Source organism: Loxodonta africana, chromosome 25 (genome assembly GCF_030014295.1).
Source record: "Loxodonta africana isolate mLoxAfr1 chromosome 25, mLoxAfr1.hap2, whole genome shotgun sequence".
Classification (NCBI taxonomy): Eukaryota; Metazoa; Chordata; class Mammalia; order Proboscidea; family Elephantidae; genus Loxodonta; species Loxodonta africana.
Genome location: NC_087366.1, coordinates 52,206,026 through 52,319,271, shown reverse-complemented (window position 1 = coordinate 52,319,271; position 113,246 = coordinate 52,206,026). Strand labels below are relative to the sequence as shown.

Genomic DNA, 113,246 nt, shown 5'->3' with positions numbered 1-113,246 from the left:
TAAGTGCTTACACATTCTAAAACACATTTACTATACACACCCCTCTACCCTGACCTCCTCCTCCCAGAGCCAAGCTTCCTGAGAAGCCGTCCGTTATGGGCTGAATTGTGTCCCCCAAAAACGTGTCAACTTGGCTAGGCCATGATTCCCAGTGTTGTGTGGTTGTCCACCATTTTCTCATCTGAGGATTTTCCTACGTGTTGTAAATCCTACCTCCATGATGTTGATGAGGCAGGATTAGAGGCAGTTATGTTAATGAGGCAGGACTCAATCTACAAGATTAGGTTGTGTCTTAAATCAGTCTCTTTTGAGATAGGAAACAGAGAAGGGAGCAGACAGACTTGGGACCTCCTACCACCATGAAAGCAAAGCCAGGAGCAGAGTGTGTCCTTTGGACCCAGGGTTCCCGCGCTGAGACGCTCCTAGACCAGGGGAAGATTGATGACAAGGACCTTCCCCCACGAAAGAGAGAGAGAGAGACTTCCTCTGGAGCTGGCACCCTGAATTTGGACTTCTAGCCTCCTAAGCTGTGAGAGAATAGAACTCTCTTTGTTAAAGCCAGCCACCTGTGTTCTGTTACAGCAGCACTAGATGACTAAGACACCCTCCACACTAGATCTCTTCTTTTCCTTAACTGACTCCAGTCTGGCTGATGGATGGCCCTACTGCTCTCCTGAAACTGCTGCTTTTTAAGATCACCAATCACCTCCTAATGCCCAGTCCTGCTGTCTTTAATACCATTCACTGTCCCTGCTCTGTTCTCCCAGGGTTTCCTTCTGCTTCACTGCCAACTCTCAGGGCTCCACGTCACGTGCTCCCCCTCCGCTGCTCCCTTAGTTAAACTTCCTCAGTGGCTCCTCAGCCTTTAGGATCTGAACGCAGCTGAAATCTACCCACTGTCCCCTTTCGCAACTGCTTTCCCCCATATTTTTCATAAACCCCAAAACTCTGCTACCCCGAAGATGTAACTACAGCATCAATGATAATACACAGAACTGGAAAACATTAAGCCATGCATTCAAAATTAAACGACTGGATAAATTACATGATAGAATAGTATGCAGCCATTAAGATTGTGTTCATAAATATTTATCATAAAACATCAAGCATAAAATGGGAATACAGAATTGCTTAAATGCTTATACACTTAAACAGCATGCTTGCAACTATGCAGAGAAGAATTCAACATGACTAAAAGAAATATGCCCAGCTATCAACAGTGGTTGCCTCTAGAGTGGTCCCCTCCATTCTAGAGGTAGCTCTGGTGGCGCACTGGTTAAGCACTCAGCTGCTTACCTAAAGGTCAGTGATTTGAACCCACCATCCGTTCCACGGGAGAAAAGATACGGCAGTCGGCTTCCGTAAAGACTACAGTCTTGGAAACCCTATTAGGCATTTCTACTCTGTCCTACGGGGCCACTAGGAGTTGGAATCAACTTCCTGTCTCGTTTCCAGCACTTCCAGCTTGCTACACGTGGGCTTAGGGGGCTCCAGCGGTCAGAGAAAGCCCTCGGCACAGAGCTGCAGGTATTTGCAGTTGGAAGGCTCCCCGTGGGCTCGCAAGGCGATGGTACGTGGGCAGGGCTCCCCGACAGCATCTGCTGCAGACACACGCTCACGCATCTCCACACACCTGAAAACACACACGTTCCCAGAGAGACACGAGTGTGCGGACAGACACACTCCTCCACGCGCACCAAGCTGACTTCTGCCTCTTCACATGCCCCACGTGCATCACAACAGCCTGCGTACACCGGTAACCGTGAGAACTGACTCGACAGCAACTGGTTTTTTTAACCTAAATGCACAACACACAGGTGTCCTGGTGGCGCAGTGGTTAAGTGCTCAGCTGCTAACCTGAAGGTCAGTGGTTCAAACCCACCAGCAGCTCTGCGGGAGAAAGATGTGGCAGTCTGCTTCCGTAAAGACGGCACGCAGCCTTGGAAACCCTGTGGTATGGGCAGTTCTCGTCCTACAGGGTCACCTGCTATGAGTTGGAATTGGCTCGAAGGCAATGGGTTCGCCCCCTCCCCTCAACTTCATAATCCTTTTTCTGTAGTTTTCAAAATAGCTCTACAAGGAGCAGGATTGCTTTGATAATAAAACAGATAAGAAGTGAAATACCAAAAAGGCAGAAAAAAAACAAATGGTGCTCCAAGTTTAGGGTTACCCATCGGTGGCAAGCTGATTCCGACTCATAGAGGCCCTATAGGGCAGAGTAGAACTGCCCCGTAGGTTTGCAAGGCTGTAATCTTCACACTGCATCTTTGTCCTGCAGAGCTGCTGGGGGATTCAAACCACCGACCTCTCAGAGCAGCCAAGCACTTGCCCACTGCACCAGGGCTCCTTTTAGTTTAGGATTACGGGATATAAAACAGACCATCACTTTTTCCTAATTTTCACGCCTTCTGTTTTCATACATTTGTGTATTTCGTTACTAAGTGTCTTCACGTACAGTACTTGATGTGATTTCCTCAACAACTGTAAAGTAGGGAGTGTCGTATTATACGCCACAGATTAGAAAACAAAGCTCTGAGGAGCCAAGGGTCTTCGGCACAAGATGGATTGGTACATGCAGCAGCCCAGGGCTAGAATCCACGTTGTATTCATTGCCTATTGATGCTCTAACAAATTGCCACAAATCTAGCGATTTTTAACACCATTACCTCATGTTCTATAGGCTAGCTGTCCACGTGGGTCTCACTGGGCTAAAGTTGAGGTGTCTGCAGGCTGCATTCCTTCCTGGAGACTCTGAGGGAGAATCCATTTCCAGGCTCACTCAGGTTGCTGCCAGTGCTATTCCACGGCTCAGGGCCTCGCTTCCTTGTTGGCTGTCAGCCAGGGGCTGTTCTCAGCTTCTGGAGGCAGCCCACGTGGCCAGGGGCTGTTCTCAGCTTCTGGAGGCAGCCCACGTGGCCAGAGGCTGTTCTCAGGTTCTGGAGGCAGCCCACATGGCCTGGGGCTGTTCTCAGGTTCTGGAGGCAGCCCACACGGCCTGGGGCTGTTCTCGGCTTCTAGAGGTGGCCCACGTGGCCAGGGGCTGTTCTCGGCTTCTAGAGGTGGCCCACGTGGCTGGGGCTGTTCTCAGGTTCTGGAGGCAGGCCACATGGCCAGGGGCTGTTCTCGGCTTCTAGAGGCAGCCCACGTGGCCAGAAGTTGTTCTCGGCTTCTGGAGGCAGCCCACATGGCCTGGGGCCATTCTCAGCCTCTAGAGGCGGCCCACGTGCCCTGGTTTGTGACCCTTCATTGTCAAAGCCAGTGATGGCCAGTTGAGTCCAGTTCTTCTCATACTTCAAATTTCTCTGACCTCCTCTTCTGCCTCCCTCTTCTGTTTGTAAGGGCTCACGTGATTCCATTGGGTCCACCCAGATAACCCAGGATAATTTCTCTATTTTAACGTCAGCTGATTAATACTCTTAATTACATCTACAGGAATGTTGGAATGGGGGCATCTTTCGGATTCTGCCCAGTGTGTGTCTTTGGACATTTAGTCCGTGTTGTTACTGTTTCCCCATTACTCGGAAAGATGTGGTACAGTCTGTCTGTCTGTCACTTTCCTTGCTGGAATCTGGCTACTCATAAAAGTGTAAGAGCGACCACTGGATTTTCATTTGCATCTTCTACTCAGTAAAATAGTTTCACGAAACAAAATGGGTTCTAAAACAACTCACACACTTGGTAACATATTAATAAAACAATGTGTGGAGAACTTGCCTACATAAGCTTTCGTCCCCATAAGTCAATGTACATAATTCTATGAAGACCTTGAAATAGAACGAGGGCAATGAAACAGGGAGTACAAGCAAGCTTCTGTAACTATGATCTCTAATTTCTTAATTACATTTTGTAATTTCTTAATTACATTTTGAGGACCACGCTGAAAGTCATGATTTGCAAAACTGAGAGTTTTCTTAAAAAATACTTTCTATGTTTAATGACATGGCTGGTAAGGAAATCTTCTATTTGCATTAAGGAATTCACTATTTTTCACCTGGGTAAGATATCGCAAGGGCTTATGACTCTTAAACAAACGTTGTTCATTACAACAAAAACCAACTGGTTATAACGGCAAATGTTTGTTATACATAATTTTACTACACACATACACACACATACACAAAAACTAAAACCAGTAAAAAGCTTAGAGACAAAAAGTTTAATTTTATTACAATTTTTTTCAAGTCAGCTATGATTTTCAGAAATAGGTAAGTTTATACCAGGTCTAGGGTCCAAGATACAAAAGACAATAAATATAGATTCAAATTCAGCCTAAAAACAAGATTCTAAATCTAATTACCTGTAGTGTAGCTTAGTTTCAATGTTCAAAATATATAATTCTGACAACACTACAAGAACTGATATAATAAAGTTACTGCTCACTGACAACCAACTAACAGCTCCCCACTGGTAACACACAAGTGCAGGGTACCTCCAACCTTCACTTGAGTCCTCCCGCTCCGAGGGTCCCCTGGCGCTTGGGGACAATCAGCGATGGCACCATGATGGACTGGTACCGAGGCAGGTGCTGAAGACGCCAACTAAGCAGGACCTGAAGCTGACTCCCCCACTAGCAAAATAAACGGCCCTCTTTCTTGTAAAAAAACGGGATTGCCACCATGTCTCTGTGTGCTCCCCGGAACACCTTTACCCCGACACAGCACGGTCTTACTTATAAGCTCCATTCCATCAGGCTGAATGGCCTCCATGGAGAGCAGATTCTTTAAATCCTTCATTTTCTTCCAGAGCACATTCTTCATTGCTTTCAAGCTACATTGTCATTAAGTCTTGTGAAATTTTTGCCAAAAAACGATCAGCGTATTACTTCTTCTTAGTGATAACAGATAATTTCTTCACTAGCTAAAATTCTGTAGTTTCAGGCCAAGCTCCTCTGTCTGGGTTTAATTCTTGGGTACAGCTGTAAGAGAGTTTAGAAAACAGTTACGTACAAGACAGGAGTACAGAGGTATAACAAGATTTCAAGAAACACTGGGAGGGTGGTGGATGTCACAGCAAGGTTATCAAACTAAGAAAAAGGGCTCTTTCTGCCACGTGAAGCACCCAGCACAGCCTGAGTACATAAAGATTCACCTTAAAACAGCTGCTATAAGCCGGAATCGACTCGAGGGCACTGGGTTTGGTTTTTGGTTTTTTTCTACTCAGCTACTCTGCAAAAGACATTCAAAGGCCACAGGGATCGGCCAGCTGTGACAGTATGATGGCACACTAATATAAAAATCTGAAGCTAACCATTCCATGAAAGCACTAAGTATTAACTCAATTTCCACAGCTTGTCGAACAATAAATCAAGTCGAACAAGGAACACAAACTTGGAGGTGACCTGCAATACGTTATAAGCTCCAGCTTTCATTATTAGAAAAGAAAGATAAGAGATTCAAGTCTCTCTTAACTTTATTCACCACGGACATGACACTGCGTCACGGGACTTGAGACTGTAAGGAATGAAATGCCTTAGACAAAAAGTCTACATTTTTAAGGAAGGCTAGCTGGGTTTTTTGGTTGGGATTCTTGCTGTTTGATGTTCTCCATAAGGAAGGCTGGAGAAGAGAAGGGCATTTGAGAAGGTTATGAGATCTCCTATCTGGAAGCCAAAAGCAAATCCAACTAGTAATTGACAAACCAAACAAAAAGACCTCCTCCTCCTCTTTTGACAAGCAAACAAAAGATTTATTAAAAGAAATAGAGTCAATGAAAATAAAATTAAACAGACTTCCAGTCAAAACTGAAAAACTAACTGGTAGAACAATGTATCTGAAGGATGCTTTTCTACCTAAGATATTTAGCCAATATTTTTCCAGACTCATATCTGAACCTCTGACTAAAAATTCAACATGTACACACTTTCCTTTTTAAAAAAAGCCTCAAAAGAAACGCAGGAAAAAAAGTACAGAAGCCACTCCTACCGAGAAAAGATTTCCAAAAATTTAACAAAATGGAACTAAGAATATTTAAATGTGGGATTTAGATGAAAGCCTTCGGTCCAGTCAGTCTATTGGCCTCTTGAGGGCCCCACACAAGGCAGAGCTCAGGTTTCCGAATGCTTCCGCACTTGGGAATGAATAATCCACCACAGGGCCTCTTTGTTAGGAAATTAAAAGAAAATACTCAATGAACTATAGAGCAACCAGTTCTGGGAGGAAGAGTTTTGCTTTTTCCAGATAAACTGTAAAAAGGAAAGTAGTGCTTATTTACTGGGAAAGTTTGTTAGTAGTTACATGCAAGGCACCATGCTTCCCAGGTCCTAGGGACTTTGTAGAAGAGGTAAACTGGGTACTTGAAAGGGTATAGTTAGTTCTACTTTCCTCTGCTAGTTTGACAGTTCTTTATATAAAGGGCTCCATGGCCTAGTTCTTTTTCATTGTTCTTAATAATTTACATTATGGTCACACAAATAAACACTGTCTAAACCCCAAATGTTTAATAATAAGTTGTGCTACCAGGAAGGCAGCAGTCAAGATGTACAAAGGAGGAGGAGACGCTGGGTCGGCACCCAGGCTGTGAAGTCCCAACACTGGAGGCATTTGCGTGTTTTAGGCTGATGTGGCTAAACACTCAGACACAACCCGGTTCCTGGCCTACTGCCAGAGTCTGAGCTCGCTGTGGGCAGAGATGGCATCCGCTGACGTGTGGTGAGAACGCAGCAATACTGTCTGCCCTCTGCTATCTATTGGCACCAGCTTTATCCTCACAACAATCCAAGCGGCAGGTCTTCTCCACCCTCCCCACCTTCCTTCCGCTGTTACCCACTCGGCGAGTACTGCCGTGGTCCTGACGTGACGTCAAAGCCACCTTCTCCACCACTGTGCCCGGTATTACAATCGGCCCTCTCTGCCCTCCAACTTTTCCTTACTTCCTCCCCAAGAGCAGATTTTAAAAGCACTTTTACCCTTCAACTTTTATTTCATTTTTTCAATTGTCCTCATCACTTCTGTCATTCTCTTTCACACATGCCCCTATGTACAGACACCACAGAATAACGGAACCTAACAAAGTGCTTAATGCCAATTCCTGAAGATAGTGTCCTTCCTCTCCTCTGTCGCAGCAGACTCTAGCTTCTTCCCTAAAAACACTCCCCGGAATCCTCACCTGATGGCCGCCCCCTTGTACTAACAGAGTTATTGGTTTACATGGGCCTAAGTGATTTTAGTAATGTCTTGGTTTTTATGAAACTTAAGATCTAAAAGTAGAGAAAGAACAAAGAATCTTGTGTCCTTAACACCCTGTTCAGCTCTCTACCATATGCCTATGTATATTAGATGGCAAATCCTGATTTCGACAGATTTCAAATCTGTTTCAAATGTCACAAGCTCAATTCCCATCATATTTTCCAGTTACCTTTACTCTGTTTATAAATGCAGACAGAACCCCTGACCTTTAATACATATTATAATAGGAATACTATTATAATAGGAATCGTTGATAGTATGGCTTTAAGTCTAAATCTAAGCTTATCAAAAAGATAGACTCTCATGTCTTAGTAGCAAAGTGCAGGAAGCTGCATTATCTCCATAACATACAGCAGTTTTTGCAAAGCCCCTCTCTGACACACAGAGACACATCACAGGTCTTGGAATGACTTACCCCCAGCAAGTTGCGTGGAACGTATCCCTCCTTATCATTCAGGCGTGCCCACCACCACTCAATTTCATCCTCGTCTTCCCTGCGGACGATGGTCATGCAGTCCCCTTCTCTCATGGGCAGCTCATCGTCATTCTGAGGCTCATAATCCCAGAGCGCATAAATGACTCCTTTATTCATTATGCCCATCTTCTCCTGGACTCCTAAATCATGACAGTAACACAGTGCAAAACATGTCACTCAGAGTAGGCTGCTCTTAAGAACTTCTAGCTAGGCAAAACCAAGCAGGAAGAAACGGGCACGTGAGGGATGTTTTGTTAGAACCACTACATTGAACAGTCAGCAAGCGCATTTCCCAGACAGTGGACCAGGAGGAGGGGGCCAGCAGGGAACAGAGAACATACAAAAGACATGTTACCTACATCATCAGTTCTAAAACAGCTCTAAAAATCAACCTTACAATATAAGCCTGTCTCAAAACTAGTCTTACACAGAGGACAAAAACTTTTGTAAGCCCAGGAATTACAAGCCCAGGGATATTAACAGAAGTGAACGTCTGCCTGTCAAATCTCAGAGTGCTCCCAAGCGTAATGAACAACTGAAAACACTACTTCTTTTCCTGAAACTGAGAGCAACAGAGAAAAAGACCAGAATCATTTTGTCAGTTAAAGTGGTCGCTACCAACTGTCAAATGGCGATTAAAAAAAAAAAACACGAAGTACATCAGCATACAGAAATACAGCATTTTAGAAATGACACAAAAATCTACAAGAATCAGAATTATAAGAGACACTGAAATCCAGAAATTGGGGGGAAAACCCCTCAAATGTCTGCTTTTCACCAGAGTTAACAGACATACAAACTGCTTGAAGTTAACCTTTCTCCGTTTACACCTTCCCTAGCCAATAGCGGGAAGCCCCAGGGACTCAGCGGTTAAGAGCTCGGCTGCTAACCAAAACACTGGCAGTTCAAATCCACAGCTGCTCCTTGGAAACCCTATGGGCCGGTTCTACCCTGTCCTATAGGGTCACTATGAGTTGGAATCAACTTGATGGTAACGGGTTTTTTGTTTTTATCCTATGGGGCAATGTTAACAAGACATGCAAAGTCTGACAGCCTCAGTATCCGTTTGGGATGGGAGTGGGGGAAGGAAGAGGAGAGACATTCCGGGTATTTTACCATACTCAGAATATTAACTTGAATCCCATTTCTAAGAAATCATTAGGAACGGAAAAAATCTGTCATGACTCTGTTGTCTACCAAATTAAGAGCTGCAAATTACTCTTTTAAAAAACTTTTGAGGGGGTTGAAACACGCTCAAGGTGATTGTTAACTGGGAAAACGCAAACCAGAGCCACAGGAGATGCCATTCCAAACCCACCAAGGGCCAAAGAGGCTGTGGCGCAAACGCAGCTCTGCCGGCAGGAGGGTCAACTGGCGTAATTTATCACTGTGGAAGGCAACGCTGAATTCACTAACACGGTTAAGGCTGGGCGTGGGCATCGCCGTGACCTGGCAATTCTACTCCTAGATACACACCAGGAGACAGGTTCAAAAATGATCACAGGAGCAAGCAGCATTCATAAGAGCAAACAAACATGAATGGACATATACATAAACGGGATCAACCCACACGTCCTTCCAAAGTAGAAGGGAAAGGTCAACTGCCGAACAGTCACAGAAGTGAAGACTACAGCACGGTGAGAATAAGCCACAGCTGCCCACGGCAACACAGGTGAATCTCAAACACAACGGTGACAAGCAACGCAGGTCTCAACATCGCCAGTATGATTAACTGTACACAAAGCCCCCAAACAGCCAATGAAACAAGGTCAGCTATAGGACTCCCACAGAGGGGCTATAGCTAAATTCAAGGTAGCGGTTCCCAGGGGATGTGAGAGGGGGCTACATCGGGAAGACACCGAGATGATTCAGAGTGGTGACGACGCTCTGCTTCCTCAGCTGGGTGGGAGACACACGGATGTTCGCTGTGTTCAATCATTTCATTATTATCATCATTTAAACTGCACATCCATCTCATAAACACTCTTCGTATCTATACGTATGATTAAACCAAACCCACTGCCAGCGAGTCGATTCCGCCTCACAGTGACCCTACAGGCAGAGTAGCACTGCCTCACAGGGTTTCCAAAGATGTAAATCTTCATGGAAGCAGACTGCTGTATCCTTCTCCCGAGGAGCAGCTGGTGGGTTCCAACTGCTGACCTCTTAGTTAGCAGCCAAGTGCTTAACCACTGTACCACCAGGGCTCCTATTTTTATAATGAAAAGTCCCTAAACATTTTTTAAAATTATATTCCATATTTAAACATGATTCAAGAAGAAAAATAAATTTAATGTATCAAGATATGGTCTAGAGTTCAAAACTTTAATAGAAAGGAATCATAAATATGAACAACGAAAACAGCTGAGGCAGATGAAGAGGAGAGCTTGAGGCTTGTGTTTCCCACCCTGGCCCTCTCTCTCCCTTCTTGCCTAGAGCCTGAAAACAGGCCCAGTGAGGCAGGGGGCCAAGTCCTCTAAAGCCGAACTGAAGGAAAAAAACTAACGTCAACTTCTAAGCCTTGTAAGTAAAACATAATTTTCCATGAAAATAAAAATGACAACCACCACACAGCCATCTAAAACTTCAAGTCCACTTCTCTCTCGGTACAGATGTGATGTTATCGGTCAGAATCGTAAACTCGAAACCAAGAAACCAAAGGGCAACAGGCACACGCTGCCTGTATTTCACTTTATAACGAGGGTGACTCAGCAGGTACACCTGCGTCGTGGGATTCTCCTAGGACACTGCATTGCCCCTAATCACCCTGGAAGGGGGCGGTTCTATGTACTTCTTTGCCATCACTCACTAAGTGCCAAAGCCTCGGCAGAGGATCCTTAGATGGGCAAAAGCCGTAGCACCACTAGGTCAGACACGGCATCAACTGTCCTTTGCAGCCGGACACGTCCCTGACAACAGCCGTTTCTAGGCACGAACACAAAAGTCACCTTATTATTTCTGGCTGAGGCTGCTCTACTTTCTACATCCAACACAAGACTGTTTCTAAATAACAAACATACTTAGGGAATTAAAACCTAGGAGAGGGTAAGTGACTACAGTAGTAGAGACGCTGCACCCCAGTAGTCACCGACCATAGAGAAACTGGGAGCACTGCGTGTAGCCCTCCTCCATCTCCTCGCACTTGTCGGCGGCGGTCTGCATGTCGCTGTAGGTCATCGCGAACACAGCGGCTCCCGACTCCACCAAAAACTTACACACCTGAACGTTGTTACACGAGGCAGCGCAGTGCAAGGGCGTCCTGGGAAGTGAAACACAACAAGGGCCAGGAATGTTTTTCTAAACTGCACGGCACCTGATAATCTAGAAAATTCTTAAACCAAAAATATCCCCGAAGTCTTCAACAGTTTAATCAGACGATGGTTTAGCATAAATTGTAAGCAATGTCTGTCTTAAGCATCGTGCTTTCAAGATCTATCTGCTCGGGACCAAACTGAGAACAGCGACAGGAAGCGTATGATCAATGTCACTGAACTGTCCATGTAGAAAATGTTTTTTAAAAAAACAATGAGAGAAAATAATTTGATATCTGATTTATTATAGAGTCTAAATGGCCCAACATTAAATAAAATGGGAAAAAAAGGCTATAAACTTAAAATACTAGAGAAAATATGTGATTATGACTACAACTTTAAAAAAAATTCTACACAGAAAAAAGTCGGGTTTTGGTGTTTTTTCACAAACAAAGCATTATAAATACATAATTTAAAACTTTCTTTTGGTTAAAAAAAAGAAGCTAAATACAGAATTACGCGATCTATTTTATTACAGTTAGGACTGTAATTACTAGGATCATAATCATTTATAATATCTTCTAGGTTTAATGCACAACACCAGTTTCACAACATGCTCCCTGAAAAATGGATTCCGTACTCAAGTGTACCTGGGGAACTCTGTAAATTATAATCCCCTCCTGGAGAGACAGTGAACATTAGTACAGTGACATCTGTGAAGGCCTGAACTCAATTGCCTTGTTCTTCCTGCTTTTGCAAGCTTTCTGTCTTTGACAGGGTGCTGTCTTACCGCTTTTCTATCACTCGTTTTAGTGGAAAATATCTGCATTTTCCTTCTCTGCCATGTTTCCACCTTACACCAGTTCCGGCTTTCACAGGTTTTACAGTATATTATAGACACCGGAAAGTTTCAGGGGCTTGGGGGAAACTTGCTTAAACTAGCACTTCTCAAATTTGCTTAACCACACTAATTAACTGTGTGCCACTTTCTAACATTTCTTATTTTTAATAGTATTTAACTACTAAACTTTTAAAAACTTCACTTACTTCCCAAATGGGAGTGGGATGACTATTACATGAAGACAAGTTAACTCCTCAAAAATCTATAGCACGTCTCTCCAGCTAGATAATAAAGCAGCTTGAGGACATACGTCAATGGGTTTCTCTGCCTTCCAACAGCGCCTACAACGCTTACGCTTAATAGCTACAACTGAAGGGTGATGGACTTAACAGAAAACCTTACCATCCATCACTATCAGCGGCATTTACATTCACACCAAACTGTACCAGGAACTTAACGATTTCCGTGTGGCCCGCACACACAGCATTGTGAAGAGCTGTGATGCCTTCATCATTAGGCAGGCTTGGGTCATCGACCTGTAATGTCAATAAGAAGGGTGAGCATCACTCGGATGTCTTGTTACCTGAACCGTTGCCATTAACAGGCTCCTTAAGGTCAAGGGAATAGAAGCAGATGCCTGTGGCTTTTTTTTTTAATCATAATTAAAACCTTCAGGAACCAAGAAAAATACGCCAAGAATAATTCTAGGAAGAAGACAGCAGGAATAACCACATTAAGTAGGTGCTCACTATAAAAAGGTTTCTTAAAAAAAATTGAAGGAGCAGTACCAGGAACTATATTCTTACAGTCATTTCTGTTTATTTAGCTTCCCAACTTCCCACCACAAATTAGTTTCTAAGTAGAAGCTACATTTGCCATGGAAAGAAAAAAAGATCAACTAAAAATATTTTGAACAGTAGGCTTCTAAAGGCAGGACCACATTTGTAATTTAATATTGTATAGTTCAAGTCCATACACGATCAATTTCTAAATGAACTAATGATCTCCCTGAGAAAGAAAAGTACTCTAGAGGACCTGAAGTGAAGACCGAACTCTGCATTCTCAAAACTTTAGAGTCGCACCTTTAAAATCACAGTCTATTTTGGAACATGTTCAAGAGTTTCTCCATAGCAAGCCACACCCCCCCACAAAACTTTAAAAACACATTTTCTTCAGAGTTGTTTTCTATTATAGCATTAAAACAAAATACAAGGTCTTCTTTTTAAAAAAAAGTGTTAATTATAATCATACCTCATATATAATTCTCTGCACAAGGTCAAATTCTCCCTCCAGAGATGAATCCAGAAGTAAAGCAAGGGGGTTGAATTTCACCCTCATTCCGTGAGCGATCCGCTCTGAGCCACTTTTACGTAAGTTTGTCCTTTTGCCCTGTGGAGGAAACACACGGAGAACTAAGGATCTTGGGCTGAGCAGAAGAGAGCAACAAAAGGGGAGGAACAACACCTAGTTAATCCGATGGAAGGAATTTTAAAAACGTGCATATTTAGCACATTTTATTGAATTATAGCATATTCAAAAGAAGTACACAAATCATAATATTCAGCTCATTTTCACAAACACACCCATGTAACAAAGTGGGAGGAACTTAACTTTACGAACCCCAATTAGAGTAATGCTTTACAGCATACCAAAAAAAACCCATGGGGTTTCCAAGGCTGTAATCTTTACAGAAGCAGACTGCTACATCTTTCTCCCACAGAGCAGCTGGTGGATTCGAACCACTGACCTTTTGGTTAGAAGTTAAGCACTGATCCCCTGTAACCCCAGGGCTCTTTATTACAGCATAAGTGAGGAGTGTAATCCGATGTGGCAAGTAGGCTGGCTTTCTGTCAAGTGTCAAAGTTAGCCAAGACTGATCTTTAAATTACCGATCTCATTTAGTGTAACAAATACCATGCTCTCAAATCGGGCAAGAATACAGCTCAGGATTACAACAGCCAACATCTACTCAATGGTTACTCATTTAAGCCTCACGAAGACCTATTATCTCCACTTTACAGATGTGAAAACTCAGACACACAGCCAGAAAATGGCAGAGCTGGAATCCAAACGCAAGGGATCTGGCTCCTCGGAAGCCCTTGCTCTTAACCATTTCTCTGCAAAATCCCTCCTCAGGAGAAAGCATATGATCAAGGTAAATCACAGAGATGATCAGTCTGTCTTAGATATACCAAGTAGAAGCCGCCCAGTCTTAAAGTGATATTGCTATTTTATACAGAAGAAATTTAACTACTCTTATACATACCAAAGTAGATTATCATCTTTCTACATTTTAATAAAAAACCTACTGCCGTCAAGTCGGCCCTATAGGACAGAGTAGAACTGCCCCCAAGGGTTTCCAAGGGAACAGCTGGTGGATCTGAACTGCTGAACTTTTTGGGTGGCAGCCAAGCTTTTGACCACTGCACCACCAGGGCTCCATACTTAATAAGTCGGGCTAAGAGCTAAGGCAAAAATTTAAACACTAGATCTAACAGCCTTACAAAATAGGTTCCTTAAACATATCCAGCTAAGTGCAAAGACCTCCTAAGGTGTCACATCCCATACATACGTCTCTTTCATCTTATCTCAGTGTGGAAAATTACCGAATGAAAAAACTTAAGAGGTACACAATATGTTTTACAAAGTTTGCAATGGCTAAAATGTTGTTTCTGGAAAAAGGGGAAGTGTAAACATTACGACTGTGGGGAATACAACTCCGTAGTGCCGTGTGAGCACGCCTGTTGTACCCACATTAAAGAATACGCTAGATAGTGAGCCTCCGTATTGTACTTGAGACTAAGAAGGAAAAAGTGAACCACTTTCCTAGGAAGAGAATAAAAGAATATTTAAAAAAAAAAAAAAAAGCAAGTATGGTGCCTCTTTACAAACTCTGGTTTCCTTTTCCTCCTTAAAAACGTGAATTTTTTTTGACACAACAAGAAAAATAAGGGGAAATAACATGAGTAACTACAGTGTGGCACCCTGGTGGTGTAGTGGCTAAGTGCTACGGCTGTTAACCAAAAGGTCGGCAGTTCAAATCCACCAGCTGCTCCTTGGAAACTCTATGGGGCAGTTCTGCTCTTTTCTATAACGTCACTATGAGTTAGAGCGACTCGACAACAACGAGTTTGGTTTTGGTAGCTACAGTGTGAATTGGTTTTGGCCAATATGGCTTAAAACTTCTTTTCTTAAAAGAAAGAAACAAGTCTCAGGATTTCAGGGGCACAGAGTTGTTTAATGAGTATTAACCTCTATTTTCAAACTCTTTTTTTCTACAGTAAAATGTTTCCTATATAAAACTTCAAAGCAAATGTTTACTATGACCACAAAGTTGAAGTAACTCTGAGTATCTTTTGAATAACATCTCACCTAAAAAATACAGTAAGGGATTGAGCACATAAAATACATTTTTTGATCCTTAAAAAACACTATTTTGGTTTGGACCAGGTTTTAAAAATTCATAAGCATCCTGCCTCTTTCTGTGCTTCCTAAAACAAAATGACCTCAAATTAAAGTCTGGAAATGTGGATTTTATTTACAGACCTTCTGGAATTTTGATTTCCTCTTACCTATTCCAAGGGGACATGCTAAACTTCTGAACCAAAGTTTAGTATCTGGAAGGAGTATGGAATGCATGCCTGAGTCAAAACATAGGAAACTTTAAACAACAGTATACAAAGAAACCTTAGGGGCCGTCGTGTTACCCAGAGATTTTCAAACTCTGCTCAAGTGAGGAGGAGGCAGTGCCCATCCCCACTCTGACCCAGTTACCCCGCCCTGCCCCGTTTCATCCAACCCTTCCGATTTTATCACCATTAATAAGCTTAAGGTTCCACCTACCAATATCATTAAAAATAAATCTCAGTGCTAGAAAAAGAAAAGTTTGAAAAAGAGTGATAAATCTAAGGAGAAGTGACACTCTCTGCCTGATTTGACAGAGCTGAGCTAGTGATCAAAATTTCAAATCCAGGTCTTGTCATTCCCAGTCTAGTGTTGCATTGCTAAAAGGAGACACCAGCTGGGGAAGAAACAGCAAATGTGGTATTTAACCGTTTCCTTCACAAAGAAATGGGTTCTTCCTAAAACAACAAAGATGTCCTTTATCCTGAATATACTGACTTCTGATAACATTTATAAGATCCACTCTGTACCAAGGGAATTTTAAAACAAAAAGGCGAGCTGTACAACTCCAGAGCCTATTTGCTATACTGGGTGATCTCAACACAAGCCATCTTTGATAACTGGCAGTAAGTGCTTGTTGGTGTTTCACTGATGCTTGACCATCAACCGCCTGGAAGAGCAGGACAAGGCAAAAGACTCCTGAAATGACCGCACAATCCCGCACTACTTACAGGAGGCAGAGAAACCTGCCCTGTGATTTCGGGCGGGCGCATGTTCCCAGGGTCTTCTCCCGGCCCTTCAGGTTCCCCAGACGGGTACGGCGGCGGTGGGTACGGGGGGTACTCCTCCAGGTACACGTCAAGCAGATGGGCAGCCTCCGGACTGGGTTCTTCCAAGTTACCCTGGAGATTCGGGCTGCTGTCTGGGGCTCCTTCAGACACATAGTCAAGTCCTGGAGAAGGAGCTGGCGTGTCATTGTTCTCTGTACTGGCACTTCCTGCTTCCTCTGGGGACGCTGTTTCAGGAACCAGAGAGACCACCTCCTTCTCTTGTTCCACATTTAAGTACGGATTGGGAATCTCGACTGGGCTTTCCGAGCTGGCAGTCCCTGATGCCGGCTTAGGTGGGTACGATGGGACAGAGATGGTCTCCATGGCAGCTATGGTGGTCCTCTGATACAAAAGTTTCTGAATATTTGGCCCATTAGGACCCTCGGGCTCTGTAATAGAGCTCCGTTTTTTAAGTGGCCGTGGCGCGTTGGACAGTTTCTTTCGTAGAGCTTCTAAGTCAGCATCACTCTGGTTGCGGTAAGGATGTGATAAGAAAGGCAGTAACTTGGTGGGGCTGAGTGGACGGGGAAATCTTTCATTTTCATGGTTCTCCGAAACTGAGGAAGCGGGCTCTGTTTCAGGCTCCGGGCTGCCAGGCTTGCCCTGGCTACTGGAATAGACGTTCTCCGGGTGCTGCTGTGGACTCTGGGCAGCAGCGATCACAGGCTTGCCATATACTAATTGGAAAAAGGAAAAAACCCTGATTAGTATTAATTAAGCAAAACTGGCAAGTAACAGATATGGCTAACAATAACTAAAGCTCACTTGAACATTTATTACATAATGCTCTTCAGTACAAGTGGTGTTTTTTAAATAATGACAAATGACAAAGCACAGCTTCTACCTGTGTATAACAAACTTATTACAGAGTCAAAACCCCTCCTGACTGGACCACACATCATCGTATTATGTACCAGTAAGAAAGAAAACGCTGCCTGCCAGTTAAACGGTAGGAGATCACTCCCTGTAACCTGCATCCAAATTTCAGATGTCGAAATGCAAAAAAAAAGTACCAGTTAGAATAGATGAAAACTGGTAATCCTCTCGTATGTCCAGATTAAAACTAAACATGCACTATCCAAGCTTTCGTACTTTTCCAGTCAATCAACGTGAGAAACAGCTGGCCCACAAAATTAGTAAGAACTGCTTGTATTTACCAAAGCTATTTCCCGTAACATTAAGATCATATTAAAATTACCTGATTCCCAGGTCACTGTATTAGCAGTTTTCACCAAAAGACCAATGAAAAGAACAGAAAGAGTACATAGCACAGATATTGAGTTTTTGCCGTCTAACTTCCCTTCTGACATTTTCGGTCACAATTACATGCTTACCTCATGACCAGAAAGACATTTTCATTAAATTAAAACACAGCGGATTTTATTCGAGTCCTATAAACCAGATAATAATTTAGTACCCAATAAATTACCAGGCTGTGTATGTTTACCACAAGCTAATCATTTTATGATTTTATATTTAGTTAATGCCCATGCCCTCAACAGAACAACTTAAAATATAATAGTATTACAACCGCTGCCAGACCGAGTCCAGAACAACTAGACGGTGCCTGGCTGCCACCACCAACTGCTCTGACAGGAATCACAATAGAGGATCCCAGACAGAGCAGGAGAAAAATGTAGAACAAAATTCTAATTCACAAAAAAAGGACTGGACTCACTGTTCTAACAGAGACTGGAGAAACCCTGAGAGTATGGCCCCCGAACACCCTTTTAACTCAGTACAGAAGTCACTCTTGAGGCTCACCCTTCAGCCAAGGATTAGATGGGTCATTAGGGCCAACAATAACACTGGAGGAGGTGCTTCGTAGCTCAATCATGTATACGTGACTAAATGGGCATGCCAGCCCAAAAGCAAAGACAAGAGGGCAGGAAGGGACAGGAAAATTGGACAAATGGAAACAGGGAAGCCGGGATGGAAAAGAAGAGAGTGTTGACACATCACAGGGTTGGCAACCCATATCACAAAACGATCTGTGTATTGTTTAATGAGAAACTAATTTTCTCTGTAAACTTTCACGTAAAGCACACATACACACAAATATATATATATATATATATGTAAATATATATATATAAACATATACACGTGATAGCGTTATTTTTTAACACGAGGCAGCTGTCCGATCCTCTGTGCTGCACAGCACCTGGTCACACCTAGCGCGCAGACATGGTCTCCTGCACTGTGACTGCCCCTGGGCGTCTGCCTCCCACTCACCAGTGAGCTCCAAGAACCGGACCACATCTCATTCAATGATTACCTTCAGGGCCTACGGCAGCAGCTGACATTTAGCAAGCACTTTTTTCAACTCCCAATTAATAACAGAAGCCACAATTAATTAAATAAAACTCTTAGAACAAAACCATCAGCCAAAACAGACACAAGTAACTTTGCTGTCTGCTGATAGCTGGACGCTCTGGTGCAGGACTTTCACACCCACACCATCTGCACAGGTGAAAGTGAGACCTAGAACCTTACCACTCGCAAAGTGTGGCCCTCTGGTGTGTGTCTTGGTCAACGCACTCTGCACTGCCTGTTGGAAGTTCTTCCCGGGAGCCTGGTGCTGGGTGTACATGGAATATATTGAGCTTGCTGCCACGGTCTGTGGCTTCCTGAAGGGTGGCGGGAGGGTGTCCTTGGAAGGTTGAGGGGTGAAGGGCCGGACGGCAGCAGCGGGTGGGCTTTCTGGCTTAGAACCTGGAGGAAGGGTTTGGTCTTGGCCAGCTGCAGGCGCGCTGGTCGACAGCAGGCCTCTCTGCTGCTGTGCTGCCGTTTTGGGTTTATTTCCCACGGGTGCAACAGTTGTTGACAACTGCTGAGGATTGCCATCTGGCTTGATGTCTGACGGTGACTGATTAGTTTGTCCAAAATGAGGCAAATTAATCTGTTTTGGTTTTGTGGGAACAGGAGGTGGTACTTTAGCACCATTTTTATTTGCTACCTGTAACATACACAGTAAAAAACCAGTTAAAATCACTCTGTAACAGGATGCTTTAGAAAGCCGCATCTCACAAGTGTAAGTACACACTACTATAAACCTTAAACTTTTAAAGTGTTAAAAAGCTTTACACCTCTGGACTTAACTACATTTAATAACAGACTTCAGGAATGCAATACGCTTCCTCCCCTGGAAGACTTCCTCCCCGCATCCACTTCCTGTTTAGACAACGCTAAGTGCCCACTTGATAACTTTTCATGGCCATTTTTCATATTCACAGATGGACCAATAAGTGAAAACCATTCTGTCCACTGGAACTTCAAGCAGGCTAGACCACTGTGGTTAAAAAAATACCTAACTTGGAGTGCTGACCTATAAGCTGGTTGTCAAAGGTCAACATCATACCGTCACAGAGCATTTACCATCAAATCACTGATATGATCTCAGCTCCAAATTCTGAAGAAACAAGATACCTGAATGCACAGATACAATGTTCTTCAGTTCACTCACATTTTTTAGACAATCACATGAAATATGACCCAGAAGTAACTGCATCAGCCATTCTCCAGTTTGATGTGAGACCACAAATATACTCAAGCCAGAGAAATTAAAATAACAGAATACATACGTATTTTCTTTCTCCTGTTCTCCCGCATAGTTCTTTATCACTTCTAAAAAATGCGCAAAGAATTACCACTAAATTTTTAAAACCGGATATTTTCAAGTACCTGAGCATCCCGTAAGATGTCTTCACTGCTCTGGTTTTTCCTCAGAGTACCAAAGGGCTGCGGGGCAGCTGGCGGGTCAACGGTGTCAAACATTGAGAAGGGACGAACCTTCTTTTCTTTCTCCCTCAGCGGAACGTCCCCATCATCAGCTGAAGGCAGGAAAAAAAAAAACACATTAATTTTCAAACTGTGTGGTAAAATTCCTTCTCCACTCGTAAGTTTGTCTCTCCTAAATTTCTTTGAAACCCTACATGCTTCAAACATACAAATTCTGTGTGTTTCCTATGTTTAAATTGATAAAAGAATAACCAAAATGCTACGATGACAGTACCCTTAGTTCTCAGCTAAACGAAGCCATCCTGGAAATAAACTAAAATACTAGCTTACACACACTGGAAAATAAACTATCTAAAAAAAGAATACAAAGCACTTTGTAGACAACCAAAATACAATGTTCACTCCCGGACAGAGAAAAAAATGTGGAACAAAATTCAAATTCACAAAGAAGACCAGACTTACTGGTCTGACAGAGACAATTTCAGGAACCCCTGAAATTGTGGCCCCCAGACATTCTGTTAATTCACAACTGAAGCCACTCCCAAAGTTCACCTTTCAGCCAAATATTAGACAGGACTATAAAACAAACAACACCCGCGAGGAACGTGCTCCTTAGATTAATCAAGTACACGAGACCAAATGCGGAGCACCTGCCAAAAGCAAAGCTGAAAAGGCAGGAAGGAGCAGGAAAACCCGCACAAATGGAAGCGGGGAACCCAGGGTGGAAAGGGGGAGAGTGCTAACACACTGCAGGGACTGCGACCGATGTCACAAACCAATTGTGTATATATTTTTTGAGCGAGAAATTTATTTGCTCTGTAAACTTTCACCTAAAGCACAATTTAACGTTTAAAAATATATATATAAAATGTTCAGGATGAGCACAAATAAACCTTACCTTGGTCCGGAGCGTTCCCAGGGCTTTTAGATACAGAAACTGAGCCTTGGCTCTGGAAAAGGTCTGCGTTTGAATGACTCCAGTCAAGGCCAACTGGGTGGATCTTAGGGCCTAGGATGCAGGGAAGCAGCTATAAATAACCCAGTATTCTAAGAGTTTTTTTAACGGTTCATCTTCCTGCTAAGAATTTTAATCTCTAAAAACAGCTTTCCATTTCAGAGTCACAATAACATCTCGGTAAACTTATTTAGAAAATACTGTATCAGATTTCTATTTCTAACTTAAAATTTTCCCCTTACTCAAGCAATTTAAAATGAGTCACAGCAAACGCAAGGTCTGCTCTAACCAGCAGGAGCGCGTTACTCTTCCCTGTGAAAGAAAACACCACTCCGGGGCACACAGACAGTGAGGCCGGTCTGGCCGCCTAGGGGATGGACGTGGCCTCGAACACCACCAGGGATGCACGCACAACCAAACGCAGGGATGCAGGCTTCTAACCCAGGACACCCTTTATTTACCGTTTTCCTACACTAACATTTTAATGTCAGAAGCTAGGGCTTTTATTTTTCCTTACAGAAAAAAACAAATGTAACTCTTTCTACAATAAGACATTTCTTCAACTCTCACCTAAATCACAATTTAAATTTTTTTTTTTTAAAAGATATTTCTTCACAGTAGTAATTATGGCAAAATAGTGAGTCATTTTAAAATTAGCTATATTTTACACACGATTGTGGTTAGGGAAAACAGGCTACTACTTTTCCTTTCCAGGGGTCTGAGTGATAAGATCATTAAAAGATGTTTTTACCCTGCATTTCCCAAAACTTCCTCTCCACTGCGTCCCCGACCACCACAAAACCCTGGCTTAAAGGCCCCACGTACGGAGGCCGACACAGAATGCAAAGATGAGGACATGCAGTGCTTATCCACAGAGGGCAAGCAGCCTCTGGTCTTTTCACTTTTATCTCCCAATATCTTTACCTTCAGTCTAAGAATTCACCAGCAGGCAAACTCTCCAGCTAAGCGCATACAAATACTGAACACCGTTCGTCCCCAGAATGGACTCCCAGCCTCACCTCCTATAACCCATGACACCATGAACACTTACACAGGTGGTGTTTTTACACAAAAAGAACAGCTCTCAACTAACAACAGATCAAAACTTCCCTATTAACAAAAAAGAACTTTTCAAAACAATTTTCAGATCTGCAGAACTATTTTACTTCTTTTCCAGAAAATAACTATTATTTAGGGTTAAAAAAAAAACTTATTGCACTAGCGGAGAATACAAAGGGATTCTTAGAATGTAAAAATCAGCAAAGCATATGATGACAAATGTTTTTTTAAAAAACACTAAATCTGAAAAAATAATTGTGGGGGTGGGGGCAGAAGGACTTGGAAATGACTCATTTTTTTTTTTTTTTTTTTTTTTTACCTTTAGCTTGGGAAGAGGCGCCAGCTCTCATATTCGGCAGTGTCTGCATTTTCATCGGCCCCTCTGAAGCCTGCGTGGCCAAGGCCCCATCCGGCACGGCTGGCTTCACCAGGAGCTCGGGCCTCGAGGGGATCCGCGGCATAGTGGACGACTGGATATAGGGACCAACCGCAGCCACTCGACTCGGTGCTGACCCGGCTTGCTGGGGAGGACTTCCATCAGAGGAAACCTTAGCCAACAAGAGCACAGGTCTTTAGTGCTACAACCCATACTGGATAAGGAATGGAGAAAGAGTTGTGAATTTTAAGTGCTCATAATTTTTTTTAAAACAAGCACCTTCAGAATCTAGCCCAAGTCTCCAGGAAACGTCCCAAAACAAAAACACAAAGAATTCTCACTCGTACTCTGTTACAAGTATCCGAATGAAATGCAGAGCTCCACAGGTAGTAACATTAAAGGGTCAAAGAACAGTGGATTCCTTTTGGGGATCCACACACGGCCCCTCTCTCCCAAGCGATTCTGCAGAAGCCGCTGATGAATAGGGGAGCTCCCGCCCCTCTACACACAGCCCCCTTACTGGCAGATTCTCCTTCTGCTGCAGGGCTGCCTTCTTCTTCCACAGCCGCTCTCTCAGCTCGTTCACACGCTTATCCATGACTACCACTTCTGAATTGCGCTTATTCAGGCACTCCCTCTGTCGCTGAAGCTTGGCACTCTGCTCTTGATTCAGTTTGTTTCTTAACTGAAGGAAAAAAAATGAAACGAGAAAAAAGGTAGCCAGGGAGCAGGGAGAAAAATTTCTCAAACAGAAAATCACATGGATAACTATTATGTAATTTCTAAAAACGTAAGGTTCCTCCACCCCTCCACGACTCTCATCTTGGATTAAAATTAAGTAACACCTGTGTCAGACCACCGGCTGACGTTGAGGAATGCCTCAAATTTCTGGTATGAGGTCCTATATAAGATTTCGCTAAAAAGCTAAAAAAAAACAAACAAAAAAAGCAACCAAAAGCCAGCCTTTCTGCCACTTACATGAACAACTCTGTGCTTCTGGAGGATTCCCTGGGTGGTGCAGTTAACACACTCAGCTGCCAACTGAAAGATCTGAGCCCACCCAGAGGCTCTTCAGAAGAAAGGTCTACCTCCAAAAAATCAGCCATTGAAAAAACAATGCAGTACAGTTCTACTCGGACACACAACTACGGCAACTGGCGGAGAGGAGGTTGTTAGCTGCTGCTGAGTCGACGCTGACTCGGGGTGACCTCATGTGTGCAGAGTAGATCACCAGGCGTGTCGTCTTCCATGGTGCCTCTGGGTGGGTTCAGCCCACCAAACTTCTGGCTAATAGTTGAGGGCTTACCCGTTTACACCCCCAGGGACTAGAGGGGAAGCTACGCTGTACTCAGTAACCAGGTGAGGTTTACCTGCAGTTCCCTGTAGAGGCGGTCGAGCTCAGCCACTGCAGACTGGCTGTCTTGGTGGCCATCAATCCTGCCATTCTTGAGCATCTCCAGCTGTCTCGTCAGTTCCTCTACCTTTGACGTGGCCAGAACGAGCTCCCTCTGCTTCTGCTGGAACAAGCTATTCATCTGCTCAATTTCCTCCACTAGAGCGGGAATGAGAACAGCAACAAGAGTTGAAAAGAAGGGATTACCTCCCAGGCAACCAGGCTTTACGATAAACCTTCTAATAAAAAGTAGAGGGATTTCTCAGAAATGTCCTAAAACCAACTTAATTCTTTTATAAGCAAATGAAACCACACACACATTTCTAAATGAAAAAAAATCCCTACCTTCATCAGAACTCTCAGTCAAAAAATGCCTAGGAAAAAAAAACACTATGCTTTCAAAGGTAATTTAGAAACCGTTCCTAAAACACTGAACAGCTGAATTCAATGCACAGGAAATAGTGACATTAAAACTGTAGTGTCCTCCACCAGTCTGAGTCCAGAACAACTAGATGGTGCCTGGCCACCAAGTCTTCTCTGACAGGGATCACAATAGAGAGTCCTGGACAGAGCAGGAGAAAAATGTACAACAAAATTCAAATTCACACACACACAGAAAAATAGACCAGACTTACTGGTCTGACAGAGGCTGGAGGAACCCCCAAGACTATGGCTCCCTCTTAACTGAGAGCTGAAGCCACTTCTGAAGTTCATCCTTCAGCCAAAGATTAAAACAAAACAAACCCATCATTGCAAGTCGATTCTGACTCATAGCGACCCTACAGGACACAGTAGAACTGCCCCACAGAGTTTCCAAGGAGTGGCTGGTGGATTCGAACTGCCAACCTTCTGGTTAGCAGCAAAGCTCTTAACCACTAAGCCACCAGAGCTCAGCCAAAGGATAGACAGACTTATAAAACAAACTGACACATGTGAGGAATGCGCTTCTTAGCTCAATCATGTATACGGGACCAAATGGGCAACACCTGCCCAAAAGCAATGATGAGAAGGCAGGAAGGGACAGGAAAAATGCACAGATGTAAATGGGGAACCTGGGCTGGGGAAGGGGAGAGTGTTAACACATTGTGGGAATTGCAACCAATGTCATAAAGCAATGTGCATATAAATTTTTGAATGAGAAACTAATTTGTCCCGTAAACTTTCACCTAAAGCTCCCCACAAAAAAATAACTATAGCACGTGCATTATACTTTTTCAAAAAATTCTTACAGAGTTATCACAAACTTTCATTGCATTTTTCTTCTTATTTACTACACATTCATATAAACCTCCTACACCGACGTGTCTTCTTACACCACGGAGCCTTCAGTATTGAAGTCCACCTGCTAGCGGGAACTCACCCAGCTTCCCGTTGCTCAGCCTCTTCTGTTCCACGTGGCCTTTAAGCGCTCTCACTTTTTTTAGCTTAGCTTCCTGATTCTCAGCGATTTCTTTCAGCCTCTTAAGTTTCTCCTGCTCAGCAGCTTGCTGCTGCTGACGCTGATCTTGCTCTTTCAAAAACTTGAGGCGTTGTTCCTAAAGAGAAAAGCCATCCTCGGGTGTATGTATTATTTTCGTAGGTATACCACTAACCAGAAACCCTGGTGGCCTAGTGGTTAAGTGCTACGGCTGCTAACCAAAGGGTCGGCAGTTCGAATCCGCGAGGCGCTTCTTGGAAACCCTATGGGGCAGTTCTCCTCTGTCCTATAGGGTCGCTATGAGTCGGAATCGGCTCGGCGGCACTGGGTTTTTGGTTTGGTATACCACTAACCTAGAAATAACCAAGCCGCAGACCTCAGACACTGAGATTGCAGTGCACCTGACACTTTGTTCTGGACTCACCACCTGTCCTACGTGCCGCACTGGAACCACCTCGGAGGTGTGTTTAAAGCACACGCCCCTGGGCCTAATCCTAGACTTAACAAATCAGCATCTCACGGGAGGAAGGTCCAGGAATCAGTATTTCTAACCCAAGCGCTCTTATGCAGCAAGCAACCAGCAAACCTTGAGCTGGTTCTCACGGACAGCTGCTATGAGGCTACAAAGGAGCTCGTGTGCAGATGGGAGGCAGTGTTAGAAACTGGCTAAAGGTAGACTTTAGAGTAAAATTCGGATTCAAACTCAAGCTCTGCCACTTACTGGCTACGAAACCCTAGGCAAGCTCGAGAACCTCACTCGGTCTACGAGTCGATGTTTCTTTGTCTAGAAAACAGGGATGATGAATAGTAACTATCTCAAAAGGCTATTAAAAAAAAACCCCACTGTCATCGAGTCGATTCCGACTCACAGTGACACTACAGGACAGAGCAAAACTGCTACCTAGGGTTTCCAAGGAGCGCCTAGTGGATTCGAACTGCTGACCTTTTGGTTAGCAGTCAAACTCTTAACCACTACGCCACCAAGATTTCCCATAAGGCTATAGTGATAGGGATAACTAAATGAAATGTGAAATGCAAAGCTCTTTAAACGGTAACTTACACAGTACATACTCAACAAATAGCAGCTGAGAAGGGCTAAAGAAACGCCTTAACACCTTTAGAAAACTATGATTATGCAACTTAAACATTTATATTTCTATTATGTTAAACATTTTGATTAAAACAGAGTAACAGAGCCATACCACTTATAATCAAAGGTGAATGTCTACTCAGAATAATATGCTTAAAACATATAAATAATGCAAAGAATTTCAAATTAAGGACCCCAAGGTTAGAGATTTATTTTGCAACCATCAACCTTTTTATTTGAACATGTGTCCTTGTTCTCAATGTATGGAGCGTAAGCACCGCCTGGGAGAATGTCAGAAGTGCAGAAACTCAGACCCCATCCCATACGCACTGAATCAGAATCTGTATTTTTAACAAGATTCCTTCATATGCTTATTAACGTTTGAGAAGCAATGATATATGTGATATTGAAAATGCTGACGCCTGGTATTACAAATAGGAATAGGTATATAAGAGTTCTAGGAAGTACTGTATGGAAGGTCACAGTGTATGCTGACAAATGCCTTCGAAAATCCCTGGCCATTACTTGAAAGCCCTGTGGGGTGACTTGCTATGTCATCCCCCAGTTTCGGTGAACTTATTATCACTGCAAGGCTGGTCTGATGCAGGTACTGAGTGTTTAGATTCACTGGTCTCAACACTGGTCCAGCCCACTGCCTGTGTTTTGTAAGTAAAGTTTTACTGGCACATAGTCACACCCACTGAGTTAAGTGCTATCTGTGGCTGCTTCCACACTAAAACAGAAAAGCTGAGTCATTTCATCAGATAGTATTGCATATCAAAAAAAACCAAAAACCAAACCCAGTGCCGTCCAGTCGATTCCGACTCATAGCAACCCTACAGGACAGAGTAGAACTGCCCCATAGAGTTTCCAAGGAGCGCCTGGCAGATTTGAACTGCTGACCCTTTGGTTAGCAGCCGCAGCACTTAACCACTATAGTATTGCATAGGAAGCCAAAAATATTTATTATATGGCCCTTCACAGAGAAAGCTTGACGCCATCTGGTTTAGACGTTGGCAGAAGACCCAGGAGTAAGACTGTTCTTGGTCTCGTTCAAGGATAGGACTGGGATTAGTTTGTGAGTGTAGAAATGACCTCCAATAAAAGCAAGCAGCCTGTTATTGTATCAAGTGGCAGAAGGGGGCAGCGGTGGTATTAAAAAAAAAAACACGCTGCTGTGGAGTCGATTCTTTTCGTTAGCAGCCATAGCTCTTAACCACTATGCCACAAGGGTTTCCATGTGTTGGTATTAGTGAACCCTGGTGGCATAATTGTTAAGCGCTACAGCTCTAACCAAAAGATTGGCAGTTAGAATCCACCAGCCACTGCTTGGAAACTCTATGGGGCAGTTCTACTCTGTCCTATATGGTCACTGTGAGTCAGAATCGACTCAGTGGCAACCGTGTTGGTATCAGTGAACTTTAAAGTTTCCCTTGCTGTAGTAATGATCCAGGTCAGCCCCGAGTAGTTCCTGAAGGAAAGCTGAAGCCTTCTTTACGCCTTGCCTGTTTCGCTGATGCTCAACATAGCATGTGTCATGGGTTGAATTGTGTCACTCAAAAATGTGTCAACTTGGCTAGTCCATGATTCCCAGTATTGTGTGGCTGCCTACCATTGTGTCACCAGATGTGATTTTCCTATGTGTTGTAAATCCTACCTCTATGACGTTAATGAGGCAGGGTTAGATGCAGTTGTGTTAATGAGGCAGGACTCAATCTACAACATTAGGTTGTATCTTGAGTCAATCTCTTGCAGTTATGTTAATGAGGCAGGACTCAATCTACAACATTAGGTTGTGTCTTGGGCAGAGAGGAGGGGTACCTCATACCACCAAGGAGGCAGCGACGGAGTCAGCCCTGGGATTAGTTTGTGAGTGTAGAAACGGCCCCAAATAAAAGCAAGCAGCCTGTTATTGTATCAAGTGGCAGAAGGGGGCAGCATTGGTCCATCCTTTGGACCTGGGGTCCCTGCACTGAGAAGCTCCTAGACCAGGGGAAGATTGATGACAAGGACACTTCCCCAGAGCCTACAGAGAGAGAAAGCCTTCCCCTGGAGCTGGTGCCCTGAATTTGTACTTCTAGCCTCATGGACTGTGAGGTAATAAATTTCTCTTTGTTAAAGCCACCCACTTTTGGCATTTCTGTTACAGCAGCACTAGGTAACTAATACAGCATGGTTAGTCTTCATCAGAATCAGGAGTCAGGAAGAGCCTGAACAACTGGGATGATGTAAGGTTTTCACTCTTCACACAGAAGTATCCAAAAAACAAACACTACAGCAAAAGGAAGAAAGTACCACATTGCAGGTGCCTTTGGGCTCATAATATCAACTCTTCTCTGTGAGCTAGCTGGCTTATAAATGAGGGTGGGATGTAAACAGCTTTATACACACATTATAAAGTGGCCTGTCAACTAACTAACCACTAACCACTGCCATCGAGTCGATTCTGACTCATAGCACCCTATAGGACAGAGTAGAATTGCCCCATAGACTTTCCAAGGAGCGCCTGGTGGATTCGAACTGCAGACCTTTTGGTTAGCAGCTGTAGCTCTTAGCCACTACGCCACTAGGGTTTCCAGTGGCCTGTTAGGTCTTTTAAAACAAGACATTACCTTGGTAGCCAGCATTTGTTGCTGTGCCTCAATCTGTTGCTGCTGACGAGATGCCATTTCCTGAAGTTCAGCAAGAGTCAGGTCCATTCTAGGACTATTCACCTACAGGCAAGAACATAAGCAAACAAACATCATGACACATGTTCTAAAATGCTCACAGAAAGTCCTCCTCTGAAGTCTGTTTATAAACTCCACCTGAACCACGACAAAGTTACTTAGCCATTTTTTTCATAATATTAAACAGACCATTAATTTTTATATATTAATATCTATCTCATTCCAAAGATAATGAAGAAACTTAATAAGTTAAGATGTAAAACATACTAATATACAAACCAACAATCTTTTTTTTTCCCTCTTCTACTGTGAAAAACAATCTTTTAAGTTGTTAATTTAAAGTTTCAGTAGCTGGAGATATAAATGGAAGAGTTCAGCATTATCTTGTTCAGTAGCTAGCTTGTATCAGGACAGTAGTGTTCGATCATATTAAACACGAAATTAGGTGGCGCATTGGCAGCAAACCTAGAATATGGTCACCAGAACGTCAATTAAGACTGCGACAGTAACTAGATGGTACCCAGCTACCACCACCAACCACTCTGACAGGGGTCACCAACAGAGAGTTCCGGACAGAGAGGAAGAAAAATGTAGAACAAAATTCAAATTAACAAAAAAAGACCAGACTTATTGGTCTGACAGAGACTGGAGGAAGCCCCAAGACTATGGAAGCTAGATCCTCTGCTAACCGAGAACTGAAATCACTCCCAAAGCTTGCTTTTCAGACAAAGATTACAAGGGCCTATAAAACAAACAGTAACACAAGTGAGAAATCTGCTTCTTAGTTTAATCAAATATACGAGACCCAATGGGCATCTCCTGCCCAAAAGCAAGACGAGAGGGCAGGAAAAGACAGGAACTGGACGAATGGACACAGGGAACTCGGGTGGAAAGGGGGAGAGTGCTGTCATACTGTGAGGATTGCAACCAATGTCACAAAACAATACGTATATAAATTTTCAAATGAGAAACTACCTTGAGCTGTAAACCTTCACCTAATGCACAGTAAAATTAAAAAGAAAAACGATAGTGGTTTTAGAAAATTCAAGATATATTGGGTCATCAGAACAAAGATGCCTAGTCTCACGACTTCTGTTCAACATTGTTCTAGAGGTTCTAGCCAGTGCAATAAAGCAAGAAAAAGAAATAGACAGCAACCAGATTGGAAAGAAAGGAGTTAAACTGTCTTTATTTAAAAGACAACATATCATCTATGAAAAAGACCCCATGGAATCTACAAAAAGAGCTACCAAAACTAAAAAGATAGTGTAGCACAATTGTAAGGTAAAAGATCAATACCAAAAATCAATTGTATTTCCATATATTAGTACAATCAGAAATAGAAATTTAAAAAGAAAACAATACCTTTTACAATAGCATCATAATATGAAATACTTAGGGATAAATTTAACAAAAGCTGTGCAAGACCTGTACACTGAGAACTACAAAACTCTGTGAAAAAGACAAACAGAGAGACAGTATAGAATGTTGGTAAGTTTAGAGAGATGGTATAACATGTTGATGAGTTTAAAGAGATGGTATGGTATGTTGATGAGCTGAAAAGCTCAATATTGTCAAGATGTCAGTTGTTCCCAAGCTGATCTATAATCAACGGAATCCCAATCAAAATCTCTGCAAGTTCTTTCGTAAAAATTGACAGGCTGATTCTAAAATTCATATGCAAATGCAAAGGATCTAGAATGGTCAAAACAACTTTGAAGAAGAATAAAGTGGAGAAGTCACACTGCCTGACTTCAAGACTTGTAAGTTCTAGTAATCAAGACAGTGTGGTGCTGACATCGACACAGATAAACAGATCAATGGAACAGAACACAGCATCAAGAAATGGACCCACACATATACGAGCAACTGATTTTAGACACAGGTACTAAAGGCAATTAAGTGGCGAAAAAACAGTCTTTTCAACAAATACTGCTTATATAATTGGTTATCCAAACACAAGAAAAAAAAAAAACGTTGATCCTCATACCACATACAAATGGTATCATAAACCTAAACGTGACTCCTAAAACTACAATGCTTCCAAAAGAAAACAGAGAAAAAAATCTTTGTGGCCTAAGACTGGGAAAAAATTTCTTCAGATGCAACACCAAAAGCTCTTTCCATAAAAGAAAAAAATGATCAACTCCATGTCATCGAACTTAACAACATCTGCTCTTCAAAAAAGACAGTGTCAAGGAAAAAAGACAAACCAGGGACTGGAATAAAGTATCTGTATCACATAACGGATAAAAGTCATATATATCCGATAAAAAACAAAACCTATCAAATTATACATTTAAAATATGTGCAGTTTATGGTATGTCAATTATACCTTAAAGCTTTTTTTTTTTTCCAAAAAAATAAGCCCTAGTGTTTTGTGGGGGTTACACTGGCTAAGACTCAGTCAAATCCTGTTAATGGCTAAGACTATTTATACTATCCTTGAATCATCCTTTCATCACTGTGAGGTAATTATAAAAACAAAGAGTAGGAACAGGAAAAAACTTCAGGAAAGGCTAAGTAGGAGCAAATGGTTTCTTTACATAATCTGGACTCTAACACAGACTTACTTAGATTGGAGAAGGTAACTTAGTTAAGCTGTACCAAAAAAAACCAAACCCACTGCCGTCAAGTCAATCCCAATTCATAGAGACCCTATGGGACAGAGTAGAACTGCCCCCCACAGAGTTTCCAAGCAGCACCTGGTGGATTTGAACTGCCAACCTTTTGGTTAGCAGGCATAGCAGTATTAAAAATTATGAGTTCTGGAAAAAGGTCCAGAAGGTATACCAGAGATACTTGCCGAGTCATACGCAGCAGCACTTAAAGCACTGCTGTTACTACATACGTCTCTCTTTTTCTAAAAGACACAGCAACAAACAAACCACACAAAGAAATGAATACTTCTTAAAGTTTGTTCGATAGGTATTTTGTTCTGAATCTGTGGTACCTTAAGCACCTAATGTCTTATAATATTCAGCCATGCAGACTATTAAAATTAATCATTAAAATTAAAATTACCATCTGACAAGAATCTAACAAGCAAAACGCATATAAAACTTCAAGAGCTTAACAACAAAAATATAACCCAATTCTAAAGTGGACAAAGGACTTGAAGAGACATTTCATCAAAGAGGATATTCAAACGGCCATAAAACACATGAAAAGATGCTCAGCGTCATTAGCCATCAGAGAGTTGCAAATCAAACCACAATGGATTTCACTCCCACTAGGATGGCTAAGATTAAAAACAAACAGAAATAACAAATGTTGGTGAGGATGTGGGGAAATTGGAACCCTTATCCACTACTGGTGGGACTGCAAAATGGTTCAGTCACTGTAGAGACAGTGTGTTAGTTTCTCAAAAAACTAAAAGTAGAACTACCATTATGACCCACTCCTAGGTATATACCCAAAAGACTTGAAAACAGAGACTCAAAAAGAGACTTGTGCACCAATGTTCATTGGAGCACTATTCACAATAGCCAAAAAGTACAAACAACCTAAATGCCCGTCAACAGATTAATGGATAAACAAAATGCAGTACATACATACAATGGAATCTACTTAGCCAGGTGGAGAAATGGAACCTTGATACTTGCTACAGTATAGATGGAACTTGAGGACATTATGCTCGGTGAAATAAGCCAATCACAAAATGACAAATATTGTATGACCTCACTTACATAAAAAGACAAGAAAAGGCAAATGTGGAGAGACCAAAGTTTATTAGTGGTTACCAGGAGTGCATGGGAGGGGCAAGGGGTACTAATGGTGATGGAAGAATTGTATTGATTAAGGGTAGGGTGCATGGCCGTTTATTAGAATTGCTGTCAATAAGTTGTACACCTATAAAAAGTTGAATTGGCAAAAGTTGTGTGATAGATATTACAACAAAGACTGAAAAAAAAGAAAAAGAGTAGCTGCTAAGGCTGCTTATGTATAATCAAACACCTCATAGGATTTTGTTCCATGGTTTCATGGGATAGCCCAGTTAACTGGCCTAGTAACATGTTCAGTGCTTCTATTCTACCTCCTAGTTCACTGGGTAGTGCTCAGGTCTTGAAAGCTTACAAGCAGCCAATCAAGGCACAACTGGTCTCTATTCAGAAGAAGGAGAGTCAGGGATAGGAGGAGGACGTGGAACGTGTGTGTGCCTCACTGCCTTCATGAACAACTGCCTCCTGGGCCATGAGACTAGAAGAACTGGATGGTGCCCGGCTACCAGTACTGAACATTTTGAGCAAAGCTTCCATAGAAGAATTTTGACCAAAAGGAGGAGAATGGAGAATAGAACTTCAAGTTCTCACGGACTCAAGACTTTCTGGAGCCATGAAGGGTAGACGAACCCCTGAAACTAATGCCCTGAGATATGCTTTAAACCTTAAACCAAAAATGTTCCCTGAAGTCATCTTAAAACCGAACAGTAGTTTAGCTTAACAAGTAAAAAAAGGTCTGCCTTGAGCATTATGCTCTTTTAAGAACTATCTATATGGGATCAAATTGACAACAGGAACTAGAAAGATTAGATAGGAACCTTAGGGAGCAGTGAGTTTATACTAATGAGGGAGGAATAACTCAGAAAAGGAGGGTGAGAATGAGTACACAATTCGAAGAATATAATCAATGTCACTAAACTGTACATGTAGAAACTGTTGAACTGATGCATGTTCTGCTGTGTATATTCTCAACAACAATAACAAACTAAATAAAATGTAGGGAAAAAATTAAAATCCTCATTAAAATTAAGAGTTTCTATGAAATAAATATAAGCTTTTTTAAAAAAAGTCATCCTTAACTCATTAAATAACAAATTACTGATAAACGAGACCTGAAGGTTCAAAAAGCAGTACCGTTGCGGTGTACATAGCATGGGTAAAAATAATCACTTACGCCATTCTCTTTTCTTCGATGTTCACCAGGAACTTTCACACCATTTCTTTTTAAACTTGGATCCTGAGACCTTGGTCCACTCACTAAGCACAAAATTTAAAAAGCACGTATTAACACTACAGTTGACAGATATTATACATGAGTTCATTTCTGAGTTCTCTTGTTACTGCTGCTTGATACTTTAAGTTGAAAGTATACTTATAACAACACATTTTCTAATGGCACTGGAGTTAAGGTTTCATAATTTGGCCTATTTTGGAAAATCAGTTACTTGGAATATTGAATAGTGAGCACCACTCAGCATCACATGTTAACTGTTCAATAGGAAAGCTGCATGATTCAGATACCAAAAGAGGGAAAATTCACAAAATAAACACACTTCTGATTAACGGGTAATTCACACCATTCACTTATCATTGCTCCAATCCTACTTCTCTACTTAACTACTCACTTGTGAAATCAGGAATGGCTTCATCGAAAGGAATAAGTAAATAACGTTAATGGGGGAGGAATAACTTAGAAAAGGAGGGTGAGAATGGTTGCACAACTAGAAGAATGCACTGTAGTTTTTTATAAATAATGTACCCACACATATAATGCGCTTAGGGCACCCAGGAAAATAATGCACAAGGAGGCTGTGCGGCTTGGAAAAACATATAAAACGTGTGTTGTCTGTGTAAAATACCGTACTTAATGTCACTGAATTGTACACGTGGAAACTGCTGAATTGGTGTGTATTTTGCTGTGCATATTCTCTTCAACAACAAAAAATAAATTATTTTTTAAAAAAGAAAGAAGTAAAAATTAAATCAACCCATCCTTGTGCTTACTAACAATGTTTGTAACTTACAGGGGAAGGAAGCAATTGAAAACAGAACAAGTGCCATTTCCAATATTTGGTTTTGCAGTAATTAGCAAGCACGATGAACTACTTCCCTGTTTATTTAAGTAAAAATGTCCATTTTCTTAGTCTGGGAAAATACTAACTGCAAAACGCTGTGTATTCTGCTTTTTTTTTTTTTTTTTTTTTGGCTAAAAGTAATTTTTTATGCCAAAATATAGGGGCCTCAGTACCAGTTAATGCATCAAAAGAGGAAAATAGTCTTAAACTAATACATTATAAGAAACAAATACTATCAATGGGAACTTTTTAAAAATACATTAAGTTTCTACCTACACTTTTCAGAAGTTAGAAAAATTATTAAATTACCTCCAAAGAAATTTTAAAGCTTCTTTTGAATCGAATGTCTGCTGTACCTGCTTAAAGCCAGCACATATTCCCACACCGATAAGTAAATAAACAAGTCCCCCCTCAGAGGCGGGCATCACGTCTAACCTAACCCTATTGTGTTGGCTTTATTTTTAAAATATGGCTCAATTCTCCAACCAAATAGCTCAGATGATCTGTCACAATATTTCTGTAAGGAAAAATTTTTTTTAAAAAAAATAGGAGAATAACTGCTTTCCTTACTGCCTCAAAGGGGGACACCTAACTAATTTCTCCTTCACACGTTCAGTTATATCATTAGAGGAAAAAATGAGAGCTTCAAAAACCATTCCATATACATTCTGGGTCCCAGGTCTGAGTTAAACTGGAAAAAGAATATGGGCAACAGCTTCCTGATCATTCACCCAGAAGTCCAAACTGAAAGGGTTAACGCCTTACTGACCCTAAAACCCTGTGCCTTCGATAGCGACCCTGTAAGACAGAGTAGAGCTGCCCCAAATCATTCATCTAGACGTTCAGACTAAAAGGGTTAACGCCTTACTGAAGGACACTGAAAAGCAATGCTGTCTTATCCCAATTTAAACGCTGTGTGGCACTGGCGCTTTGCTACCAGGTCAACACGGTTCCTTTACCTTCAGATTACATTTCTCACATTACAGACATGCTGAAACTGCATTTTGCACTACTGAGAGGCTAGCTATTTAATAATTTACCCGGTAGCGTACAAGCAGCTAAGTGAATTGATAAATGAAGGCTAAAATTCACCTTGTTTGTCAGAAGAAGATGCATGCAGTCATATAAATAAAGAACAACATAAAAATAAAATGCAAATGCCAACTTAAAGGCTTAGAAAAGGAAACGCATTTACTTAAAATAACATTAGAGACACCAGTGGTATTAAAAGGCACAGAAGCCAGCCTGGCCAGTGATTCAGGTTCCACTCCTGGCTCTGCCTCTAGGTGTGTGGCCTCTGACAAGTCATTTAACCCCTAAGTATCAGCATTTCTCACCCACAGAGTGCAAGAGGCCAGACTAAGCCAATTCTAGGGCTACCGACTCTAATCATTTCTAATTGATCGCCATCATATGGACACGCATTAAAGCACTATTTAGTACTAAAATGGAGATTTTATAACGTCTAATGATTTTTTTTTTTAATGATTAACACGTTCTCTATATTCTTACTCCCAAGAATGATATGTTGAAATCACAAATTACCCTCCACTTTCCATTTTAAAATTTCCAACGTTCTTTGAAATCACAGTAATCCTGTTTCAAGCCGTGGCTCTCCACTAGACAGTAGAGAGCTGAGAGCTTCCCCACAGCTCTCAGACTTCACGCTGCTTATTCTCTTACATTCTACAAGACCTTCCGAATGGTTGCATCTTCCTTGATGTCTGGTGTTTCTTCCAGCCCACTATTTCTCCACCCTTAGGTATTTATTGTCACCTGCAAACTTCAGGTCACACCCTCGCTCACGGAAGATGTGACCGACTGACTCCCTTGCCCTTTCCACCTCCAAGTGCTGCCTTTATTCTGGGTGCCTTTACTTTTCTTGTGAAACAAACCATCCAAAAGCTAGCCTCTCTGTTCTACTGCTTCCTCACTTCCACATGGGCTCACTTCACAGCCAATCATGGGATCCTATCACCTAGAAGCGCGAGACCTCTGAAACCATTCTACTTTCTGACCCCAATTTCCTCTCAAGCTCCCTATCCTACTCACTTGGTCTCACTACACCTGTCCTTCATCTGGGACTTCCAGTCTCTAACCTCTGTCTAGTTTTCCTGTAGCCCCCTCCTACCTTCACGTCCTCCCCACCCAGCTTAGATGCCATGGCCGTTACTTCAACCTCTACCTTAAACAATATCCTCCTCTTCCCTGTCCCACTGACCTTCCACTGAATCTGTCTGGCAAAACCCCAACCTTGGATCAATCCAACAGTCTGCTTCTCCACTTACCACCCTACCTGGACTCAGAGAACTGCTACAGAAAAATCTCACAGTCTTACGGTCTCTAACCGCAACTGGCCTTCAATGTTGCCAGCAATCTGGTCTCTCATGAAGCTCTCACTCCTGTTCTCCACAACAGCTCAAACTCCCAGCCCCCAAGCCCCATCATCACTTCAAGACGACTCTGCCTCCTGTCTCGGAGAAAACAAACAGTTTCCGAGGAGAAGTCCCTGAACTGGCCCCACAAAGGCACCAATATACCTGCATCTGCAACAGTTTCCTTTCTGGCTTGCTGCGACGGCAGCTGGGTCCCTCGTCTTGTCAAGCAGGGCTCTCTCCCTCAGCGATGTGGGGGCACTTTCTCAGGGGCCCTGCCCTATCAATTATTCACTCTCTTCCTTATTATTTTCAGCCTTCTGCTCTACTGACGCCTTCTCCCACCCACATTAAAAAAAAAAAAAAAAAAAAAACACCTGTCAAAGTTCTTCCATGTCAGACAAAACAAAGCTATTCACCTTCCTCTCCCCTGAGAGTCGACTCTATCCTCACGGCTTCTGGTTCCTTTCCTTCACTCACCCCTCAAACCACCTGCCTCCTGATGCCACACCACCTCTGCCCCAACTACTCCACTGCACAAAACACCAGCTCAAGTATTTGTGATGATCCATAAAGCACTAGATACCGATGTCCCTGCTAGGGGGCCGTTCATGACGGAGGAAGAAGCGGACTTCACTTCTCTGACTTCCGAATCGCTGCAGAACGTCAAACATTCGCTCATTCTCAGCAACTGGACGTTCTAGAAGAAACAAATTGAAATCACATCATTGGATGAGAGAACGCAAAGACAAATGTATCATTTACCATTTACGCTTCATGCAAATTATTCATTACAAATACAGCAAACACTTAGCATCATCTCAGAAATTCTTTTTCATTAAAACAATTCTTAGAAAATGAAATATCACGATTTCCATACATACGATCAATGTCAAACCAGGGGAAGTACCGGAAAGAGCAATGGATGTGGGCCAGCAGTCAAGCGCTCAAGAGTCAAAACCAGCAGGTCCCCAACTAGCTACATAAAAAACTGAAACCAAACCCGTTGCCTTTGAGTCGATTTTGACTCATAGCGACCCTATAAGACAGAATAGAACTGCCCCGTAGAGTTTCCAAGGAGTGCCTGGTGGATCAGAACTGCCAACCTTTTGGTTAGCAGGCTCTTAACTACTATGCCACCGGGGTTTCCACTAGCTGTATAGTCATAAGCATACCATTTAACTTCTTTGAGTTCTAAAAGTTTCTGTAATCTAAGAGAATTAGATCAGAAAGTCTCTGAAGTCCATTCTAACCTTAATGTTCTCTAAATATGCAAAGAGAAAAACAACTTTCTAAATATCCTATTCTTGCTTCCTATTGCTGCTGTTGTGTGCTATCGAGTCGATTCCAACTCACATTGACCCTACAGGACAGAGCAGGACCTGCCCACTGGGCTTCCTCGGCTCTAATCTTCATGGGAGGTGATCACCAGGTCTTTTCTCCTATGAAGCAGCTACCGGGTTCAAACCACAGACCTTTCAGTTAGCAGCTGAGCTCTTAGCCACTGTGCCACCAGGGATCCTTTATTTCCTATTAGGCTATTTTTAAATTATAATTTCAAAAACTATATTTAAAAATCAGCAATCCATTTCCAAACAAAAGGCTATTTATTATAGTGAAAATTTAAGTATTTGGTCTTCCTCCAGCAAGACTGCCAACCGTCGGAACTTTTCTAGGGACAAAAAGAAGGGCCCAGGTAAATAACAAATGGGAACTCAGGAGAAATAACACATCATGAGCTTTCCTCCCCCAATCTCAAGGGATCAGGATATAAAAACCAAACATACTGCTTGAGGATGCAACTGATAAAATCAAAGAAACACCAGTAATGTCAGTATAATTTTAAATATAAGAACGTGGAAACGGCCTAAGAAAGCTCAAGGCACTATCAGGGATCAAAGACACTATCTGAGTCCCTTAAGTAAACAACGCGGGCAGAGAGCAGAGCGGCCAGGCGCTCAGCAGCCAATTCTGTGAACTAACTCTGAAATTAATCTGCTTGGTTGCAACAAAGGAAGTGCAGTTCCTGTAACAAAGCATACTGAGTTGATAGATAAACCCCTTCCATAAACTATAGAAATTCTAAGTAAAACTTCCAAAAAACGAAACACTCATAGCTGAGTAGACCCTCCAAAAGAAAACGCACACAGCTTTACTCCAATTAAATGAAGAGAAATCCCCAGGTTCCGGAGAACTCAAGGGAAAAGCAGTAACCTCCAGCTCATGCTGGGCTACCCGAGAGGGGGCTGGGCCTGCTTATGGGCTCTAGGGACGAGAGTCCTGTTAGAGATTGAACTGTGTCCCCCAAAAATATGTGTTGAAGTCCTAGCCCCTGAACCTGTAAATAGGACCCATTCAGAAATACGGGTTTTCTTTTGTTATGTTAATGAGGTCATACCTGCGTAGGGTGGGTTCCAAACCTAATCACTTCTGAGAGATGTCTTATAGAAAAAGGCAGAATGAACAGAGACACACACACAGGGGAGCAGGCAGACACCGAGGAACTCCAAGTACTACTGACAAGGACGGACCCTTCCCTAGAGCTGATGCCCTGATTTTTACTTCTAGCCTCCAAAACTGTGAGACAATAAATTCCTATTCTTTAAAGACACCCAATTGTGGTCATTTTCATTACAGCAGCACTAGGTAACTAAGACAGGTCCTAATGGCCCTGTGATGACAAAAGGTCAGGCTTGGGTTTCTCAAAGAACCGCACCAGTCCATGAAAAAAAAACCCACAGCCGTTGAGTCAATTCCGAGTCACGCGACCCTACAGGACAGAGTAGAACTGCCCCATCAGGTTTCCAAGGAGCAGCTGGTGGATTCGAACAGCTAAGCTTTTGGTTAGCAGCCAAACGCTTAACCACTGCACAGCCAGGGCTCCAGTCCATGAAGAGGAAGATAAATAATTTAGAAAATATAAGAATGGAAATTAAAATGGATGGACAGAGTGCGATATAACAACAACAAAATTTACAGGCAGACTTGAGTAAGTCTCTTAAAAAGTCCTAAATATGAAAAACTCATTAAAATGCAAAGGTCAAATTAAATAGCAGATCAGATACAACTGAAGAGAAAATTAGTAAAGTGGAAGATAGAACTGTGCTATCACCTAGAATGATGCACAGAACAATAAAGAGATTTAAAACAAAAATTAGAGACTCATTAACACGTGCAAAATAGGAAGACAAGATCCAACATATATCAAATAATGGTTCTAGAAGGAGAGAACAGAAAAGAAGAATGGGGGATAAAGAGTTAAGCAATGAAAATTTCCCACAAATATTGAGCAAAAAGCACTGTTCTAGGCACTGGAGATGTAACAGTACATAAAATAGACCCAAAAAAAAAAAAATTCCTTTCCCTTTGGGAAAGACAGACAATAAACAAGATAAATAATTAAAATATATGGCAATACTATAAGAAATACAAAACAAAGAGGACAGGAAATATCAGAGCAAATGCTGTCACTTCGACAAAGTAACCAGAAAAGACCTCAATGAGAAAGTAACTTTTTAATAAAGACATAAAGATGTGAGAATGAACCACGTGGTCACCTACGGAAAGAGCATTCCAGCAGAAAAGGAGCAGGTGCAAATACCTTGAAATGGGAAGGGGCCTGGCGTTTAGACAAATAGTGAAGAGGCAAGTATGGCTGGGGGTGAATAAGTGAGAACATTAAGAAGAACTGAGGTTAGGGTGAAAGAAAGATACTAGCCCTCAGAGGTAGATTAAAAGGGGCAGAAGGAAACTTTGGGGGTGACAGGTATGTTTATTAAATTGATTATCATGCAGATTTCATGGGTCATGAAAAACTCATGTCAAAACAGATTGTTCAATAAGGCAGTGAAAACTCATTATCCATTAGGAAAAAACTATGTTAATCCCAAATTCACACCAATTACAAAAAGAAATTCCAAATGGATTAAAGACCAAAATGTAGAGAAGAAAGGAAGGAGAAAAGGAGAAACTCTAAAACAGCACTGTGAATGGGGATTTCTTAAACAAGACACAAATAAGATTCAGAATAGTTTTTTTTTTTTAATGCCTAAAAAACAAAGGGGAAAAGGCAAAGGAAAAATGAGCAAAGGATAAAGAAATAATTTGAAAAAACAGAAACCCAAATGGCCAGTGAACAAATTAAAAAAAAAAAGGGCACCCACATTTCTAATTAGACATGCAAATTTAAACAAAATAATTTTTCAACAATTGGTTTAGCAAAATTTGTTATATTACTATATTAACTGCTGATGAGGAATTCTTTCAGAAATAACTGATATAGCCTGGCAGAAGGGAACCTGGCAATATATGTGTGAACCGAAACCAAGCAATCCCACTTCTTGGTAGCCACCCTAGATAAATGATTGCACATGATCTAAACCCAAACCCACTGCCGTCGAGTCAATTCTGACTCATAGCAACCCTATGGGACAGAGTAGAACTGCTCCGTAGAGTTTCCAAGGAGCGCCTGGCAGATTCGAACTGCCGACCTTTTCGTTAGCAGCCGTACCACTTAACCACTACACCACCAGGGTTTCCACATGATCTAAAAAAGAAAAGAAAGGATTTTTCCCGCAGCATTTATAAAAGCAAAAGTAGAATCAACGTAAGTGTCCATGAGCAGAGAAACAGATCACCTGCAGTTCGTGCATACTATAGAAACTGATGTGATAACTAAAAACAACGGGGGCACAACGGTTAAGCACTTGGCTACTAACCAAAAGGCTGGCAGTTCAAAGCCACACAGCAGTTCCATGGGAGAAAGACCTGGTGATGTGCTCCCATAAAAATTACCACCTAGAAAACTCTATGGGGCAGTTCCACCCGGTCACACGGGGTTGCCATGAGTCAGAACTGACTCAATGGCACCTAACAACAACAAAAACAATGATGTGGATTCACATATACTCAATCTGAAATGATCTCCAAGCTACGTGTAAGGTAAAATAGCAAGCTGCAGTATACTGATACGTGTGATACTGTTTACATAAAAAGGCGGGGGGGGGACAACACACAAAACTATTTCTATAGTTATTTACAAATGCAGAGAAAAAGTCTGAAAAGTTATATGCTAAAAGCATCCGTGATTACATCGACGGGCCAGGGGATGGGCTTGGAGGAGAGACTTCCATTCTCTCTGTATTATTTCCTTTTTACAAACAAGAACACATTCTGGTGTAATTGATCATTACTTTTTTTTTAAGTTAAAAAAGTTATCAGAAAAAAAATCCTGTACACTTCATCACCACGTTGTATGGGTTATTGAATTCAGGTGAGAAAGAAACTAGACGAAAAGAATGGAATCAAAGTCTCAAGGAAGAGAGTAAGCCTTGGCAAAAATAATACGTTCTCCTCCAAGAAAATCAGGATAAAGGGTAGGTATACAATATGAGGTACAGAGGAGGAAACTGGGGAAGCTCACAATGAATGGTTTCCATTATCTCAGTAAAGTATAAAGCAAGGCGATTTGCTGAATGCAAGGAGGCTACCAGAAGTAGCTAGAAGTTCATCAGTTTATTCATTCAGTAAATATTTACTGAGCATCTACTGAGCACTCAGGGACTCTCCTTGAGCTGGGATACAGCAATGAACAAGGACAGACAAAATCTCTACTTCTACGGCCAATGGTTGTTGATGCAAATGGTTAACATGTTTGGCTACTAATCAGAAGGTGGGAGGTTTGAGTCTACCCAGAGGTGCTTGGAAAGAAAGACCTGGCAATCTACTTCCAAAAACACAGCCGTTGAAAACCATATGGAGCACAGTTCTGCTATCACACACACGGGGTCACCATGAGTCGGAGTCAACCCAACACGGCAACTCGTTTGGCTACTCTTGGAGAGTTTACATTCTAATGTGTGTGTTTGGGGCTACAGGGATTAAAGAGGCAATAAACAAATAAACATAAAAAAAATCAGTGTCATATGTTACACAGAGAATTAAATGAGGATGAGATTCTAGAAAACTCCATGACTATTTTAGAAGGGTGCTCTCTGAGTAGGTAATCAATCCATTGCCATGGAGTTGATTCCAACTCACAGCAACCATACAGGACAGAGCAGAGCTGCCCCACATGGTTTCCAAGGCTGCAATCTTTACAGAAGCAGACTGCCACATCTTCAGCTGAATCCGAGGAACCAAAAGAAACCAGCAATGAAGAACTCTGGAAGGAGAGCGATGCAGGCAGTGGGAGCAGTCGGCATCAACGGCTCTAAGGTGGGAAAGGCTTGAGCATATTCAAGATACAGAAAAAAAGATGCAGGATGGGGGCAAGGAGGAAAATGACATCACAGACAATGAATCTAGAGGACTTCACAACTTAACGTAAAGAGTCTGGCTTTTATTCTAAGTGGAAGAGAAAGTCATTAAAGAGGGCTTTTAGCAGGGAAGTAAAAACTATTCAATTTTCATTTTAAAAAGATCACTTGGGCTTCTATGTGCATGGGCTACTCTGGCTCCTAACAAAAAAGAAACAAAAAAGAAGTCAGTCATTCAGGAAAAAAGCGTAGAGCACCATCCAACAGTATGAAACTCAACCAAAGAAGAGTAAAAGGATTTGCCTGGTAAGAAGCGAGGGCTCAGCTGAAGTGAGATATCATGAATGGTGTGAGCCCAATTAACACAGTGGGTAACTGCTCTGGGGACATCTGGCGCCCCAGAGGAGAAAAGGAAACAGCGGGGGTTCACCCAGTCTGTGTAGGAGCAAGGCAGAAATGATGAAAAATTACTCTCACATCTACAAACTCCTATAGGGCCAAAAAGAAAGCAGGCTGTCTCATTTTAGAGCTCCAAAGAACTATGATGAGGGCTTGATTTCAAGGCTGAAAATAATGTCTCTGAGTACAACACTGCCTTCTGCTACTATAGTTCTTCAACAATGAAGCGTTTTCTCTAAAAGCCTACAAAAACTTAGAAAAACAACCAGGATGCCTCATATTTCTAACTGAAGTCAAGCTTAAACATACAAAACCCATGGAGCAGTTCTACTCTACACACATGGAGTCACCATGAGTTGGAACTGACTAGACCACAACAACAACAAACATACAAAAATACTTTTGAACATCACGCATTTGACCATACGCACAGTAACAATCCAGAAGCTTCCACCTGGTACATCAGCCTCCTGTCCTATGTATGGCCTTTTATGTGGTAGCATTCATACCCAGTGCCACTTCTATAAACCAATAACAACGATGGCGTAGCTACAGCACAGGATAGCGTGGGCCTCCTACCAGAGCCACACCACACTTCAGCCAGGTGGCAATCGCTCTCGCCGGGCTCCTTGCACAGATCCACCACATCTCGGCACACCGTCTCTGGAGTAACCGGAACTTCTGAGAAGTGCTGCTCGTCGTTACTGAGGTACACTGTAAGAAACATCTGAAAGTAAAGAGGGAAACACAACAGTTACCAACCAATACCGTCTGCGCTGGTGGTTTCCACTTTTTAGTCACCTTCAGTTCCTTTCTCCAAATAAAAACCTCAGTTAGAAGCACAAATGTAAAAAACTGAACAGTATCGCTTTCCTCTGCCTGAAGTGGATGAGGGATCTGGAGTCCTGCCAGCCTGAGTCCCTTCCCTTCCCCACAAGCAGGCCTGCAGAATCCCTGGGATCTCAGAGCAGAGTCAAACCAGCTCACACAAAAGTTCAAATCAAATTTTTTTCTACCAGTTTTTATATAAAACCACCCAGTGCCGTCGAGTCGATTCCGACTCACGGTGTTTATATACGTTATTTATTTACCAAGTACTTCTACACTTGTTGGTATGTAGAGCCAGCCCCGGACGGTAAGGCTTCCTGGCAACCCCAGAAGTTGTTGGGGATATTACATAACTTCGCTGGTTTCTGCATGACCACTTTTTGGAAGATATGTAAGACTGTAACAACATGTGCTGCTTCTGAAGTGGGGGATAGGAAATGGGAGATGGGCCTTGGGGGAAAACCTAATTTTTATACCATGTGCATATAATATCTATGTCAAAAATTGTATTTCTAAACCTAAGGCATTTTAATCAAATTAAGTATCTACTACTCTAAAGCATAAACCTTCACCAACCCTGGTAAGTAGAAAAGACTGTTACATTAAACCCATGGGACCTTACAATGCATCAATCTTCAGAACAGCAGATTTCAATTTAAAACTCATTAACAATCTTTCTCCTAGTAAAAATAGACATTGTATCTTAAAAACATGGCTACTAAAGAATTCAAGTTTTCATACCTATTAAGCTACAAAAAAAAATTTTTTTTTTTTAATCCCAACACTCACGACTCTGAGTGAAACAGCAAATTACTGATGGTCAAGGTCAATCAGTAAAACTTTGTTCATTCATCTCAATTAAGTACAGACTCTGTGCAAACAAAATCAAAACATATGAGAGAGTAACTGCCTTGTGAGAATTTATCCTGTGAAAATAATTCTAATTAAAAAAAAAAAAAAAAAACATCATCTACCAAAAGCCATCTATACATACAATGCACTTCCGATCCAAATTCCAATGACATTTTTTAATGTGATGGAGAAACAAATCACCAACTTCATATGGAAGGGAAAGAAGCCCCAGATAAGTAAAGCCTTACTGAAAAAGAAGAAGAAAGTGGGAGGCCTCACTCTACCTGATTTTAGAACCTATTATACAGCCACAGTAGTCAAAACAGCCTGGTACTGGTACAACAACAGGCACATAGACCAATGGAACAGAATTGAGAACCCAGATATAAATCCATCCACATATGAGCAGCTGATATTTGACAAAGGCCCAGTGTCAGTTAACTGGGGAAAAGATAGTCTCTTTAACAAATGGTGCTGGCATAACTGGATATCCATTTGCAAAAAAATGGAACAGGACCCATACCTCACACCATGCACAAAAACTAACTCCAAGTGGATCAAAGACCTAAACATAAAGACTAAAACGATAAAGATCATGGAAGAAAAATAGGGACAACCTTAGGAGCCCTAATACAAGGCATAAAGAGAATACAAAACATTACCAAAAATGACGAAGAGAAACCAGATAACTGGGAGCTCCTAAAAATCAAACACCTATGCTCATCTAAAGACTTCACCAAAAGAGTAAAAAGACCACCTACAGACTGGGAAAGAATTTTCAGCTATGACATCTCCGACCAGCGCCTGATCTCTAAAATCTATATGATTCTGTCAAAACTCAACCACAAAAAGACAAACAACCCAATCAAGAAGTGGGCAAAGGATATGAACACACACTTCACTAAAGAAGATATTCAGGCAGCTAACAGATACATGAGAAAATGCTCTCGATCATTAGCCATTAGAGAAATGCAAATTAAAACTACGATGAGATTCCATCTCACACCAACAAGGCTGGCATTAATCCAAAAAACACAAAATAATAAATGGTGGAGAGGCTGCGGAGAGATTGGAACTCTTTATACACTGCTGGTGGGAATGTAACATGGTACAACCACTTTGGAAATCTATCTGGCGTTTTCTTAAAAAGTTAGAAATAGAACTACCATACAACCCAGAAATCCCACTCCTCAGAATATACCCTAGAGAAATAAGAGCCTTCACACAAACAGATATATGCACACGCATGTTTATTGCAGCTCTGTTCACAACAGCAAAAAGCTGGAAGCAACCAAGGGGTCCATCAACAGATGAATGGATAAATAAATTGTGGTATATTCACACAATGGAATACTACACATCGATAAAGAACAGTGAAGAATCTGTGAAACATTTCATAACATGGAGGAACCTGGAAGGCATTATGCTGAGCGAAATTAGTCAGAGGCAAAAGGACAAATATTGTATAAGACCACTACTATAAGATCTTGAGAAACAGTATAAACTGAGAAGAACACATACTTTTGGGGTTACAAGGGGGGGAGGGAGGGAGGGTGGGAGAGGGTTGTTTACTGATTAGTTAGTAGATAAGAACTGCTTTAGGTGAAGGGAAGGACAATACTCAATACATGGAAGGTCAGCTCAACTGGACTGGACCAAAAGCAAAGAAGTTTCCGGGATAAACTGAATGCTTCAAAGGTCAGGGGAGCAAGGGCGGGGGTTTGGGGACCATGGTTTAAGGGGACTTCTAAGTCAATTGGCAAAATAATTCTATTATGAAAACATTCTGCATCCCACTTTGAAATGTGGCGTCTGGGGTCTTAAATGCTAACAAGCAGCCATCTAAGATGCATCAATTGGTCTCAACCCACCTGGATCAAAGGAGAATGAAGAACACCAAGGTCACACGATAACTAAGAGCCCAAGAGACAGAAAGGGCCACATGAACCAGAGACCTACATCATCCTGAGACCAGAAGAACTAGTTGGTGCCCGGCCACAACCGATGACTGCCCTGACAGGAAACACAACAGAGAACCCCTGAGGGAGCAGGAGATCAGTGGGATGCAGACCCCTAATTCTCATAAAAAGACCATACTTGATGGTTTGACTGAGACTAGAGGAATCCCTGCGGTCATGGTCCCCAAACCTTCTGTTGGCCCAGGACAGGAACCATTCCCGAAGACAACTCATCAGACATGGAAGGGACTGGACAGTGGGTAGGAGAGAGATGCTGATGAAGAGTGAGCTATTTGTATCAAGTGGACACTTGAGACTGTGTTGGCATCTCCTGTCTGGAGGGGGGATGGGAGGATAGAGAGAGTTGGAAGCTGGCAAAAGTGTCACGAAAGGAGAGACTGGAAGGGCTGACTCATTACGGGGAGAGCAAGTGGGAGTACGGAGTAAGGTGTATATAAACTTACATGTGACAGTTTGACTTGATTTGTAAACGTTCACTTGAAGCTCAATAAAAGTTAAAAAAAAAAAAAAAGACAAGCAACCCAATCAAAAAGTGGGCAAAGGATATGAACACGCACTTCACTAAAGAAGATATTCAGGCGGCTAACAGATACATGAGAAAATGCTCTCGATCATTAGCCATTAGAGAAATGCAAATTAAAACTACGATGAGATTCCATCTCACTCCAACAAGGCTGGCATTAATCCAAAAAACACAGAATAATAAATGTTGGAGAGGCTGCGGAGAGATTGGAACTCTTATACAATGCTGGTGGGAATGTAAAATGGTACAACCACTTTGGAAATCTATCTGGCGTTTTCTTAAAAAGTTAGAAATAGAACTACTGTACAACCCAGAAATCCCACTCCTCAGAATATACCCTAGAGAAATAAGAGCCTTTACACGAACAGATATATGCACACCCATGTTTATTGCAGCACTGTTTACAATAGCAAAAAGATGGAAGCAACCCAGGTGTCCATCAATGGATGAATGGTTAAATAAATTGTGGTATATTCACACAATGGAATACTATGCATCGATAAAGAACAGTGACGCATCTGTGAAACATTTCATAACATGGAGGAACCTGGAAGGCATTATGCTGAGTGAAATTAGTCAGAGGCAAAAGGACAAATACTGTATAAGACCACTATTATAAGTTCTTGAGTAATAGTATAAACTGAGAAGAACACATTCTTTTGTGGTTACGAGAGGAAGGGAGGAAGAAGGGTGGGAGAGGGTTATTTACTGATTAGTTAGTAGATAAGAACTACTTTAGGTGAAGGGAAGGACAATACTCAATACAGGGAAGGTCAGCTCAACTGGACTGGAACAAAAGCAGTTTCCAGGATGAACTGAATGCTTCGAAGGTCAGCGGAGCAAGGGCGGGGGTTTGAGGACTATGGCTTAAGTGGACTTCTAAGTCAATTGGCATAATAAACTCTATTATGAAAACATTCTGCATCCCACTTTGAACTGTGGCGTCTGGGGTCTTAAATGCTAACTAGCGGCCATCTAAGATGCATCAATTGGTCTCAACCCATCTGGATCAAAGGAGAATGAAGAACACCAAGGTCACACGATAACTATGAGCCTGAGACAGAAAGGGCCACATGAACTAGAGACTTGTATCATCCTGAGACCAGAAGAACTAGATGGTGCCTGCCCGACCACAACCGATGACTGCCCTGACAGGGAACACAACAGAGAACTCCTGAGGGAGAGGAGAACAATGGGATGCAGACCCCGAATTCTCATAAAGAGACCGGACTTAATGGTCTGACTGAGACTAGAGGAATCCCGGCGGTCATGTTCCCCAAACCTTCTGTTGGCCCAGGACAGGAACCATTCCCGAAGACTACTCATCAGACATGGAAGGGACTGGACAATGGGCTGGAGAGAGATGCTGATGAAGAGTGAGCTACTTGTATCAGGTGGACACTTGAGACTGTATTGGCATCTCCTGTATGGAGGGGAGATGGGAGGGTAGAGAGGGTTAGAAACTGGCAAAACAGTCACGAAAGGAGAGACTGGAAGAAGGAAGCGGGCTGACTCATTAGGGGGAGAGTCAATGGGAGTATGTAGTAAGGTGTATATAAGTTTATATGTGACAGACTGACTTGGTTTGTAAACTTTCACTTAAAACACAATAAAAATTATTTAAAAAAAAAACTATGAACAGATGAGTGGATAAACAAAATGTGGTACACACATACAATGGGCCACTACTCAGCAAGTAGGAGAAAGGAAGTCTTACGTGCTACAGTATGGATGGAGCTCAAGGACATTATGCTGAGCGAAATAAGCCAACCACAAAAGGACAAATATTGTAGAACCTCACTTACATGAAAAGGCAAATGTACAGAGACCAAGTTTGTTAGTGGGTACCGGGGTGGGAGGGAGGGGGAGAAGGGAATGTTAACGGTAATGGAAAAGTTGCACTGATTAAGGTAGGGTTGCGCAGCTGAGTGTTGTAACTGCCGTCAATAAGCTGTATACTTGTAAAAAGTTGAATTGGCAAAGGCTGTGTGATAGACATACCTACAACAACAAAAACTAGCTGCTGGGGCTGCTTATGTACAGCCAAACACTTCATGGGATTTGGTTCCTCAGTTTGGGGGTGTAGGGTCACAGTTTCACAGTACATCCCACTTAAGTTGGCCTAATAATGTGGCTAGTGCTTCTGTTGTGTCTCCTAGTTCGCTGAACAGCGCCTGGGGTCTTAAAAGCTTGCAAGTGGCCATGCGAGGCACAACAAGTGGTCTCTATTCACCTCCAGCAACAGAAGAAGGAGGAGAGTCAGGAATAGGAGGTGGATATGGAATGTGTGCCTAATTGTCTCCAGGAGAACTGGATGGTGCCCGGCTACCATCACTGAAGGTTTGGATCAAAGATTCCATAGAAGAATCCTGATCAAAAGGGGGAGAACGCAGAACAGAACTTCAAATCTCATGGACTCAAGACTTTCTGGAGCCATAAAAAAAAAGAAGGTAGATAAACCCCCGAAACTATTGCCCTGAGATAATCTTTAAAACTTAAACCAAAAATATCCCCCGAAATCATCTTAAAACCAAACAACAGTTTAGCTTAACTAGTAAAAAAGGCCTGCCTTGAGCATTATGCTCTTTTAAGAGCTATCTATATGGGACCAACAAGCAACATCATGATAAATGGAGAAAAGACTGAAGTTGTCAAGGATTTCATTTTACTTGGATCCACAATTAACACTCATGGAAGCAGCAGTCAAGAAATCAAACAACGTATTACATTGGGCAAATCTGCTGCAAAAGGCCTCTTTAAAGTATTTAAAAGTAAAGATGTCACTTTGAGGGCTAAGGTGTGCCTGATCCAGGCCATGGTAATTTCAATTGCCTCATATGCTTGTGAAAGCTAGACAATGAATAAGGAAGATTGAAGAAGAATTGATGCCTTTGAATTATGATGTTGGCAAAGAATATCGAATATGTCATGGACTGCCAGAAGAACGAACAAATCTATCTTGAAAGAAGTACAGCCAGAATGCTCCTTAGAAACAAGGATGGTGAGACACTCACATATTTTGGACATGCTATCAGGAGGGATCAGTCCCTGGAGAAGGACATCAGGTTTGATGAAAGTAGAGGGTCAAAAGGTCGAAATTCTAAAATGTACAAGAAAATCCAACACCTCTACAAAAAAAGACAAGTAATTCAACTAAAAAACGGGCAAAGGAAATGAACAGACACTTCACCAAAGAAGACATTTAAGTGGCCAACAGACACATGAGGAAATGCTCAGGATCTCTAGCCACTAGAGAAATGCAAATCAAAACCAAAATGAGATACCATCTCACCCCGGCATTACTGGCATGAATCAATAAAACAGAAAATGACAAATGTTGGAGAGGCTACAGGGAGATTGGAACTATTATGCACTGCTGATGGCAATGCAAAATGCTACAGCCGTTTTGGAAAATGGTATGGCGCTTCCTTAGAAAGCTAGAAATAGAAATACCATACGATCCAGCAATCCCACTCCTAGGAATATACCCTAGAGAAATAAGAGTCATCACACAAATAGACATATCCACTCCCATGTTCATTGTAGCATTGTTCACAACAGCAAAAAGATGGAAACAACCTAGATGCCCATCAACAGATGAATGGATAAACTGTGGTACATACACACAATGGAGTATTACGTAACGATGAATCTGTGAAGCATCTCATAACATGGATGAATCTGGAGGACATTATGCTGAGTGAAATAAGTCAATCACAAAAGGACAAATATGGTATGAGACCACTACTGTAAATACTCATGAAAAGGTTTACATACAAAAAGAAACAATCTTTGATAGTTACAAGGGAGGGGAGGGGTACGGATGGAAAAACACTTAACAGACAATAGATAAGTGGAAACTTTGGCGAAGGGTAAGACAGTACATGATACTGGGGAAACCAGCACAACCTGTGCAAGGCAAGGTCATGGTAGCTCCACAGACACATCTAAACTGCCTGAGGGACCAAAATGCTGGACTGAGGGCTGTGGGGACCATCATCTCAGGGAATATCTAGCTGAACTGGCATAACATAGCTTATAAAGAATATGTTCTACATTCTACTTTGGTGAGTAGCGTCTGGGGTCTTAAAAGCCTGTAAGCAGCCATCTAGGAGATGCCACTGGTCTCACCTCTTCAGGAGCAAGGAAGAATGAAGAAAACTAAAGATACAAGGGAAAGGTTAGTCCAAAGGACTAATGGACCACATCTACCATGGCCTCCACCAGACTGAGTCCAGTACAACGAGGCGGTGCCTGGCTACCACCACTGACTGCTCAGACAGGGATCACAGTAGAGGGTCCTGGAGACAGAGCTGAAGAAAAACACAGAACAAAATTCTAACTCAAAAAGAAAGACCAAACTTGCTGGCCTGACAGAGACTGGAGAAACAATCTCAGAGTATGGCCCCCAGACAGCCTTTCAGCTCAATAATGAGGTCACTCCTGAGCATCACCCTTCAGCCAAAGACTGAACAGGCCCATGGAACAAAACAAGACAAAAAGGGGGCACCAGCCCTGGGGGAGGAACTGGGAGGCAGGAGGGAACAGGAAAGCTGTTAATAGGGAACCCAGGGTTGAGAAGGGAGAGTGTTGACGTCATGGGGTTGTTAACCAATGGCACAGAACAATGTGTGTACCTTTTGATGAGAAATTAGCTTGTTCTATAAACCTTCATCTGAAGTACAATAAAAAGAAATAAAAGAATTAACAATAAAAATAAAAGTAGAGGGTCAGTGAAAAAAGAGGAAGACCCTCAAGGAGACGGATTGACACAGTGGTTGCAACAATAGCCTCAAACATAGCAAGGACTGTGAGGATGACAACTGACCGGGCAGTGTTTCGTTCTGTTGTATATAGGTGCTCCATGAATTGGAACATACTGGACTGTCCCTAACAACAACAACAACGTGTGGGATCAAATTCATAACAGCAACTGGAAAGACTAGACAGGAACCTTAGGGGCCAGTGACTTAATGAGGGAGGAACAACTCCGAAAAGAAGGGTGAGGATGGTAATCAATGTCACTACACTGCACATGTAGAAACCGTTCCACTGGAGTGCGTTCTGCTGTGCATGCGCTCAACAACAACAACAAAATAAACAAAATTTAGAGAAAAGAGAGAACGCAAAGCTATGGAACATAAACTTGATAATTAATGCGACTACGTTTAACATTGAGACACGTGTGGGTTTGAGAACACTATAAAACAGCAGAGTGAACAGGACCTGCGCTGTGACCACGACGACACAAGAGCATCACACAGCAGCTGCGGTGCTTGCTTGCCAGCAGTCACACAACACCCCCTTCCAGCTTCAGCTTCTCTGCCCACTACCCTCAGAATCCAGGCCGCTGCATTAGGCCATTCTTGGTGAAAAGGCCCGCCTGATTAGGGATGATGACTGGCTAAAACATCAGACGGGGTGCTTCAAGGATTTAGTCAGAGTGAGAGAAGACAGGAGGAAAACGTAGCCCCCTCAGTCAGCAGGCTCGGCCCTGGGGGCTTTTTAGCTTCTCCTTGCACTAAACCTGGGTTTTCTTAAGGTTCTCCAAGTCTCCACTTCTTACCACCAAAAACTCTTAAACTCACATAAGCATTTATAACATAGATTAGAACTCAAAGGTAACCCAGAAAAATCAGAACAGTGGACACTGCTGAAACAATAAATAAAAAAAAAATTTTTTTAACGTAGTTTCCCAATACGAGTTCAGAAACTTTCAAGCAAGTTCTATCATGCTTTTCACCTTCTGATAAACTAGACTACACAAAGACACACGGTTCTAAGTTTCCACTTAGCCAACAACACAGCACTTAAAACTGTTACACAAAAATCATAAAGCCTTGACAAAGTCACTTGAAAAAAATAACAAAGACTAAATTCAGATAATTCCACACTGCTCCTGCCAAAATATACAGCGCATCTAAGGACAGCAATAAATAATTTACACTTCAGCGTTAAATGACTCCTCCATACTCCCATCCCCACCAAAACTTTCTTTAAAGTTTACTGCTTCAAAAGTAGTAGCTGTTCTCACTATATACATGAAAGATGCGTTCTATATCATGTCACTGTACGTTCCCCCTCAAAAAAAAAGAAACACACAGTACTAACATCGGTATGAATGGCAAGCGAATGAGTTGACACCGTCTCTACCTTTCACATATGAGGATAGTCCTGGGACGATTTTACTAATTGTACTGGGCCAGCAATGTGACGCTACTGTGGATTACCAGGCAGGGGATACAAGTTCTAAACCCAAATTTGTTAACAATTATTTAAACTACTTCAGAGAAGTAATGTTATCTTAGCCTCACCCTCTTCAAAATGTGTCTTGAAGTTACCTAATATCAAAAAAACCCCAAATCCACTGCCACTGAGTCAATTCTGACTCATAGCAACCCTACAGGACAGAGGAGAACTGCCCCATAGGGTTTATAAGAGTGCCACATCTTTCTCCCATGGAGCAGCAGGTAGTTTCAAACTGCTGACCTTTTGGTTAGCAGATCAGCTCTTAACCACTGTGCCACCAGGACTTCCTAGCTCCCTAATAGCTACCACTGATTGATTGTTCACAGGTGCCAGACAAAAAGTTTACATCTTTGCAAGAGCCTACAAAGACCCTCATGATCTGCCCACACCAATGCCTGCCTCCATGACCTTTCCAACCCTCGCCTCCTCCCAGTCTCCCCTCACTCTCTCACTCTCTCTGCCAGTGTCCTTGCTGTTCCTCAAATGTGCCAGGCGTGTTCCCACCTCAGGGCCTTTGCACCTGCTGTTTCCTCTATTTGGGATGCTCTAGTCCCCATGTTATGCTTAACTCCTTACTTCCTCAGGTCTTTACCCCAATGACACCTTTCAGTGAGGCCTTCCTGGACCACCCACCTAAAATTTCAACCCCCTCACCACCACACACTGCCTAGCTCACTTCCCTGTTTTATCTTCTCCCTGGCACTAATCACTAACATGCCACACATTATATTTATTTAACTCATTTGTTGTCTGAGTTTTAAGGCCAAGGGCTTTGTCCAGAGCTGTACCTGGTATGTAGGAGGCACACAATAAGTACTGACAATGACTGACTAAATCCTGTAGATGTCACCTGCATTTGACAGATGAAGACACTAAGCAACAGAGAGAATACCATATTTTTACAGAAATAACGTGCACCTTCTACATCTGTTTGCCAATTGCGCCCTCCCCCTGTGAGGTGTTTTCATAAACGCCGCTATGCCAATTATTTTTTACATGGTGGTATAAAAAAAATTTACCATACAGCATTTACGAAAATACCAGGGGCTGGCGGAGGGAGGGATGGTGAGGTTAGCAAACAAATGAATACGGTAAGTAACGTACCCAAGGTCACACAGCTGTGAGGCAAAGCCAAGATCCAAACCTAAGCCTATCGCCACAGCCTGAGCTCTTCACCACTGTTATCCTTCTGTTCCCTTCTTCCACAACATACAGGTAGATCCTCTCCCAAATCTGGGCCACGCTGTTCCAGGCGTGTCGCCGCCTCTAGGTCTGCCTTTTACTAACAGTTCTGCCCACAGTACACCATCTTACCTCTGACTTATTTTCCCACTAAGCTTTCTTGGAGGAACTGCTTAACGGTACAGGCTAGCTATACCACAGCTATGTATTATGACAGAAATTAGTGAACATGTCCTCTCCTCATTTCTTACACCCCGCTGCAGTCTTCCTACTTCTGTTTCATCATCTTTCCATTCACTCAATATTTATAGAGTATATATTACATGCTCTAGGTTTTCATACTACGGCTGCTAACCAAAGAATCAGCAGTTCAAATCCGCCAGGTGCTTCTTGGAAACTGTGGAGCAGTTCCACTCTGTCTTATAGGGTCGCTATGAGTCAGAATCGACTCGATGGCACTGGGTTAGGTTTTCATGCAGACCATCTTTTCTTAATAAATAACACGGCAGACAGTACAAAATTCAAAAAATATATATAGTATATATCTCTCGCCCTTATCACTGAGTACCTGGCCTCCTGATCTAAGACAGCCATTACCACTTAATCTTGAATATCCGTCCAGAGACATCCTACGCCTACATGAGGTCATAGCACACATCCTTATGTTTTTACACAAACAGCATATTACACTATATAGCTTGCCCTGTTTTATTACGTAACATTTAAGACATAAAAGTATAAATAATACAGACATATCTGTTCTCACTACTCAGTTTGAGAAATAGAGACTGTCGACCAAGTTAAACCCCACTTGCACCTCCCTCCCCCACAGCTTGCTTGCTTGTTGTTTTACCACGTATTTTCGAAATCATGCCATCCATATACATATAGAGATGGATTATTATTTTAAATGACAGCAAAATATTCTTTTGTATGGACGTAATATAAATTATTACAAATTTATTTAATTAGTACTCTACTGGAGCCCTGGTGGCACAGTGGTTAAGCATTTGGCTGCTAACCCAAAAGTCGGCAGTTCAAATCCACCAGCAACTTCTTAGAAACCCTATCGGGCAGTTCTACTCTGTCCTATAGTGTCGCTATGAGTTGGAAGAGTGGAAGGCAGTGGATTTTTTTTTTTTTAGTACCCTATTGCTAAACTTGTGGACTATTTTTCAATCTGCTTCCAGTATTTCATTATTACAACAAAGTTAAGATAAATGCTCTTGTACAGACACCATGCTCTTGCTGGACTGTACCTGCAGGACAAATTCCCAGCAGTGGATTTGCTGGGCCGGCGGGCATACACATTTACACAGCTGACGGGTATTATTGGATCAGAGGTGGCACCGACTGCTACTCCCCACACCATCGCCAACGCAGGAGGACAAGGACACAGTCTTCAAGCTTGAAGTACACCCGCCCCGCAAACGTGCATGCACACAGCACTGCTTCAAAATGGACAGACTGGCTACATTTCTGAGCTTTAGTGGATTTGTTATTCTTCAATAAAATCAAGACACGCAATTTTTAAAAATCAGATTCCCTAAGTTTGCCAGAGGAGAGAAGCGTCTTAGGTTCAAGAGTTGAAGCTGTGAAGTCCAACTGCCTCACCCTCCACAGCCAAACCGAGAAAGAGCTGTCATTTTATTAGGAAAGGCACAGGGCTTCCTTATTAGGGCTGTCAGAATTAATTCAATTTGATGTTCTTTTTATTACCCATTGGTCGGTAAAAAGATAGTCTGCCAACTGAGGAATAAACCTTCTTGCGCTTAGAACTTTGCAGCTGATTAGTCTGACAAACGTTTTTAATAATAACTTTTCTCCCATGCAATTCAATGTTCATATAACTTCTTAACAGAGGAAATAATTCACCTTCCTCTATAATAGTCACGCCCCATCTATCTTCCAAACCCCGCTTCCTTGATCTCTCTCATCCATAATTACCGCACGCTAGGCAAAATAAAAGCATGCATTCCTCTGGCTTTCTCAACCCTACCCGGCAAAAGCCCTCTCTGTAGATTCATTTCACCCTATCTGCCCAGGACCACAAAGAGAAACCATACAGCAGTCTCAACTTGAGTCTAGAAAACTCTCTTGAATCCAAGACACTCTCATCTACTTTCCTTCATTAATTCAGCTTCTAACAGTTGTATCAGTCAGTATCCAGCAGGAAACAACACTGAGTATTAAAAAAAAAAAAATTTAGTGCAAGACGTACGAAAGCCCCAAGATGGAGTGCATTATTCTGGGGCTAGTAACAGAGCATGTCTTCATCATCCCAGGACTGAAAGGGCCAGTGGACAGAGCAGATACAGATGCTGAGAGGGTGGGCGGAGGCAGCTAGCTGTGTGGACAGAGATACAGCGAGCCCACCGTGAATTCACGGGGAAGGGGCCAGGGGAATAAATACCCCAGCCCGGCTCCCCGCGCCCAACCCATACCCTTCTATTACTCCCTGGTTGACGAACCCAACTAGAAGCCAGAGGAACACTGGGAAGTCAACCACCTGGGGCATAAAAACGGGCGGAGAAAGGTGGAGAGTGAAGCTAGAAAGAGCTAAAGATGAGCAGCACAAGAGTCCTCATCTTCCAACTCGAACTCAAACACAAGGACTTCAACATTTATGCCAAGTTTGTTGACGTCCTGGCTCCCATTCTGGCCCCCAATGAAAAGCATTCACTGTTTCACTTCCAACTCAACATTCTAAAAACTCTAAAACTACATACCTCCTTCCTTCTCATCTCATATCGTTACCACTTTTTCCCTCTGGCTTCACTAGCTTTTGTACCGAACTCAATGGTCAGCCACTTTTTACTCCAACTCAGTCCATCAAATACTCCATTCATTCATTCAACAAATACTGGAGTAGCTTCCCTGAACCAAGTACTGTGCTAGGCACAGGGACCCAGTGGTGAACAAAATACAGGCCTCAGCTGCACGAAGCTTTACAGCAGAGTGGTTAAGGCAGTGAACAAATAATTACAGGAATATTATTAAAATGGGAAATGAAACACACATTGAGAGAATACAGCAAGGCACTCTCGCCTAGGCGAGCTGTCAGAGGACTATGGAAGTGTCGCTTTAGCTGCAAGGACTAGCAATTGTCAGCCAGGTTTTTAGAGCAAGTGCATGTGTGAGCGAGTGAACGAGGGAAGGAGCATTTGGGGGGAGGTGGGCATGCATGAAGTCCAGGGCAACAGAAATCATGGTGCATTCAAAGAACAGTAAAAGGACCTCGTAACTGGAGAGGCAAGAGTTCAGAATAGGAAATGACCAGGAGTCAAGTCTGGAGTACTGTAACACACTTTGGGACTGTTTCGGGGCTTAATCCTAAGACATACACTTTTTAAAGTTCACTCTTGCTACAGTGAGAAGGGATTGAAAACTGAAAGACTGGAAACAGGGAGACCAAGTGAGACACTACTAAAGTTATCCCAGCCAAAATGCAGGAAGTAAAGGTAAGAATGGAAAGAAGAGGGGAGATATGAGTTTTTTGTTTTTTAAGAAGTAAAATCTAAAGGATCTGGTGATACATTGTACACAGGAGGTAAGAAAGAAGGAAAAATCAAAGATGACTCCCCAGGTTCTCAGTTTAACCACCTCGGTGGACAATAGTAGCACTTCCTAAACTGGGGACAATGAGAGAGAAAAGGTTTGGGGAAATCATGAGTTCACTTGTGGATATGTTGAGATTGGGAGGGGAGAAAAGACAGGCAAGTGGAGATATTCAGTAGGCAGCTGAGTGTAAAGATCTGGAGCTCATTCATCAAGTATTTACCAAACGCCCATCGCATGCCAGGCAATGGGATACGGCAGTGAGTAAAATAAAGTCCCTACCCTCATATGCCTACAGTCCAGAAACAAAACCAAAACCAAACCCGCTGCCATCAAGCCAATTCTGACTCATGACGAATCTACTCAGGACAGAGCAGAACTACTCTATAGAGTTTCCAAAGAGCACCTGGTGGGTTCGAACTGCCGACCTTTCTGTTCGCAGCCATAGCACTTAACCACTACGCCACCAGGGTTTCCACAGTCTAGAGGGGAAGACAATAAACTCACATATATAACTTGAGATCAGGTAGAAGTAAATGCTATAAGGAAAAATAAAGCAGGATATGGAGAGAAAGTAATGGAGGCTGCAATCTTAGATAGGGTGATGTGGTGCGATAGATTACTTTGTGTGGCCTTTCTCACCATGGTCTTGTAACTCCCACCCAGGTGACTGGGCAGAACTGTGCAGATAGCGTAACTGTGGCCCACCAAAGGAATTGGTCAGTTTTTGCCATCCCACTTGGGCTAGAGGTAAACCATCCCAGAGGCAGGGAAGGGGAGGATTTCACTACCACCAGGAGGAACAGCCAGGAGCAGAAAGCACGTGCTTTGGACTCGGGATCCCTACGCTAAGAGGCTCCTGAAACCAGGAGACAGAGACAGAGGCAGATACAGAGAGAGCTGTAACACTGAAGGCAGTGAGAAGTGGTGGCAAAGACCCGGCAGCAAGAGACATCATGACAGACTTCCTGGCCCACGGGGAGATCACGTCTGGGAAGAGACTGTCTTGAGGGAAGAACTATATCCTGAAAGTTCCTGAGCCTGAATTTTAACTGTTACTTCCCTAATAAACCCTATAACTGTGAGTATTGTCTGTGAGCTCTGTGTGGCCACTGCAACAAATTATCGAACCCAGTAGAGAAGTCGAGAGTGCTTGGGAGGGATGCTGTTGTTGTTGTTGTTAGGTGCCACAGAGTCAGTTCTGACTCATAGCGACCCTATGCACAACAGAACAAAACACTGCCCGGTCCAGCGCCATCTTTACAATCGTTATGCTTGAGCTCATTGCTGCAGCCACTGTGTCAATCCACCGCGCTGAGGGTCTTCCTCTTTTCCACTGACCCTGTACTCTGCCAAACATGAAGTCCTTCTCCAGGGACTGATCCCTCCTGAAGACACGTCCAAAGTATGTAAGACGCAGTCTCCCCATCCTTGCCTCTAAGGAGCATTCTGGCCGCACTTCTTCCAAGACAGATTTGTTTGTTCTTTTGGCAGTCCATGGTATATTCAACATTGTTCCCCAGCACCACAATTCAAAGGCATCAACTCTTCTTTGGTCTTCCTTATTCACTGTCCAGCTTTCACATGCATATGATGTGATTGAAAATACCATGGTTTAGGTCAGGCGCACCTTAGTCTTCAGGGTGACATCTTTGCTCTTCAACACTTTGAAGAGGTCCGTTGCAGCAGATTTGCCCAATGCAATGCGTCTTTTGATTTCTTGACTGCTGCTTCGATGGCTGTTGGTTGTGGATCCAAGTAAAATGAAATCCTTGACAACTTCAATCTTTTCTCCGTTTATCATGATGTTTCTCACTGGTCCAGTTGTGAGGATTTTTGTTTTCTTTATGTTGAGGTGCAATTCATACTGAAGGCTGTGGTCCTCGATCTTCATTAGTAAGTGCTTCAAGTCCTCTTCACTTTCAGCAAGCAGGGTTGTGTCATCTGCATAAAACAGGCTGTTAATGAGTCTTCCTCCAATCCTGATGCCCCGTTCTTCTTCATATAGTCCAGCTTCTCGGATTATTTGCTCAGCATACAGATTGAATAGGTATTGTGAAAAGATACTGCCCTGACGCACACCTTTCCTGACTTTAAACCCATCAGTATCCCCTTGTTCTGTCCAAACAACTGCCTCTTGATCTATGTAAAGGTTCCTCATGAGCACAATTAAGTGTTCTGGAATTCCCATTCTTCACAATGTTATCCATAGTTTGTTATGATCCGCACAGTTGAATGCCTTTGCGTAGTCAATAAAACACAGGTAAACATCCTTCTGATATTCTCTGCTTTCAGCCAGGATCCATCTGACATCAGCGATGATATCCCTGATTCCACATCCTCTTCTGAAACCAGCCTGAATTTCTGGCAGTTCCCTGTCGATATACTGCTGCAGCCGTTTTTGAATGATCTTCAGCAAAATTTTGCTTGCATGTGATATTAATGATATTGCTCCATAATTTCCACATTCGGTTGCATCACCTTTCTTGGGAATAGGCATAAATATGGATCTCTTCCAGTCATTTGGCCAGGAAGCTGTCTTCCCTATTTCTTGGCATAGACGAGTGAGCACTTCCAGCGCTGCATCTGTTTGTTGAAACATCTCAATTGATATTCCATTAATTCCTGAAGCCTTGTTTTTCGCCAATGCCTTCAGAGCAGCTTGGACTTCTTCCTTCAGTACCATCGGTTCCTGATCATATGCCACCTCTTAAAATGGTTGAATATCGACTAATTCTTTTTGGTATAACGATTCTGTGTATTCCTTCCATCTTCTTTTGATGCTTCCTGCATCATTTAATATTTTCCCCATGACATCCTTCAGTATTGCAACTCGAGGCTTGAATTTTTTCTTCAGTTCTTTCAGCTTGAGAAATGCCAAGCGTGTTCTTCCCTTTTGGTTTTCCATCTCCAGCTCTTTGCACATGTCATTATAATACTTTACTTTGTCTTCTCGAGAGGCCCTTTGAAATCTTCTGTTCAGTTCTTTCACTTCATCAATTCTTCCTTTTGCTTTAGCTGCTCAACACTCAAGAGCAAGTTTCAGAGTCTCTTCTGACATCCATCTTGGTCTTTTCTTTCTTTCCTGTCTTTTCAGTGACCTCTTGCTTTCTTCATGGATGATGTCCTTTATGTCATTCTACAACTAGTGTGGAATGACATCAAGGACATCATCATGAAGAAAGTGTTCAATGCGTCAAATCTATTCTTGAGATGGTCTCTAAATTCAGGCGGATGGTTTGGTAAAGAGGCAGAGAGAGGAGACATGCCCAAGCTCCACCTCACAGGAATCAACCTTGGGCTATTGCTCTTCATTCTCCTTCCCCCCTTGTGAAGTTAGAGGAGGTCAGACACCGCCCCTTGCCATTTTTACAGGTGGTCAGAGAAACTGGCGTTGCACTTAGAACACCTTCACTGGCATCCAAGAATTCCTTCGACCCCTTGGCCTCTCAGCAGAGCAAAGTAACCTCTTGATAAGCACCACCACCACTTAGAACACCTTCACTGGCATCCAAGAATTCCTTCGACCCCTTGGCCTCTCAGGAGAGCAAAGTAACCTCTTGATAAGCACCACCACCACTTGATAAGCACCACCACACATCTGCCTTCTCTGAGCTTCTACCCCAGGCTGAAGCCTTGAAAGTATTATAGAATAACAGATGCAAAACTATCATGGGGAAACTAAGCTACCACTAATTCAGGTTAGCTAACTTTAGCTGATCCTCACCACCATTGAACAGTCTTTTTATTCCACTTTTGATGGCTTTTCCACTCCTGTTCTCATAACATCTGGTCCAGTTCTTTCCCTTTCTTCTCAGTTCAACCACAAATTGTCACGGTCATGCTAGGTAATCTCATCCAGTGCCTTTTTTTTTTTTTTAAAGATCACCTATATTCACTCACTGAACAAATACTGAGTATTTCCTCATGGAGCTCACTTCTGGAGGGGGACACACACATTAACCAGTAAACAAATCTTATTTCAGGTAGGAATAAATTTGGGGTTGAAATGAGGAAATGCAGGGTAAGAGGACAGAAAAGGCAGTATTTTAGATGGGAGGTAGACAGAGGGGGGTCTTGAGCAATGATCTAAATAAAAATGAAGGCTGGCGCCTAGCTAAGGTCTGAGAGAAGAATGTCCCAAGCAGAGGGACAGCAAATGTAAAGGCCTGGAGGAAGGAACAAGTCTGTCACATCTGTGGAAGAGAAGGGGCAGTGCAGAGGGAGAAAAGTGTGAGGGCTAACAGATTAATTCAAAGAGGTAAGTGGAGGCCAGAGGCCCTCAAATGGGCATAACCAGAATCACCTGGACAGAGGATTGTTAAACACAGACTGCTGGGCCCCACCCCGAGATTCAGGATGCCTGGGAGAGGGCCTGACAATGTGCATTTCTAAGAAGCTCCCGGATGACGCTGATACTACTGGTCAGGAAACCACATCTGAGGACCACTGTTCTAAGACCACAGCAAGAAGTTTAGATTTTAACTTAAGAGGCCGTTGGAGGCAAATCCATAGACAGAAAGATTTCCATCGCCTCATATGCATATGAAAGGAAGACCGAAGAGTTGATGTCTTTGAATTATGGTGTTGGCAAAGAATGCCAAATATACGATGGACTGCCAGAAAAAGGAACAAACCTATCTTGGAAGAAGTACAGCCAGAATGCTCCTTAGAAGAAAGGATGGCGAGACTTCGTCTCACGTACTTTGGACATGTTATTAGGAGAGACTAATCCCTGGAGAAGGACATCATGCTTGGAAAAGCAGAAGACCAAAAAAAAAAAAAAAGCCAACAATTGTCATCGAGTCCATTCCAACTCATTGCAGCCCTACAGGACAGAGTAGAATAGCATAGGGTTTCCAAGCAGCAGCTGGTGGATTCAAACTGCAGACCGTTTGGTTAGCAGCCAAACGCTTAACCACTGTACCACCAGCCAGCAGAGGGTCAGTGAAAAAGAGGAAGACCCTGAATGAGACAGATTGACACAGTGCCTGCAACAATGGGCCCAAACAGCAATGACTGTGAGGATGGGACAGGACTGGGCAGCGCTGCATTCTGTTGTACACAGTGTTGCTATGAGTTGGAAGCGACTCAATGGCACCTATCAATAGGGGCTGGGGAGAGGGAGTGTGAGGAGTAACTAACTGCTAATGGGTATGGGGTTTTCTTTCTGAGATGATGAAAATGTTCTGAAATTAGTGGTCACGGTTGCACTCTCTGAATACTCTAAAAAGCACTGAATTGCACACCTTCACAGGGCGAATTTTATGATCTGTGACTTATAGCTCAATTTTCTAAAAAGTCTACTACACGCCTACTGTGTGAGAGATAGAGTCGGAATGGAGTCGACAGCAACGGTTTTTTTTTTTTTTTTTTTTTTGGTTAGACAAATTTACCCACAGAAATATTCGTGAACAATTTAGTATTAGAGTACATGAATGAGACTGTGGGTAAAATGGAAATTCAGAAATGAAAAACATGAATGTGACCTGAAATAGGCTGAGGTTTCAGCAAAGAGGCATAAATTAATAAAAAAGCATAAAGAAACGATGAAACATAATTTATAGTAACCTTCCTTCCAAGATGTCATCTCTTCCTGGCACTTTATATATTTTTTTAAATGTCATATTGTCAAGCAAATATAGATGACTTCATTAAGTTCTTTTCTCGTGTGGAAACAAGCAAAATGGGGCTCCTAGTTAAACCCTCTGCAAAACTATTGTCAGAAACTAGATTATTCTCACTGACTCAAGCTACAAATGTGTTCCTGGGAATTTCTGAGGTAAATTACTTTCATCATAAAGAGTATGTCAATAATCACATCAAAATAATATGTAAGCCTTACAATGGGCTCAAGCATAGCAACGATTCCGACGGTGGCGCAGGACCAGGTGACGTTTCGTTCTGTTGTGCACAGGGTCGCTATGAGTCGGAACAGGCTCAATGGCACTAATGACAACAACAACTTAACCAATGCGCCCATACTGCAAGGACAACAAACTGCTGGGCATCTAAAAACGCTCCCATGTAACTTAGAGATGCCTTTTCTTCCCTTGGTAGAAGAGGTGAGTACTAGCCCTTCTTAGTGGCAAAATGTTAACGTCTTTCCAAGCTGTAAATCAGTAACTTCATTTTTTACAATATGGACCACAAGAGATTAGTCGATAAACAATAGACTAATTGTAAAAGGGATGTGGTGGAGGCATGTGACCGCCTCTAACTTCACAAGGGGGAAAGAGAATCAAGATCAACAGTCCAAAGCTGATGGCTATGATGTAGAGGTCGGACATGCCTCTAATTTCCAATCTTTTTACCAAATCTGACACCAACTGTCCCTTCCAAGGCACTCTGTACTTCTGGGTTGGGCTCGATAATTCACTGCAGTGGCCACACAGAATTCACAGACCATAGTCACGACTATGGGGCTTATTAGGGAAGTAACAGGTTACAATTCAGGTTCAAGAACCCTCAGGATACAGTTCTTCCATCAGGATAGCCTCTTCTCTGCCATGCCTGCAGGCATGACTCTCTCTGGCCCTCGGCCTCTGACCTACTCAGGCAAGTGTTACAAAGCTCTTCCAGCTCTGCCACCAACAGCCCAGAGGCACCCTACTCCTCCAGCAAGCCTCCTGCTCAAAGGCACTTAGCTTTCTCACTCCGTGGACTGGGAAGCCCACTGCGCCATGTCCTGCTGGTCTCCTGCCTCTGCTGCTACCGTTTCTGCGCCACCACTTCTCACCAGCTTCAGTGTTACAACTCCCTCTGTCTCCTGGTCCCAGGAGCTTCTCTAGTGCGGGGATTCCAGTCCACAGGACACACTCCACTCCTGGCTCTTCTTTCTTAGTGGTGGTGAGATCTCCCCTCCCACCTCTGGGATGGCTCATTTTAAGACTAGCAGGATGGGAAAACTTACCAATCCCTTCGTTAGGGTTCTATATACCTTATTAGCATAGTCCCGCTCAATCGCTGTCTATGAGTCACAACGACTATGGCTAGAAGGGCCATATTAAGTAATTCATTGCACCACACTAATATACTCTAAAGCATATTTAAAGAGCCCTGCTGACGCAATACTCATAGCTGTGAGTCGGAATCGACTCGACAGCAAAGGGTAGAGGCTGACGCAATGGTTAAGAGCTCAGCTGCTGTTTGAACCCACCAGCTGCTTCTCGGGAGAAAAGACCTGGTGATCTGTTCCTGTAAAGATTACAGCGCAGAAAACCCTATGGGGAAGTTCTACTCTTTCCTATAGGGTCACTATAAGTTGGAATCAATGCCACACAACAACTTCAAAGAATATTTAAGAACAGATGATATAAATATAGACCACACAAGACAATACAAATGGTAAAACATGAGGGGGATGTGAATTAAAGCAATGAGGTAGCACTTAAAAAAAAAAACCAAACCCACTGCCATCGAGTTGATTCCGACTCATAGCGACCCTATAGGTAGCACTTAGAACTATCAAATTAGTCTTCAATTAAAAGATAAGATTCAACAGAGACGACACTGAGGAAAGTGATCCACGCAAAGACATGATGATGGTGCTACAAACCTTTTTTTTTTTTTTTTAATCTGTTTGGAAAGTACAGTGAGCACAAGACATAAAATTATGTATACCTCGCAACCTTACCCCTGGGAATTTATTCCCAAGAAATAATTGAAATGAAGAGAAACACTAAATGCCTGAAGATTTTCACTGCAGTGTTAGATGTATAAACAGCAAGAAGTAACCAGGCACGTGGAAAAGTAAGTTACAGTGCATTTGTTGGAAGGGCTATGACCCTGCTAGTTACTAACTACTACAAGTATAAACAGAGAGTTCTTAAAATGTTAAGATAAAGTTATAAAAGAGAATAATACTAACTTGTAAATTGCAACTATTTAAAATCACGTACTTATACAACTGACTTGTATAGGACGCCCACAAAACGAAATCCATGATAGGGTAGCAGGTATCAATGCCACTTTTTAATTTTTAATATCTCAATATTAAAATATTTTCACAATAATTTACGATTTAAAGTACACTTAACACAATATAAACTGTAATAAAAAATGTGAAAAATGTTTCATTAAAAAATGGTAAATGTGACTACTACTTTTTTCTACATCTTTAGGCGATGAAGCTGAAAAGAAGACTTGTGGGAACAGAAAACACTACTTCCGTTAAACCGTGCCAGACAATCTCCACACAACGCCACACGGTGATTCATGCCAAAGTCACATCCGAACGAAGACTTGCTCTTCCAAAATACAAGGTCGCAGATAATTTTCATTTAAAAAGAATGAGTCACAGTCCAGAGTTCCATCTTTATGGGACAAGCATTCACTGTAATTATAATGGCACACTATTGGCATATAAATGATTTCATTTTCAAAGAGAAATTATTTCACATTAAAATTTGGAAGACTTTCCAAGAGGCATTTACAACAAATTTACTTTGTGTCAAAGACTAAAGTTTACTCCTTTGATTTAAAATAACCTGTGAATTTCCACAAAAAGAAAAAAGGAACCAAGAGTATAAAATGTCCCTTGTAACAGAAAGGAAATTAAGCTTTGGGATAACACCTTCCAAGCTTTTATTTCTTAAAAATTCAAATCCCTTAAGTTTATCTAACAGGAAAAGAGTATGGGCGAGGGGGGAGGATTATCCTTAAAGTGAAAAGAACAATCTGTGACATGAGTGGTATAAATCCTCCCCGACTTAAAACTACAATCATTACTCACAGGAAACAGACCATAGAAACAACCAGGTAACTATGCTACACGTGAGAAAAGTCTGAATGGTTTCTGAGTTTAATAACGCCTGTGTGGAGAGAGAAACATAAACTAATTACTTCATTTTTATATTCTGCCACAGCCCTCATAAAGGAAGAGCCCAGATTACCTTCTGGGAGAGGGTGAAGCTACCTCACTTCCTATAACCTGGAGCCTCTACTCTTAAACTACCAAGAAAATACATTCTTCCAGTAAACCAAAGACACCTCTCTTAACGCTAAGGCACAGAAATCAAACCCAACATCCTGCGACTGAGTCAATTCCGACTCATGGCAACCCTACAGGACAGAGCAGAGCTGCCTCGTAGGGTTTCCAAGGCTGAAATCTTTACGGAAGCAGACTGTGCCACATCTTTCTCCCTCCGGATGGCTGGTGGGTTTGAAACGCCAACCTTTCAGTTAGCAGCCAAGCGCTTAACCGCTGCGCTACCAGGGCTCCTCAAGATACAGAAAACCAAAAAACCAAACCCACTGCCATTGAGTCAATTTCGACTCATAGCGACACTTAGAACTGCCCCATAGGGTTTTCAGAGAATGGCTGGTGGATTGGAACTGCCAACCTTTTGATCAGCAGCTGAGCTCTTAACCACCGTGCCACCAGTGCCCCCTAGAAAGGGGGCTTAATTAATGTTACGGGTTGAACTGTATCCCCCAAAATGTGTTATAATCACATTTGGGAATGGGTTGTCTTTGTTATGTTAATGAGGGAAGATCAGTGTTGGGTGTAGGATGCGTCTGAAATCAAAGTCTCTTTGATTTAAGACATAAAAGAGATTAAACAAGGGAGCAGAGCAGACGTGGGGGAAGAGAGATGCCAAGCCACAAGAAGATCGCTCAGGAGCAGAAGCTCAAAGAGACAAGAACCTTCCTCCAGAGCCAAGAGAGGGAGAAAGCTTCCCCCTAGAGCCGGCACCCTGAATTCGGACTTCTAGCCTCCTAAACTGTGAGAAAATAAATTTCTGTTTGTTAAAGCCACCGATTTGTGGTATTTCTATTACTGAAGCACTAGATAAGATAATTAAGAAATGGCAACATCAACCAAAGCTTCAATCTCTCAAACTCCACACAGACATTCAGCCCAAGCCTGGCCTACAACACTGGAAGCAGTTCAGGAATGAGATGCAGAACCTTTCCAATCTTCTGGAATAGTCTGCCTTCAGCTCCTCGCAGACCTGGCAGTCTGCTCAGCGGCCACTGTGCTGCCGAAGACTACACACCAACTCTCTGATTCGTACACACTCTCCCTCTCGGCTGTGGGTCAGGCTGCCATCCTTCTGCCGTAAGCGTGCTGCCCCGTTATCTCAGGGCTGGACTGCCTTCCGTGTTCCCGACATCTGAGGGGGAAACCCACAGGGTTCTCTGTGGAGCCCCCCTCAGGACCCACAGGAACACTACATCTTTGAGCCCTTTGCCTCAGGGACACTCTCCAGCCTCCCTGATAATCTGTTCCAACTTTGTTAGTTATCAGAAGATCACTGCTCACAAAGGTCCATTATTATTTCTGAGGGGCTTCTCTCTGCTTGAGTTTACTCTTGGGGCTATTAAACTGGTTTTTAAAATCTCCTCAATTACCATGAGTTACATCTACCAATGTTCTTTTAAGAGTCAGCAATATTAAACATACTTCTACATTAAGTGTACCACTGCTCATCATGGCGTATTTTCAAAATCAGGCATCCTAAAACCATATTCAATGGATTTTTTTTTTTTTTTAATATCATAAACTATTCCTTTGGTCACTGCAGCAAGTTAGTAGAATTTGGATATCATTAACACATGCAGTCTCAATACCAATTTCAATAGTATTATGTTTTACAAAAAAAGAGCCCTGGTGGTGCAATGGTTAAACGCTAGGCTGCTAACCAAGATATAAATATATACATATATATATAAATGTAAAGATATATATATTTAACTAGTGGATTCCTTTCTCCTCCCCCCGCCCCTCCCCCAAGCATTCTGTAAGTTAGCTGGTACACCTTCTTGCAAACAGGGCTGTTGTTTTATGTACGTGTATTTTATTTTATATAACTCAAACCCAAAAACCCACTGCCATCGAGTCAATTCTGATTCAAAGCAACCCATACTGTTTCCAAGGCTGTAAATCTCTACAGAAGCAGACCGTCACATCTTTCTCCCACTGAGCTGCTGATGGTTTCAAACCACTGATCAGCCAAGCGTTTTAACCACTGCACCACCAGGGATCCTATTTTATGTAAAGGTACTATTACATATTTCATTCTATTTTTTACTTTTATTCATTAAACACTTATTTTTAAGGCCCATCAATGAGGTTATGAGTACAACTAATCCATTGCTTCTAATTTCTTTCCTGTCTCCTTTTCCATCTTGCTATGGAAGTGCTTCTCCATTTTCAAAGATTTTGCCCCTGTGAAAATCTTTACGAAAGCACATGAGCCAATAAAGAACATGAATTTAAATGGGCTAGAACTATCCTCCTTAAAACTCGTTGCCATCAAGTCAATTCCGACTCATAGCGACCCTATAGTACTGAGTAGAAATGTCCCATAGGGTTTCCACGGAGCAGCTGGTGGATTCGAACTGCCAACCTTTTGGTTCAGTCATAGCTCTCAACCACTGTGTCGTCAGGGCTCCATTAAAGAAAACCAAAATTAAGAGTATTCATTCATTCACCTAAACAGTATTTGTTAAGTCCTGATACCGTGTCAAACAGCATGCTAGTGCTGGAACCACAAAGATGCGAAGGCACAATCCACACCCTGAAAGAGCTTACAGAACAGGGGCAATGCAAACGAAGACAACGCAATGTGAGAACTTCCTTATGGGGGTATCTTTAAGGTCCAGTGAGAACAGAAAAAAAATTAATCCACCTCAAAGAGTAGAAGTGAGCTCCACAGAAGTACCACTGGATTGAAAACTGAAGCATAAGTAAGACAAGCCAGAAGAGGCTTGAAAAACCTGGTCTGCTGTAATAGCCACAATCTGGAAGTGCTGAAATAATGAGGGGGGAAGTCAAGGCTGGACAGGCCAATTCTCAATCCCTAAATCACAGGTGTGCTGCAAAAACCTTCCATGTACGTAATTTATCCACACACACACTGTCATGGCAAAGTCCGATGGAGCAGAGCAGATCATGGAGAGCAGTATACAACACGGTCCACCTTGCTGTGAGCAAGAGAATAAGGCAACACCAAGCCCCACACACAGTCCCAAAGCAGACTGCCTTAGGACGGGTACAAATGAGTGAGGTCAGTTCCATGGCAGTAAACAGGCCTTCCCAAGCTGTAACACAATTCCAAACGAAGGTCAAAGGAATACCTGATGACTGAATGCCCTTTCCACATGGTCCTGGACTGCCAATCACAGAGCTACAGCTCCATTGAAGCAGGTGCTATGTTTTACTGCTGCCTTGTTCAGAAACCCTGGTGGCGTAGTGGTTAAGTGCTATGGCTGCTAATCAAAAGGTCAGCAGTTCGAATCCACCAGGCTGTCCTTGGAAGCTCAATGGGGCAGTTCTACTCTGTCCTATAGGGTCACTATGAGTTGGAATCAACTTGACAGCAACGGGTTTGCTCAGTGTTTCAAGTCTTTTGGTCACTTCCAACGGGAGGCTGAAGATTCTGGAATGGAAATCTATCACTGACAGAAAAAGACTGAAATCCACTGGATTACACAACAGAGAAACTTTATATCTGGCTAAGGAGTTTAAACTTTATGCTGTAATAGAAATCAGGCTTGAAGAATCCTACAGAGAGAAAACATTTATGTTTCAGTGGGTTGAATGGATTGGAGAAACAGGAACAGTAAAGAAAGAAAATAAATAAGGAGAGGATTACAACAGCTTGGGCAAGAGGAGTAAAGCAGAATACAAGCACCAGGGGCTGGACACAGGTCCACAAGGCACAGTGACCAAACAGCAATGGAAAAGAAGAGTCAGATGACACTCAGGTCTCTGGCTACAGACAGCGACAAGCAAAGCCTATGAGAGAAAGAGCTTATCTATGTTTAAAAATAAAGGTGTTGTCCAAAACAGCCCACTTTTCAGGAAATTAACAAATAAGCCCCTCTCACCAAAAAAAAATATATATAAAAAAAAAATTTTTTTTTATACACATCACGAACTAGCTAGTATTTATCATCTAGATCTTGAAACAATTTCTAGATAAAGCCAGCTCTGACGTGAATTTCTTAGATCACTGGTTACTTTGCATCGGTAAAATGAAGATACCTCTGATTTTAAAAAAAAAAAAAAAAGGCCAAGGAACTTTTAGGGGAAAGCAGAAGCTGCCAGGGCAGTATGGTATGCATAGTTTCTCTATAACGTTTTTAAGGTTTTGGGTCCCTTGAGAAACCTGATGCATCCTACTCAGTTTTAAGGAACCATAGTGACAAAATAAAAAAAAAGCTTTCTCTCAAGTCTAAATTTTAATTTTTCTGTACAGCTCTTTAGAGGTCTCTGATGATTCACTGTAAGTATGGTTTATCCAGTCTGGTACTGGTACAATGACAGCCATATAGACCAATGAAAGAGAACTGTGAGTTCAGAAATAAACTCGTACATCTACAGGCAGTTGATATTTTTATAAGGGTGCTAACTCCATCCAATGGGGAAAGAATCGTCTCTTCAATAAATGGTGCCAGGACACCTGGACCTCCACCTGCAAACAGCAAACCAGGAGCCATACCTCACACCATATAAAAAAACTAACTCAAAATGTATCAAAGACCTAAGTGTAAGAACTGAAACCATAAAACTCTTCGAAGAAAACATAGGGGTAATGCTTCAGGGCCCAGATTTTAACAATGGATTCTTAGATAAACACCAAAAACACAAGCACAAAAGACAAAACAGATAAAGGGGACCTCGTCAAAATTAAAAATTTTTGTTCATCAAAGAACTTCATCAGCAAGTGAAGAGACAACCTACAGACTGGGAAAAAATTCTGGGAACCATATAACTGATAAGGGCTTAATCTTTTTTTTAATTATACATATATATACACACACACATATACATCCTACAACTTAACCATAAAAAGACAAACAACCCAATCAAAAAATGGGCAAAGGACTTGAACAGTCATTTCACCAAGAAAATACCAATGGCCAACAAGCACAGGAAAAGATGTTCAATGTCACTAGCCATTAAAGCCATTCACCCATTGTCTTTCAAGTTGATTCCAACTCATAACAACCCCAAAGCATAGAGGAGAACTGCCTCATAGGGTTTCCAAGGCTGTTATCTTTACAGAAGCTGACTGCCACATCTTTCTCCCCCAGAGCGGCTGGTGGGTTCAAACCGCCAACCTTTCAGTTTGCAGCCTAGAGTTTAACCACTGCACTACCAGGGCTCCTCACTAGCCACTACCAAACCCCAAACCCAGTGCCGTCAAGTCGATTCCGACTCATAACAACCCTATAGGACAGAGCAGAACTGCCCCATAGAGTTTCCAAGGAGCGCCTCGCGGATTCGAACTCCCGGCCCTTTGGTAAGCAGCCATAGCACTTAACCACTACGCCACCAGGGTTTCCCACCAGCCATTAGGGAGATGCAAATCAAAACCACAATGATATGTCACTTCACACCCACTAAAATGGCTATGATTTAAAAAAGGAAATACACATGTTAACGAGGATGTGGAGAGAACTGAAACCCTCATCCATTGCTGGTGGGATTGTAAATGGTACAACCACTGTGGAAAAGTGTGACAGCTCCTCAAAAAGTCAAACATAGAATTACCATTAAAAAAAAAAAAAAAACCTGCTGCCGTCGAGTCAATTCTGACTCATAGTGACCCTGCAGGACAGAGCAGAACTGCCCCACAGAGTTTCCAAGGAGGGCCCGGTAGATTCAAACTGCCAACCTCTCGGTTAGCAGCTGTAGAACCACTATGCCACCAGGGTTTCCGTATGACCCAGCAATCCCACTCCTAGGTATACGCCCAGAAGAAATGAAAGCAGGAACACAAACAGATGTTTGCACGCCAATGTTCATTATAGAGAAGCCCTGGTGGCACAGTGATTAAGCACTCAGCTGCTAACCAAAAGGCCAGCAGTTAGGACTCGCCAGCTGCTCCGCAGGAAAAAGATGTGGCAGTCTGCTTTCATGTAAGATTATAGCCTTGGAAACCCTATGGGGCAGTTCTACTCTGTCCTATAGGGTCACTGTGAGTCAAAATCAACTCGACAGCAACAGGTTTTGGGTTGGTTCATTGTAGCACTATTCACAATAGTCAAAAGATGGAAACAGCCCAATGTCCATCAACAGAAGACTGAATAAACAAAATGTGGTACATACATACAATGGAATATGATTCAACCATAAAGAAAAATGAAGTCCTGATACATGCTACCACATGAACCTTGGAAACATTACGCTGAGTGAAATAAGTCACAAAAGGACAATAGTATGATTCCGCTTATATGAAATATGTAGGCTAAGCAAGTATATCCCGACCAAAGTTTATCACTGGTTACCAAGAGCAGGGGGGAGGAAGGGGAAAAGGGTCTCACTGCTGAGGCGACACTGAGCTTCTACTGAGGGTGAGAAAAAGGTTTGGAAATGGATAATGGTAACGGTTGAACAATGATAAGCGTAACTAATGTCACTGAGTTGTACATGTGAAGAATGTTAAAAAGGCAAATAAATGATTTGTTACATACATATTTACCACAATTTTTTTTTTTTTAAGTATGGTTTCTCTTTAGTCCCACAGAAAGGAGTGTGTGGATATGGGAGTAACCACCCACTATTTCCAGCCTTGGTCTTATTTCCAATCCTGAGTAAGAGTTAAGTGTTTCTTCTCTCACCCCTGTAGCTTCTGAATGTCACTAAGTCAAAAACCCAGTTGCCCCTCGAGTCGATTCCGACTCATGGAGACGCTGTAGAACTGCCCCATAGGGTTTCCAAGGAGCGGCTAGTGGGTATGAACTGCCGACCTTTCGGTTAGCAGCCAAGCTCTTAAGTACTACACCACCAGGGCTCCTGAATGTCACTAGAGCAAGTTGTAAACTTAAATCCTATTTAAAGCTGATATTTTTCTTTTTTGTTTGTCTCCCCCACCCAGACCCCTCACTAAGTGTGTGAAAGGTAAGCTCCCCGAAAGCGGTCTCATTCTCTCCTGTCCCCACAGTACTTAGAACAGTGCCTGGAATATAGTGGATGTTTACTAAATAAGTGTCCCAAAACGGCCATCCGAAAATACCAGGTTAATGAGAAAGAATGAACAGCAATGACTTAATGTGATTTCATTCAAACATCAGTCCCTATCTATGATAAACTCTCCTGACTAAACTGAATCACTATTTCTCACTACCCAGACAGCCCCGAAGCACCAAGCAGAGATCCTGTCACTTGCACCCCATCTGGACACACCACCAGCGGTAGGCATTCCTTCAAGAGTCGCTACTGTACCATTTAAGCAACTGGAAATGCCTGAAGAATGACGATGGCAACCCCAACAGCAGACACTGTTATATGATATTTCCCTATCTTCCATGTCCCCCAATGTGCCTATTCCACTTCTGATCCTTTCTTGCACACATCATCACCCCCAAGCCCCCGGGAAGGATATCATCTGAAGAAAGAACGTTATCCAACACCCTTCATCCGAAACTGAATTATTACACCCTCTCTCTCCCTGCAGAAACTCTGGTGGCATAGTGGTTAAGAGCTATGATGGCTAACCAAAAGGTCGGCACTTCAAACCCAGCAGGGGCCCCTTGGAAACTCTGTGGGGTGGTTCTACTCTGACCTATAGGGTCGCTATGAGTCAGGATCGACTCGACGACAGTGGATTTGGTTTTGGTTTTCTCTCCCGCAGATGTGGACAATTTGAGAGTTCTATGAGACCTGGTGAGGTAATCACACCAGACAAACCTGGACAAATCAATGTTGTCAGTTTGGATTTAAATACGAGAACATGTCTCCACTTCTTCCTTTTGTACTTCAAAAATAATTAGTTACACTCCAAAAAGCAACATTTCAAGTTACCATTTGCCAAGAGAACATCCTAACCACTTTTGCTCTGTCAAATATATAAAAATATTCTAATCCAGGCATTTGCCATCTTGAACACAGCATGTGTTTACCGGCAGACCTGGTTCAAATCTCATTTCTACTGAGTGACCAGGAGCAAATTATTTAAACCCTATAAGCTTCAAATTTCTCACCTGTTGAACAAGAATGGAAAGCTCCACCTCACAGGATAATGATGGGATTAGATGGAACAACCAGCCTAAATCACAGTGTTCAGCACAAAAGGGCTCTCAGCCAGAGGGAGGAAGATTAGCAAATTGTCTCCATCATTTTTTATCAATACTACTAGTAACAAATCTGTCTTGGAAAAAGTACAGCCAGAATGTTCCTTAGAAGCAAGGATGGCGAGACTATGTCTCACATACTTTGCACGTGTTATCAGGAGTGACCAGTCCTTGGAGAAGGACATCATGCTTGGTAAGGCAGAGGGTCAGCGAAAAAGAGGAAGACCCTCAACAAGACAGATTGATACAGTGGCTGCAACAATGGGCTCAAGCATAACAACGATTGTGAGGATGGCAGAGGACCAGGCAGTGTTTCATTCTGTTGTACACGGGGTCAATATGAGTCCGAACTGACTCAAAGGCACCTACCGATAACAGTAGTTTAAACTGGTATAACTGTTAAAGATTTTCTACTACTTTTTTATACTTGTGCCCTAAAGGATATTTGGTTGAAATGTTCGAAATTGAAAGAGAGTAGTGTTCAGTTATAAATCTGTTTCTAGAAAAATAATTGAAGTATGCATTTCAAAAGTGAAAGTTCAACAACCTAAATGCCCATCAATACTGAACGGATAAACAAAATGTGGCCTATCCATACAATGGAATACTACTCAGCCAGAGAGACAGGCTTCAACATGGATGGAACATGAAGACATCATGCTGAGCAAAATAAGTCAAACACAAAAGTACAGATATTGTATGACATCATATATAAAAAGACAAGAAGAGGCAACTATAGAGACTGAAGTTTATTATTGGTTACCAGGGGTGGGAGGGAGAGGGAAAGGGGGGATTATTGCTTATGGAACACTAAGTTTGCAATTAGAACTCCTGGTAAGAATTTGCCTTTCCAGCCCCGATATACTGAATCAGAATCTACATTCTAACAAGATTCCCAGGTGATTCTTAGGTATAACTTCCCAGGAACTTGTTAGAAATGCAAATTCTTGGCAGATGTTCCAACCAGAATGAACTCGGTTTGAAGCCCTGGTTTCACTTATGGTGTGGAAAAATTACACTGACTAATGGTAGGGTTGCACAGCTTATTAATGCAATTGCTGTCAATAAGTTGTACATCTTCAAAAAGTCGAATTGGGTACAACCACTTTGGAAAATGATATGGCACTTCCTTAAAAAGCTAGAAATAGAAATAGCATTATGACCCAGCAATCCCACTCCTAGGGATATATCCTACAGAGATAAGAGCTGTCCCACAAATAGACGTATACACACCCATGTTCACAGCAGCATTATTCACAATAGCAAAAAGATGGAAACAACCTAAGTGCCCATCAACAGATGAATGGATAAATAAACTACGGTACATACAAACGATGGAATACTACACAAGGATAAAAAACAATGATGAATCTGTGAAACATCTCACAACATGGATGAATCTGGAGGCCCCAATGCTGAGTGAAATAAGTCAATCACAAAAGGACAAATACTGTATGAGACCACTATTATAAAAACACAAGAAAAAGTTTACACACAGAAAAAATCTTTGATGGTTACAAGGGAGGAGAAGGAGGGAAAAACACTAATTAGACAACAGACAAGTGGTAACTTTGGCGAACGGTAAGACAGTACACAATACTGGGGAACTCAGCACGGCTTGACCAAGACAAGGTCATAAGCTTCATAGACACATCCAAACTCCCTGAGGGACCGAATTACTGGCCTGAGGGCTGGGGACCATGGACTCGGGGGATATCTAGTTCAACTGGTATAACATAGTTTACATATAAAGAAAATGTTCCACATCCTACTTCACTGAGTAGCATCTGGGGTCTTAGAAGTTGGTAAGCAGCCATCTCATATATTCCACTGTTCTCACCCCATCTGGAGCAAAGGAGAATGAAGAAAACCAAGGACACAAGGGAAAGATTAGTACAAAGAACTAATGGATCGCAAATACCACAGCTTCCACCAGACTGAATACAGCATAACTAGATGGTGCCCTGCTACCACCACCAACAGCTCTGACAGGGATCACAATAGAGGGTCCCTGACAGAGCTGGAGTAAAATACAGAACAAAATTCAAATTCACACACACTCACACACACAAAAGAAGACTAGACTTACTGGTCTGACAGAGACTGGAGAAACCCCCAGGAGTATGGCCCCCAGACACCCTTTTAACTCAGTGCTAAAGTCAATACTGAGGTTCACCCTTCAGCCAAAGATTAGACAGGCCTATAAAACAAAATGAGACTAAATGGGCACACCAGCCCAAAGGCAAGGACAAGAAGGCAGGAGGGACAGGAAAGCTGGTAATGGGGAACCCAAGATAGGGAAGGGGAGAACGATGATATGTCGTGGGGATGGCAACCAATGTCACAAAATAATGTATGCATTATTTAATGAGAAACTAATTTCCTCTGTAAATTTGCATCTAAAGTACAATAAAAGTTAAACATTAAAAAAAATGTTGAATTGGCAAAAGTTGTGATACGTATATTTACAACAATGATTAAAAAAAAAGAGTAGCTGCCAAGGTAGCTTACGTACAACCAAAAACCTCACGGGATTTGGTTCCTTGTTTTGGAGGTTTAGGTCAATGGTTTCATGTGACAACCCAGTTAAGTGGTCTAATATTTAGTGCTTCTGTTCTACTCCTGGTTCATTGTATAGTGCCTGGGGTCTTAAAAGCTTGCAAGAGGCCATCCAAAGCACAACAATTGATCTCTATTCACCTGGAGCAACAAAGGAAAGAAAGTCAGGAAAAGGAGGATATGGAATGTGTAGTTAATTGTCTCACATGTGTGGCTAATAACTGCCCTTCTTTGCCATGAGACCAGAAAAACTGGATGCTGCCTATCTTCCATTACTGAACATTTTGATCAAAGGTTCTTTAGAAGAATCCTGATCAAAAGGGGGGAATGCAGAACGGAATGTTAAATCCTCATGGACTCCGGAATTTCTGGAGCCATGGAGGCTGCATAAACTCCTGAAACTACTGCCCTGAGATAATCTTTAAACCTTGAACCAAAAATATCCCAAGATCTTCTTAAAACCAAATAATAATTCAGCTTAAGTAGTAAAGAATGTGTGCCCTGAGCATTGTGCTCTTTTAAGATCTACCTATACAGGATCGGACTGACAACAGCAACTCGAACGTTTAGACAGAAAATTTAGGGAGCAGTCAGTTTCTGTTAATGAGGGAATAACTCAGAAAAGGAGGGTGAGAATGGTTGCATAACTCAAAGAATGTACTCAATGTCACTGAATTGTACCTGCAGAAACTGTGGAACTGGTGTATGTTCTGCTACGCACAGTATGTTCTCAACAACAAAAAAAAAAAATTTTTTTTTTTTTTAATTAAAAGTTCAGTATTTACCGGCCAAATGAACATTTTCAAGAAAAACCTCATTCGATTATCACCCAAATAAAACATCTGTTCTTTGAGTAAATTTTAGGAGAAAACAGCTAAAAATGACCACAATCACTGTGTATGAAACTACTTTTCCTGCACACCGTACAATGTTTAGAATTAGCATTTCTTTGATAAGACAATTTTCTTTTGATAAGAGAGTATGCAAAGGGTTTTAGGAATCATTGCCTCCTTAACACTTAGTTGTTGCTAAAGTATGCCAAAAGGCTCAAACTTCTGGGCTCTCTCCAACAAGGTAAGAATTTTAATGTCCCACCTACCACTTCAACGTAAGTATCCAAATTTCACACACAGTCATGTCATCTAGACTTTCTTTTCTCAAAACACCTGATTAAAGAAAAATGTTCTGCTCAGTACCTAGCACCACCATCAAAAACAAGTATTTCAATAATATTTGGCTTGGTTGAGTGACACAAGCAGAAAAGAGCACTCTGGATTCCTACACTCTTATACTCCACTCTCCCTGTTCTTGGAGAATTCATACCTGTGGGCACAGAAGACTGAGGAGAAGTTTACAATACACAATGACAAGTCATACCAGCATGAACTGGTATGCAGTCACCCTATGTCAGCTGGAGAGTCTGAACAACACCCCAGGTTTTAAATTTGCTTTAGAAAAACTTTTAAAGGCGTGCCACACACTATGGCAGATTACCAAAAGAGATAAAGGCCTCCAGTGTTCCTTCAAAGCTCCAGAAAAGAAAGGCTCTGCTTTGTTTTTCACTGTTTGTTGATGGGGAGGGGGCGTGAAGCGGGAGGAAAAACCATTCTTCCTAGAAGCAGCATATGAACAAAAGACCCTCAAAGCCCCTTCCAGATAAGTAAATTCTCTTTAACTTTTTACAGGTAAGCAGCTGTATGCTTGTGCTGTTTCTTTAAAAAGTCTAAATCTGGTTTTCTGAAACAGGTGAAAAATACAGAAATGTTTAAATACCTTTCAGCTTTTAATTAAGAGGCGTCACGAAGCAACAAAGCTAACTACAGCACAAGAAATGTGAGACATTTTGTACATTTTAAAAATAGATGGCTCGCTTAACAGCCTTCGGGAATTACAATAAAGATACACAGAAAATCTACCCTAAACTTTTTTCTGGAATAAAAGCTGATCTAAGCTAACTTGCTACGTTACTACTCAACAATAAAAAAGAATACTTTAGCATATGATATAATCACATAAAGAGTCCCTGAGTGGTGCAAAGAGTTGACGCACTTAGCTACAAACAGAAAGGCTGAAGGTTGGAATCCACTCAGAAGTACCTCGGAAGAAAGGCCTGGCAATCTACTGCAGAAAAAGCAGCCACTGAAAATCCTAGGGAGCACAGTTCTACTCTGACACATGTGGGGTTGTCATGAGTCAGAATCTGGTAACGAATAATCACATAAATCCAGTGTTCCAAGTGTGTAACTTGAAGACCTTTCCATTTCAATCCACAATTTCAGTTTGGAAACTACAGGCAAATAAAAAGACTTTTACATGAAAAAAATTAATATTTAAGCAGAAGTTAAGCTACTGGTCTGTGGAACTGCACATAGTTACTTTTAGAAATATGTAACTCCTACTAATGAGGTGTCAGATTTCTAAAGGAGATAGTGTAATATGATATCCCATCTTTTGTCCTAGACTCCCAATACTAGAAGTTCAAACAATCAGATAGTATTTTATAGCATCATGGAATAACCAAAAATAATTATACTGCCTCTATAAAACCAAAAAAACAAACCCAGTGCCGTCGAGTCAATTCCAAATCATAGCGACCCTATAGGACAGAGTAGAACTGCCCCATAGAGTTTCCAAGGAGCACCTGGTGGATTCAAACTGCCGACCCTCTGGTTAACCGCCATAGCACTTAACCACTACGCCACCAGAGTTTCCACTGCCTCTATAGCACTGAAAAATAAAATGTCATAAATTAAAATAAAGTCACGGTCAGTTCAATTTAGCTTTTTAAAATAAGCTATAATTTTCTATCCATATAAGGGGTATATGACAACATTCTGCTAAACAGAATGCTAAGTTACTGGGAAAATCCATTCCTCAAGTCCTCTGGGATATACAGGCCATTACTCTTTCATTCTTAAAGTACTAATATAAACATGGAGCTGAAAACATGATTCAAATGTAAAGTTATTCTTTTTGCCACTTTGTCAAACTAAAGGAATGTTGCTATTTAATTTTAATTTATTTAAATGTAATTAAAATTAAATAATTTTGCTTTAAAAATTCAGTTCCTCCGTCCCACTAGCCACATTTCAAGAGCAGAAGCCACATGTGGCTGTTGGCTACTCTATGGGACAGCGCAGAGAGAGAACACTGCCATCATAGTTGGACACACAGTAGGTCTCTCTACTACTGTGAGACCTGGGCAAATTCAAGCCCTCTGGCTTCTCGTATGTCACCGCAGAATACTGTGTTTTGTGTGCAGGGTTTCTGTTGTTGTTGTTTTAACTATTTCAGTAGTAGGCACAAATTTTTAGAAAATTATATCTGAAAACAGCAATGAATCCTTTTAGGGTCAGCCAAGCTCTTTCATTTGAACCATGACGTTGGCGAAGAATACTGAATATCCCATGGACTGCCAGAAGAACGAACAAATTCGTCTTGGAAGAAATACAACCAGAATGCACCTCAGAAAAAAGGATGGCAAGACTTCATCTCACATACTTTGGGATCAGTCCCTGGAGAAGGACATCATGTTTGGTAAAGTAAAGGGTCAGTGAAAGAGAGGAGAGACGGTCAATGACATAGAATGACACAGTGGCTGCAACAGTGGGCTCAAGCACAACAATTGTGAGGATGAGGCAGGACCTGGTAGGGTTTCCTTCTGTTGTACATACGGCTGCTATGAGTCGGAACCAGCTCGACAGCATCTTACAGCAACGAAGCTCTTTCAAAAAGTACATTTCTTAATATAACACTTCACAAAATGAAAGCAAGGAATAAAAGATCGCCGAAATAATTTTTAAGTGGCTGAGAATTTTTGCTTTTAATAATTACTTTTTTTTTAATTTGATAATTAAATGAGAGGACTCACTAAAAACTACACTCCCGAGCTGCAAACAATCTCTTTAATGCAGAAAAATAAAAAAGTGTCAGGTATGAAAGGTTAATCAGTTCCTCCTCACCAAGTCATAGAAATATTGTAGAAGCAGAGCTACTAACCATGGCAGGTATCTGAAAAGGAGTGTAATTATCACCCCCATTTCTGCACTACCCTGTCATTACCTCAACTGTGGCGATTCTCAACTCTTCTCTACTTATTTTTAGTCGGCCTACCAAGTGCATCTCCCACTTCTGGATTTGGGTCCAATTATCACTTCACGGCCCACGTGAAAGAAAATCACTTGATTCTCTACCATTTGGTGGGAGAACACACGGACACGGATCTGTCCGTTTTTAATGTAATTCCCTCTAAACAGCAATCTCTCTGTCTTTAGAAGCCAATCAAGGCAAACGTCTATATTCTGAGGCGTATCACGCACAATGCTTGGCTGATAAATTGGTGAGAATGTTTTAGAGTAATAAAATACAAAACCTCACTCACGTTGGAATAAAAACCCAAGAGCGTTAAAAGCCAAAGGTGAGAAATGTATTCAAGATAACATTTTTATGTTCAAGTATCCAAAATATTACAGGAAAAGGAAACACATATAATACAAAGTTACTAAATGACAAATGGAGCCCAAAAGGTCAGCACTTGGAACCCACCAGCCGCTCCTTGGAAACCCTATGGGGCAGTTCTACTCTGTCCTACAGGGTCGCTATGAATTGGGAATTGACGGGACAGCAACGGGTTTGTTTTTTTAAATGAAAAACAGTTTCGTTATTTTTAAAGACTGTATGTCAAGCAGAGGAGTAGCCAGTTTAGCCAACGCTGCAGGCTGAGGAGGACAAGGCCTCATCCAGCACCTACTCGCCCAGCACCTACTCACCCAGCACCTACTCTGAGCCAGGCAGAGCAGGAACTGCTTCACCCACAGCAACTCTAATCCTCACAACCACCCTAAGAGATTACGCACTATTATCATCCCCATTTTAGAGATGATGAAACTGAGGGAGAAGTCATTAAAGACAATAACAGTAATAGTAAGCCCGTGGTCACAAGGGCAGAAATTAAACCAATACTGAAGCATTAGTCTGACTTGACCACATCATGAGCGTTATTAAGATTCTACTCTGACATCAGAAAGGCAATCAGGAGAGCCACACCGCTAAGTTAAATTTAGCTTCAAGAGCTGCATAATTTCTCATCAGTTCTGATGATCTGATACACAGCTGGGAGAAGGAAAACTTCCACAAGTTTTAAGAAAGCCCAGAGGGTACCTGACCTGATCTTTAAGGAAGAAATCACTGCAACAACCAACATCTGTTCTCTTGCTCCTTATTTTAGGAAAAATTAGCAGACAATCTGCAAAAATTATTTCAAGACAAGGAAATGTAACTCCAAGGAATAAAAATATTAAAAGTAAAATCCCTCCTGGTACACATCCGTGGTACCTATTTAATGTCAGGGCATTCAAGTTACAAACCTGACTTCACAACCAGGTATTAAACTCAAAAGGGGTGCATAATGCTATTGACACTTTCCTTGAAATTCAAATTCCTTGAATCCTGGTAGGACAAAATACCCCAGACCATCTAAATCCATTTAACAGTTAAGTTTGGCCAGTGTGTGGAAGTTTAGGAAGCCCTACCATGCATCTGTGATTTCAAATAAACAAATCTGTCATCACCCGATTACGCAGGTTTTATAAAAGTAAAAGAAAAGCCGTTTGTGCCACTAAATGAAGCCACAGGAAAACATCGGACAACTGCAAGACGATTCCACTTTAGTGGAAGAAGGGAGAGTACAACTTTCACGAGGAAATACATTACTAAAAGTCTGCAAAATCCACTGCAACCCTTCAGAATCTGTGATCGGTGAGAAAAGGCATTTCAAAAATTACAGCTTCTCCTTCCCTCGTGCAGCGCTGGAACCTGCGGTCCACCTGTGGCCTGGAGGCCATCTCAAAAGCCTGTGGGGCCCATAAAAACCCACTGCTCGTCTCCAAAGGTCAGAGGGAGCCAGGCACACACATTTTACCACAATCTAAACCTTCTGAAGTTGCATTTACTAAAACTAATTTCCAGAAAGAGAGTAACTTGGCTGCTATCGCAGATAACTTAAAAAAAAAAGCAAACCGGTTGCGGTCGAGTCGATTCCAACTCATAGCGACCCTACAGGACAGAGTAGAACTGCCCCATAGGGCTTCCAAAGAGCAGAGATCTTAACTACTACTCGAAATTCAAAACTAAAACAGCGGTACACTTTTCAGTGGGAATATTTCACTCCACTAAAAAGTTTTTTGTTGTTGTTGTTTGTTTTGAGTTTTGTTTTGTTTTGTTTTGTTTTGTTTTAAACAGAGGACGAAGCAAAGAAAAAAGGCTCCTGGTTCCTCCCTTCCTGACCTGCAAGAACGGCAAAAAGTGAGGACCCCCACAGATGAAGAGCTGCGTGTGTGCCCCACTAACTCCGGAGCAGCGGCTGGGACCCCTCGGCTCGCGAAGGCTCTCCCGCTCCTCCGCCGGCGGCCGCGGGCAGCCGGGGACAGAGCCTCGCCCCCTCCCGGAGCCGCGGCCGCTCCCCGACCCCAGGCTCAGAGGCACCGGCCCCCGCCCGCCAACCCCGACCGGACTGGGACCCGCGCGACGGCGCCGACGGATCCCCGCCTGGGACCCGCACACTTCCGGGCCCGCCCGCCCGCTTACCGGCATCATCTTGGACCCGAACCGCATCGAAGCGGGTGGCCGGACGCAGCCCGGGCCGAGCAGAGCGACCCCGGGGTCGCGGGGGAGGGGAGCCGAGAGAGGCCGCCCAGGAGGCGGCGGACCTGTTGCGAGGCGGCAGCGGGTGTCCGGGCAGCGCGCGCCCCGCGGAGCCCCCCCCGCCGTCTGGGGCGCCAGCGACCCCGCGCCGACCCCCGGTGGGCCCCCGGACGTGGCTTTGTCTCCTCGGCGCTCGCGGCGGCCCGGGCGCCCTCCTCCGCTCCGAAACCAACTAATCCCGGGGCCTGGCCCTCGCCCAGCCCGCGCCGGCTCCGCCCCCCACGCGGTGCGCGAGGCGGGCCTGGGGGAGGGGAGGCCGCCGGAACGGGAGCCCCGCGCGCGCCTGCGCGGGCCCGAGGGGGCGGGGTCAGCGGGCGCGCTCCTCGGGAGGCGGCCGCCGAGCGACCTTTGCATTTCCTCCCCTCGGAGGGAGGTGCGGTGGGGGCGCGCGGCCGGTCGCGTAAGCGCGCTCCTTCTGACGACTCGGGGGAAATTCTGAGGCGGATCCTCAAGAAAAGATCATAATCAAAGACAGGGAGTGAGCGCCAGGGCTGCCGCCGTCACCTCCACTGCAATTTTGAATTGTGTTAGGGAGTTGTAAGGCCTTCGGAACCGAGATTCAGCGCCTGGACTGGGTTGTCCACCGCCGAGCTGGGCCTGAGAGGCTACTGGACACTCGTGGGAGAACCTGGCTGTGCCCCTCAAACCACTGCACTCCCTCGAGGCCCCGAGGACCTGTGCGGTCCCCACAAAAATGGAGACTTGTTTCAGCCCGCAACACGTTCCGAAAGTTCTACAGGTGAACGACCTCTCGAGTTCACTTTTCATCTGTTTGCTGTTGCCCAAATTCTAATTTTTAAAACTCATTTGTTACTTTCCATATTAAAAAACTTTAAAATGTGTAAAGCAGCATTGTGATGAGCTTGTTTTCAGCTGCTCAAGACTATCCTGGATTTCGCCTTTGATGGGTGCCCTGTAACCCCTTAAGAACAGTTTCTGACTCTGGAGAGGGGTAAATACTGTCCTTTTGTAGGAAGAAAAGTAAACCCAGGAAAATTGCAGCGGCTCACAAAGTCCTGGGAAGAGTAGCAGAGCTTTCGCCTTCCAGGGAGACACAAACTCCAGGAACACCAACTCATAAAGCTCTAAGTTGTTTAATCATGCAAGCTCTCTCAGAATCATTTTTCTCTGTCTTTATACATGATTCTAAATAGAGTAACCTGTTGCTATCTAGTCTGACACATAGTGACCAACATAAGACAAAGTAGAACTGCCACATAGAGTTTCCATGGCCATAAATCTTTATGGAAGTAGACTGCCACATCTTTCTCCTGCTGAGGGGCTGGTGGGTCTGAACCACCAACTTTCAGTTAGCTAAGTACCTTAATCATTGTGCCACCAACCAGCCAAACCCAAACCCATGGAGGTTGAGAACTGCCCCATACGATTTCCAAGGGGCAGCCAGTGAATTTGAACTGTTGACCTTTCGGGTAGCAGCTGAGCTCTTAACCATTGTGCCACCAAAACCAAACCAAACCCACTGCCGTCGAGTCAATTCCAAATCATAGTGACCCTATAGGACAGAGAAGAACTGCCCCATAGAGTTTCCAAGGAGCACCTGGTGGATTTGAGCTGCTGACCGCTTGGTTAGCAGCCATAGCACTTAACCACTATGCCACCTGGGTGTCCATTGCAGGGCTCCTTAAATGGAGTAAAGCATCTGGGTTTATCTAGTTTCAAAAACAGACAATTCTTCCTTAGTCTAGCGTATATATTTATCCCTTACCAAAATCTCCATCAAACTCCAGGTGACACCATCCTAGGTACATATATCAGGGAATATTAAACTATGACTAATTCAGTTAGAATTAAAAGTTCTTCAAATATCAAGTTTAAAGTCTAGTTCTTTTAAGCTTATTCTAAGTAATGGTAATTCATCCTTCCATTCATTCAGTATTTATAAAATATCTACCAGGGGCTGAGTATTCTTCTAAGCACTGGAAATAAATCAGTGAACAAAAAAAAAAAAACAAAAACTGAATGGACAATAAAATCAATAATTGAGTATAGTAATAATTTAAAATTAGGTATATTCCCAAGAATCGTCACAGGGAAAAACAGAAGAGGGAAAGGGGATTAAGAGCATACGTGGGGGGGGGGGGTGTTTTCTTTCTTTCTTTTCTTTTCTTTTTTTAATCATTGTACTTTAGATAAATGTCTATAGGACAAACCAGTCTCTCTTCAAACAGCACACACGGTATTCCGGGACACTGGTTACCAACCCAATGACACATCAACACCCACCCCTCTTGACCCTGGGTTTCCCACCACCAGCTTTCCTGTCCCCTCTCACCTTCCAGTCCCCACCCCTGGGCTGGTGTGCCCCCTAGTCTTGCCTTATTCCATGGGCCTGTCCAATCCCTGGCCAAAGGGTGAACCTCATGAGTGACCTCACCACTGAGCCAAGAGGTGTCTGGGGCCATACTCTTAGGGCCTCTCCAGTCTCTGCCAGGCCAGCAAGTCTGGTCTTTTTTGTGAGTTAGAATTTTGTTCCACACCCTTCTCCAGCTCTGTCTGGGACCCTCCACTGTGATCCCCATCAGAGCACTCAGAGGTGGCAGCCAGGCACCACTTAGTTGCACTGGAATCAGTCTGGTAGAGGCTGTGGTAGTTGTGGTCCACCAGTCCCTTGGACCAATCCCTTCCCTGTGTCCTTAGTTTTCCTCATTCTTCCTTGCTCCAGATGGGGTGAGACCAGTGGAGTATCTTAGATAGCTGCTCACAAGCTTTTAAGATCCTAGACAATACTCACCAAAGTAGAATGTAGAACATTTCCTTTATAAACTCTTATGCCAACTGAGCTAGATGCTCCCCAAGGCCATGGTCCCCACGGCCTCCAGCCCAGCAATTCAGTTGTGGGGGGTATATTTTAAATAAGGTGGTCAGGGTAGGCCTCAGTGAGAATGTGACATGTGAGCACAAACTGGAAGAAAATGAAGGAATGAACTATGTGAATACCTGAGAGAAGATTTCCAGGCAGAGGGAACAGTGAATGTTAAAGACCTGAGTGAGGTAGGAGTTTGCCTGGTGTTTTGAGGACAGTCAAGGAGGCCAGTATAGCTGGAGCTGACTAGATGATGGTGAGAGTAGTAGGAGATGAGGTCAGAGTGATATAAGGGGCCAAATAACATAGGGCCTTGTGGGCCATTGTAAGGACTTTAGCTTTTACTTTGAGTAAAATGGGCATCATTGGTTGAATTGCATCCCCAAAAAATATCTGTTGCCTTGGCTAGATCATGATTCCCAGTATTGTATGATGGTCTACCATTTTGTCATCTGATGTGATTTCCCTATATGTTGTAAATCCTATCATTATAATGTAAGGAGATGCATTAGCGGCAGTTAAATTGATGAGAACTACAAGATTAGATAGTCTTAAGCCAATCTCTTTTGAGATATAAAAGAGACAAATGAGCAGAGAGGTGGGCGGGGGGGAGGGACCTCATACCACCAAGAAAGCAGCACCAAGAGCATAGTGAGTCCTTTGGATCTGAGGTTCCTGCACGGAGATGCTCTCAGACCAAGGGAAGATTGATGATGACAAGGACCTTCCTCCAGAGCCAACACAGACAGAAAGCCTACCCCTGGAGCTGACACCATGAATTTGGACTTGAAGCCTACTAGACAGTGGGAGAATATATTTCTCTTTGATAAAGCCATCCACTGATGGTATTTCTGTTATAGCAGTACTAGATGACCAAGACAATGGGGAATCATGGAAAGGTTTTGAGCAGAGCTGTGCTGTGATCTGACTTACATTTCTATGGATCACTCCAGCTACTATAGAAAATATATTGATGGTTAGCAGAAACTTGTTGGAAGCCCTTTCAACTTTTAGCTTCTGGCAACAGATGAAAGTGGCTTAGGCAAGGGCAATAACAGTGGATATGATATTTTAAAAAAAAAGAGTTTTCAGATGCTGGATGTATTTTGAAGCCTGAACCCATAGAATTTCCTGACAAATTAGATATGGAGTATGAGAGGAAGAGTCAAGGTTAACTCAAAGGTTTTTGTCCTGAAGGATGGAAGTTGCCACTAACTGAGATGGAGAAGACTTTGAGTGGAACAAGTTGCTGGCAGGGGCGGATTACCCAATAAACAAGGTAAGCACATGCTTAGGGCATCAATAAAACAGGGACACCAGCTGTCCAAAGCAAAGACCCATAGATGCTAGCGGATGATAGGACACAAGGAAGAGAACTGGCAGAGCACTAAATGAAATCCATAACAGCTCCAGTGTGTGAGAATGTGCCGTCCAGAAGTATAGTTAACACAAGGGCACCTACATGCCAGGTTGTTTAAACTATGAGGCCCCTACCACTTCAACACCTTCACTGACATCTGTCTCCTATGCTTCCTCCTCTATGACTGAAACTCTGTATCTCAGTCAATTGGGAGTATATTATTTATTTCTAATAAACAAGAAGTGGGGGTGGTCTGCAGAGTCTAACTCTTGCTACATTCACCCAATATGCAACTGTATCCTATGTGAAGAGTTACTGGGCAAGGACAGATTATATCAATAGATAACAGATCTCTGATTCATTAAAAAGAGAACCACCTTGTACATTCTTTTCTGCTGATACAGCAACTCCAGCCAGTAGGGCGAGCAATGCTGTTTGCCGTGATACAAACACAAAAGTATGCTCTTGCTCGCATCCTGGTAAATAACCAATGAGAACTTCAGTCCCAGACGAAGTGCAAAAGCAAGGAGACTCAAATAAGTCAACCATTGCAATGAATTCAATTAAGTTACTTTTTAACTATACAGCATTTACACACAGAATTATGTCCTAAGTTTTGTAAATAATAATATTTATAACTGTAATTTTTAAATATGTTTGGCATAATGCAGATTCAATCTAGCATACATTTAATATAATTTTTACATGGATAATAAAAAAAAAAAAAAACCAGTGCTGTCGAGTTGATTCCAACCCATAGTGACCCTATAGGACAGAGTAGAACTGCCCATAGAGTTTCCAAGGAGCGCCTGGCGGATTCAAACTGCCGACCCTTTGGTTAGCAGCTGTAGCACTTAACCACTACACCACCAGGGTTTCCATATGGATAATAGTTTAACATAATACTAACATAGCAAATGTCCAAAAAATATTGGAAATATTAATATTTATCTAAAACGAAATGTTTTATTTTTTAATTTATATATCAAATGAGCTTCTTTTTTTTTATTGTCTCTTTCAAGGGACATAGTGCCTGATATGACTCTACAGATGCTAATAAACAAAGTATTAGGCACATTAAGAGGACACAAAATTCAATGTTTATTTATCCTGCAAAATATATTTCTGTTTTGCAATGATGAGTGTGTTTCTAAATTCGTCTCCCAAGAAAGCAACAAAGGGCATTTATCAGAACAGTACATTTATATTTTATCAGAATATTAATGTATCTCCATGTAAGGAAACTGAGGAGCCCTGGTGGCACAGTGGTTAAGAGTTTGGCAGCTAGCCAAAAGGTCGGCAGTTCAAATCCACTAGCCACTCCTTGGAAACCCTATGGGGCAGTTCTACTCTGTCTTACAGGGTCAGTATGAGTTGCAATCAACTAAACTAAAATGGGTTTGGTTTTTTTGGTTTCATGTAAGGAAAATAAACAATTCCTTGAAGAAATAAATGAATATTTAGATAATAAAAATTTATTTTATTTTCCGTTTCCCTTCAGACTGACTTTAAGAAATTGATTGATAGTGCTATGATTTGCAAAACAAACTTGCTCGTTGAAAAGTGGTGCTATTGTTACATCAATTATGCACGTATCTCCAAATATGGGATTTGAAAAATTTCACAAAGAAATAAAGCATACATTTTATAAATTTTGTATACAACAGCAATTATATTTTCCTTTTTGTTTCAGACCAATCGGGTATACCCTCACATTTCTCTTGTTGATCACGTAAGAATGTGCCAGCGGCACTATAATCACCTGACTCATGGCATATGTGGTCCTGTCCTGCACAAAGCAGACCAAAACTTGTCTTCAGATTGAGCATCACATTCTCGACCATCGCTCTCGCCCCCCTCAGATATCAGCAGTGGTCCAGTGAACGGTGAAGAAGCAGCATCAAAGGACGGAAAATGAGTGCACAAGTTTTTGAGTATTATTTCAAGATGAAAAACATTATATGACAAATGAATGAAATTATTTCTGACCACCTTGGAAGTACTATATCTTTTGACTATCTCAAACCTGAAAAACAAAATTACATGTTCCAAATAAATTTTTTAAATTTTTATTGTGCTTTAACTGAAAGTTTACAAATCAGGTCAGTCTCTCATATGAAAATTTATATACATCCAGCGATGTACTCCTAGTTGATCTCCCCCTAATGAGACAGCACACTCCTTCACTCCACCCTGTATTTCTGTGTCCATTCAGCCAGATTCTGTCCCCCTCTGCCTTCTCATCTCCCCTCCAGATGGGAGCTGCCCCCATAGTCTCATGTGTCTGCTTGAGCCAAGAAGCTCACTCCACACCAGTATCGTTTTCTGTTTTATAGTCCAGTCCAATCCCTGACTGAAGAGTTGGCTTTAGGGATGGTTCCTATCTTGGGCTAACAGAGGTCTGGGGGCCATGACCTCCGGGGTCCTTCTAGCCTCAGTCAGACCATTAAGTTTGGTCTTTTTGCTAGAATTTGAGGTCTGTATCCCACTGCTCTCTTGCTCCAACAGGGATTCTCTGTTGTGTTCCCTGTCAGGGCAGTCATCGGTTGTAGCCAGGCACCATCTAATTCTTCTGGTCTCAGGCTGATGTAATCTTTGACTTATGTGGCCCTTTCTATCTCCTGGGCTCATAATACCTTGTGTCTTTGGTGTTCTTCCTTCTCCTTTGTTCCAGGTGGGTTGAGACCAATTGATGCATCTTAGATGGCCGCTTACTAGCGTTTAAAGACTCCAGACGCCACTCTCCAAAGTGGGATGCAGAACGTTTCCTTAATAGATTTTATTATGCCAATTGACTTAGATGTCCCCTGAAACCATGGTCCCCAAACCCCTGCCCCTGCTACTCTGGCCTTCAAAGCATTCAGTTTATTCAGGAAACTTCTTTGTTTTTAGTTTAGGCCAGTTGTGCTGACCTCTCCTGTATTGTGTGTTGTCTTTCCCTTCACCTAAAATAGCTCTCGTCTATTACCTAATTAGTAAATACCCCTCTCCCTCCCTCCTTCCCTCCCCACTCTCATAACCATCAAAAATATTTTCTTGTCTTTAAACTATTTCTTGAGTCCTTATAATAATGGTCTCATACGATATTTGTCCTTTTGCAACTGACTAATTTTCACTCAGCATAATGCCTTCCAGATTCCTCCAGGTTATGAAATGTTTCACAGATTCATCATTGTTCTTTATTGATTCTTGGTATTCCATTAAGTGAATATACCATAGTTTATTTATGCATTCATCCCTTGATGGGCACCTTGGTTGCTTCCATCTTTTTGCTATTGTAAATAGGGCCGCAGTGAACACGGGTGTGCATATATCTGTTCATGTAAGGGCTCTTATTTCTCTAGGATATATTCCAAGGAGTGGGATTGCTGGATCATGTGGTAGTTCTATCTCTAGCTTCTTAAGGAAGCAACAAATCAATTTCCAAAGTCCAAATCAATTTTTTCCTACTAATTTTCAAATACAAATTGTTGAGTTAATGTTGATATTCAAATGTAAATTTTATCTTATAAATTTTACTTGTTTATTAAATTCTATTTATTTTCAATTATTCAAATTTATTTTTTGTGGTAGAACCAAATTTAAAAACTGACATAATCTTACATCCAGGTAAAATGAAATGGCAACAACTAAGTGGAGGGAAAAAATGAAAGCTCACAGAAGATAAAAAGAAAAGGACTTGTGAATCCCTAAAGATGTCAGATGGATCTTGGCTGAAAGCAGAGAATATAAGGCAGATGTTTACCTGTGTTTTATTGACTGTGCAAAGACATTTCACTGTGTGGATCATAACAAATTACGGATACCATTGCGAAGAATGGGAATTCCAGAATACTTAATTGTGCTCATAAGGAACTTGTACACAGAGCGAGAGGCAGTCATTAGAACAGAACAAGGGATACTGCGTGGTTGAAAGTCAGGAAAGGTGTGGGTCAGGGTTGTATCCTTTCACCATACTTATTCAATCTGTATGCTGAGCAAATAATCAGGGAAACTGGGCTATATGAAGAAGAATGGGGCATCAGGATTGGAGGAAGACTCATTAACAACTTGCATTATGCAGAAAACACAACCTTGCTTGCTGAAAGTGAAGAGGACTTAAAGCACTTACGGATGAAGATCAAAGACCACAGCCTTCAGTATGGATTACACCTCAACATAAAGAAAACAAAAATCCTCGCAGCTGGACTAACAAGCAACATCATGAGAAATGGAGAAAAAAACTGAAGTTGTCAAGGATTTCATTTTACTTGTATCCACAATCAACACCCATGGAAGCAGCAGTCAAGAAATCAAAAGATGCATTGCACTGGGCAAATCTGCTCCAAAAGACATCTTTAAAGTGTTAAAAAGCAAAAATGTCACCTTGAAGACTAAGGTGTGCCTGACCCAAGCCATGGTGTTTTCAGTTGCCTCATAAGCATGCAAAAAGCTGGACATTAAATAAGGAAGACTGAAGAAGAATTGATGCCTTTGAATTGTGGTGTCCGCTAAGAATATTGAATAAATTACAGACTGACAAAAGAACGAACAAATTTGTCTTGGAGGAAGTCCAACCAGAATGCTCTTTAGCAGCAAGAATGGCAAGACTGCATCTCACATGCTTCGGATATGTTATCAGGAGGGACCATTCCCTGGAGAAGGACATCATGCTTGGTAAGGTACAGGGTCAGTGAAAAAGAGGCAGACCTTCAATGAGATTGATTAACACAGTGGCTGAAACAATGGGCTCAAGCATAACAATGATTGTGGGGTCAGAACCCACTCAATGGCACCTAACAACAACAAAGACAGTTCCAAAATTAGCTTTCTTTTTAAAATGTAATGAATCAGGAGAGACTTCTTCCATTAAACTCTCAGGTTTAATGGGTGAAAATCATTGTACTATTACTGCTAGTGCTGAAATTACTAATGGCAGTATGAATATTAAAGAATTTGTTTCAAATTCTGCATCCATTCCTTGTTCTCCTAAAAAAAAATTAAAATGGTGCAGAAAGTGAAACTACTTTAGAACCTTAAATTGTCACATCTGCAGACCCCATAAATAACAGAAACTCAGATCCTGCTTTGTGGAATAATTTTTCTTCTAATGATGTAATTATTGGACTGAAAGAGGGCCAAGTGATTGTCAACATCACAGTAGACCATTTGAAAATCTGTGTCCAAAATTTCTGGATGGCAAACCAGCAAGGTTCTGTAGCCAGTATATATTTCTAGGGTGTAACCTAATGTTGAAAATTATAAGAGGTAGCGTCTACTGTATTCTCTATCAGTCAGCTCTGTGTATTGTTTTGTTTCCAAACTATTCAGTCCTAAATCATTTAATTCTCGATTTGCTACAGATGGATTTTAAGATGTATGCAACTCAAATATGATTGATAAACATGAAAACAGTTCAATTCACAGAGACTGTATGTTGTCATATTTAAACTGAAGACAAGGTTTTGGTTTAACTCATGAGCTGGGAACACAAATTAATGAAAAGTGTTAGTATTGGAAAGTCATTTTGCAACATGTTGTTACTGTCATTATAACAATCCTTGAATGTGGACTATGTTTTAGAGGAAGAAATGAAGTCTTTGGGTCCCCACAAAATGGAAATTTGGGGGGTTTACTTGACCTTGTGGCTCAGTTTGATCCATTTTTAGCAGGTCACATCTCAAAATATGCTAACACAGGAAAGGGCAACCCATCATATATATGTAAAACAACATGTGAAGAATTAAATTTAATAAGTGATAAAGTTTGATCAACTATTTTCAGTGAAATAAGTGTAGCTCTATATTTCAGTTTGTCTGTAGATTTCACGCCAGTGCTTTCTCATACAGATCAGCTAAGCATTGTTTTAAGACACGTGTCTCCATCAGATGGAAAACCTATTGAGCAAGTTATCATGTTTACTAGCTTAAAAAGTCACACTGGTGAAGAAATTGCAAATTAAATACTTCACTAGTTCTGTGAAGTTTGCAAAATTGATTTTTCTAAGTGCAGAGGCCCGTCCTATGACAATGCTGCCAATATGTCAGGGTGTTATAAAGGCATGCAATAGAAAACTCTAGAATGTAATGAATATGCCATTTTCATACCATGTGCTGCAATTCACTTACTTTTGTAGGATATAGCAAGGTAGATTTTTGTCCAGAGCAGTTCATTTTTTTCCTACTGTTCAGTTACATTACACATTTTTTCTGCCTCTACTTAACAATGGGCAGTTCTTAAAACATATTTAGGCAATGATCAAGTATTGAAATATCTAATACACATTGGAAAGCACATGCTGTAACAATGAGTGCAATCCTGGAACCATGCTCTCAGATTCTAGATGCTTAGAAAATATTGCTGAAGACCAGACACAAAAAGGAGATACCAAAAGAGAAGCTGAAAACAATGCCAACAAAATGTAAATACTAGAGTATGTATTTATGCTGGTTGTGTGGAATAAGGGAAACTCTGGTGGCGTAGTGGTTAAGTGCTACGGCAGCTAACCAAAGGGTCGGCAGTTCGAATTTGCCAGGTGCTCCTTGGAAACTCTGTGGGGCAGTTCTAGTCTGTCCTATAGGGTCGCTATGACTCAGAATCGACTTGACAGCGCTGGGTTTGGTTTGGACGTGGAATAAGATATTGCAGCATTTTCCTTAGAGGAATCAAGCTCTCCAAGATTCAGAAGTAAATTTAAAGACACGCACAGATCTCTACCAGTCATTAACAGGGTACTTATATACTTTAAGAGATGATTTTGAAAATTTTGAGAAGACAACAAAGCAAACACTGCCAAATACTGATTGTCAAGCAGTTCACCATTGCAGAAGATTTAGAAAGAAAGAAGTAAATGACCCAAGTGCTGCAGAAATATTGAGTGCAAGAGATCAGTTTTGCGTAAGCACATACTACGCCATCATCAACACGTTTGAATCTTACATGAAAAGAGGAGCGAAAGTGTTTGAAGTTATTTCAAACAGACTTTCCTTCTTAAACAATGTGGATATACCTGATGAAGAATGCAGGAAGGCATCTGAGAAATTAGTACAGGCTTATCCTGATGACTTTACAAAATTTTATGGAGAAGTGTGACAATTTCAGTCTTACTTGAGAATTAAGTTTACAGATTCAGGAAGGACAAATTTTACTCATTTAGGCATGTATGATTCCTTAAGAGAAGATAAAATACAATGCGTATTTCCCAATATTGAAATTGCTTTATGCATATCCCTAACTGTATTGATCACAAGCTGCACAACAGAACACTCATTTTCCCCTAAAAACTCTCAGGGTACAACAATGAGTTAAGAAAGACTCGGTTCATTATCCTTATTATGTATGGAAGTAGATATTGTTCAGCAGCTTAATCGTGATGAAATCACTGAAGAATTTGTAAGTGCAAAGGATAGAAAGAAATGTTTTTAATTATAACATGTTAGAGATGAAAGGTCTAGCTAAACATAAAATAGTTGTAATACTTCTTTTCTGATCATTAAATTTTCTTTTGTGACACCTTCACTTGTTCATTTATACTTAGAGCATTTATTGAGAAACAAGCATCAAAACTGAAGTATGGGCTGTTCAAAGCAAAATTGGCGAAAGTCAATTTTTCATTGTGGAAGATCCACAGAATTTTACCTTGATTGTTGATACAATTAAGTTCACTGACTCATTTTCTTTGTTGTAGAATATCTGGGATATTCTTTTCGGAGAAAATGTGGTATATAGTAAAAATCTTTGTACTTCGCATCCATTAAAAAATTTATAATCCAGTTCATCTCATTTCACTAAAATGGCACAGGCCACTTTTGCATTCAATTGCTAATATTATAGTCGCATTTAAAAAGAAGTTACATCGTGGATAGCTAAGACACACACACACACACACACACACATATACATATATATATATATATATATAACTTACATATCCTGTTCAAATGTGTGAGGAAGCGGAGGAGGTGGCACCATGGATTCCCAGTATTTAGGGCCCTCGCATGCCTTATTCCGACCCTGGTTGCAGAGAAAAGACCTATCTGAAATATGTTAACTTCAAGACTCTTAATAAAAATAAAAGAAACTATAATCCTGAAATTTAGAATTTAGCACACTTGTGGAAAGCAAGACTCTTTTTTGACAACCTGCCACTCATAAAGAAACCATTTTGCACCAAAAAAAAAAAACCTACCTCATATTCCACTGATTTTCATCATTTTCTTGCATACAAAGCAATCTCAAAAACAGCCTAAGACCCACAGTCATCTAGAAAAAGGATCCTAGATATCTGTCACTAAACCATCAGTTCCCAATAATGGGAAAACATGCTACAATGTCTCATTACCACCTGAAAACGGGGGCATACAATTGTAAATTATATTTATTATGAGCTTTGGCTGCCCTGGCTTATTCTTAAAATGATTACAATGGAAAGAGAAGCAGAGGGAGAATTGGAAGACGGTCCAGTTCTATTTGTTTACTGCCTTATTTCACAAATGTTCTACCCAAGGAGAGGAAGGGAAAAGGGGACAGCAGCTGGCAATTTGTTCTGAAACTCACTTCTAGCCAATTGAGAATTCCCTGTTGCCAAATAGCAGGTATGTTTACGACGAGGATTTTTTTCTTTTTTTTTAATCACAGAAGCGTGAAACCAAGGAACCTTGTCTATGCTTTGGTTTCATTCCCTCACACTCTATACCAGCCACATTTGGCTCTCAAACGGGTCATTTTCTCCCTTCCAAGATTCACTTTCTTTCTTCACCCTCACCCTCACCCTCACATGCTTCATCTCTCAGAAATCTCCCCTGGGTTCTCCCCACCCTATAATTTTGTATTCAGCTCCAAGAAAGATAAGTCAAATTTCTACAGTCTAGGTGGGGAGGGGTTATCTCTTTTTTCCACCTCACCCTACCCTCAGGCACAATACAGTTAATTATCTGTTTGGCTTGAGTTCAAATATTTAAGTTTCCAACTTCTGCAGATTCTTTTTATTCCTCCCCACGTGAATCTCCTTCCAATTTCCCATGGTTGTTCCAAATCTTGACTCCTCTGCTCTTAGAAAATTCACTCCCATCTTCCTTAGCTAAGAAGATCGAGGCCACTGGGCTGGCACTGCTGCACTAACCATTTCCTCCACCTCCAACACGTCCATGAGTGCTCGACTGCTCTCTGAGGAGCAGCTATCTCCCCTCCTTTCATTGATTCACTTTACTAGGACTCTTGTGCCCCTATATTTTGCCAAGCACTATTCTAGAATCTGGAGATACAACAGTCAACAAAACAAAGACTCTGCCTTCAGGAAGCTTATATTCTAGTAGGGTTGTTGTTGTTAGTTGCCATCGAGTTGGTTCAGGCTCTTGGCAACCTTATGTACAACAGAATGAAACGCTGCCCGGTCCTGCGCCATCTCCATAATCTTCGATATGTTTGAGCGCATTGTTGTGGCTATCACGTCAATCCATCTCATTGAAGGTTTTTGCTGACCCTCTACCAAACGTGATGTCCTTTTCTAGTAATTGATCTTTCCTGATGACATGTCCAAAGTAAGCAAAATGAAGTCTCACCATCCTCGCTTCTCAGGAGCATCCCAGCTGTATCTCTTCTGAGACTGATTTGTTTGTTCTTCTGGCAGTCCGTGGTATATATATTCGATATTCTTTGCTAACACCATGATTTTTTGAAATATAGTTTTATTCTATTGTTGTTGTTGAGAATACACACAGCAAAGCATACACCAATTCAACAGTTTCTACATGTACCATTTGGTGACATTGACTACATTCTTTGAGTTGTGCACTCATTCTCATCCACCTTTTCTGAGTTGTTCCTCCCTCATTAACATAAACTTACTGTCCCCTAAGGTTCCTATCTAAACTTTCAAGTTGCTGTTGTCAACTTGATCCCATATAGGTAGTTCTTAAAACAGCATAACACTCAAGGCAGACCTTTTTAACTAGTCAAGGCAAACTATTGTTTGGTTTTAAGAAGGCTTCCGGGGGTATTTTTGGTTCAAGATTTAAAGATTATCTCAGGGCAATAGTTTCAGGGGTTCAGCCAACCTTCATGCTTCCAGGATGTCTGGAGTCTATGAGAATTTACATTTTGTCCTGCATTCTCCCCCTTTTGATCAGGACTCTTCTATAGACTCTTCAATTAAAGTGTACAGTAATGGAAGCTGGCCCCATCCAGTTTTTCTGGTCTCATGACAAAGTATGTAGCTGTTCATGAAGGCATTTAGCTATACATTTCCATGGGTTTTCTTCCTATTCCTTACTCTCCTTCTTCCTTTCTTGCTCCGGGTGAATAGAGACCAATTGTTGTGCCTTGAATGGCTGCTTGCAAGCTTTTAAGATCCCAGGAACTATACATTGACCTAGGAGGTAGAACAGAGGCATTAAACATGTTACTAGGCCAATTAACTGAGAAGTCACATGCAACCATGACCCTAAACCTCCTAAGAAACCAAACCCCATGAGGTTTTTGGTTGCACATAATCAGCCTTAGCAGCTACTCTTTTTTTTTTTTTTTTGTCATTGTTATAAATATATCTATCACACAACTTTGCCAATTCAACTTTTTACAAGTGTACAACTTTTTGACAGCAATTACAATAATCGGCTGTGCAACCCTACCCTTAATGATCTTGGTATTTCCATCACCATCACCATTAGCCCCTCCTGTCTTAATTATCTAGTGCTAGTATTAACAGAAATACCACAAGAGGATGGCGTCAACAAAGTGAAATTTATTTTCTCACAGTATAGGAGGCTAGAAGTCCAAATTCAGGGCACCAGCTACAGGGAAGTCCCTCTCTCTCTGTTGGCTCTGAGAGAAGGTCCTTGTCATCAGTATTCCCCTGGATCTAGGAGTTTCTTAGTGCAGGAACACCAGGTCCAAAGGATGCACTCTGCTCCTGACTCTTTTTTCTTGGTGGTAGAAGGCCCTCCTCTCTGTTCCTTTCTTTTTATCTCTTGTGAGATAAAAGGTATGACTCAAGCAAGGGTGGTGCATTCCACCCTAATCCTCATTAAAATAACCAAATCGTGCCTCATTAACATAATGGGCAGCTCACTCCCAAATGGATCATAACCACAGACATAGAGGCTAGGATTTACAACACATAATTACATCAGATCACAAAATGGAGAACAACCACACAATACTGGGAATCATGGCCTAGCGAAGTTCATATGAATTTTTGAGGGACACGATTAAATCCATGGCACACTCTACCCCCCCTTCCCACCCCTGGAAACCACTAATAAACTTTGTTCTCTATACATTTGTCTTTTCTTATGTTTTTGTATAAGTGAAGTCATACAATACCTGTCCTTTTATGATTGACTTATTTCACTCAGCATATGAGATGCGATTGACCCAGGCCATGGTGTTTTCAATCATCTCATATGCATGAGAAAGTTGGGCAATGAACAAGGAAGACAAAAGAAGAATTGATGCCTTTGAATGATGATGTTGGTGAAGAATATTAAGTATACCATGGACTGCCAAAAGAACAAACAAATCTGTCTTGGAAGAGGTACTACCAGAATGTTCCTTAGAAGCAAAGATAGCAGGACTTTGTCTCAAATACTTTGGACATGTTATCAGAAGGGACCAGTCCCTGGAGAAGAGTATCATGCTTGGTAAAGTACAGGGTAGGTGAAAAAGAGGCAGACCCTCAATGAGATGGATTGACACAGTGGCTGCAACAATGGGCTCAAACATAGCAACAATTGTGAGGACGGTATAGGACCAGGCGGTGTTTCATTCTGTTGCACATAGGGTCACTATGAGTCAGAACTGATTCAATGGCACCTAACAACAACAATAACATTTCTAAAAGTCTTGTCCAAATTCACTTTTTATTGCCCTAGTTAAGGCCCAGAGGGAGCTTAAAGAAAGTCTACAGAGGAGGTAAACTTAAAAAAAAAAAAAAGAAGACTAAGAAACTGAAAGGAGAGTATTATCTGTTTGGGTAGAAATTTCACCTCAAATTAGTGAGTCCTCAGGCTGTATCCATTGAAGTTTTTTGTTTGTTTGTTTCCTTGAACTAATTTGTTCTCTGGGAGTGTTTACAAAATTGATTTAGGGAAAAGTATACAACCATTCTCAAAGATACTTCACTTTTACCAACTCTAATATAATAAATAGAAAACTGAAAAAAAATTATGGCATGCTTAAACATATTATAACGGAGTCCTAGTGGCGCAGTAGTTAAGCACTCAGCTGCTAACCGGAAAGTCAGCAGTTCAAACCCACCAGCTGCTCTTCAGGAGAAAGATGTGGCAGTCTGCTTCAACAAAGCTAGCAAGGAGCCAACTAAGATGCATCAGTTTGTCTCAACCCACCTGGAGCAAAGGAGAATGAAGAACACCAAAGACACAAGGTAATTATGAGCCCAAGAGGCAGAGAGGGCCACATAAAGCAGAGACTACATCAGCCTGAGACCAGAAGAACTAGATGGTGCCCGGATACAATCGATGACTGCCCCAAAGGGAACACAGCAAAGAACCCCTGAGGGAGCAGGAGAGCAGTGGGATGCAGACTTCAAATTCTCTTAAAAAGACCAGACTTAATGGTCTGACTGAGATTAGAAGGACCCCGGTGGTCACGGTCCCCAGACCTTCTGTTGGGCCAAGACAGGAACCATTCCCAAAGCCAACTCTTCAGACAGGGATTGGACTATGGGATAGAAAATAATACTGGGCAAGAATGAGCTTCTTGGATCAAGTAGACACATGAGACTATGTTGGCATCTCCTGTGCGAAGGGGAGATGAAAGGGTAGCGGGGGTCAGAAGCCGGCCAAATGGACATGAAAAGAGTAGAGGAAAGGAGTCTGCTGTCTCATTAGGGGGAAGGCAATTAGGAGTATATAGCAAGGTGCTTATGAATTTTTGTATGAGAGTCTGTCTTGATTTGTAAACTTTCACTTAAAGCACAATAAAAATTAAAAAAAAAAAAAAAAAGATTTATAGCCTTGGAAACCCTATGGGGCACTTCTATTCTGTCTTACAGGATCACTATGAGTCAGAATCAACTCAATGGCAATGGGTTTGGTTTTTTGGTTTTGGTGTACATATTACAAAAGAATCAATTATTATAACTTCTCCCTATGCATTTAAATATGGTTTTATTTACCAAAAAAAAAAAATCTTCAATTTACACACAATTTTTTAGTTTAATTCAATAGACACTACTAAACATGTACACGAACCAGACAGTGCCTGGAGCATATCTATGTGAAGTGAGGCTCTATTTTAAGAACCAACGTGTATGAAATTATTCAATTGTCACAATAAGTATGAAGTTGGTACTTTCATTCTACATTTTATAAATGAGGAACTTGACACACAGAGAGATTAAGTAACTTGATTGAGGCTTCATAGTTGGTGAGTGGAAGAGGCTAGAATTTGAACTCATGTGCTTTGAGTCCAGGGTCTGCATTCTTAATCAAACTATATTATTGGCCCTTTACTACTCTTCTGTCCTTAACACTTCTATACTGAGAGCAGAGAGGCAACAGGCCAGCCAGTGGAGACACAAAGATAAAGAAGACTCAAGGCATGAGCAGACTGGTACAGGAAAACAAGAGTGAAATCAAACGTGCAGGCGCCCTGGTTGAAGCCTGCACAGGGAATAGTCATGGAATTTCCTGACCACTCTAGCACTGGAGAGGAAGGCCCTCACGGGGAGGAGGGCTCTTGTGCTGAGTTTCACAGATGAGCTTACCTGAAGTTGGTGTGTTAGAAGAAACTATCCTCGTAAGACCTGGAGGAAGAGGGTCCCAGGAAGAGGGAAAAGCAAAAGCAAAGGTCTGAAGGAGGAGTGTGAGCTTGGCATGTTCAAGGAGCAGAATGAAGTCCAAAGTGGCTGGAGCAGAGAGTCTTACTCTAAATAGCATAGCTAATAGATCGCAAAGATGGTATTCAAATCTGGGTCTGTCTGAGGCCAAAGTCCATAGTCTACCACTATGTGACATTGCCTAAATGAACAAATAGAACCAGTTCTGCATGTTGCCAGAACCCAGTTGTGTTTTTAGATTACCTTGAGCAAAATTGAAAGAAAAGGGAGTATATGGAATCAAAACCCAAAATGAAGGTAAATTCTTGCAAGCCAAAAGGTTTCTTTTGAGATGGGAGATACAAAGACAAATAAAGCATTGTAGTGATTGATCAAACATGCAATCAGGATGCACTGATAATTACTGGTGATTGGAATGCAAAAGTTAGAAGTAAAGAAAGATTGGTAGTTGGAAAATATGGCCTTGGTGATGGAAATGATGCAGGAGATAGCATGATTGAATTTTGCAAGACCAATGACTTCTTCATTGCAAATTCCTTTTTTCAACAACATAAACAGTGACTATACACATGGACCTCACCAGATGGAATAAACAGGAATCAGATCAACTGCATCTGTGGAAAGAGGCGATGGAAAACCTCAATATCATCAGTCAGAACAAGGCCAGGGGCCAACTGTGGATCAAACCATCAATTACTCATACAGGTTTAAGTTGAAACTGAAGAAAATTAGAACAAGTTGACTAGAGCCAAAGTACAACCTTGAGTATATCCCACCTGAATTTAGAGACCACCTCAAGAATAGATTTGACACATTGAACACTAATGACCCAAGACCAGACGAGTAGTGGAATGACTTCAAGGACATCATACATGAAGAAAGCAAGAGGCCACTATAAAGGCATGGCAGCTCAAGAAGACAAAGTAAAGTATTATGATGACATGTACAAAGACCTGGAGATAGAAAACCAAGAGAAGAACACATTCAGCATTTCTCAAGCTGAAAGAACTGAAGAAAAAATTCAAGCCTCAAGTTGCAATATTGAAGGATTCTACAGGGAAACTATTGAATGACCCAGGAAGCATCAAAAGAAGATGGAAGGAATACACAGAGTCACTACACCAAAAAGAATTGGTCAATGTTTAACCATTTCAGGAGGTAACACATGAACAGGAACTGATGGTACTGAAGGAAGAAGGAAGAAGTCCAAGCTGCACTAAAGGCATTGGCGAAAAACAAGGCTCCAGGAATTGACGGAATACCAACTGAGATGTTTCAACAAACAGATGCAGTGCTGGAAGTGCTCACTCGTCTATGCCAAAAAATTTGGAAGACAGCTAACTGGCCAACTGACTGGAAGACACCCATATTTTATGTCTATTCCCAAGAAAGGTGACCCAACCAAATTAGGAAATTATCAAACAATATCATTAATATCACATGCAAGCAATATTTTGCTGAAGATCATTCAAAAGCAGCTGCAGCAGTAAGTCAACAAGAAAGTGCCAGAACTTCAAGCCAAATTTAGAAGAGGATGTCAACCAGGTATATCACTGCTGATGTCAGATGGATCTTGGCTGAAAGCAGAGGATATGAGAAAGATGTTTACCTGTGTTTTACTGACTATGCTAATGCATTCAACTGTGTGGATCACAACAAATTATGGATAATATTGTGAAGAATGGGAATTCCAGAATACTTAATTGTGCTCTTAAGGAACCTGTACATAGATCAAGAGACAATTGTTGGGACAGAACAAGAGGATACTGCGTGATTTAAAGTCAGGAAAGGTGTGCGTCAGGGTTGTATCCTTTCACCGTACCTATTCAATCTCTATGCGGAGCAAATAATCTGAGAAGCTGAGCTATGTGAAGAAGAATGAGGCTTCAGGATTGGAGGAAGACTCATTAAAAACCTGCAATATGCAGATAACACAACCTTGCTTGCTGAAAGTGAAGAGGGCTTAAAGCACTTACTGGTGAAGATCAAAGACCACAGCCTTCAGTATGAATTGCACCTCAACATAAAGAAAACAAAAATCCTCACAACTGGACCAACAAGCAACATCACGATAAATGGAGAAAAGAATGAGGTTGTCAAGGATTTCATTTTACTCGGATCCACAATCAACATCTATGGAAGCAGCAGTCAAGAAATCAAAAGACGATGAAAGGGCTGACTCAATAGGGGGAGAGCAAGTGGGAGAAGGGAGTAAGATGTATGTAAACTTACATGTGACAGACTGATTGGAATGGTAAATGTTCACTTGAAGCTTAATAAAAATTAATTAAAAAAAAAAAAAAGGTATGTAGGGTGGGGCAATATCAGACCTCCTTAGCCCCCAGCCCTCAGCTGCCAAGGCCACAATGGAACATGTCTGAAATGGCCTGGAGAAATGTTAATTGGTCAGTTATGCAGGAACCTTGTGGTTTCCAAAGCCAGTTGAGAAAATTAAATTGGAAAATATGAGAAATAGTAAAAGTCGAATGAAAATTTGGAATATTTAAAGAAACTTTATTTCAATTAGTTATGTTTTATCTTTTAGGTAACTTATTGATGTTAAATTGAATCTGCTTCTAAGACAAAGGTTCGGTCTGTCATTAGAATAAGATTCCTGAGTCAGAAACCAAGCCATATGGCTTTAAGAAAAAACTAAGGTTTTTTAAGATCTTTGGGTTAAATAACTATTGTTTCTTGGTAACTTATGATAAACTCCTGACAAGTTTGAAAGCCACAAAAATTTTCATAAAGAAAAAGTGCTAAAAAGGTTTATTTAATATGATATAAATTACATGGAACATGTTTTAAAGTCTTAAAAAAAAAAAAAAGAAATCAAAAGACGCATTGCATTGGGCAAATCGGCTGCAAGAGATCTTTTCAAAGTGTTAAAAAGCAAACATGTTACCCTGAGGACTAAGGTCTGCCTGACCCAAGCCATGATCTTTTTAATTGCCTAATATGTATGCGAAAGCTGGACAATGAATAAGGAAGACCAAAGAAGAACTGACACCTTTGAATTGTGGTGTTTGTGAGGAGTATTGAATATACCACGGACTGCCAAAAGAATGAACAAATCTGTCTTGGGAGAAGTCCAGCCAGAATGCTCCTTGGAAGCAAGGATGGTGACTCTGTCTCACATACTTTGGACATGTTGTCAGGAGGGATCAGTCCCTGGAGAAGGATATCATGCTTGATAAAGTAGAGGGTCATTGAAAAAGAGAAAAACCCTCAATGAGATGGATTGACACAGTGGCTACAACAATGGGCTCAAGCATAGCAACAATTGTGAGGACGGTACAGGACCAGGCAGTGTTTCATTCTGTTGTGCAGAGGGTCCTATGAACTGAAGTCAACTAACAACAACATACCTTATTTGCATTGTCCCACCTCCACAAGGGTGCATGCACCTTATATGCATTATTAGCAAGCTATCTAATCCCCTTGGTGGGCCACGAGCACCTTATTTGCATAGTCCCACCTAATCATTTGGTAGGAATTATAAGACCATGGCTAGAAAGGCCATGGTCTGTCACACAGAAGCTGGAGCTCTTCCCACAACCCACCTATACAAAGTCTTGTACTCCAGCTCAGCTGGGAAGAAAGTTCATTCAACCCAACTGCCCTGCTGATAATTGGCATAAAAGAAGCTGCTTTCCTAGGGTGTGATTTTTATGTTTTGCCTGCATGATCTGTGAGTGATAGGCAAAGGCGCACTTCTACTCTGAGATCTGTAGAAGCAGCTGCTCTAAAAATGGGAAGCCCATGAATAGTAATAGTAGGAACTATCTTTGATTTTAAGTTCCATGTCAAACAACGTGTAGTATCTTATTAAATCCTCACAACAACCCTGTGAAGTGGCTACTACTAACATTCCCAGTCTACAGATAAAAACTACTTGGACTTAGATTAAGTAATTTACACAAAGTCCCAAATTAGTGAGAAGCAGTGACTAGTAGGTCACTGTGATACAAAAGCCTGCACTTTTTATTTTTTTAACCAACTTTTTTGTTGTTAGGTGCTGTCCATTGAGCCAGTTCCAACTCATAGCGACCCTATGTACAACAGAACAAAACACTGCCCGGTCCTGCACCACCCTCACAATCATTATGCTCCAGCCCATTGTTGCAGCTACTGTGTCACTCCATCTTGTTGAGGGTCTTCCTCTTTTTCACTGACCCTCTACAACTTTATTGAGATATAATTTGCATACAGTGTAATGCACGTATCTTAAGTGTACAGTTATTTGAGTTTTGACGGATGTCTTAAACCCTTGTAACCACCAACCAGTCATCTCCTTTACCTTCATCTTCCTTTGCTTCAATTTTCCCTACCCCTGGCAACTACTGCTCTACTTTCTGACACTAGAGAGTAGTTTTGTCTGTTCTTGAATTCATGTAAATAAAATCAAATAGTGTCTTAATTATCTAGTGCTGCTATAATAGAAATACCACAAGTGGGTGGCCTTAACAAACAGAAATTTATTTTCTCACTGTTTAGGAGGCTAGACATCTGAATTCAGGGTGCTGGCTCTAGGGAAAGGCTTTCTTTCTCTGTTGGCTCTGGAGCAAGGTCCTTGTTTCTTCTGAGCTTCTGTCCTGGGAGATCTTCATGTGGCTTGGCACCTCTCTTACCCCTTCTCTGCTCCTTTAGCTTGCTTGAATAATCTCTTCTATAGCTCAAAAAAGATTGACTCAAGACACACTGTATACTAATCCTCCCTCATTAACATAACAAAGACAACCCATTCCCAAATGAGATTATAACCACAGGCATAGAGGTTAGAATTTACAACACATATTTCTGGGGAACATAGTTCAATTCCTAACAAATAGTATGTACTCTTATGTGTCTGGCTTCTTTTGCTCAGCATAATTTTTTTTTCAGATTCATCCATGTTATTTTGTACATTGGTAATTCATTCTTTATTGCTGAGTAACATTCCACTGTTTAAATATAGCACAATTTATCCATCTATTCATCTGGTGTTTCCTGCTTCTAGCTATTATAAAAAAATTTTTTGTGAACATACATTTTCAATTTTCTCGAGTAAATATCTGGGAATAGAATTTCCCGGTCGTTTGGTAAGTGTATGTTTACTTTTGTAAGAAATTGCCAGACTGGTTTTCAATATGGTTGTACAGTGTTACACTACCCACCAACATCGTATGAGTTCCAGTTGCTCCACAGCTTCGTGTACGCTTGGTTTTGTCAGTCTGTTTAATTTAAGCCAATCTGACAGGTGTGATGTAGAATCTTATCGTAGTTTTAATTTGCTTTCCCCTGATGGCTTATGATAATGAGCATCTTTTCTTCTGCTTACTGCCCATTTATATATTTTCTTCTGTGAAGTATTTTTTCAAGTCTTTTGCCTATTTTCAATTGCGTTGTTTGTCAGATTGTTTAGCTGTACAAATTTTTTATGTATTCTGGAAAAACGTCCTTTGACAGATATGTGTACTGAGAATATTTTCTCCCACTATGTCATTTTCATTTTTTTAATGGTGTTTCTTTTTCTTTTTTTAATAGACTTTATTTATTTTTGAAACCCTGGTGGCGCAGTGGTTAAGTGCTACGGCTGCTAACCAAAGGGTCGGCAGTTCGAATCTTCCAGGCGCTCCTTGGAAACTCCATGGGGCAGTTCTACTCTGTCCTATAGGGTTGCTATGAGTTGGAATCGACTCGATGGCACTGGATTTGGCTTTTTTTGGTTTTATTTTTCTCAGGCATTTAACAACAGACAGTACAGGCTTGTGATCCTTGAGAAAAAGGGAACTCATGAGTTAAGCCCCACTCCACCCTGGCTGCCTACCTGGAGACAATTTCTAGGCTATGGCATTGGTAGATAGAGCTGAAACAGAGCGTGGGTGTCTCTCTGAGGTGAGGAGTCAGAACTCAGAGTTTGGGGTTGCTCACGGGGCTTGGGGGTCCCCGGGCACAGCAAACGGTTAACACGCTTGGTTGTTAATTGAAAGTTTGGAGCTTCAAGTCCACCCAGAGTTGCTCCAAAAGAAAGTCCTGACAATCTGCTTCCCAAAAGTCAACCATTGGAAACCCTATGGAGCACAGTTCTACTCTGATGCACATAGGGTCACCATGAATTGAAGTTGACTGGAGAGCAACTGGTTCACTGAACATGGCTTTCATCTGTGGGGCAGGGCAGTGGAGAAGAAGAAGCAGTGCAGGTGTGGGATGTGGATACTGTGAGACATTTAGATCAGTGGAATAGAACAGGGAGCCCAGAGATGAACCCACATATATGTGGTCAATTGATTTTTGACAAAGCGGCTTAGATAATTCAATGGGGAAAAGATAGTCTACCCTACAAATTGTCCTGGTAAAGCTGGATATTGTTATAGGGGAAAAAAAAGAAAAAATCTTGGACCCTTATTTTATAACATACACAAAAAGTAACTTGAAACAGACCCTGAACCTAAACATAAAAGGTAAAACTATAAAAGATCTAGAAAAAAACATAGGAGACAATTTTTGAAGCCTTGAATTAAGCAAGATTTCTTAGAACACAAAAAGCATAAACGAAGAAAAAATGATACATTGGATTTTATCAAAATTAAAATTTCTCTGCTTTGGAAAACACCATTTCGTAAAAAAAAAAAAAGTCTATTAAAAAGGAAAGAAAGAAACGCCATTAAGAAAATGAAAGGACAGGCCACATAGTAGGAGAAAATATTCTCAATACACATATCTGTCAAAAGACATTTTTCCAGAATCTATAAAAAATTCATACAATAATCTGACATACAAACTCTAGATTTATATTTGTTTACAGCAGGAAGGCTAGTCCGGTGCCAATTTCTACATCTTCGGCAGTAGCGGAATTGAAAGCTATGCTCCTAACGGTAAGTTTTTTTTTTTTTTTAAATAATTTTTATTGAGCTTTAAGTGAACGTTTACAAATCAAGTCAGTCTGTCACATATAAGCTTATACACACCTTACTCCATACTCCCACTTACTCTCCCCCTAATGAGTCAGCCTGCTCCCTCCTTCTAGTCTCTCCTTTCGTGACAATTTTGCCAGTTTCTAACCCTCTCTACCCTCCTATCTCCCCTCCAGACAGGAGATGCCAACACAGTCTCAAGTGTCCACCTGATACAAGTAGCTCACTCTTCATCAGCATCTCTCTCCAGCCCATTGTCCAGTCCCTTCCATGTCTGATGAGTTGTCTTCGGGAATGGTTCCTGTCTTGGGCCAACAGAAGGTTTGGGGACCATGAACGCCAGGATTCTTCTAGTCTCAGTCAGACCATTAAGTCTGGTCTTTTTATGAGAATTAGGGGTCTGCATCCCACTGATCTCCTGCTCCCTCAGGGGTTCTCTGTTGTGTTCCCTGTCAGGGCAGTCATCGGCTGTGGCTGGGCACCATCTAGTTCTTCTGGTCTCAGGATGATGTAAGTCTCTGGTTCATGTGGCCCTTTCTGTCTCTTGGGCTCATAGTTATCGTGTGACCTTGGTATTCTTCATTCTCCTTTGATTCAGGTGGGTTGAGACCAATTGATGCATCTTAGATGGCCGCTTGTCCTAATGGTAAGTTTACATTGCCTCGTAAAATTTCAAGGTTTCCTTTGGAGGAACACCTGAGCTGCAACAACGGCGGCAGTAACAACAACAGCTACACCTCTGTGGGTTCCCCAGCAGAAGCGGAAATCTATCACTTCTGCTAGAATGCTAAAGCTTGCAAAAATTCAAGTGTACTATTAGGATGGGGTTGTTGTTGTTAGTTGCTGTCGAGTCATTTTCAACTCAGGACAGCTCTGTGTGTGCAGAGCAGAACTGTGCTCTATGGGGTTTTCAAAGCAGGCACCTCTGGGTGGGTTCAAACTGCCAACCTTTTTGGCTAGTAGTCGAGCACTTAACTGTTTGCATGACCCAGTGACTGTAGGATGGGATAGCCACATTTAAAAGGTCCTCACGCCCTGGTGACACAGTGGCTAAGAACTTGGCTCCTAACCAAAAGGTAGGCAGTTTGAATCCACCAGGCGCTCCCTGGAAACCCTATGGGGCAGTGCTACTCTGTCCTATAGGGTCTCTATGAGTTGGAATGAACTTGATGGGAGTGGGTTTTTTTGGTGGTACAAACGGTTTGTGCTTGAGTTGGCATCTACTCGATGGCAATGGGTATGGTTTGGGTTTGAGTACTAACCCAAAGGTTGGCAGTTTGAACCCACCCAGTGGTACCAGAAGAGAAAGTCCTGGTGACCGGCTTCTGTTAAGGTTACAGCTGAGAAGACCTCATGGAGCAGTTCTGCTCTATGTGGCGTGAGCCTGAGTTAGAATCGACTCAACAGCAATGGGCAGCTGCACTGAAAACTCTCAGGAACAGTTTCATCGTCTCTTAGGATTACACGCAGGCTCAGGCGGGCTTTTCGGTCAGCATACCTGGCTCTTCATACGGACATAAACGCATAGGTGTCCACCAACTAGCAGATTTCTTCCCCAAATTCAAGGCTACCAAAAGTTCTAGGTGAACATGAAAACCAGCTGCAGTTAATTCCGACTGATGGAAACCTCGCGTGTGTCAGAGTAGAACGGTGCTCTGCAGCGTTTTTGTTTTCTTTTTTTGAGTCTCAAAACGATATTTAGTTAAAGGAAGTCACAGAAGAATACACACATCAGCGGTCTCCACAGCATTGTCGATGGCTCACTCGTCAGAAGTAGGTCGCCAGGCCTTTCTTCCAGTGTGCCTCCAGGCAGACTGGAGCTGCCTGCCTTTCAGTTACCAGTCAAACATGTTAACCATTTGTACCACCCTGGGACTCCTAGGTGGATGAAGAGGGTTATAAACTATAATTCTCTAAGGCAGGGACCAAATACCTCCTGTAGATCTGAACAGTCCCAGCAGGGACACTCGTCATCTGATAAGGAGTGTCTTCCTGGGCTTGAAGGTTCACTGATAGAACTTGTCGAACCAGATGGCAGCCTGGCTGCTTCTAGACGGCAAGGTTGAGATCGAGCTGTAGCTATATCCAGAAGCAGTGGGCAAGTTGGTGCTACCATCTTTGGGGATGTATGTGTGTGGGCTTGGTGAAGACAATATTGACCAATAGACCGTAAGAGTGGGGAGTTAGAGATTTGCTGAACCTAAATACCAAACCAGGTGGTAAGTAGACCTAAAACTGGTTGAACCTAAAGATGGTGAAAGGTGTTTGCAGACCTTGGTGTGCAGTGATTAAGCTGTGGCTCCTTCTGGATAATGCCAGCAGCCTAAATCATGAATTTTAAGTCAGCCTGAGAAGAAGTTTCAAAAAAAAGAAGGTACAAAGCAATAAATAGAAGCCTTTTTCAACAGGCTGGAATGAAACCTCTACCGACTATATTAGAGGTTCCCAAGAACTACAGGAGTAGCAACAGGTCGATCGGTCAAGAAGAGATCAAAAGGCCTGCTGAGTCTCTGTTAATGAATGTTTCCCAGTCAAAAGCAGGGGAAAATTAGTCCCTTTAACTAGGGACAGCCTGAGTTCATCCGTCAAACTCTGCCCCTGACATAAGACCCACTTAATGTTCAAGAACCTCAGGCCCTGAAAGGAAATACAACAGAATGGCTGAAATCACTGGCTGGATGTCACACGCAACTGTAGTGGAAGCCACCTCTGCCACTTACTAGCTGACGGGCACTGGGTGATTTGTTCAATCTCTCTGAGCATCGGTTCTTTCACCTGTGAAATGAGGGGAAGAATACTTATCTCCCAGGTTACTCTGAGAATTAAGGGAGACGGTCCCTGTAGAATATTCAGCCCAGCACCTGGCCCATAGTAAGCATTCATTAAGGGATGGCTGCAGTTATTTTTACGTCCTTGCGTGGCACAAACAGTTTGCATTCTACTGCTAATCTAAAGGCTAGCAGTTCAAACCCACCCAGCAGAGCTGTGGAAGAAAGGCCCGGCGATCTGCTTCCATAAAGATTACAGCCAAGAAAACCCTATGGAACCGTTCTACTCTGTCATACATGGGATCACCATGAGTTGGAATCGACTTGAGGGTAATGCAGCCAGCCAGCAATTATTTTTACACAGTGTCTAAGTCAGACCCTTCCCTCACCCAGGATTTCTTGCTGTTGGTGTCCTCACGAGGCAGGGC

The 113,246-nt window shown here is 42.0% G+C and overlaps 1 protein-coding gene across 1 annotated transcript; it reads right to left on the bottom strand.

The window, feature by feature from the left end:
* Nucleotides 1-4,141: 4,141 nt before the first annotated feature.
* On the bottom strand, nucleotides 4,142-85,231 carry TP53BP2 (tumor protein p53 binding protein 2). The gene is made up of 18 exons (XM_003410942.4): nucleotides 85,077-85,231; nucleotides 44,313-44,460; nucleotides 37,664-37,777; nucleotides 33,802-33,884; nucleotides 28,849-28,950; nucleotides 25,090-25,264; nucleotides 23,707-23,888; nucleotides 22,857-23,021; nucleotides 22,280-22,508; nucleotides 20,845-20,955; nucleotides 19,890-20,038; nucleotides 18,702-19,164; nucleotides 16,107-16,882; nucleotides 13,003-13,140; nucleotides 12,154-12,287; nucleotides 10,752-10,918; nucleotides 7,600-7,799; nucleotides 4,142-4,915 (listed from the first exon to the last, which is right to left on the bottom strand). The coding sequence occupies exons 1-18, from the start codon at nucleotides 85,101-85,103 to the stop codon at nucleotides 4,874-4,876; spliced, it is 3,405 nt and encodes a 1,134-aa protein (XP_003410990.2). The 5' UTR covers nucleotides 85,104-85,231; the 3' UTR covers nucleotides 4,142-4,873.
* Nucleotides 85,232-113,246: the final 28,015 nt, after the last annotated feature.

Coding starts and splice junctions, on each gene's coding strand:
- TP53BP2 (XM_003410942.4), bottom strand. CDS start 85,103: ATGCGGTTCGGGTCCAAGATGATGCCG. Junction 22,509..22,856: donor AGCAGAAGGAGAATCTGCCA/GTAAGGGGGCTG, acceptor TTGTTGGCTAAG/GTTTCCTCTGATGGAAGTCC. Junction 20,039..20,844: donor TGGGAACGCTCCGGACCAAG/GTAAGGTTTATT, acceptor TCCTGCCTTCAG/CTGATGATGGGGACGTTCCG.